This window comes from Tiliqua scincoides, chromosome 3 (assembly GCF_035046505.1).
Source record: "Tiliqua scincoides isolate rTilSci1 chromosome 3, rTilSci1.hap2, whole genome shotgun sequence".
NCBI lineage: Eukaryota > Metazoa > Chordata > Lepidosauria > Squamata > Scincidae > Tiliqua > Tiliqua scincoides.
In genome coordinates, this window is record NC_089823.1 from 209,870,115 (window position 1) to 209,984,683 (window position 114,569).

Below are 114,569 nucleotides of genomic sequence, written 5' to 3' on the forward strand. Positions count from 1 at the left end.
ACTCTGCTTCCCCCCAAAGAGGAAACTATTTTTAATTTCCTCCAACACCAGCCTTGTTTTCTAAGCAACAGCAACTTCAGAGAACCTATAGCAAGAAGGGATGTCCTAAAATATGCCACTAAGTGGAGAGAAATGAGAGCAGAGTGTGAATACAACAGAAGGTGAATATTAAGCCTATTTATAAACCAACAATGAAAGTACAAATAGGTTCTGCAATCAGCCAAGGATGCAAGAGGACCCCCCCCCCCACGGCTGGTGTATATCAGGTTCCCCGTAGTTGTGGACAGGTTTATATTGGTACCACAAAGCGGAGCGTAAACACAAGGATACCTGAGCTTGAGTGAAATTGCTGGTTCCAATATGTTGTAAAGTCCGCAGAACATGTGTTGAAAACTGAGCACAGAATGGAACTTGAGCAAAACACAGCTGTTTCTATCACCAGTCACGATTACACTTGTGTATGTAGAGAAGCTATAAAGATTTATAAACATTGGAACAATATGAATATAAAAGAAGAGACACTGCATATCAACAACACTTGGTTACTGGCCCTTAGGAACGCAGGCATCCGTGACTTTAAGACCAGCAATGAACTTAATGCAGAACAATGGTATGTGAGACTTCAAGAACAGCAGTAACTCCACTAGAGACCTGCAATCAACTAGTGACAGCTGATAATTTCTCTCTGAGGGTATCATTTGAAAATGCTCACCATAGCAGTAGGCCAAACCTTAGGTAAAAGTGGTTTTATTCAATCACGGTCTATAAACCCAAATAATAGAGGACCCATTTTACAGACGGAGTTTGTTTGTCGCATAAGAATAGTTATTTGAGGCTAGGGAGATAGACTAAGTCAAAAGGCAACCTGAAAATATGGCTCAAAATAATTAAGAAGCAAGTTTTTCCTTGTTCAAAATGGGAATTGAAAAAATTCCCATTTTGGACTGTATTTTCTATAACAATAAGAAACACTGTAATATGACTACAGGTTGAGTCTCGTTATTCATGAGGGTTCCATTCCCAGAACTCATGTGTATGGCAAAAATCACATTAAAGCAAATCCATTTTAAAAACTATGACCCTTTGCTAGGCGATTTAAAAACAGCCTTGCTGACCTTTGTGATGTAAGACAGAATCATTAGGCAGACAATCCATCAATCATTCTCCCTCCAGGTGCTTAGAAAGGCTTCACTCTGAGCCAGCAACACCTCTCTTTACTCAGAGCACAGCACTGAGAAAGAAGGTAAAGTGATTATCATTCTTTCATGTGCTCCAGGGGAAGGGAGGGCTCGCTTGCCTTGGAGTGAAGCTGTTCTAAGTGCCTGGAGAGAGAATGATTGATGGTCAGCCAGCTGTGCTCTCTCACATTAATGAGGCTATTGTTAAAAAGATTTTTTCCTCTAATTTAAACTGCCTTTCTCATCGTATTGAGATAAAACTGCAGGTAAAAATCTGTGGATAATTAGGTTGTACCTGTATTTTAAAAAATGAAATATAAATATATAATATTTTAAATTATGTAAGCCATTGCATGAAAAACTAGATTATTTATAGTCTGAAAGAATAAATTTGAGCTTGGAATTTATGTTTACAATTCATCTGGAATATACATTTCTAACAGAGGAGAGACTAGAATGTCAACAGAAACATTGTTATAAATCACTAGGCCTAATTTCAAATTTACAATGCATCCTGAAAAGGCTACCTTATGGTTTTTGGGTAGTTCATAACCTTTGAAAATATTAAGTGGTGCTACAGATGTTTCACAGAGCATAGTGGCTAATAATCACAACCTCCATTAAGAACAGTGCAATAAGATTTATTACTGAATCAGAAATAAGTTTGCAGATATGCAACCTAAAGTTAGTCAGGCTAGGTAACATTCTGCAAGTTGACATTGTCATTGAACTGATTTACAACATGAAAAAATATCATTTAAGCTTTCATAGTCGGTCCACACATGTTTGCATTTTCTCTCTCTCTCTCTCTCTCAAATACATAAACACAAAGTCAAGTCAACCCAGGTACAACAGTCCACAATAAGGAACAAGTATCCATAAATGACCCATTATAAGAATGCCCCAAAGATGTCCTCGCTCTACACACAGAGAAAATAATATAGATTCTGCCATGAAAAATTCCCAGGTGGATTCTTGTCCTATTCAGGCACTTAAAGACCATTGTTATGGTGATGACATGTGGCAAAGTAATCCAGAATTCTACACTAAAAATTCTGATCCGAACTCCAAATTCTGCTATTACATCCACAAAATTTGATTTTTCTGCCTACTTGCTGGTGCACACTAGAACTGTAATCCAGAAGTCTGCATGCACGTACTGGAAGTTTTCTGAGGGCTTGTCTACATGATGCTACAAACTACATTCCAACCACAGGTTGTTTTTTTTTTAATTAATGTGACCTTCATTTAAGTCCCACTGCATTTCTACAACAATGCATCTAGACCCCACACATCTAGATGTGTTATAAATGGCAAGCAATGCCTTACTGCAGAAAAGATGGCTATCCTTTTAAGGCAAGGCTGTATTGCAATATACCACTTTTGCTGCTCTAAAATCAATGTAAGGCAAAAGAGCAGAATGTTGTTATCCCTCCCACAAAAGCAAAAAGAACCATTGAGAGAATGAAAGAATAAGTAAATAAGATGGCACAAACCAACAAATAACCACAACACTTTGATTAGTACTCTCAACTTTGCAAAAGATGCTCTTGCTGGAGAGAAAAATGCATTTTTCCATTGGCAAACCATTGAGGTTTGCCAATGAGTGCTAGAAAAATATCACTTTCTGGCAACAAAAGTACTATGTTGTGTCAAGATGTTTGGATTCCAGGTAACAACTCTACAATTATTGCACTAAAAACATTGCCTGGAAATTGTTTGAGAGTTTCCCTTTGACTAATCCTCTGTATTTTTTTTTTTTAAATCTCCTGAGTGGTTGTGGTATTTTTTTTTAAAACCTTAAAGTTTTGGTAGGCAAGACAAAACTTGTAGTATATCTTTCATATTTTATATGTAAGATTAGAATTGGGCAGGAGGAGGAGAGGGGTAGTGGTTGGGGATATGGTTTGAAACACTAGTAGTAAAAAAAAGGAGTTAATGGATAGAGAAAGATGAACTGGGGGCCAAAGAGGAAAAGTAAGATCTACCTCCTGATGAGCAGAAACTATCCTGAACAGCTCTGGATTTGGAAACAACTACTTAAAAATGTAATAGCGAAACATCTGCTAGATTTCTCTCTTTTTTTAAAAAACAATAAATCTTTCCAGAATCTTGCATTAGTGTCAGCCACACCAATTCCTAGATCTTTCTCCATCTTCTGCTAGGGACGGCTGACTAATTTTTGATAACATCATTCAACAGTCAGTTTTCCAGGACTTAAAACCATTATTCTAAAAAGAGGTAAATCTTGGCTCACTGTTGTCAGTTTTCCTTTAGATGATGCAATGCCCAGTGGACAAGCAACCATGTTTTGTATGATTATGTTTCTGTTTTAGTTCATTACAGTTTATGATGTAGGATAGGACCCATAGTTTCCCTGTTCCAAAGGCTGTTAACCAAAATTATAAGACTGGGTAGAGAACCAAATACTTTTTCCTACTTTCTATCCTACCCAGACAATCTTTTAGGAAGTTACTCCTTGGGATTACTCATGACTCTAGCACTCAGTCCTTTTGTCTATTGTATGATGGCAGTCACTGCAATTGTTGTGGGTAACTGCTGTGTCACGAAGAATCTTAAAAACAGGAACTGTGTAGTATTTTCTACTGTAAACCATAAGGCAGAATTGGTTGTGGGTTATACTGTTCTATAAAACCAATCGCTTGATAGATATCAATCTAAAACTTTACATTAGTCTTGCTATTATGATGTCTGATTATACCAATGGAGAGAACGCTTAACAGCTTTTGTCCAGTTACCCATGGCAAGTTCATAATCCTTTGGCTCCTTCTGTGGCTTAAAAACCACATCAGTTTCCCTTAGTTTCTTTAGTTGTTCTTTGTCATTCCAGAATCCTAAACACAAAAACAAAAAACATTTACTTTCAAATCAACCATAAGTAGTATATCAAGAACAAGCGCAGAAGACCACATAAATCCAGTCTGAAGAATAGTCAAGCTAAAACAAGGAACAGTCACAACATTTATAAATGGGCATGTTTTTATATTCTGAAGCTAAATTACAAAGAATGTACTCTACAAGTAGCTGCCAATGAGGGACAGTTATATCTATTTGACTAGAATTAGTAATCTGATTTATAAGCAAACCACACACACTAGCATTGACTTATCAGTCTTTTTGTGAGGGATAACTAACAAGGCAATCCCCCAAACACTGAAGTCATCAAATGTATACTAGTAACATGATACCCCACTTGGGGCCACACCAGTGTTATTTAGAGTACAGCTATGTGCATCATGAAAACAAACTTTCTTTGAGAGAAATTTTGAGCCCAACAAAACTCCTGTTTACATTGAAGATCTTGGGTCCTTTTGTATCCAATATCTCATAAATGCTTACTTTTCTCTGCTTAGAGGGAAGAAGTATTATCAAGGCTGATTCAAGTCAAAGAATTTACACCTGCTTCAAGCAAAATAAGCCTTTAAAATCCTTCAGAAAGACTCTGGAGTTCAGTCAGTACAGGGAATAGTTCAAATAGTCTACTGGGATCACCAAGGCTTATTTGTGCAATTGGATAGCCCACAAAATGCCAAGATTCTGAGGAAAGAATGGAACATGCAGGTAAAGTGTCTGATCTCATGTCTCCCTTAGGCCATTATATTTATTTTTCACATTTTTATACCACCAAGGAGCTCAGAGTGGTATACGTGATTCTTTCCCTCCTTTTGTCCTCACAATAACCCTGTGAATTAATTAGGCCAAGAGATAGTGACTGGCCCAAGATCACCCAGGAAGCTTTGTGGATGGATCTGAACCTGGATCTTCTAGGTATAACTTCTGAATCACACCACCATCCTGGCTGTCAGGATATCACATTGAAATCAGTGAAACAAATTAGTTGTGATGCCGATTTCAATAGCATTTAGTGTAACTAACCTTTGATGGATCATTACTACATTTGGTAGACTTTTCTTCTCCAAATGTATTTAGAAACTTGGAGCGTCTTGTGTCAGAACAGACTTTTTTCCAGTGTCACTGTTCTGTTGCATTGTCAAAAAAGTAACTGAAATGGAACTGGCTAGGTAGTACCAGGTAGTATTGGTGAAAGATGATAATTCTCTAGATGAGGCCCATAACCTGGCTAAACCCCATCAGAAGAACATAAATACATACTGTATAGCATCTCTTATGAATCATATTACTTTAAGCACTTCATTACACTCAGTGGCATCGCTAGGGGGGTGCGGGCCGCACCGGGTGACACGCATGGGGGAGTGACGTGCTAAAATCGCAGTGGTCAGGAGTAACCCCATTATGTTATATACCATTGGATGCGGAATTACCAGCAGAATGTAATGCAAAAAACCAGAGTGAAATATCTCCTTTTTATCAAAAATTATTGGCAAAAAACCAGAAAACAAAAAGTGCATGGAACCCAATGGAAAGTGAAACTAAGCCGTATTGCACGTTTACTCGCAAGTAGGCGAACGTGCCTTAGTCTGTAAGAAAGGGCAGGCTAAGAGGAATCCAACGACACCAGAGTGGTCCTGATCCAATGAATGCAGTCTCCAAAAAACACCCAAGAAGGAGGTCCCTCCTTCCAAGCTGGTGAATGTATTGAGCCTTATGGAAAGCAAAACTAAGTCACATGGTCGTGTTTACTCGCAAGTAAGCAAATGTGCCTTGGCTCCTGGGCAGGTCAGGCAAAGGGAAATGTTAGGCCACCAGAATGGTCCTGATTTGATGCAACTGGTGCTCAACAAATGCTCCAGAAGGCAGCCCCCCCCCCATAAAAAGAATGAAACAGAGGCTTGACAGGGTAAGGTGAATTTTTTTCTTGTTTTAGGCTGCAATCCTATCCACACTTTCCTCAGAGTAAGCCCCACTGACTATAATGGGACTTACTTCTGAGTAGACAGGTGTAGGATTGGGTTCTCAGACTTGTAAAGCCAGGTGGGTCCTGATAGTGATATGCTTGAAATATAAGAACTTAAATTGAACTGGGTACTGGGTAGGCATGAAATTCTTACTGATCCTTTTTTGGGGGGGGTGTTACTGTAGGCAGGCTACAGAGAAAATTTACTTGGTGGAACAGGACTGGCTTCCCCTTATTTAATTATTTGTTTTATTTTAATTTAATTATTTATAATTATTTATTTTAATTTGCTTTATGATTGGTCCTGTCATTCTAAAAAGATTACCATTCTAAAAAGTGGGTCCCAGTGCTAAAAGTTTGAGAGCTGCTCCAATAAGGTGTTAATAAGTTGACACCCTGGGAGGAGGTGACACCACTAGTGACCAAAATCACTAAAATCACAGTTCGTAAAAATAATACCATCATGTTATATATCAATCAATGTGCAATTTCATGCAGAATGCAATGAAACAAATATCTTTATTCTATCAAAAGGTACAGCCAAAAAACCAGTGGGGGCGGGGAGATGGTAGATCACCAAGCCCACCACCTGGAGTATTGCTCTGCCCACTACATGGGGGTGACGGCTGGTCTCCCGCAACGAGTGACGCAAACCCTAGTGACGCCACTGATTACACTGTATAAAAAATAAAATTCTGAATTTAACAATTACAAAAATTTACAGGTAAAATATTAGACAAAGCATACTATTCAAAATATTAAGAGGCAGAGCTTCCATTAATATTTATGATCTGCAAATATTATAAAAATGTTATAAATATAGAACACACATATTTCCTTTTGTAAGACAGGAAATATATAATTTCCAAATAGTTGTACGTACCTACAGCAAGACCTGCTAGAAAAGATGCTCCAAGACAAGACATATCTGTAACCACAGGCTTGTTTATCATTGTACTTATTAAATCAGAAGTCATCTGCATTACAAATCTGTTCTTACTGACACCTCCGTCAGCTCTGTGAGATGATGAAAAGCAAACAAAAAACAGATTTAAATGGTTACATTTCAGAAAATTCTTTATGCCACACTTTATGCCTAAGAAGAACCTCCCAGAACTGCTGCACAATGCCTCACTTCCTTCAATTTTTTTCTTAAACTCACTGTTTTCCATGAAGACTTTGGTAAAATGCCTTAGTCCCCTTTCCTTACTGTAGGTAAACTTAAGGACATGTAACTGAAATCATATACAGGAGTGCCCCACTTAATGACAGGGATATATTCCCTGATCCCCACTGTTATGCAATTAGGTCATTAAGTGAACATTCAGTCCAATCTATTGCCTTTGCTGTGTAAACAGCCAGTCCCTGCCAGACACTAGCTGGCTGCACAGGCTACTGGAAATAGATTACCTCTTTTTTGCTTTAAGACCCTCTCTATTGTGTAAACAGACACTCTGCTGTGGGCTATGAGAGACGTGGTTGCCTCATTAAGAGCATCTTTATTGTGCTTTGACCACCATCATACATGTGGTCCATCGTTAAAAGAACAGTTAAGCGGTGCACGTCTGCATTCTTCTGTTGCTTATCTCTGTCTCCATTTTCCTTCCCTTCCTCTGTTTCCCCTGTGTCTAATCAGAATGTAAGCCTCATGAGAAAGGTAAACCCTTATGATAATGTACCATGCACAAAAACAATAGCAACAGCTGTGATTAAGTTTCTAATGCAAGAGACAAAGATGTCTCTAGCGATCATTTCTCAAGCTAATTTATACTCAATCATGCTAAATGTTTGATCCAGATCAGAACTTTTCAACCAGAGATACTAGTATGGCAGGTGGTATTTGGCCCCACTGCCATAGTGACCATGCAAGCACTTCCCTGATTGGCATCACCTCTCTGGAAGTATAGATGACTGGAGCATGGTACACCAGTGGGTACGATGTGGCTGTACAGTTGCCTAGTCCTTCAAAAGAGGCAAGGTTTGGGTAAGGAGGGTGCAGAGTGAAATTCCAATTGTGGGGCATACCACCTATTCCTATGTACATCTGCCATCTCTGGTAGTACTTGGAAAATGTGGCACTCAGAAAAGTGGTACTTACAAAGCGTTTGAAAAGCCCTCTTCTAGATAAAGGAACAGTTTAATAATATTCAGAGATTTAAGCTGTTAATGGTTAAATCCTAATTAATGACTGTTAATTCACTGTCTCAGTTCACAAACTGTCCAAGACAAATTATAGATCAAATTATTCCACTTACTAGTAAAGTAAGCCTGAAAAAGGAAGTGCCCCTGCCCTATCTTAAAACTGCAACACAAAGTTTAATATTTAGGAAGCCAACATTACCTCCTGATGATTTAGCAGTCCTCTGCCACTTCCAAGGTCATATTCTTGACAATTTTCATGACAAACCATAGTGGCTTACTCGCATATAACGTGATCATGCATGCAATCTGTTCACAGTTAATGTTCAACGAACATACAGCAATATATGTGATCTCTACACGACATCTGAGGGGTTCAATCCCCATTTTGACATTTAAAATGAACCCCTGTAATAAGAACATAAGAACAGCACCACTGGATCAGGCCATAGGCCCATCTAGTCCAGCTTCCTGTATCTCACAGCGGCACACCAAATGCCCCAGGGAGCACACCAGATAACAAGAGACCTGCATCCTGGTGCCCTCCCTTGCATCTGGCATTCTGACATAGCCCATTTCTAAAATCAGGAGGTTGTGCATGCACATCATGGCTTGTAACCTGTAATGGATTTTTCCTCCAGAAATTTGTCCAGTCCCCTTTTAAAGGCATCTAGGCTAGATGCCATCATCACATTCTGTGGCAAGGGGTTCCACAGACCAACCACACACTGAGTAAAGAAATATTTTCTTTTGTTTGTCCTAACTCTCCCAACACTCAAGTGTGTATCTAGGTTCTGATGCTCTTGTCTACTTGCCATTTCTACTTCACACAAACAAGGCTGTTCAAAGGGAGTACCCATTCACCAAAGGTGTGGGGCAGAGCAGTGACATCACTCTAGGAATGGACTGCACTATGTGACACCCTCTGGGGGGGGAGGTGACACCAACTAGTGGTCAAAATTTTGGAAACCTTTTGGAAAATTTGTATTCCAAATAATGTTATATATAATTGGAAAAGGTGATTTCATGCAGAATGTAATGAAACTGTTGAACTGTTGAACACTCAGTTTTAGTGGATGTCCCCCGGTTCTGGTGTTAAGCATACAGACAATAATGTACAAACAGCCCGTGAGTCACTAAGCTGGGATTCCCAAACTTTGCAGTGCTATGACCCACCTCATTCTCTGGGGTGGGTTGCAACACTCCAGGTGGTGCTGAAGTTCTCTCCTTCTGCCCTGCACTTTACAGGCATCAGAATGGACCTCAGAGCCTCTGCATGCCACTTCCGGTTTTTGGCAGCAATTTCTGAAAACCAGAAGTGGCTTATGGAGGCTTCTAAGGACCATTCTGAGACCTGCAGAGTCCCATAGAGTGGGTTGCAGGGATGGGAAGGGTCTCTGGGGGCTCCAGTAAGTAATGGGGCTTCTGTAATGGCTCCTATTTGGAGCCAAACCAGTGCAAGGGCAGGCGGGAGGGCCCAGGTAACTACCCAATGTGCTTGGGCTTAAGTCCCACACTTTGGGAAACGTTGCACTAAGCCAAAGCAGACAATAGAGAAATGCACAGAAATAGCAAGAGAGACTAGAAAATAACGTGGAACAGCACGTTGGAAGCAACAAACTCATCATTCCATGCATGATGATAAGGAATGGTGTACTGTTAACTTCCGGTGCTACACTATGCCATGCCAGCAATACCAATTTCTTATTTTGTTACATAAAATAAGAACATAAGAACAGCCCCACTGGATCAGGCCCTAGGCCCATCTAGTCCAGCTTCCTGTATCTCACAGCGGCCCACCAAATGCCCCAGGGAGCACACCAGATAACAAGAGACCTGCATCCTGGTGCTCTCCCCTACATCTGGCATTCTGACTTAACCCATTCCTAAAATCAGGAGGTTGCGCATACACATCATGGCTTGTACCCCATAATGGATTTTTCCTCCAGAAACTCGTCCAATCCCCTTTTAAAGGCATCTAGGCTAGACGCCAGCACCACATCCTGTGGCAAGGAGTTCCACAGACTGACCACGCGCTGAGTAAAGAAATATTTTCTTTTGTCTGTCCTAACCCGCCCAACACTCAATTTTAGTGGATGTCCCCTGGTTCTGGTATTATGTGAGAGTGTAAAGAGCATCTCCCTATCCACTCTGTCCATCCCCTGCATAATTTTGTATGTCTCAATCATGTCCCCCCTCAAGCGTCTCTTTTCTAGGCTGAAGAGGCCCAAACGCCGTAGCCTTTCCTCATAAGGAAGGTGCCCCAGCCCCGTAATCATCTTAGTCGCTCTCTTTTGCACCTTTTCCATTTCCACTATGTCTTTTTTGAGATGCGGCGACCAGAACTGGACACAATACTCCAGGTGTGGCCTTACCATAGATTTGTACAATGGCATTATAATACTAACCGTTTTGTTCTCAATACCCTTCCTAATGATCCCAAGCATAGAATTGGCCTTCTTCACTGCCGCCGCACATTGGGTCGACACTTTCATCGACCTGTCCACCACCACCCCAAGATCTCTCTCCTGATCTGTCACAGACAGCTCAGAACCCATCAGCCTATATCTAAAGTTTTGATTTTTTGCCCCAATGTGCATGACTTTACACTTACCGACATTGAAGCGCATCTGCCATTTTGCTGCCCATTCTGCCAGTCTGGAGAGATCCTTCTGGAGCTCCTCACAATCACTTCTGGTCTTTACCACTCGGAAAAGTTTGGTGTCGTCTGCAAACTTAGCCACTTCACTGCTCAACCCTGTCTCCAGGTCATTTATGAAGAGGTTGAAAAGCACCGGTCCCAGGACAGATCCTTGGGGCACACCGCTTTTCACCTCTCTCCATTGTGAAAATTGCCCATTGACACCCACTCTCTGCTTCCTGGCCTCCAACCAGTTCTCAATCCACGAGAGGACCTGTCCTCTAATTCCCTGACTGTGGAGTTTTTTCAGTAGCCTTTGGTGAGGGACCGTGTCAAACGCCTTCTGAAAGTCCAGATATATAATGTCCACGGGTTCTCCCGCATCCACATGCCTGTTGACCTTTTCAAAGAATTCTATAAGGTTTGTGAGGCAAGACTTACCCTTACAGAAGCCATGCTGACTCTCCCTCAGCAAGGCCTGTTCGTCTATGTGTTTTGAGATCCTATCTTTGATGAGGCATTCCACCATCTTACCCGGTATAGATGTTAGGCTGACCGGCCTATAGTTTCCCGGGTCCCCCCTCTTTCCCTTTTTAAAAATAGGCGTGACATTTGCTATCCTCCAATCTTCTGGCACCGTGGCCGTTTTGAGGGACAAGTTGCATACCTTAGTCAAGAGATCTGCAACTTCATTCTTCAATTCCTTAATAACCCTTGGGTGTATGCCATCAGGGCCCGGTGACTTATTGATCTTTAATTTATCAATGAGGTCTGAAACATCTTCTCTTTTAACCTCTATCTGACTTAACTCCTCGGTCAGGAGGGGCCGTTCGGGCAGCGGTATCTGCCCGAGGTCTTCTGCCGTGAAGACAGATGCAAAGAACTCATTTAATTTCTCTGCCATCTCTAAGTCTCCTTTTATCTCCCCTTTCCCTCCCTCACCATCCAGAGGGCCAACTGCTTCTCTGGCGGGTTTCCTGCTTCTAACATATTTGAAGAAGCCTTTATTATTCCCCTTAATGTTGCTGGCCATGCGTTCCTCATAGTCTCGCTTGGCCTCCCCTATCACCTTCTTACATTTCTTTTGCCACAGTTTATGTTCCTTTTTATTCTCTTCATTAGGGCAAGACTTCCATTTACGGAAGGAAGTGCTTCTGCAGTGCTTTATTCTCAACATTTATACCTTTTATTGCTCCAAAGAACATAATGATTTTCAGAAAAGTCAAAGTATAGGGACAAGTTGGAGAAATTTCATATCATCTAGCAAGGTTCTTGCTTGTTTTTTTTAAAGGAGTGGGAGGTTTCTCCTCAGGTGAAAGAAAAAGTGCATTTCATTCTGGCTTCTGATTTTTGCCCTTATACTGTAGTGTGTGAATGGGAAATTGTGTCTTACTATATTTAGCAAGGTACAAAGGTCCCAGATGCACAGACAGCATCCATTATAGGAGATAGGCACAACTTGCCTTTCATGTCTTACAATGGATGCAAGAGTAATTTGTGTTGCAATATGAAGAAGAGTCCAAAATATTCCTTCAGCAGAAACTCAAATATCAACGACTTTAACCAATTTCATCCTAATTCAGCAGATTTGAAACAAGCAAGCATTTAGGTAGACTCGCTATCAATTAAGAGGTGTGAATCAACAGGTGGACTCAAAATCAAGACAAAATTCATTGGTTGGTCCTTTACTAAATGTCGTAAGAATTAGGGCTCACATATTTTATGCAAATTCACAAAAAAGTACAATTATTGACACTCCTGACATAATGTGAACATACCGAATAGATGTAGGTGGAATCCCCACTTCTCTTGTGATGGTATCATAGAGCTGTTTGTTTCTTGCAAAAGGGATTCAAGAGAAATAAAAGCATTTTACACATTTCTAATAAATGTAGGAAAAAAACTATGACGTTACAGTAAACAACAGTCTGGTCAAATCTGGCTAAATTAAAGTTTTCATAATGGCTTAAGTGAGCTACAGAACATCAAATGAAGCTGCCCACTCTTCACAGTACTCCATATTTTTGGGATTTTTTCCCATCACTCACAGTAAAATATTATACTTAACAAAGCTATAGAACTTAAATCATTAAGACACAGTAAAATTCAGTGAGTAAATCATAAAATGAACCAAGAGCAAATTAAGAGTCATTCTTTGTGAAAAATAGAGATGATCATAATCTCAACAGACAAGTCTTTTCAAAGTCTATAAGTTAAAGCAGGAAAGGCTCTTCTCCTTGCTGCTACCATGCAATCTCTGCAGCAATGATACAGAGACCAGGGCCTGATTTACCAACTAATCTGTGCATGGGCTCCATGTACTATAGAAGGAGACAGATCACAATCAAGATCAATATACTTTTCACTATTTAATAAAGTAGGAAAGTCAGTAATTCCTCAGTGTAGGCATACAGAGAACTAATATCCACTTAATATGCAGAGGACAGCACGCCGAAGTATAGCATTCATAAAATCCAATTTCCTTACCCTCCTCCTTATTAAAGACCCTGAGCCTCCCAAAAAGTCACCTGTAGTATTAGCTTAGGATGTGGTGTGGTGGAACTACTCAGAAGCCAGAAGGCAACTGTCAGTGGAAGTATGTAATGTTCCACAAACAATTCTCTTCCAAACTTCTAGTCTCCCAGCCACCTGAACTTTCCCCCATGCCACATTCTATGTTGCTACTGAGGATCTTTTGACCCTTGGCACACTCTTTGGGGGAGGGACTTCAATAAAGAGAAGGGAGTAGAAAAACTCGTTTCAGTGAACACTATGCTCTGGATGCTATCCACAGTAATGAAAATATGGATGTATTTAGCATTGAAGGCTAAGAATGGTAACAATTGTATATTTTGTTATTTGTCAGCCATTATTCAGCCACAGGTTGCTGTCCATGATGAAATTATTCCAGAACTGGAATTCTAGCTGCTCAATTTGAATTTAACACTAGGCAGGAGGGAGCAATGCACCTTGTTTTCAGAAAGGTTGTATTTATTTGATGGGAGCAAAAGAGGAACATGAGGACCCAGAGCCTGTAAGAATATACATGAGGAACATACAATAGTAACTTGAAATATAATGGAATTGTTGGGATGCTAAATATACAGTCACAGTCTTGGAAGTTCTATGAGCAAGTACTTACAAGAGAGACACAAGTGAAAGATATACAATAAAATATCATTCAGGCATGAAGAAAAAGCAGGGAGGAAGAAAGCAGGCAAACCAAGAACAATGACGATAGGCATGGAGATGAGGGATTAGAACATGAACATTTATAATTTCTAATATTCTATGTGACTCCTTGCATTAAGACTGGCTTTCTGTTTTATAGGTGTGACTGCCCTTGACATTAGTGTGCATGTTAGCTTTTTTGTGTGTGGGTTTGTGGGGGAAGGGTTGTTTGTGAAAACTGGAATGTAGCATCTTTTGACTCTGGTGGAGTTTTTCTGCAAATTTGTGAACTCAGCAGTCCACAGGACCTATGTATATTAGAATTTCCAAGAGTGTTAGCATGGCAGCAACATGGTTAGATGGAATGAAGGCAGTACTGTATGTTATATGCAAATAAATATTTATATGTAAATAAGAGCCAGATTGCAAAAGAACAGTTTAAAAGAAGCGTGTGCGCTTACACTCTTGCATGTGCAATGCTGTAGTAGTGGGACTTTACAGCTCCTCCCCTCCCATAGTTACCATCCCAATTATGCGCTCTTCCCCCATTACTTATAGCACACACACTGAGGTTCAGGATGATCCCTTTTTACTGAATAGCTCGTGGGTGGTAAACAAAGGGACAGCAACCATGGCAGAGGGTAAGTGCTCAAGCCCCCATAATTCCCCCTGTTATTTACCCACCAAAAAAGAGATGAGCCAAACTAATGCATTCTCCATAATATGTTGTTAGCTTATAATAGGAATGGATAAACCTAATATAAGCTAAGGCTGTGGTTTTCAAACTCTCCCGGAGTTTGAAACCCACAGTAAGTCCTTGCAGGGGCAGGGGAGAGGCAGCAACACAATCCCCAGGATCGCACTGCTCAGGGGGTTTTGTGGGAATGGAGTGCGATAGCTCCACTTTCACTTCTGCTGACCTGGGGAGCCCTGCAGAGGCTCGTGCAGGGCTCCCCGTACCCCAGGATGGCTGCTGCAGGGACTGGTGAGTGCATCCCAGTCCCTGCAGCCCCATTAGAAGTGAAAGTAGAGTGATCTCGCTCCACTTCTGGTTTAGTGGAGGCTGGGTGCGATTGCTCCACTTTCACTTCTGAAGCATCAGGATCCCTATAGACAGTCATGCAGGGCTCCCCGCAGCCCCGGGAGACTGCAGGAGGCTCTGGTAAGTGCAGCCAAGCCCCTGAAGCCCCGAACAGCACAATCCTGGGGATCAAGCCACTCCCTCCTCCCTGCCTCCTCGCTGCCCCCACCCTTAAGGGGAAAGAGGCCAGGGCCCTCAGGCTGGGGCATTACGACGCCCCAGTCTGAAAACCTCTGAGTTAAGGGGAAAACAGCTCTGGCAGCAGCCAGGTTCAACACCATATTTTAGCTGAACAAACCTAGCTTAGTACCTGAAAGCAATAGATTCCAACATAGCTCGAACAAGATGATTTTTGGTGGTGGAAGGTGTGATCCCCATAAAAGAAGTACATGCATAAGGGTCATTCATTGGAATCTAAAATAAAGATATGAAAATAAGATATGCATGAATGTGCTCTGCCAGTTGGTATTTAAGAATGGACTGAAGTAATAAGAAAAAAATTAACTTACACATGACAATAAGGGGCAGCATAGTAAGAAGAAAATTAAGATGGCAATAAGCAGCATATAGGCATTATCTTCTGTATTTTATTATCCAGAACATACTTTTACAACAATATCTTCGTTGAATATATGCTTCTAATTACATTTCCTTTCCCAACATGATGCATAATAAATATAATCAAGTCAGAAGATTACATTTAGGACCAAGTTTAGGTGCTCTGTGCTTTTAAAAAAGGAAACCCAAATTCTGCAAGCAAACTAAATTGCACTATGCCATATACAGTATTTGCTAATTTGCATGGTTTATTCTGTCACTTATTGGAGGAGTCAAAAAGCAGTTCTCTGTTCTTTAACTTAGATGCTATGTGTCTAACACAACCTTCCCAGTTCTCACATATATTCACACATTTACATCTCACATATATTCACAAATACTCAAGCATTTCTTGCTTATCTTAAACTGGGCATCCCTGCTAACTGCAAAGAGGCACTTTTTCAAGTAGTGCTCCTATTATATTTAGCAGAGGGAGAGTAAGGGCCCAATCTTATTCAGTTTTCCAGCACTGATGCAGCTGCAATGCTGCCCCAAGGTAAGGGAATAAAAAGTCCCTTACCTTGAGGAGGCCTCCATGACTGGCCCACCACCACAGGATACGAGTAACACCTCACTGGCACAGCTGCTTCAGTGTTGGAAAGCTGGATAGGACTGGGCCTAACTGTCCCTTTAGGACTGGCCCTAACTGGGCCCTTTTCACCCCAGTATAGTGTCCTTTCTAGTGGCTGTTTGCTGGTATTTCTTCTGCATCTTTTTAGATTGTGAGCCCTTTTGGGATACGGAGCCATTTAGGGCCCAATCCTATCCAACTTTCCAGCACAGGTGCAACTGCAGTGCAACTGCAGTGCAAACTCGAGGTAAGGGAACAAATGTTCCCATACCCTGAGGAGGCCTCTGTGAGTGCCTCCCCACCACAGGATGCAGTGCATGCCCCATTGACACGGCTGCACCGGCACTGAAAAACTGGATAGGATTGGGCCCTTATTTGATTTTCTCTGGAAACCGCTTTGTGAACTTTTTTTGTTGAAAAGCAGTATATACAGTAAATACTCTTAATAATAATTGTAAAGGTAAGAAGGTAAACTTGCTTTTAAAAAAATACATAAGAAAGTGAAGTCTTAAGAAATTGAACTCTGCACCCAATTCCACAGACAGCAAGCAGTTTCCATGCTATGTGTAATTGTGGTACACATACAGAGCTCTGGTAAATAATTTTTAATTGTATTTTATAAAGAATTAGTTTCCATAAAAATACAGGGGTCCCCTCTGTAAATCAGGAATAGGGATCAGAAAGCTTGGACTTGCTGTGAAGCAACTCATACTCTCTGTAGTGTAACTGCAAATTGTTTGTAGTTATATAACCCAGTGGTTCTCACACAGTTAGCGCCGGGACCCACTTTTTAGAATTGAGAATCTGTCAGGACCCACCGGAATTTATTTCATGACTGGAAGTGACATCATCAAGCAGGAAAAGTTAACAATACTAAGCTGCAATCCTTCCCACACTTACCCAGGAGTAAGTCCCACTATCTTTGTTAAAAGACTATACATAGTAGCCTGTTAGAAGTACAGATCTGTGACATTTCCCCAAATGCAGTCACATACCATGGTAGCATCAAGTCTCATATATTAAAAATAAAATATTGAAATGAATGGGGACCCACCTGAAATTGGCTTGCAACCCACCTAGTGGGTCCCGACCCACAGTTTGAGAACCACTGATTTAACCTATTTAATGTGTTCAAGAATAGCATATTATAAGCATGCTCAGTTGTCTTTTTCGTTTGCTCAACAACTGTCTCAAACATGGCATCCGTATAAAAGGGTATGGATCAGCAGTTTCCAAACTGCAGCCTGAGTTCTGCTACAATAATCATTCCAGGCATGGTCGTGGTGAAGCATTACCATTCTGCCCTGCAGCCACCTTTCTTCTATATCAGGGGTCTCCTGACTTTCGCCAGAGGGCTGCATCAAATATCTGGCATGATGTTGAGGGCCGGAAAAAAAATTTAAACATAAAATTTATTTAAATAAATTAGAGATGGAACTTAGATGAGTGAATAAATGAATGAATGGTTCATTCATTCAACCTCTCTGGCCCTTGAACACCCTCCAGACGCAACCAGAGCATAGTTCCAGTCATGTTTGGCCAAGTGGGCTAGGGGCTTTCAGGGGACAAGGGGCTGGCCATGGGCCGGATAGAGGCTCGCCACGTGCTGCATATGGCCTCCAGGCCAGGGTTTGGAGACCCCTGTTCTAGATGGTTACAGAGCTTCGTGCTGCGGAGCTGTTTCCACTGCATATTGCCCTAGAAAGCTTTGCACCCCAACTTCCTGGGGAAGCTGCTCCCTGGCACGAGGCTCTGCCACAATCTGGCATGAAGAAAGGTGGTTGCAGGGTGGAACAGTAAGGCTGCTGCCACCATGCTTGGAATTATTATTCTAGCACAAGGGATCCAGCCTGTGGGCTGGGGTTCAGAGGCACCTCGTATAGGTGAGCCTGAGAGTGTACAAAAAATGTGTCAAGAGTCCAATTTTGCCAGTAAGCTTCAGTGACAGGCTGATGCTCAGTAAAGGTATAAGAAAATATATGCAGGATTTACACAGGAGTTACATTCTTGGAAAATGGTGCATCGATTGAAAATGCGCAAATTAAAACTGTTTTTCCCATGGAAACAATGGAATTGGCATGGGTTAGGAGAAAAGTCAGTGAGCACCTGCACTGACAAATGGCAATTATGGAAGGAGGCTACTAGGAATGGGACAGTGAAGCTGTGGATGTTGACTGCTCAGTTTGTTAAGGGGGTTCAAACACCCCAGCGATGTCACAGTGATAGATATACAATGCAAAAATAGCCTGGCTAGAATTAGAAGAAGCCTCTTATCAGCAGCAGTATTAGCAGCCGCTAATCAACCTAGCATACAACAGTGGGAAGCTTATCTCATGCAGACTCACAGACTGTTCAAAATACAATTGTGTGCTGTTGTTGGCTACATGTGCTGTACTCTCAGTCATCTTCTCAAGTTGTTAGCTAGTGCCTCCTGTAATCAAGCCCCACTGCCTCAATTTGCACACACAGTCTTCACGTGGGCAGTTACATGTTGGGGTGGGGGGCACTTTCATCAGAAAGGAACTGCTTCTCCACCCATCCAAAAAACCAAAATCGGCTATACCAAAACAAGCCTCCCACACCTGCACCTGCCAGCTGATTCAATACTCAAGGCAAAAGGAGACTACAGTGAGTGCCAACCTGCACTGGAGGGCCTTACTTGACCTCCTGGATGCATCTGGAAGGCACTTCGTTTTTTGCCAAACCAGCAGGCCTTCTGAGACAGAGGAAAGTTGTGTGCCACCTCCCTGCACCTCAGAAGGCCTGCAGAAGCCTTCCGAAAGGCACTTTTGGTTGAGTCTGGGAAGTCATGTGAGGCAGTCCTGCTTCCTGTTAATGGTCCCTGAGTCATCCTAGCTGCAGGCTCCCTGCTTACTAGTCCCTGCTATAAGCTTTCTGCTTATAGTGTCTGGGTAAAGCAACACACACAATCCTTTGCATGATTGTAAACATAAAGGTAATGGGTGAGGGGGCAGTGGTGCAGGGGGACACAGAGATTGCGTTTCCCCATATCTGTGGTTTCCTGTATCCATGGGCAGGTCAGGAACACAACTCCTGAGGATATGGGGGAGACACCTGTATAAATTATAGTGAAGAGCATTTAAAAGTAAGAGATAGTGCAATTTAACAAAAGTAGTTTCGACTGAAATCACTATGCATTCTGGCAAATTAAGTATTTTTACCTGCAAGCCACTAAAGGATGGAACAAAACAAACTCCTCCTGAATTTACCAGACTGCTGGCCATTTCTGATGTCTCTTCAGCATTGACAAAAAGATCTGTGAATGTATACAACATGTGCAGAATGGTTTATAAAAATCTTCCCCAAACTGTTGATACCTGGTACACATTTTCTCCTAAATTAAATTGAAGGCATAAATTCTTACATTCACAGTAGTACAAACATTGACTTGGATCCTAAACATCTCAACAAGGAACAATGGGCGTAATCATAGACCCTCTTCTACCAATCAAAACTTTTTCGGGCTCTTCTCACCTAGTCCATCTCTCATCTTGGGAAAACACCTCTACTACAATTACAGCCAGTAAAAGGAGGGAAAAAGGTAATTCTCAGCTCTTGCAGTTCCCCAAAACAGCAATCCTTTGAGGTTGTCCATTTGACATTGTCCTTAATAAAATCAGACTGCATCAACAATGCATCAACAATGGGGAAAAAGATCCCACCCACCCAGACAAGGACCAGGGTTTTAGATGTCCCTGGGGTATAGTCATGTCCTTGCCTGAATGAAGAAATGCAATTCCTGCTTTGTCCCTCTCTCTCCTCTTCTGCTTATAGCAACATTGGGAGGGCTGGTGCATGTATGAAGTCTCTTCTGGTCCTTCCAGTAACCCAGCCACAGCTTCCTTGTCCATTGCTTCAGGGTCTGCACCAGTAATGTGGAGCAAATATTCAGCCACTCTAGGTGAAAGCTAGTAATACTTATCAGTGGCACTTTGCAACCTATATTACAGTGTTTCTCAGACTGTGGGCTGGGATCAATTAGGTGGGTCTCAAGCCAATTTCAGGTGAGTTGCACCTAGCTCAGCTACCATTGAAAATACAGAACTGAAAATGAAGGGCCCAGAGCTGCTGGGCAGGGCAGGCTACCCCTGGGAGAGAGGCATGGTGCTTTGCCCTGAATAGGTGGAAAGATGGAACACTAGAAAGGGGGGAGGGCTATATGGTTGGAGAAGGATCCAAGCTTGGATCTGAGCTATGCAAAATAACAGCACAAGTGCACTGTGTGCAAACCTTTGGCTGATCACAGCTTAGGTTTGAACCCTAAACTGATGATGTGGCCGTGACATCACTTCCAGGTTAATTATATCACTTCTGGTGGGTCCCGCTAGATTGCCATTCTAAAAAGTGGGTCCCAGTGCTAAAAATTTTGAGAACCATTGCTATATTAAGCAATGCTCCAACATTAATTCAAACTACTTACCTAAGTTTTGAGCCCATTGTATAGTACTCCCAGTGTCGGAAGCATTGCCTTCAGCTAAGTAGACCAGCTCTTTTCCTATCTTCCAACCAACCAATGGATACAAGCCTTATACAAATGGATACAAATGAGAGAGTATCAGTCACTATATTGGCTTTATACAATTATTCCTTGCTGAAATTTCAACAGTTACAAATTTCCAAAAGTCTTGAAATGAGATTTTTGATGAATGAGAAAATGAATGAGAAAATAGTTGCCTATATATTTAAAATAAATGCTGGGAGAGGGAACAATACACTATTAATCAGTAGCTTTTTCTCCCTCTGTTACCAAAAGGGCTGTTTTGTTTAGGGGAATTAGTATATTACCCTTTTTGGAAACTTCAAGATCGCAGGCTAGATAACAAGGCGGTGTAATGCAGAGAAAATTCCTTTTTTGCTTAAAGAGGAGACTGGGAGAAAGATAACTTTCAATAGGATTATATTTTTATTGCAAAATACACAGGTATACATAATGCACCTGGAAAAATGGTAAGTATATGTCTACTTGAATCCTAGTACTTGGATCCAGTGTATCTAACTTTCATGGTGGCTGCATGTGGAGTGTATTTGGTGCATCCGAGGAAATCAGAAAAGGATAGGTTGTAGGGAAGAATTTTAGGGGTCCCTGACCTGCCGACCCAGTTACTCACTAAAGATGGGGAGAGAAGAAGAGAAAAAAAGGGGGGAAGGGAAAAGGTTCCAGGCGCAGGTATAATTTCCTATCCTGAAAAGCAGTTGGATGGAGAGAGGGGAAGAGTCCTATGGAGGAGGACCTCTGCCTTGGAGGGGCAGCCAGAGAGAAAGAGCATGTGGCGAAACTCCCTCTCTTCAAAGGATTTTTGCTGACCTGGATGCTGACCTGAATGACCGGGATGTGGCCTAGAGCTGATCTGGATGCACTTGCTCACTACACACAGTGGGGCACATGGAGCATGCAAAACAGGATGATCAGGAAGTCAGCTATCAGCCATGGCCAGCCTCCTGGGGGAGGGAACTTGACCAACCCCTGAAGGCAGTTTGCATATGGTACTTAAGATTGGTTGAGTTACAACAATGAGACATATAAGCAACGATTTACAGTGATTGAGACAACAATTTACTCTTCCAGACTCCTTGACTGGGGGATGGGGATGTGGTCACCATGAGCTTGACTTGACTTGATTGTCCTGTGTGTTGAGGTTTAATGGGTTTGCATAACAGTGATTGGATCAGGAGACCATTTTGCATATATCTCTTACATTGACCTGCAGGAAAATGGGGGTTGTGTAATCCATGTGCTTGTGGTTTTGACCAGGGTTTTTGGAAAAGTGTGCTGGGGGAAGTGTGTCCTGTGTTTTGAGGTTTGGGCTGCATGAGTTTTAGTCCATAATACATAACCAGATATAAAAATCACAACGTAAAAGGAAAAAGGGGATTTTCACGTAACACCTTGTCACCTAGGCCCAGCCCAGGTGGCCTGGAATTCCTCAGGAGCAGGGATCTCCTCAAGGGTAGGGGCCTCCTCGGGAGCAAGACCTAACCACTGTCAGTACTAGGGTCCCAGGCAAGACACCTCCCTGGGAGGAGGACCTAGTGCCTCCTGGGAGCCGCCAGCAGACACATGGGCAGAAGGGGTGGGGCTGGCCCAGCCCAAGGCTGGCTTCATAAGGAGGCTGGACAGCCTCGAGAGAGGTCACTGCTCTCCAGTTGGGAGCAGGGTTGAGGGGAAGGCCAGAGGGAGTAGCCACCCCGGCCTTATGCAGACAAGCCAGGCCCTGAAGGGAAGGTGGCTTACCTCGGCCCAGGAGAGAGGGGCTGGGAACTCCCCGATCCTAGGCCCGCCAGGGCCCTGGGGGTGACAGCAGGTGAGGCGGGGTTGCAGAACCAGGGACCCGGAACCAACTACCTCCATTGGAGGCCAGCTGATTGAGGGGCAAGCCTGGAGGTGCCAGGGGTCCTCCTGAGGACAGCTAAGCTGACCCCAAACAGCATTGCAGCCCTCGGGAACCCATAGCCCTGGCCGACAGGCACCAGCCAGAAAGCTCTGCCTGAAACCTCATGGGGTCGGGAAGGAGCAGGGAACGAGCCTGTCGTGCGCCGACGACACGAGTCTGTGTAAGGCAACGGGGCCTGTGGCGTAACAGGCCCCATGAATGTCAAGAGTTTGACGTGAGTAAACTGTCTGTGCAAAACAGCTGTGCCTGCCTCCCGTCCTTCTTTCTGCTGACGACCGACTTGCCTCGACAGGGTAAGCTCCCTGCGCTCAGTCGCACACCAAAGGACGGGGTCTCTGCCCGCCATGGACATTACACACCTTTACATAAGATTTATATTCTCCCTTTTGGTGCTGCCACATTTCAGGGGGTTCCATATTTTATTACACATTTCCATTGAAATATTTTTGTGTTCTCAAGCTCTGGGTAGTAGTTAGTATCTAAACTTCCTGAACAAGAAAAAGAAAAATCAGAACTACAAATATCTGGAACCTATTAAGCACATGGACAGTGGCCATCCTAGTGGAACAAACTGCCTACTTCTGCACTGAAGTATATTGTTAGGTTTTTTTTTAAGGTGTGTCAAAAGACATTATCAAACAACAGTATCTAAAATTCTTATGAACCACAGTCAAAAGCCATTAGGTTTTGAAGCTAGAACAGTACGCATATTTTGCCATACAATGAACCCTCAACTTAAATGGACTCAATTTAAAAGAAGGGGTGTACCCCTCCTCTTCTATTAGTTCATTAAATCCCAACTTTAAAAAGTTCAGTCAGTGCTGCTGCTCTACCCTGCTCCCCACCAGAGTACTCTAGAAATACTCTGGTGGAAAAAAGGATAGCAGCACCAATGGAACTTTCTAAAGTAGATGGCGGGGGGGGGGGGGAGGTTGAGGTGACAAAATTACCTACTGTCCAGGGCTGGTGCTGAAGCTGTGCTCTCCATTTTGCCCTAGAGGGCACTCTAATGGGGCACTCTCGGAATTTAGACACTGCCATTCCTGAGGCTTCAGTAGGACAGCCTCAGGAATAGAAACATCTCAGTTCCCAGAGTGCTCTGTTAAAGAGCAAAACGGAGAACAGCAGCTCCAGCAACAATCCTGGGAGGTAAGTAAGCCTGTTCTCCACACGTCTACCCCTTAACTACCTTACAGCGCTGCTTTGGTATTACTGAGGGAACTCTGTAAGGCAGGGTTTGATGGACCTCTGGGTCCTCAAAAGAGGCAGTTATTTCAAAAGTCTGTTGAATCAAGGTTTGTTAAATCAATGTTCATTCTATTATAGGGATTCCCAAAGTGTGGGTCACAACCCACTAGTGCATCATGAGCCCATGTCAGGTGGATCACAATCTGGGCCCTGCCACCTGCCATTGCCTCCAAAAACCACCAGTAGTTTTTAGAGGCTCCTGCAGGCCATTCTGAGGCCTGTAGAGTGGGTCATTAGCCTGGAACGATTCAGAAGGGACCTCTAGGGTCTCCCCTGGCACCACCAGGAGCATTGTGTTGGTCATTGTGGGTTGCAGCACAGTAAAAATTGGGAACTGCTGCTCTATTGTATTTATCAGTCAATATAAAGGTGGGTCCTCTTTATCAGTGGATTCAGAACCTGCAAATTTGACCCACTGTGGGTTCTGAACCTGGGGCTGAGGATGCATTGAGTCTCCTGGGCACAACTGGAACCTTGCTCTGGCTGCATCTGGAAGCATTTCTCAGGCCTCACATGGCATCTACAAGAAAGCCCCCTGGAGGTGTTTAAAGAGCACCTAGTTTTCACCGAAAACCAGAAATGTCCATTAAATACCTCCTGGGCCTTTCTGAGGCCCACAGACGCTGTGCAAGGCCTCCCTGGGCACAACTCATGTTCAGAAGTCTGGGTGTCCTGACCTGCAGGTTTCATTATCTACAGGTTTCATCATCTTCAGGTACAGCACCACCTGTACTTCAGTGCTTGTGTTCATTAAATGAAAGGAATTTCTTAAAATACAGCTATCTTTGGAGATGATTGGAGAAGCTTCTCTTTTCTAAATTAATGCCAGAATACATGCTTCAAGATACCACAACTATCAGTTATACTTATTTATATGTAAATGAATAGGCCACTTTTCTACCATATGTCCTCTAAAGCAACATACATTCACCTAAAATGAGCAAAAAATTGGAAAAAAGGAAAAGCCACTTTTAAAGACCTAATCATGGAAGTTTAGGTAACAGTTCAACAACTACAATTAAGCAGGAGGGTTTTTTTACTAACTGCCTGGATGTACCACTAGAATAACCATGGTAGCAGATCTACTCAAAAGTTATTTGCTCTTTCTAATATCTATTCACCTGATCTCTTTAACTTACTCCTGCTAACAGAGTCAAAAATCACCAATACTCCAGATGTTAGGGGTCTTTTTGATTGATCAAATCTATCTGTGCACGTCTATTCCAAAATCTGAAAAAAATTACTTGTGCTTCTGTTTGTTATGAATGAAGACATAAAAGGATTTTCTGACAAAGGGAAATGTTTTAATGTGCTTCAGATGTTCGCACTAAGGCCCAGAACAAAGGTGTAAAAGCCCACAAGAAAATGAGCATTTCCCAAGGATGCTGTGCACATTTGCACTGCATGTGTGTTTCCTTATCCAAAAGCTATCCCTGAGTTTTTTTTCTTATGGAATAAGCCAAGTACCCCTTTCACCTCTTAATCCTTGAGCTCAGAATTTTCCATGTGAGTTTGGAAAGTATGGTTTGAGTTTTGAAAGTTATGAAAGTGAGTTTTGAAAGTATTGGACATGGCTGTTCAGTATCTGCAAGTTCTGAGTCCTCAGAGGAGATGCGATGGCATCCTAAACTGTCTCCTGGAGAGGCCAGCCTTCTTTGCCAAAGCTCCTCCTCTCTTTCTCAGGAGCACAGGGAAGGTGTGCTTGCTCCCAGCTCAAAGTTCTTAATGGCTGCGCTTAGCCCTCCCCTCCTGGGCAGCATATGGATCCTGAGGTATAGCCAGGCACAGTCCAAGCCCAAAGGTTGTTTGAGGAGCACACAGCTCTCCCCACAGCTGCTCCCCCTTCAAATAAGGAGGGAGCAGAAGAGAGGAATAGGTAGGCCTCCATCCATTCCCTTTGTGACAGTGGCTACCTCCTACAGTGCAGCCCCCTACAGAGAAGGGGGGAACATGCCACAGGTGCTGCAGTCACCTTCTCATCACTGTCTCTGCTCACATACAATTGCAGCCACATAGGCAGAGAGAATGAGATAATGGAGACAGTAACTACTGTGGCACATTCTCCCCTTCCCCTCCAGCACTGCTGCTATCCCAATTTTTTTCTCACTCACTCTTAGGGATACAGACAGGCAAAGGAAGATTGCTGAAGGATTATTAACAGTGCCAGGGCAGCTAGTGCAGCTGGTCTGGAATGATCACATGGTTACAAAGCCCACGTAGGTTGAAAGTCATTGGTGTAATTTCTCATGGAATAACTGCACGTCTCTTATAACATTTTATGCTCTCTTATTCATTTCTGTTTGCCTAAGAACTTCACTGCAAAATAAAAGCAAGATTCCCTGTTTGAATATAACTATGTCTGCAGTGATTCCTTTCAACCATAGGCTGAGTGTACACAAATATACAAGCTTACCTGTTCTAGATGCATGAACTTTGCTCCCAGTGTTAATATTCCAAAATGTCCCAGTGCCCATGGTGACTTTCATATCACCTATATCAAAACAACACTCTCCAAACATTGCTGCCTGCTGGTCTGCCACCTGCAATACAAAATCAGATGAGTTATCTGATAGAAATCACCAGTCTAGACAAGATAATTCTGTCCCTTCTCTCCAGTAGATATTTGTTTTCCTTTAAAAAAAATAAGCATACTAGAAAACAAACAAAAAACTGACACTGCAATTTTGGGGGGCTCATCTGTCAATAATGAAAATAAGCATCATCTTCTCAAGTTTGTGTCTGATGCTGCAGTATCACTATATTGTGGGAGCAAGTATAGAACTCAGTAAGCAAGTGCTGTATATTGCAAGTGCATACTTCAAACAACAATCTTATCATTTTTGTCCAAGTGTGAAGAGTAGAGAACTGAGGGCCCAAGCCTATCCAACTTTCCAGCGCTGATGCCGCAGTGCCAACAAGGCATGTGCTGCATCCTGTGCTGGTGGGGCAGACACAGAGGCCTTCTCAAGGTAAGGGAACATTTGTTCCCTTAACCTTCAGCTGCATTGGTGCTAAAGAGTTGGATAGGATTGTGCCTTAAATGTTTATGCTTGGACAAGGCTTCTATGTACTTGCATACCCATAAGGGTGCAATCCTAACCCCTTAAGTCAGTGCTTTACAGCACTGGCATAGTGGTGCCAATGGGACGTGTGCTGCATCCTGCAGTTGAGTGTGACTCCCAGAGGCCTCCTCAAAGTAAGGGAATGTTTGTTCCCTTACCTCAGAGCTGCATTGCCGTTATGTCAGTGCTGGAAAGCACCGGCATAAGGGGTTAGGATTGTGCCCTAAAAGAATTAGCATAAATTAATGTACTCTTTCACTATGCATTTTTAGTCAACTGACTGTAATTCAATTCATCTCACAACACTGCTATGTCACTTTTGGACTACTAATTTCCCCTTCACTGTACAATCACATACTGGTGTGAAAAAGAAAAAAACTTTCCAACTATGGTACCAATTACCTTTCCAGATTTCAAATTATAGGCCAAGAAAAAAAAAGCAAAACAAAAATAATTAAACATATAGTTTGAGAAACTGCACAATTTCTGTAGACTAAAGATGTCCTGAGCCATTCTCTTTACTTAAGAGCAGGCTACCTATACATTAATTCACAGAGGTTATAAACCAAGTTAGATCTGAAAAGCCAAGATCAAAAATTGATTGAAAAACATATCTTATACAACATCCAAGAAAATGACATCAGTATTAGCGTGATACTATAGAAGTACAGGTTCAAGATACTTGTATATTTTCAGGACTCAGCAAAAGGGACACAGATTGAGACTAACATAATTACTACAAAATACACAGTACACATTGTGATCCTGGGCACAGTCCTATTCAGACAGTATGCAATCTAAGGCCAATCCAAGAAGCCAAGGTTAAAAATCAAAATTTAAAGCTGTAATGATATGCACTTACTGGAAGTTAACCCCTAATGCAGAGGTTACTGAAAGGGAGCATCAACACCCCAGCCAGGGCATCCCCGACTCTGCCCCCTTAAGGGGCAGAGTCATATCACTGCCAGGGCCAAAGTGTGTGTTTTTTGCAACTAACCTAAGTCAGCATTGGCCTCTGGGCAGTGCAGGGAGCCCTACAGATGCCTCTGTAGAGCTCCCCAAGCAATCAAAATGCTAAAAAAAAGTTAATGCAAACCACTTCCGGTTTCAAGATCGTAAACTGGAAGGGGGCTGTGATAGCTTAGCATTTTGGAGGCTTGGGGAGCTCTGCAGAGGCATCTGTGGGGCTTCCCCCACCACCTGGAAGGCAGGACTGGCTTTAGGTCAGTTGCAAACCCCTCTTTTGGCCCTGGCAGCAATGCGATTGTGGCGCTTGCACTGCTGCCTTTGCCCGTCCCCTGCACACACTTACCCTGTTTCCCAAACTCCTGGAGAATCTGGGAGAGTCTCCTGGAGAGTTTGGGAACTGCTGCCCTAATGAATAGTGGGACTTACTTTTGTAAACATGCATAAGATTTTACTATAAAAGAGTTTTACTCAAAGGATAGTCACTTCTGGATTGGACATCTGAATCCAGACCCCTAATACATACTGTAGACAAAAATCCTCAATACATAAGACAACATAGCTGGAACACAATGAAACTTTGTTCTTAGGTTTTGAAAAAAAAATTTTTGCACTAGACTTTTAAAATTTTCCCATTAGGATTTAGTTTAATGCAGCGAACAGGATCGTGGCCTTTTGAAATTCTATTACTGAAAAAGTATATTCTCCAGCTGTGAAAAGGCATGTTCTATAAGAGAAGATGCAAGATTAATTCCACAAAATTGCAATTCACATGGGAGACAGCCCATGCTTTCGAACCACACAGGACAACAAACTCATCTTCATGAAATTGTTTAAAGGAAGCCAAAACTGCATGTAGAACTAAGGTGTGCCTGAGGACCAGTAACATGGCATACATTGATTCAACCTGAATCAGTTTTTAAAAGAAGCTCCAAATAAGAGTCATACACAAAAATAATCACAGGCAAATGCTCATTTTAATACCATTTGTGTGATAGAAAGGTATTGAGATCTAGTTAGCTAAGGGAATGGGAGAAAAAAAGAAACGAAAAACAAGAACACTTTTCACTCACCAAAGCTGCTATTGGAAAAGGCACTCCAAATATTTCAGCATCAACTGATCCAAAGTTGTGACTTAAAATAAATGTAAAGTTTGAAAGTTATTGCTCTCAAGGCAATTAATACAACTAAACTGAATGCTAGTAATTAGCCATTCCTAGGGAAAAATTAATCACATTTACTCTATGGTAATTTTCTCCACTCCTTAGTCTTTTTAGAATATTTGCTTATACAGAGCTGTGAAAAATAAGCCTAGTCTAAATCAAAGTTGGCTATGTTGTCTCTTGATAATAATTTCAATGAACATGCATCAGTATTTGTGTTTATCTATAAATACAAACATACTAACTCATTAAACTTCGGTCAGACTTACCTTGTGTCCTCCACTGGGGGGAAAAGTGATATTGGAATAGAAAGTAACTTCCCAAGAGGCACACTCCATTGAAGCTGAAACCATATGCATAGGAAGAAAAAAGTTTCACAATAATATACTGTATAGTAAATATTACAATATCAGTGCAGAATGAACTAGTCATACCTTAAAAGGATCAAAAAGAGCAGTGGAACTGGCATTTGAATAATCTGTAGCATACACTGCACCTGGGTATTAAGAAGAACAAATAAAGATCCAGTAAAATGTATTGTAGATATAGAATAAACTTTGGAGGTTTGTACATTGTTCTCAACATCAGCCTAATAACACAGGGCGCTGCTTTACACCACTGGTCCATCTAGTTTAGTACTGTTGGCACTAATTTGCATTGGCTTACAAGATTTCAGTCTGGGTTTTTTTCCCCTCTGCCCCGCTTGGAATGAATCTTGGACTTTCTGCATGAAAAGCCCAAATGCTTACAGTCCCTCAAAGCACATCCCCATTCACACATATTAACACTCAGGCTGTCCATTCACAATGATCATATGAACATAAGAAAAGCCCTGCTAGATCAAGCCAAAGACCCATCTGATCCAGAGGTTCCAGGGCTTTCACATCTGGGAAGCCCACAGGCAGAAAAGAAAAGCACGCTTCTTTTCCACCATTGCTCCCCTGCAACTGGTAGTCAGACGCATACTACCACTGTATCCAGATGTAGTGCATTGTCACTATGACTAGTAGCCATTGATAGATCTGTTCTTCATGAGGACAGACCTTTTTCTAAGGGTATATTCTTTTGACTTTCTGTATAATAAAGATCTTGGTGATTTGTTCAAATTAATATTCTTTCAAATAATTTGTTCAAATAATAATACTAACCATTTGTTTACAAACAACAATGTACCAGAAGCTGTACAGAACATAGAGCTAAAAGTCCCTTTTGCCCATCATGCAACATCTTAAGAACAAATTCGATAAGATGCCAACAGTCATGTTATCTGTCCTGCTCATATTTAAAAGAGGAGGGGTTGTATGGGGGTTCCAGTTTTGACATCAAAAGGGAATGTGGGCAAAGGAACCTTCCTGAACTTTCCTTTCCTCCAGCCTGACTAAGCCTCTGGAAGGGGAAAAATGAGGTGAAGCACTGCCAGGAGGTAAGGTGGAGAGAAAAGATCCTTCATCTGTGTACCTCCTTAACATTCAATCACCTACAGCTTGTTTTACCCATGAAATCGTGCATTATATGCAAATGAATATAAAGCATTATGCATGTTTTATAAATTAAAGAGGATTGGACAAATATGGCTCTGCCATCACGTCAAGTTTGGTCTTAATTTAAAGACCACAAATTGGTCTTAATTTAAAGAGCACAATTCTATCCAGCTTTCAAGCACCAATACAGCCATAGTGGAGCCCTGAAGTAAGAGAACAGACATCCCCTTACCTCACTGCAGGATGCAGTGCATACTTCATTGGCATGACTGCATCACTGCTGGAACACTGGATAGGACTGGGCCCATAAACAGGGTCTGGAAGAAGTAGAGAGAATAACTAGGAATTGGCAAAGGCTAGGGATGATGCAGAAAAGAAGAATCAGAGAAAATATAAGTATTTCAAAAAAGGAAAACAGGAAGAAAATTCAGATGGTGTGGTGAGAAAGATAGCTTGAAATAACAAAACTTTCTTCCATGAAGAATGTGTGCTACTTTGGCACAGGCGCGCGATAGGTTTGCACGTAGATTTTGTGCACATGTGTAGATTATTTTGGTTTTCCCACCCTTCTCACCTTTTGTGAGTTTATATAGTAGCCATGTGTCAACTGTCCCAAAACAGCAATTATCATCTTTAATAGCTTGTTCTACCTGAAAACACACACAGGCCACATTTTATTGCAAGATAGCAAATGGTACCCACTCCAACATAAGCTGTATTAACACTACATTATCAAAAGAGAAGCATTATTATAACAAAGACTGAGTTTTCCAAATGTTCCTCTTTCAGGAATCAGAGCTCTGTCTGCTAAGGACCGAATCTTATTCAACTTTCCAACACCAATGCAGCTGCAATGCATTCCCAAAATAAGGGAATGAACATACCTTGAGGAGACCTCCATGACTGCCCTCCCCTATTGCAGAATTCAGCGTAAGCCCTGTTGGCACTGCTGCACCAGCATTGGAAAACTGGATATGATTGGGCCCCAATTAATCTGGCTTATATGCCTTTAAAAGTAGTTCTACTACAGCTACTGATACAGATGATTCCTGGATTCCAATTCCAGATAACAATGAAACTAGAGTAGTTTTTTAAAGAAAGCAGCCAAGGATTCTCGTGTTGAGTCATGTCATCTTGAGTTGGCCAGCTTAAAGATACGACAACTATTTTTGAGGCAATTTTTGCAGTTCATTTTTTAAAACAAACAGAAACCTACAACCAACCTCATATTTTGAGCTTGAGGGGTAAATTCAGCATAATGTATGCTTAAGAACAGATCAGGACATTCATCTGAATAGGCCAGAAATGATAAGTCATATGAGATGGGCATTTAAATATGGGTTTATTCTGTGCAATTGCCAATTATATAACATTTGACACACTATATAATAAAACATATATAACACTTATATTAGTCAAATAATTCAGTAATGTAGTTCATTGAACCAAAATAGCTCAATGGTATTATGCTTATTATCCAGAAAGAGGATCCGCCATCAAGATATCGAATAAGCAAATACAATATACATTATGGAGAATATCAAGACAGGCATTGGACTTACTTCAGATATATGCTGCAAAACCCAGGCCAGTCTTAAAGAGACATGTTGCGTTGAGAAAGTAATACAACTTGAGAGCAAAAACGGATCCATTCGAGTAAAAAAGTGCAGTAGTGAAGAGACACCATGTATTGCCTGTTCCAAAAACAAGATGACTGATAAATATTTGCCCCTTCCTCCTGCAGCTCTTTGAACAAAATGTACATATGGGCAATCTGTTTAAAACATACTGTCTATGTTCATTTCCAGAGGTTAAAAAAAAAGATATTTATGCTTGCAATGTGATGGCAGAAAAGGTGAAGTGACAACTTCCAAAGGAGCTGCTTTGTCAGTATTAGCAAAAGGTTATTGTTCAGACAACAGATTGGATTAGCAACCTCACACCACCCAACTGGAAACAAATTTGACTGACTTCACTTCTCCAACTGAAGGGTAGATTTCCTACCATAGCCATTTTAAGTCTACTTCGATGATTTAACCAATATCACTCAATAATTGCAAGGTATATAAGCACCCTTCTTCTTAAAGTCAAACTGTGTCAAAATTGCTATCACAATCTTCCCCTTGGTATTGAGGCACATTCCTATGCCCTCTCTCACATGCATTCCTTCTCAATTTTAGTCACTGAACAAATACCTCACCTTCAATAGCATAGATCTGTTCCAGGATTTTACTAGTTCAGCAGCTCTCAAGTCTTGCCAGCTTATGAAGTTATGAAACGGTTTCCCTGTCTTTCTGAAAAGTAATGAAGATAGTTGACTTTTAGCACAATAAGTGCTGATTGTGCTATAATCAGCACTACTGATTCTATCAGTATCATTGTACTATAATCAGCACTAACGTAGTGACCTATAAAATGAATGATTATAATTTTCTCCATATTACAAATTCAGGGTTGAATCTATCAAGGCTGAGATACTGAGGGCGCAATCCCGAAGGCACCCTAGGCTGGCACAAGTCCCTTGTGCTGGCTGAAGAGTGTTGCAAATGTGCCATAAGGCACATCTGTGATGACTCAGAGAAGCTGGACAAGGATGTGCGCCAGCCTCTGCAGGCTACTCCATGCCCTGCAGAGCTGGTGGAGGGGTAGATTTGCATCAGCCTCTCCAGGCCGGCACAGAAGTCTGGGGACGGCAGAACTGAGGAGTTCTGGGGTGGAGGGCGGGCAGTGCAAGTGTGCAGTTGAGCAGGGGGTGGGGCCAGGTTCCAGTACTTGTGCCAGATCCTAACCCCTTTCCCAGGCAACCCGGAGCAGATTATGAGGTGGTGCAGATCCAAGTAGCCCAATTGGGACTGCTGCAGCGTTACCTGGGGTAAGGGGAAGGAATTCCCCTTGTCCCGGGATGAGCCGCAATCTGCCCCAACCCCGCGCTTGATACAGGGCAGGCCGTCCCATTCCAGCACGGGTAAGGATTGAGCTGTGAATCATTTAATTTAGTAACCACATATGTTTATGGCACCACAGAAGTGGAATTTCCTTCCCCTTGAATTGTGATTAGCTCTTTCTTTGCAAGTGTTCTGGTGCTGCCTGAAGATGCTCCTGCTCAGCTTTCTCCAATTTCTTCTTCCTTGCTAAATTTGGGGTTGAGGCCGTTTGTTATTTTTTAGTGTAATATTTACTCTTTTTATCCTGTTTTAATTATTGTTAAATTACTCTTTAATTGTTCATTAATTAAAAATTGAGTTAATTGTTGAATTCCTCTATTAGAAGGGAAAGGCAGGATATAAGTATTTAAACAAATAGCCAAATTAAGCATGATGGATAGGTGATGGATATGTCTTTCTTTCCACATGTCCCTTGTTTCACATAAAAAGCAAGGGGAAGAAAAAAGTTCCTTTCAGGAAAAGGGAAAGAGAAAGAGGACTTTCAGTTTGTTGCTCCAGCCATTCTCCTTGTTCCTGTTCACTTCTAATGTAAGAGTTGGGAGCAGTGAAGAATGGGCTGAGACTGAATGGACACAGGAGGAAAGATGGAAGGGTTCAGGACCCTTCCCTTATGCATTCCTTTTAGAGAAAGTATGAAACCCCTCAATCCTTTTTATATGTACAGAGGAGGACTCATGGAAATAAAGACACATCCATAATGACTAATTTGGCCCATTTAATTATAAATATATGGATCCCAGCAGGCAAGGGGGAAAGCGTTTTTGGGCTTTTTGGGTTACACAACTTTCCTCAACCAACTAGCCAACTGTTGTGGGCCCAGGACTAGCACCTGCATGCTGTCTTCTGCTGCCAAGGATATTACCAGGCACATCAGGGAAATGCGAATGTGCAATCATTGTTCAGGGCTCCTTTAGGAGAAGTGGGGGTCATATGGACATCCAAAAACATTTTGGCAAAAGTAGAGGGTTTCTCTCAGCAGAAGAGAGCTTCTCTTGCACTGCCTGACCCTTCAATTTTCCACCTTGTGCGCACTCATTGATGAATGGCAAATAAGGAGATGATGTGACCATGGTCAAAAAAGATTGTTTTGTAAGGCAGTGGCTTAAGCTACATTGTAAAAGTGCATCATCTGATAGTAGATGGAAAACTGCAGGGTCCTTATTTCTGAACTCTACAGAAGTATAACTTATTGTCTCACACATTTCATTTAGGAGAAGTTACCCACTGTCTTGCGTATAAACACAACTGCATTTACAAATCTTTGTCTTTTTGGGTGCAATCCAGCCCTTTTTGGGTGCAATCCAGCCCTTGACTTGGGCCAGCGCAAGTACCTTGTGCCAGTCCAGGAAGCCTCCTCAGGAGGAAGCTGGGCCAGTGCTCAGAGAAGCGCTGGCCTGCGGAGGCCGATTCAAGCCTCCATGCTGGCTTCCTCAGCGTAGATTGTGTCAACCCAGCTAGGCTGACGCAAGGAGCAAAAGTAGGCAAGGGGAGGCATTCCTGGGTGGGGGAGGGCAGGTGGTGGGCAGCCCCAGGGGCGGGTGGGCGGGGAGTGGGAGGCGGGGCTGGAATCCAGCAGTTATGCTTAATTCCAACCCCCACTCCCAGGGAGAACGGAGTGGCTTCAAGAGGTGGCACAAGTCCAAGGAGACCCATAGGGGCCAGCGGCCCTTAGCCAGAGGTAAGGGGAAGCCTTGCCTCTGGCTGAGCCACTTATGGCCCCTATCCTATGCTGGATACAGTGCAAGCCTCTTAGCTTGCCTATTCCAGCACAGAATAGGATTGCGCCCTTTATTACTGCATACTTAACAACATTTGTAACTTTTTGTGTCATCACCAGGGTTTAAAATAAAAGACAAGGAGAGCTCTCCAATCTCTTCATTTCATTGATTTACATATGAATAATTTTCATTACAGTTCTGCTAAATCAGTATGTTAACACTTGACTATTATTCAACTTACTTAGCTGGTCAAATAGATCAAGTACTTTTTTAATCAAATAGTTAACCTTATTTCATTATGTAGTTTTGAAAATAATCTACATTCATAAACAGAAAACAACAGCATCTAGCATCTTTATAAACAGTTTATTTTCTACATACTTGTTCCATGTAATGAAAGTTCCACGCTGTGTCGAGAGTCCAAGAGCAGAAATTTGATTCATTCGAATTCTTGCAGCTTAAAAAAAAAAAAGAATACTGAGCAGTGCCCTTCATGCAAAATTGTAATAATGTAACTAGGAATGTAAGTTATTCATTCCCATTCACACAGTGCAATCCTATACACATTTATTTGGAAATAAATTTCATTGTATTCAGCATGCAGGATTGAAACCACTGAATATTTTATTCAAGTTAATTCAGCAATTACTTTTGTTACTTTTCCAGGAAGTCAAGTTAGGAAAACTTTTTTAAAACTTCATATGCTGTTAAGACTTAAGAGATGAACTGGTAAAACACTGAACTGATAAAATACCAGAGCAGATCTATCTTATTGTAGGTGAGTTTGTGCAATGACTAAAACAGAAGAGGAACATGTGTGAGAAAGTAAATAGGAGCATTCATCAGCACCAAGGGGAAGACTGTGATTCACTGCTTCTTCTTTTTTTGCTACTCACACCAAACACATGACACATCCATAAGTACCAACCCATATGTGATTTGTATCACAAGTTTGCTCCAATCTAGAGTTTATCTGAGGCAGGAGACAGGAGGTCTGGTCTAGAGGGTAGAGCCTCCGTTAGCCTGAAGATAACATCAAAAGGTCACCAGTTCGAGGACATCGGCAGCCCCCTGAACAGCTGAGAATGGCGAGACCTTGAAGCAGCTGACAAGCCCAGCTGAGTGATTCCACCTGCTCTTGTTGTAAGCAAGAAGCGTCTTGGCTGTCCTCCATGTGAGAGATGGAGCTGCTTGTCAGCCTGCGTGGGAGAACTGGAGGTCAGAAGTGAGACCAAATCAGAAAGATCCATTCTGAAATGTTGTTGGTTCTTGAAAGAGAGAACCTCTGATTGTAAAAATCCCCTTGAGGGATTTAGAAACGCCTGCCTATGTAAACTGCCTTGAATAAAGTCAGAGAAGTAATCCGATGACCAGAAAGGAGGTATATAAATACCTAGTTATTATTATTTGTGGAAAAAGTTGTACTTGTCCCTTCTCTAGCACATTTGGCTATCTTCATGTGTCTGCATATATTTTACCAGCACTTCCCAATCAAAAGGGGCAAGACTTTAAAAGTCTAAGAAAACAAGGAGAGAAGACCTCTGGTGAAGAAGATTCCACGCCCCTCCCAAGACTTTGTCCATCTACGATTCTGTCTCATATCCTCTGAGGACTCAAAGCCCAATACTGATTGGACAACAATATGAATTTCCAACCATATGTTCAAAACCCATGTAGTCCCTTCCAAATTCACAGATTAAGAAGCAGAAAAGTTACTCGAATTAGAGCCCAATGCTGTGGTCTGTGCCGACCACAGTTGCAAATGTGTTGTAAAGCACATTAGCAGGGCTTACTGCCAGGCTCCCACCGGAGCTGGCTCAGTTCCGGCCAGTGCTGAGCCAGTGAGCGGTGGGCGCCCACATTCCGCAGCTCAGCGGTCTCTGTGACCACTGGGCTGCGGAATGGGAAATGGGGGCGTGGTCGAGGGTGTGGGGGAGGCGTTCCAGAGAGGGGGGAGGCGTAGTCGAGGGCATGGGGGGCGTTCCTGGAGGCAGGGGAGAGGTGGGTCTGCAGAGCCGAGCTCTGCAGGATCCAGGGCGCTCGGGCAGGGCTGCTCGCCCTACACAAGTGCCTTCACTTTAGCGGCGACCAAACAGTGGAGCCGCCGGGTCCCGCAGCTCTGGGCAGCTCAGGATTGGGCTGCCTGTCCCCAGGAAAAATAGATAAGGAAACTCATGTGGGTTTTGCATCCAAATATGTGCTACATCCATGAGAAATGCCAATCTTCATACAGGGTTTTGCATGTTTGGTCTGGGCCTGAGAACATAGCCTAGTATAATAAAAATTAGAGCTGGCCTGGCTTTAAAATAAGCAGAAACTTTAAGATATTCACCAACCAAATGTCAGATATGGAACAGTGTTGTTTCAGCACCTATAAAAGCCACTGTGTTTTGCTGTACCTTGAGCTGCCTCTGTAACCACATCAACAAACTGTGTCCACAGACATTCAGGGTCAAGTTCAACCCAACCAGGCTGAGGATGAAGGACTTTTACCTATTTACAGAGAACACAAAAGAATTATTAAGCAAGTTGACATAAAACCATGTAAGTTTGAGGTCTTGCTAAACTTATAATAAAAACAACTTCACATGTAGAAAATTTCTACTCTCATAACATTCTGTGTACAGGTGGGGCCTCAATATCCATGGGGAATCATTTTAGCATTGGGACCCACTTTTTAAAACGACAATCTATCACAACCCACATAGATTTATTAGACAAAAAACTAGAAAATTTTTTTTATTAATAATTACTAAATTATTATTAAGAGTTATGTGCTCCCAATGCCAGTAAAGACCTTAGGTATAGTATGTGTATGTAGACACCTGCTACTCTCCCTAGAAATGGAGTTCAAGGACTATTTCCCTTCCCAAACCTTTTTACAGTCATTCCAGGTACCCAGAAGGCTAAACTGGAAAGCAAGATATGCAGTTAGGGACTTCCAGACCAGACAAAAGGTTGAAACCAGGTTCACACAGGATCTATAGCAGGCCAATTACTAGAGAAAATTGGAAAATATGAAATTTTAATTTTTGTATATAAAGATTATCTTACACTATAGGTTAGCATTTTAGCCATGAGAGTGTTCTTTCCATCCTGCAATTTTCTTGCTGCAATTTTCTTCTGCAAACTGGGCAAGGGTCCTTGCAAAGTTTTTTTTTAAAAATATTTCAGAAACTTTTTATGACCCACCAAAAATCGGCTCGTGACTCACAGTTTGGAAAACACTGAAATAGAAGTATTCAGGCAGACCTTGACAGACGAGAATACCGAGTTGAAATTAACAAAATGAGGTTCAACAGTGACAAATGCACAGTTCTGCACTCAGGAGAAACAAAAAACCAAAGTAAACAGGTATAGAATGGGCAATACTTGACTTTGCAGCACAACATGCAAAAGGGATCTTGGTAAGTCAGCAGTGTGATGTAGCCACAAAGAAGGCTAGTGCAATTTTAGGGAGCATTAGCAGAACCATAGCGTCCAAGTTGCAAGAAGTAGTGGTTCCACTTTACTCCATTCCAGTCAAATAGCAGCTAATGTTAAGTACACCACATCTTAAGAAGTAGGATGCAGCCAAACTGAAGCAGGTTCTGAGAATGGCAACTAAGATGATCAGGGATATGGAAAACAACTGTGAGAAAAGGTTGAGGGAACTTCCTAAGTTTAGCGTGGAAAAGAGAAGGGGGGAAATGACAACCTGTTACAGCCCTCTTCAAATTCCTGAAGGACTGTCACATGGAAGAGAGCAATGATTTGTTCTTTGCTGCTCCAGAGAGTAGAACTAGATCTCCTAAGCTGTGTAGGAGGAAATATTTCCAGTGTATATCAGGAAAGATTTCTTAACAGTAGGAGCAGCTGAGCAATGGAACACATTACTGTAGGAAGCAGTGGTTTCGCCCTTACTGGAATCTTCAAGCAAAGATTTGGCAAGCTAGGAGACACACTGGAGACTATTTTCCTGTTTCAAGCAGAGGATTAGACTAGATGGCACTGAAAACCCCTTCCAACTCTACTGCTCTGATTCATTCAAGTCTTTCTACCTAGGCTGCTACCCTGGACTCACTAGCTTCCCTAATTTTCAGAGAGAGAGAGATGGCTGCAACTCATGCCTGCTACAGCCTTATCACTGGCAGCTGCCAGGGTTTTAAAGCTCTGGCTGCAACCTGTGTAAGCTCTCTCAGTTGGTTCCCTCCCCATCACACCTGGCAAGAGAGATTCAACTTAAAGTTGCTCAGGTTGTCCTTTAGTAGCTTTCACTGCTGATACCTCACTGGAGGCATACTAGGCTGAGGACAGAACAAGAAGTGTGAGCAAGGGCAGCTCCTTTGCAAAACTTACATAAAGCTGAAATTATATAAGCTGAGGTAGATCAGGGACCTGCTGCACAAATTAGTCAAGTTGTAGGAATGCCCAGTCAATCTGAATTTTCTGACTTTCTCTCTAATAAGGATTGATTATTTATTGCCCATGTGACATGAGCTTATCAGTTCACTGTCCTCTAAAACTACCTCAGTGCTTTTATGTCTTAATACGTAGTAACTACTCAGTCCCAACATAAAATGAGAAACAGCTGTTTTGTAATCATTTTAAAAACTTATTATTGGTCAGAGTTGCTTCAAATTTAGGATCTTCCTTAATGAAAAACTTAAAAAATGCAGCACTTGAATTTTTTTTAATTCTAGAATAACTGATAGCCAGTCTAATTTTCATAGTTAAAAACAGTAACATATGGAGGAAATATGGTCAAAAAAATCTATTGGCAGTACAATAATTACAACAAAAGCTGTCACACGTATTATCACAATTTGTAACACTGCCATAAATTACATTAAATTAGCTTCAGCTTTTCTTACTCTTGCAAAATTCAGAAAGAAAAGTTAATGACACCACAGTTGCCCAATTACCATGTATAGCATTAATTATGCAAGGCCATGATGTGAAAAAAGTTGATGCTGCAGTATGGCTGCCACAGTTCAGTTAGTTAAAGCAAGAGTTATAAATGGTAGACTATATAGATTTCCAATCTTCTTGGCTATATGAATAGAATTACCAGCTTCATACCATCATTAAGGAAGAATAGGGTGAAGACTGAAGGCTGAATTCAATCTCTCCCATTGTCAACAGATATCATTCAGTCTTTACTGCTGGCAATGCTCTAGCCTAGATTTTTTGATACAGAATTCACACAGAAATTGTGTTCAGCAGTAGACTTGATACCTCCACAAGTTTATTAACACCAATAAAGGCACTACTGTGTTGAGATTTCCCATGGGAGAAAAGCTCCATTCTCTGAACTTCTGATTGCATTTTCAAGTGGCAAACAGCCATGGAACAATTCGCAAGTGAGTCAATTCCCACAGAATAACTGAATGCTTTTTTCTGGCTCTAAGCCAGGGGTGTCAAACATAAGGCCCGGGGGCTGGATGCGGCCCCCCAGAAGCTTTTTATCCGGCCCTCAAGCTCTCAGCTGCTGAGGTGTTACAGCTGAAATAGCAGCCCACATGAAAATTGGGCTTTCCCAAATCTTGAAATATGATCAAGATTTGCGTACTTTCTCTTCTGTCATTTGTAATTAATGAGTTTCTATATGAGAACAGGGTCAGATTTCTGGCCATTAGCTGCTTAATGATGTCACTTTCTGCTTAATTACATCACTTCTGGCCCTCAGCTGGAGCCCCTGAATGCTAACTTCTGCCCTCTGTATGAAATGAGTTTGACACCCCTGCTCTAAGCCTTACTGAAAACAGCGGGCTTTACTTCCGAGTAATGATGCAGAGGACTGAGTCATAAATGTCACTCCTCATTACTGAGCTAGCTACTGCACAGCAGACTTTACTAAACCAGGGAAATTGAGAAAGGGACCTTAATGTTTCCGTGGAGGAGAGAGAAGGCTCTTCCCTAAAGCAGTGCTTTTCATCCAATACAGGTGTGTCCTGTTTAAGGACCTTTCACCTAAGATGGACTAAGATGGACTGCATATAGGATGGTGGTCAAAGCACAACACAAAAGCTCTTAATGAGGTATTCAGGTCTCCCAGACCTGTACATAAAGAAAGCATGAGACTGGGGTCCCACTGTCAATCCCTGGGATCCTATCCATTCACTCCCTGCCTGTTATACCCTCTCAACACTGTTCACTGTAACCAAATACTGTACTGTATTCTTAACAGAGAGAGCAAAAAAGCAGAGGTTCTGAGTGTTTGGGCATATCACACAGCGGTAGCGCTTTTTGAAGGACTCCAGTGGGGAGGCTCTGCCTCACCTATCTCCCCACCCACTGCACGTCCCTGCCATGAAGCCTGCTAATCATGAAAGCTATTCCCGCACAGTTGCTAAGATCATGAGCAGGACTGAGGCTGCAATCTGATCCACGTTTTACCTAGGAGAAAGCCCTATTTACTAGTAAAAATACCTAGGCTTGGGCTCGGAGACACTATCTCCTGGTACCTGAACAGGCACACCAGATGGCTCTCCCTGCAACTGGCAAGGATGCCACAGTAGTGAAGGGGCACAACAGATGGCTCCCCCTGCATCTGGCGAAGATCCCCCGGCACTGAAGAGGCACAACAGGCACCTCCCCCCTCACCTGCCGAGGATGCCCGGCACTGGACGGGCACAGCAGGGGCCTCCCCCTCACCTGCTGGTGCTCCAGCCGAGGGGTCTTCAACCACTTTCCCTGCTGTCAGCCGCAGGGGCCGCGCACTGAGGCTCTGCCCCCCCCCCCCCGTGGAAGAGCAGCGACTGCCCCGGAGCGCCGCCTGAGCCCGGGCCGGCACCGGGAGGGCGGCTGAGGAGGCAGAGCAGCGAGCGCGGAGGGAGAGGAAGGCGGGAGAGGAGCGCCCCGCCACGCGCCTCACCTGCTTGGTGCCGGAGCCCCTGAGCACGGCCGCCCGGTCGTAGACGTGGCAGCGGATGACAGTGCTGCCCACGTCGACCCCCAGCACGTACTTGGCCTGGGCAGGGGCGGCGTCGCCCTCGAGGTCTCCGGGCGCCCTCAGCTTCATCGCTGCCGCCTGCCCGGGCTCGGCGGCGCCCGCGCGACATCAACACGCCCTGAGAGGCGGTCCCTGCACGCCATGAAGGGCGGGCGTGCGAGGGGGAAGAAACGGCGGCCGTTGGGCCTCAGCGCCGGCCGCGCGTCAGGAGGCTGGGGGAGCGAGACCCGAGCGCTGAGCACGCGGCCCTGCCCAGCCCGGCCGAGGGCCTTGCCCGCACCCCAGCTCTTCCTCCGAGCTGATGGGCACCTGGGCTGTCCGGGCTGCAGCCCTATGCACACTTTCCTGGGAGTAAGCCCTATTGAAGTCAGTGGAACTTGCCTCTGAGTAGTCATGCATAGGATGGGCTGTAAGCCTCTTGGGTTTTCTTAAGAGTAAACACGACCAGGGCTGGGCTGGACACGAAGGATGAGGCTAAGAGCCCAACCCTGTGCATGTCTACTCAGGAGTAAGGCCCACTATAGCCAATGGGGCTTACTCCCAGGTAGGTGTGGATGGGACATAAGAACATAAGAGCAGCCCCAATGGATCAGGCCATAGGCCCATCTAGTCCAGCTTCCTGTATCTCACAGCGGCCCACCAAATGCCCCAGGGAGCACACCAGATAACAAGAGACCTGCATCCTGGTGCCCTCCCTTGCATCTGACATAGCCCATTTCTAAAATCAGGAGGTTGCACTTACACATCATGATTTTTCCTCCAGAAACTTGACCAATCCCCTTTTAAAGGCGTCCAGGCCAGATGCTGTCACCACATCCCGTGGCAAGGAGTTCCACAGACCAACCACACACTGATTAAAGAAATATTTTCTCTTGTCTGTTCTAACTCTCCCAACACTCAATTTTAGTGGTCATTTATGAAGAGGTTGAAAAGCACCGGTCCCAGGACAGATCCTTGGGGCACACCACTTTTCACCTCTCCATTGTGAAAATTGCCCATTGACACCCACTCTCTGCTTCCTGGCCTCCAACCAGTTCTCAATCCATGAGAGGACCTGTCCTCTAATTCCCTGACTGTGGAGTTTTTTCAGTAGCCTTTGGTGAGGGACTGTGTCGAACACCTTCTGAAAGTCCAGATATATAATGTCCATGGGTTCTCCCGCATCCACATGCCTGTTGACCTTTAGCCCCCTCTGGACTCAGCAGAGCCAAGCCTCTCACTGCCATACTTTTCCCACAGCCTACTCAAAAGTCCCACTATAGTCAGTGGGCTTACTCTAGACATAGGTATGGATAGGATTGCAGCCTAAATCTCAGCCTCAGAGAAGTTTCTGCTTTTTGCTCCTTTGGTAGACATTGTTTATTAAACTTACTTGCTTAATAAATGGCTTATTTGATCTAACGTTGCATATATGGAACAGGGACCAAATGTGTACACTTACAGACTGGGTTAAGCAGAACAATCAATAAACCAAGTCAGGTATGGTTGTGACTGATAAAAGACTAGACATTATAAAACTAGATAAACATCTTGTCAATTTTTGTCACTGCCGAGTAAAAATATTGAAAAGTATTTTCAGCATTGACAGGTATTTCCTGTCACTTGAGATCCTTTTGTGTTAATAAAGTGAGCGGTGCAAAAAGGTGTTGCTTTTGTTGGCTTGGTTCAAAAATAAAACGAACACCCTTCCTCACAGCAGTTAAAATGTCTATTTCCTTATGCCAGAAGTCCTGAGGCACCAAGCAGGCTCATTCAAACTCTGCCTTGCAGCACAACTGCTGCCATCTTCCACTCCCACTAAGCAGGTAGAGCAAGTTCTACCTCTTCAGTCTCAGGTAGCAGGGCCTTGGCCACAGTCGGGTGACGAGACATCCCCTTTTTGCTCTCTTATTCCAGGACATGTCCCCTTTTTTAGCCTTATGTCCTGGAAAAGAACTTAAATGACCTGCTTTTGCCTGTGAATGGGCCCCTGCAGGCAGCACATAATCGTCTTCTAATTAATACATTATATGCAACAAATGATATGTGATGGTTTTAAATTTAATAAGTAATATAGTGGTTAATAAATTAACCACATGAAATCAGTATATGATTGGTTTTTAGCTTTTATTTTGTCATGCCCTACATTTTTCTTGGATGTCCTACATTTTGGGGTGCCTGGTCTTCTTTTGCTGTTATGACATCTGGTTACGCTAGCCACAGTAGACCGCTCTCCTCACGTCAAGGATCTGGATTCTTCTCAAATACCACCTACCTTGGGCTGCGAAATGCCTAGGAAGGGAACCAGGGCACAACAGCAAAAAAAGAAAAAAAAGCTGCATGACAAAAGTTCAACTTATGAGCCAATACATTTCACTGCAGTTAGCATTTTGTAAGTTTACCTCAGTCTGTATTGTGCAACTGTTAAATACACAAAAGCTCTGTTAACACAGAGGGGCAACCCAAAATTAGCCCTAAGTTATGGGACCTGCCACTGGAAGCCCCTCTCCCCTCCTCTTCTCCAGTCTTTTTTAACTGTGCTGTCATCACTGCAGGACAAGGAAAAGGCTCTTGCTGTCACTTCTCCCCTCCCAGTACAGTGGTGCCTCGCATAACGAAAGCCCCGCGCAGCAAAAAACTCACATAACGAAAGAGTTTTTCGATTGAGTTTGGTAACTCGCATAACGGAAATTTCTGGCCTTGCTTCGCATAACGAAAAATTTTTTAAGTCCGTGCTTCGCATAACGAAAACTTTTTAGGTCCGTGCTTCGCATAACGAATTTTTTAAAAATTAAAAATTTCGTGTATGCTTCAAATTTTAGAAATCCTCTGTGCAGTATGTATGCCTTTAAAGAGCACATAATAAACACTTTGTAAACCAAATTTGACTTCGTTTTGACCTTTTTTGCCCATAGGAACGCATTAATTAGATTTCAATGCATTCCTATGGGAAAACGTGATTCGCGCAACGAAAATTTCGCATAACGACAGGATTCGCGGAACGGATTAATTTCGTTATGCGAGGCACCACTGTACTTAAAACAGTACTTACGGGAGGGGGGGAGGGGGTTAACTGCCCTTTGATCATTAGAGGATACTACCCCATTTGCTTTCTGTTGCCTGTATGCACAGTACTGGTCCAGCTTTGCTTCTTGTTGGTTTTTATTTCTACTCTTTGAATCATAAGGGGGATGTGTGCTTCAAGTAAGGCTGGTGACAGAACCAAGTAACTGCTAAATTTTTATTTTCTAAAAAAGGGTAACTTTCATTACTGCTGATTTGTCACAGAAGGCCAGAATGCATCTTGAAATCAGTGTCTAGCATGCTAAGGTAGATCTGTCTACTCCTAAGCTTCATCTGAAGGCTATTCAACAGTTTTAAGCTCATATAACATGTCTTGTCCTCCCCTCCCCTCCCCTTTTGCTTAATGTCAAACCTGCTGAAAATTCTTGAAAACTCAAAGGTTTATTGCTCAGAACTTTGGGATATGTTATGGCTGGTCTTAAAAAAAATGATATCAGCAGACTGTGGCTTTTGGTTTTGATGACTGCTTTTCTATATGAAATATCAGAAGCTGGAACCTTCCTGTTTAGATCAAAGAATCAAAAGTAGATTAATACCTTTCATTGAGATTGACAAAAATGTCAAACACTAACAAATGAACTTCAAGAGCCCCAAAACTCTTCTTCAAATTAGATATTAAGCAAAACAAAAATGAAGAGAAACAAAAAAGCTGGGTGTGTTGGAAAAGCTTCAACACCTGCAATTCTTTTAACCATCTTAAGATGAAGCAAGAGATGTTAGAAACTTTTCTATTCTAGCTCGTTTACCTTGATGATTGCAGGGCAGTGCTCAGCTTGGCTCTGCTAGAAGCTTGAAGCTTGGCTCTGCTAGAAGCAGAGAAGGCTGGGGTGGTGCTGCACTGGCAGCAAAAGTGGTTACAGCAGCTTGCTGATTCATAAGTTACACAGATTAGGCAACAAGGGCGAAGAGCAAGTGACAACTGGAGAAGCTTCTCCCTCATGGTAGGAACACCTGTGAAGTTAATTTCCCACTCCTGGTGATAGTACCCACAAAGATGTACAGTGCTTTAAAAAAACAAAAGGGGTCAAAAATCCAAGGTATCACAAAGTAAGTTTTTCTAGAACTCTTCCTGGTTGAGAGTTCCTGTTTCTTGTATTATGTTACAGCTAAACTATAGTGTGAAATATTGCTGGATGGATATTCTGAAACATGAGTTGCAATACAGATGCATGCACTACAATCCAGAGTGTTTTTTAGTTTACCTACTAGCTCACAATTCACCCCTGAAATAGAGGTCCCCATGGAATTCTTCAAAGGTAAAAAACAGGATTGCCACATGCACATCAAAGACTATTTCTTAGGGAGCAGTTATCCATCACTAGAGTAAAGACCCAGTTAATCCCCTTTATGACCCAACCGAAACAGCACAGTAGTATTGACATGCAAATCAATCAAAACATTGTCCAAAACATATTAAAGCTGTGGCCATATGCAGAGTTACTTACTCCTTGTGAAATACATTAGACATAAAAAACATGACTAGAACAGGCCTGCCAGCTTAAACTACAATCCACTGAGCTAACAGGGGATGGGGCAATCAGATTGAGATCACAATAAAAAAATTGCAATAAAAATATCAAAACTAGCTGGAATCTTCTACTTATGTACTCTGAGTATCTGGATTTTGAAGAATGCTGATCACGCAGTTTAAACATAACATTTTGAAAATGTTATCTGCTTGCCAAACTTCAAGACAAAGAGACTACGGGCCCAATCCTATCCAACTTTCCAGCACCAGTCCGGTGCAACTGCAATGCAGCCCCAAAGTAAGGGAACAAAATGTTTCCCTTACCTGGAGCAGGACTCTGTGACTGCCTCCCCACTACAGGACGCAGTGTACGCCCCACTGGCACAACTGTTCCGGCACAGGAAAACTGGATAGGATTGGGCCCTATAGATTCAAAAGAAAACAGCTTTGTATTCCATAATACTGAAGGGTATTTGTTAACTTTCAGCTTAGCATCTGTTTTGTATTAACAAGATCACAACAAAACCAGTCAAATGGAAAAGTCTCAGATACTGTGAAACAGGAACTAGTATTCATGTTTCTAATCCGATTTAACTGTGGAACTGCTATCCTATATACTTTTTATTTCAAAAAGCTTTTAATTGTTGACAGGCTGGCTGGCGTTCTTGCTTTTTATATGAAAATCCACGGGGTTTGTTTGTTTTTAGATTTTTTAATTATTGTAAATTGTTTTTTAATGATTGTTTTTAATGTTGTATTTTTAAAGTGTTGTGAGCCGCCTTGTGTGCCCGTTGGGCAAAAAGGCGGGGTATAAATTAATAAAATAATAATAATAATATACACTTCCCTGCGAACAAATTCCATTCAACCCATGCCTACAAAACATTTTCTGTCTTTCCTATCCTCATCAAGGGCAGGTGGATGTGGGTTGGGGGAAGGTTAATATATTGGAATGCAGTTGTGTCATGAATCTGTATACTAAATCCTAACTGATATATCTGAATTTAAGGCAGCTCAGGGTGGAATTTCTATTGGGTCAGGTTTTATAAACGGTGCCTCAGAGCTTGCATTCTTTTAAACCCAGACCAAGCCCATTTCTTTGTCATTGTCTCCTAAGAACACTATCAACATTTTGGATGTTCTTTTAAAAAGGAAAATAGAGTTCTAGTTGCATTATGGTCATCTTATTTATTACCTCTCTTGAAGAGTTTTTCTACATGCAAGTGGGACTGAATGAACTGAATCACATTTTTCCTTCCTCCTTTGGAAAAAAAATTGCTAGCTAATTTTTAACCTGAAATTGGTATTGTATGAAATATCAGATTTTTTTAGCTTCATCTTAATGTTGAAGGAATATATTGCTTTACCAAAAAAAAAATCCTCAAAAAACAACCCACCACTTAAGTGTCCAAACAGAACACGCCAATTAAGCTAGGCTTCTTATTACTCAGACAAGGAAAATTTTCTATTGAAAAGCAAAACATTTTTAATCCAAGAAGACAAGACCAAGACTTTTATAAAATGACCAAGTTATATAGAGTATTTATTCCATATGATTTATTCCTTCAATGTACATTTTACATTCATTTTAAAATACTTTGCACAGTCTTTTGAGCAACTACATGCCTGAATTCAGAAAATGCACAACATTAAACACAAAAATACACTCCATTCATATGCTGATTTTTAACATTTTACTTGGCAGATAAACAGAGTTCTTTTTAAAAAGACATTATAAAAATGTGCACATGAAAGTCTTCCCTTTCAGATTTTAATAAAATACTGCTCTGTACAAGATCTTGATGAAAAATTCCAGCATTTACAAAATACACTTTCAGAGAAGTGAGCCATTTATTTTTTAAAAATCACCAAGGCTGAAATTATTGATAAATGTCATGAGCCAACTGTCTATGTATTAGAGATTACATTTCTAAACCATGGACACCAAGTTTAAGAAAAAATTAATACTGAGCATGGAAATGAGCAAAGAAAATAAAAAGTGGTGAAACAAATAAAGAAAGCAGATGGAGACCAGACTGATAAACAATGGGCAGTTTTACAAGGCCTTAAAACACAGAAGCCCTGCTGTAAAGATGACCCCCCCAAAAAATTTAAGTTTTTGCTGGTTTTGAAATAGTCAGCCTTCATAAATCCAACCTCTTCTAGTACAGATAGCCAAAGCCATAGCAAGCATTATGAAACTTTGAATATAAGAAGATAGTGCACGGTCTGGACTAAGGGAGAGTTGGCTATGTATATCCCTAAGGCACACAAATGAATGAAATTTTTAAGTAGCTTATCAGACACAGTGGTAAAAAAAATCAGTTCTCTCTTCCATGGGAGTTTAACGTATTTTAAATTCTACAGATGCTAAAATAAAAAAATTGCCACATAATCTGGAAATGTAAATGCGAAAAATAATCACAACTACGTTAGAATACACATGTCAGAACTCATGAATGGAAATATAGCTGAATCTTTACTACAGTGCCTCTTCCCTATAACTTATGAGGGATGGTATTACTATCATTTTGTCTTAGATCCATATACTGGGAAGGTTATATTTAAACAGCTCCAGACTCATGGCATTGTATAGACATTTCCTATATGGAGATCAATCTCTGTTTCGGAAAAAAAGCAATGTGATGCTTCAACACACCCACACAGTACAATTACCAAGGCTGTACCTGCTTAAAAAAAAAAAAAAAAAGACTGGTCCTTTTAAAATTAAAGTGATAAAATAAATGGTAGCCATAGAGTCAATATTTTACCTTAGAATATATGACATGATCTTCTTCTGAAGAACACCAGACATAGAAAAAAGCACATTAGGAATAAGTCATATTTTGTGTCTGAATAGGAGCTTCACTAGGTTTTCTGCCATTTTCCAAAGTAAAACTAAAATTTTAAACCGTCTACAGACATGCACTTCAAATAATTTGGAAGCTTGCTCATAGTTTATGAAATGGCTCTAGAAGTCATGGCTTTGATATCACAACAGAAGTACTCAATGTTTTGAAAAATATTTTTAATTGTAAAGAGATATGCTGGATCTGGCATGGAAACTGTGTGTTAATTAACCAGCACACAAAACTACTGCATGCAAAAATTGTGGGGATACCTCTCAACTATGCTGTAGTTCATCCCTGAAGCATTTATTTCTTTGTTTTCTGTCAGTGGCTCATTCATTGTGCCATGTAGTGAAGACAGGTTATTACAAGAATTCTAGACCACATATGAGTTAGAAAGCTGCTTTGGCATAACTCTTTGAAATGAATCTATACACAGCAAAGCAAACCTGGCAGTGTCACAATAGTTAGATTCTATTCATACTGATTCAGATCAAACGGACCTGAAAAAACACAGAAATAAAATATGATCACATATAAATAAATCACTTTTAGAAGTTATACTATTATTTAAAATGAGACAAAATATAAACAATCATGCTTATTATTAGTTGAAGCCTCTTGTCTCTGTTAAAACAAGGCAATGCTGAATTAGGATTGCCATGACAATATTATTGCTCCTGCTCATTTTTTTAGAGACCTAGGCACAATGGATAGATTTAAGTTACCTTTATTCAGTTTCCTAGTTTCTGTTAAGTGGAATGAAGCTCTTTACTGAACATAATTTTTTTTAATGCTGTAACTCACAGAAAATATTAACAATTCAAGCATCTTTCAATTTTTTTATGATTAAATTTTAAAATAGTATTTACTCTTATTACACTGAGGAAAAATAGAATCGCTCATGTGCCATACTTATTCTGAAGATTTTGGTGCACCAAAATTGACAGCCAACTTTCTTGGTTTTCGCTTGGCAGAAACATTTGGTGTTGATTTTTTACGAAGTGCAGTTGAGCTGGGAGAAGCCCTTTTCTCTTGAAGAGCTATTAGAGACTGAGCTGTCTGAGGAGATCTTAAAGGGTTCAAGGAAGCATCCTGTGGATTGGATGTTGTAGTATCAGGAGAAATTAGTTGTTCATTCTTTAATGGTGCATCTTGAAGAGAACCTGGAAATTCAGACTCAAAGTGCATCTTGCTGGCAGCTCTTTTTTTGGTCACCTTTAATAAAAGAATTAAATTTACCCTTCGACACTTTGAAAATCTTATATAATTTTATATATACACACCACTCACGAGGCTGCTATCAAACTGACCTGCAACGGGATAAACTGGTTGTGTGTGCCAACTGGTACAGAGCTTGCAAAAGACATATTCCCAGGATATGAACCAGGAAAATAAGGTTTGCCATGAAGTGGCACTGGTGCTCCCCATGGCACTGGACCAAATGCATGAGATGGTGAAGGAAATATATTAGCTGTGGAAAAAAAATAATCTTAGATTTCATTACTTCCTTAAAAAAGGGATAAACTCTTCAAAGCCTCCAAAATCTCATTTCTGTATCTAATTACCAGACAACAGTCATATGTCTACAAGGAATGTAATAATAGTTTGATCAAGTCTCATGCATCATAGGCCACAGATTTTTCATCCATTTAATCAGAGCAAGTGCTGAAGGTGTACTCTTCAGTACACCCTTATGAGATGTTGGTACACCTAGACCAGAAAAATGCATTTTTCACTACTTTCTGACTCAGTTATTTCTCCTAAGGCAACATTTTTTGTCTTCAAAGAACAATACATTTTCCAGTTAATAAAGAGTGCAAAACAGTTATTCACTGACACTTCCGGTGGTACATATACCACTAGTGGTACCTGAGATGGTGTCTGGTGGCACATGCAGCACCCCCAGACACCCACCAGTGAGACTGCAATGCAACAAACTGTGGTAGGAGGCTTGGCTTGGAGGGCAGAGCTCCAGTGCATCATTATTGTGCTCTTGAAAAATCCCTCTCACCTCTTACCAGTGTTTGCCATGTTGCACTGCATTGCTTCTGGCCTCCCAACTGGAAGTAACTGGTGATGGCACCATCGCTAGCTGCTTCCAGTGATACTTCTGATAGATGGACCATGCAGAGTGGTACATCAGGGGACAAAGGCTGAGAAACTCTACTATAGAGGTTAATATAATAATGCAATGTCATGGGAGAAAAGACAAAGTAGCTTGTCACTGCTTAACATCTATGGAAGATAACTGAATCACTTCTTTGCTATAAAAGATTCACAGCCCAATTCTATGCAATCTCTGTGGTGTTATTATTATTAACAGTATTTATATACCACTTTTCAACAAAACAGGTACTCTGTTGCCTTACGATGTTGCAAAAGTCAGGCTACTACGCACTGCCAAGCCACTCAGGGACTTATGGTCACTCGGAGGCAGGTGAGGCACCTGAACCCAGAGCCTCCCCAGACCTAGGCCGCCAAACTCCAGTTGCATTTGGAGTTGTTCTGAGGGCCAAAGAGGCTGCATGCAGCCTCTCTGGCCCTTACAAGATGCGAGTGGAGTGGTTGTGGCCAAAAGTAACTTGGAAGTGACATCACTTCCTGGTCACAGGGCTTGGTGATGGTTGTGCCTCAATGGCACAACTGTCACCTCACATCCTTGAGACCACTGCCATAAACCGCTAGAGACAGCAGCAAGCAGTTATGAGAGGCTGCGATGGCAAGTTGCCGATGGGGTGGACCATGGGTGGGGAGTAACAGGGCATGTTTGGAGAGAAACTGGGGGCACGTTGGGGGAGTGATAGGTGGATACAGCGCCTTTGTGCTAGGATCCTATCCCCAAAACTACTCCCCCAGAACGTCCCCAGCTCTCCTCTGACTCATGCCAGTAAAGTGACTGGTTTAGATCCAAGAAGACCTATAGGCAATCTGGCAGCCTACTGGGGGGGGGGGGGGAGAAAGTAAAAAAAATTTTTTTTAACTTTCCTCCTGCAGGCTGTCTGATTCCCCCCTCTGTTGGTGCAGCTGCACTCAATAATGAGGCAGGGGATAGGATTGGGTTGTCAGAGTATGATTTCTTTGTACAGAGACTGATTTCACACACACAAACACACCACAATTTGGGGACAGGAAGCAGGTGATCTGCCTGCACCATTGCCTTTGAAGGGAAACTGGAAAGCTGCTGATGGACCTCATGAAGGCAGTGTGAGGAATGCGGAGGAGTCAGCTAGAGACAAGTAACATCTTGAGCAACAGAGGATGAACTGCAGCTGCTATAAAAGCTGGGACAGAGCAGAGCACAGCCAGGACAATAGCTGCGCTGGGGCGGAAACATCTGGCGCAATTGAGGGTTCTATGAGTTCGTTTCACAGAACAGACACTTGTAAAAAAAACCCATTTGAAAAAATCTATGTAAACAGCCTTGAGTTCCTTGCAAAAACAGAGAAAGGCAGTATATAAAGATTGAAATAAATACATTTAAAATTGATCAATTCATAATAGAAAACAAATCACATGTTTACCAGTGGGTTGAGTGAAAATTGGAGGAATGGATCCAGGTGGCACAAGAGCTCCCATGGGTTGGTAGTTTGGAAATACTGGAGGTGGTGGCGGCAGAGGAAAGTTTATGCCCACAGAACTCTATTTAAGAAAGAATACTGAATGTTTGTGGAATAGAAATTAGAGTAAATCACTTAATAAAAGGAAACAGTCTTATAAAATTTTGGTATGGAATTTTGATTATTGATCTCACCAGCTGTTGTAAAGCAAAAAATGCTGCTTTCTCCTTGGCTTCATTTTCAGAATGACACTGTGGCCCATGTACTAATAAACCATTTGACAGCTTTACCTGACAAACTGTCATTGTCTATGGAAGGAAAACAAATGGTGTTAACAAGCAACTTCGTTTTGTGTATAGGAAACTGCAAATAAAAGAGCTAGACCAGTGATTTTCAAACACTGTACTGTGAAAGGCCTGCAGGTGTGACATGGGAGTTTAGGGGCAGGTCATATGTTATTAGGGCCATTGGGAAATGTGAGCCTCCAGCCACCAGTGCAGTGTGCCTTCTCAATTGTCAAAAAAAGATTATGTGCTTTGACTATTCTAGCCACTTCTCAGTGTGCAATAAGTTGAAAAAGGTTGAAAATCACTCAGCTAGACTGACCAATTATACAAACTGTGTAAGAAGGGTTTTTTTGCCTTCTAACCCTTGGGTGATTCATCAGTTTTCCTGCTAAATACTGTCTCAGGAGCAGAGTTAACACTCAAAGCACTAATTATATGAGTGGTCAAAACAAGCCTTCAATTTAAGACACAAAGTTTGGAGTACATACACACTAGACCAGAGGTGTCAAACTATTTCATATAGTGGATGAAAAAGCATTCATTGCACCTGCTGAAGATCAAAAACGTCAATAAGCATTAACTGCTTGTCTAGATCAGGGGTGCCCAAACCCTGGCCCTGGGGCCACTTGTGGCCCTCGAGGACTCCCAATGTGGCCCTCAGGGAGCCCCCAGTCTCCAATGAGCCTCTGGCCCTCCGGAAACTTGCTGGAGCCTGCACTGGCCCCACGCAACTGCTCTCAGCGTGAGGGCAACTGTTTGACCTCTCACGTTAGCTGTGGGATGAGGGCTCCCTCCACTGCTCGTTGTTTCACGTCTGCGATGCAGTAGCGGCAGCAAAGAAAAGACCAGCCTTGCTTTGTGCAAGGCCTTTTATAGGCCTTGAGCTATTGCAAGACCTTCATTCATTCATATAAGTTCCACCTCTAGTATGTTAATTTATGTAAACTTATGTAAATTTATTCAAATTTCAAATGTAAATCCCCCCCCCGACACAGTGTCAGAGAGATGATGTGGCCCTCCTGCTGAAAACTTTGGACACCCCTGGTCTAGATTAACAAAGCAAAAAATGGAAGAAGAAAGTGTTGCCTATGCTGTGATTTTAGTGATTAAATGATTAGGATTCACCATCTTAATTAGATCTACTATTTAAACCTAAGGTTACCTGTGGGGTTCTTAGGAATGAGAAATCTGGCTGCAGCATTCCAACAAGAGAACAAATACGAGAAAGCTCAGATACTGGAGTAGATAATGAACTTGGTGGTCCAAAAAGAGGATGACCCCCAGTTTCCATGGTTTGGGTATTTTGACACCCTGCTGTGCTAGGAGATTTGTTCATGAAAGCAGCTATCCATGAAAAATATAAAGAGAATTTAGTGTAAATTGCAAGAATGTTATGCTCAGAAGTTGTTAGTCGCATAACATAAATATCAAAAAGCTATAAACCCAAGTCCCAATGATGTCTCACAGACAAAAAACTTCTGTACATACCCATCTTTTTAGTATGTTTATGCTGCAAGGCAGGTCCACAAGAATCCTGCCTAAAGGTGGAAGTAGAAACTTCATTAGTTGCCATTTTTGCGTCTGCTGTGTCAGAACCATCTATCTTCAAAATTTCTTTGAGCATCTGTGTTCCTTTCTTAAAGAGATAGAAATTAAATAGTATTTATAAATAATACAAACTGAGATATTTAGTATGCAAATCTGTGTATGTATTATTTTTTAACAAAAGCAGTGGTGTAGCTTGCAAGGGGCAGGGTCCACCACAAGTGACCAAAATCCCTAAAATCGTGGTGGTTAGGAATAATACCATCATGCTACATACTGTTGGATGTGGAATTTACAGCAGAATGCAATGAAAAAAACAGGAGTGAAATATCACCACTCAGTCAAAAGTTATGGCCAAAAAACAAAAAATGCATGGAGCCCTATGGAAAGTGAAACTGAGCCATATTGTGCGTTTACTCGTGAGTAGGTGAACTTGTCTTAGTCCATAGGAAAGGGCAGGCTGAGAGAAATCCAACAACACCAGAATGGTCCCAATCTGATGAACAGCCCCCAAAAAAATCTGAGAAGGAAGTCCCTCCATCTAAGCTAACAAATGGATTGAGCCCTATGGAAAACAAAACTAAGCCACACGGTTGCATTTAAGTAATCATGAGTATTACATTTGCATTCATGAGAATGCATGAGATTGCATTTGCAATCATGAGTAAGCAAACATGCCTTGGCTCACGGTCAGACCAGGCAAAGAGGAATGTAAGGCCACCAGAATGGTCCCAATCAGATGAAAGTGGAGCTTCACAAATACTCCAGAAGGCAGCTCCCTCCCCCATAAAAAGAATAAACAGAGGCTTGAGTGAGTAAGGTGATTTCTTTCTATTTTAGACTTTTAAAGACAGGTGAATCCTGATAGTGATGTGGTTTAAATATAAGAACTTAAAGTGAACTGGGCACTGGGTAGGGCTGAAAATCTCACTGATTTGTGTGTGTGTGTGTGGGGGGGGTGTTATTGCAGGCAGGCTTCAGAGAAAATTCAGTTTGTGGAACAGGGCTGGTTTCCCCTTATTTAATTATTTCTTTTTCTTTAGTTTAATTATTTATTTTAATTTGTTTGATGATGTCACTTCCAGCCATGACATCACTTGAAAATATTGTCATATGGGATGACAAAAACTTATGGGCCCTGGGTGTCAAATGACCTAGCTATGCCACCACTTCAAAGAATGAAGAATACTTAACAATGAAGAATACTTATTCCAACTACATAGCTAAGTACAAAGATGACATACAAACCATAGCAAAAGACTGTGGAGACAAGTGTTCTTCATTTGTTGGCTCCTTGGAATAACATGGTTGCACTTCATTTTCTTTGGATATGTTCAAAGATGCCAAAAGGCTTTCAAGTTCAGATCCACTCTAATGAACACAAAAAGACAGATACTAATGAGAAGGCCACAACCTAGAGAAACTATACACACAAGTTCAAATTCCACTGAAATGAATAGGATTTAAGCATTTAACTATGAGCTAGGCGACATTTCACACGAAATACATTTTAAAGTGACAGACTTAGGACTGGTCAGGCTCTTTTTTTAAACAAAACACAGTCATGGAGGTAGGGGAGGGCTGAACTGAGATAGAAACATGGAGTGGAATCCCAGAGGAAAAGATTAAGAAAAAAAAGCATTCTCCAATTAAAAACCAACATACTATCCACTTTGACAATTTTCTTTTCAGAATAGGTGCATCCCAATATTTAGATTGTTATTTTTCTACCTTTTCAGTTGTATTGGAGCCATCAACTACAGGCTTTTGATCTACTGGCACATTTGGACCTTCATTCCTCTTCAAAAGCTTCACATTTTTATTAGCATCTGCAAAATTCTGAGACAGACAGGAATGCTATTTTATATTCCAATACCTGAGTGTTAGATTAAATATAAATCAGATTTTTGTGTGTTGGCAACCTTCAGTCTCGAAAGACTATGGTATCGCGCTCTGGAACAGCATCTAGTGTGGCTGAAAAGGCCGATTCGGGAGTGACAATCCCTTCCACACCGGGAGCAAGTGCAGTCTGTCCCTGGTCTGTCTCCCTGGCTATGGGCCTTCCTTCTCTGCCTCTTTGCCTCAGACTGTTGGCCAAGTGTCTCTTCAAACTGGGAAAGGCCATGCTGCACAGCCTGCCTCCAAGCAGGCCGCTGAGAGGCCAGGGTTTCCCACTTGTTGAAGTCCATTCCTAAGGCCTTCAGATCCCTCTTGCAGATGTCCTTGTATCGCAGCTGTGGTCTTCCTGTAGGGCGCTTTCCTTGCACGAGTTCTCCATAGAGGAGATCCTTTGGGATCCGGCCATCATCCATTCTCACAACATGACTGAGCCAACGCAGGCGTCTCTGTTTCAGCAGTGAATACATGCTAGGGATTCCAGCACATTCCAGGACTGTGTTGTTTGGAACTTTGTCAGATTAAGTTTAATCTTAATTAAATTAAATCAGATTAAATCAGATTAAGGCAACAAAAAGTAAAAGGAGGACAAGCCTTTTAATGAACTACGGTTCTTGTATGTGAATGGATTGCGACAACTTATTTTATATCACTTATGTGTAAAGACTACTATCAATCTTCTAAAACCAAATACTAGCTACAGAATGTAAATGGCTCCAACTACACTAGCCACACCTAAGCATTCAAACACCAAAAACTGCTTTGTACTTTCCATGCCTGCAAAATCTACAGATTATTAAAAAAAAACTATTTGCAAGGGCTGTCTGCCTCATGCAGTAGCAAACACACACTATGTATTCATTGGCAGAAATTCTGAAAGGCTGCTGCAAATCTGAACCATGGCTAAGAGCCAAGAGCTACTTTAAGCATGTTTATGTGTACCCAGTGGGATCTGAGCCCTTTGTTTTCTTCAAACATATTGCATCACAGATTCACAAAGCAGGGTTTGCTGCTCTTAAATTGCTCTTAAAAGCAAAACGTATTTATTTCAAAAAAAATTATCTCACACTTTTCAAAGAGAGCTCAGAGTGATTTACAATATATTTTATAAAAAATTAAACAAAAAAAATATCCCTACAGCTAAATCAACACAGCTGAGATAGAAAACTGCAATTTTATTTAAGGAAGTAAAATATTTGTGAAGGTCTAACACAAGAGCCAGGTCTTCAAGTGGTTGTGAAACACAAAGACGGTAGCAACTACTATTTTAAGCAGAAGATGGTTCCATAAAGCTTTGGGCCACCACTGAGAAGCCCCTCCCAAAAGCAGGCACTGGTTTAGCTATTTCTTTCCTGCCAAAGTACCAAAAACTTGCTGAGATTTCCCTTCCAATACAGATGTCCCCCTGTATATGCGGTTTCACTTATCTGCGGTTCTCAAATCCCCGTCATGCTCATGACTCAACTCTCTTCTTTATATATGCTTTGCAAAAGGGAGATTTTTTTCCCCTTTCCCTTTGGAATAGGAAGCAATAAGCGAGGACATACTCATAACTGCTAGACTAGGACTTCCTGTTCTTCTATTGCCCTCCTATAGTGTTCCTCTAGCACAGGGGTGTCAAACATAAGGCCCAGGGGCCGCATTATCTGGCCCTCAGGCTCTCAGTTGCTGAGGTGTTACAGCTGAAATGGCAGCCCACATGAAAATTGGGCTTTCCCAAATCTTGAAATATGATCAAGATTTGCATACTTTCTCTTCTGTCATTTGCAGTTAATGAGTTTCTATATGAGAACAGGGTCTGATTTCTGGCAATTAACTGCTTAATTATGTCACTTTCTGCTTAATTACATCACTCCTGGCCCTCAGTTGGAGCCCCTGAATGCTAACTTCCACCCTCTGTATGAAACGAGTTTGACATCCCTGCTCTAGCAACTACAGTCTAGGTTTTCACTGTTTGCTTCCTGTTCCAAAGCAAAATAAAAATCTCCCTTTTGCAAAACATTTGCAAAGAAGAGAAGTGAGTCCTAAGTGCATTGGGGGGGGGGGAGGAATCTGTGTAGGGTTCACTGCTATCTGCATTTTTGGGTATCTGCAGTAGCAGCAGGAATCTTTCCCCATAGATGTTCTATTCCTGGAATCCCCATCGATGCTGAAATCCATGGATAATGGGATCAGCAGGTGGGCCCACAGAGGATCTCCACAAGTGAATGAAGGTGTCCTCCAGTTGTGCCTATATCGCATCACATAGGCACAGGAAGGCTGTGCGCGACCTCTCCACATCTCAGAAGGCTAGCCGGAGGCCTCCAAAACACACTTCCTGTTGAATTCGCTGATAATTAGGGCCAGCTTGTACTTTCTTTCATCCATTCATCATACCAAGAGACTTAGTGATAACGAATATTAGAAACCAGCTCCTTAGGGTTAGAGTTCTGATTGAGACAGGACAGGCGCAGCTGATGCACCAACTAAAGCTGGGTATATGCATTGTGGTCATACCTGAGGTGGCCAGAACTGGCCATGACATAGGCCCTGATGTCATCTTGTTTATATTACTATAATGTGTTCTACATGAGGCTGTCTTTATAGATAATCTCGAAATTGCAATTAGTGCAAAATGCAGAAATTTGTGTGGTCACTGGGAACTGGCGATTTGATTCTATTGAGCTCAATTCAAGGTGCCCTTTAAAGCCCTTTATAGCCTAGGACCAGGGCACTTCAGGGACCATCTTTTTCATATATTCTGACCTGCCCCTTAAGGTCCCTCCCTGCTTTGACAAGTGCCACCACTAACAGAGGCTAGGGTGGTGATGATGAGGAGAGTCTTTTCTGTGGTGGAACTTCTGTGGTTCACCTGTCCTTATGATTTAAGAACTACCCCCTTTTAGAAATATTCCAGTGGGAGGGGGGGGGGTCTTAAAGACTAAAATTTAGACATGTATATTAAGTATGGGAAGGTTTCTTTTTTTATTCTCATTGCTTACTGTTTTGACTGCTGCTGTCTGGCTGCTTGTACTGTTGCTATTTGGTTTAGGGTGCAATCCTAACCAACTTTCCAGCACTGGCATAGCTGCGCCAGTGGGGCATGAGCTACATCCTGCAGTTGGGGGGCAGTCTTGGAGGCCTCCTCAACGTAAGGCAATATTTGTTCTCTTACCTTGGAGTTGCACTGCCCTTACCTCAGTGCTGGAAGTTGGTTAGGACTGCGCCTTTAATGTTTTATACTGTTGTAGGTTCATGATGGTTTATGTAGTTATGACTGTGGATATGATGTTAATTATTTTTATGGATAAACTATTCTGGAATATTACTGATTTTGGATTTTAAATTTTAATGTTTTTATAGTCTGTTACTGATTTTATATTTGGTGTGATAAATCTTTGTGAGCTGCCTGGTGCTATTACTGGAAAGATAGAATATACGTTTCTTAGATAAAAAAATTTAGGGATAAAGCTCCCAAGCTATTTCCTTTGAAATACGAAACTAGGTATTTCAAGGGAAGCACAAGCCTATTCAGAACAAGACAACCCACCATGCCACATGTGGTTTTCTTTTGGTGAAGATGGTAGATGAAAAAGATTTCAGTTCGAAGAGCATGATCAAAGCCTGCTTAGCCACACAGTATCACTCTATGGTAGTTTGGATCCTGCCCATGATTCTGTGAAGATTAGCAGAAGGGCAGTGTGATGTGCCAGGGGTGGCCCTTCCTGGCCCCCCAGGAAACCACATTGGCCAACCGGGTCTCAGTCTTGTCTCCTTGGTCCTGCCTTGCTGGTGATTGTAGGAGGGCAAGTAGCTGCAGTAACAGCACAGCACTGCCCAAGCAGAAACACCTGAGCCCTACTGAGATGAGATGGAGAAGAAAGAAAATAAAAAAGAGAGAAAGTCTTGGAAAGGGAGGAGAAACATGGGCAAAGCCATCCACTGCCAGAGCTCCACAGCCCACTGCATAGGTATCCCCTGCCACTGGAGAGATCTCAGGTTTCCTGAGCCCACTATCAGTGAGATCAGACCCAGCTGTCTTGGGGCATCTTACAACATGGACAGGATGACTAGATCTCACAACCACAAAAGAGGACAAGGCACCCCCAAAGGTAGGACATCTAAGAAAAAAGTAGGACATGACAGAATAAAAGCTAAAAACACTTGTATATTGATTTCATGTGGTTTTATAAAACTCTGTTTGAGGATACCATGGGACACTGCCAAGGAGAATGCTTCAAGAATGTAGTAAGAGAATATCATCTGGGAAGGGGACTAAGAGGAGAAGAACCCAACAAGGTAACTTAAGAAATGTTATTACACTGGATACACTGGACAAGAGTTCTCTTTCTGCACCCCTGGGAGGTAGGGGGACTGGGCCCAAATGAGCACTGCACACCCCTTCAATGCAGTACTACTTCCATGGGGGGGGGGTACAACAGGCTGTGACCCATTTTAAAAATGACTCTATAAATTGCTTTAGGATTGTAAAAAGCTATTGTTGTCCAATATAAAATGTTGCTTCCTTTAACAGATGAACTGACCTGAGAAACAAATGAACAGAGCTACAGTTCTCAAAATCAACTTGCAAGACAATGATTAAAATTATCATAATTACCGGCTTATTTGATACTTTATGTGTTTGACCTTCATTTCTTGAACCTTTAGAATCTTCTTTGGCTACAAATGCAGAAGTTCACACTATTAAAGAAGACAAGACCAATATTTCCAGCACAATTAAAGTGAGAGATGGGGGAAAAAAGAGACACAAATGTTTCTGGTTCAACCCAAAGTATCCTTTCCTCTCTCCATTTTGAAAACATGACAAAAGAGATGGCAAAGTTGTAATAAAGAACTCTCACATTACACTAAAAATCTTCAGTGGGATGAAGGAAGTGTATTCGGGACAGAAAAAGAGCTGTAGAAATTCAAACTCTCAAATGAAAGGATTAAAGAAATCAAGCTAAAATCAACCATATCATTGTCTTCAAAGTCAAAATCCATTTTCACTCTTTTCCTGAAAATTGGCAGGAATCTCCCAGGAGAGATTTATAAAGATTAGAGTGATAATGGAAACATTTCTCTTTCCTGAGCTAAATCCCTATATCTAATAAAGATAAAAATGCAAATAAGATAACTTACATTTCCTAAATGCTTCCTGTTTTCTTTGCTGTCCTTTGAAACTATAGTCATTGAAGCCTGGTTTGGAGAACTGACCACCAGTATTTAGTTTTATATACTGAGGTAAAATTCCATCCTAAAAAAAATTATGATTGTTCAGTAGCAAAATCCTGGCAAGTCTTTTGAGCATCACATTGACTTTGAAATGGGAACTAACCTTCTCATGCTGGGCAGGCTGAGACTTTCCAGAGCTTTGCAATGATTGCCAAATGCTGCAAAATTCATCATCTTGTTTACTGTGAGCCTAACAGGAATGAAAACAAAACAGTCAACTCATTTGCATGTGATTTGCTATGATAAAATGTGTGAAATTTAACAAGACAACTACTAAGGCCATATACAGATAAGGTCTGAAAAGAGCTATGAAAGTCAATTTTCCCATACTAGTGATAACCTAGCTTCAAGTAGCTTGACAAACAAAACAGAGCGAGGGAGAGAACATCACTATGAAGAAAAAAGGTAATTTATTCTCAATTGCAGTCACTTCCCCCAGACCTATAAAAATCAATGAAATATTGAAGCAGTCAAGCTTGGCTTTGCAAGTCAGTTCTGACATTGTGGCACTGCTTTCCTCTACCTCATCTTAAACATATGCATGAGCAGATTATGCAGTGAAGCTGTTATCTTTTTATATCATTCATGTAATTAAATTAAAAAGCAACATTTTAATAGTTCTAACACTAGAAACTTAGATATGGGTGGAGTGGAAGTAGAAAAAAGGAAACAGGTTACTCATCTATACTAGTCACTAAACACTATCATATATGATCAGACCAGATGGTATTTAATTATTCAATAGCATTTACATACCACAGTGGTGCAATGAGGGTGCAGGGCAAGATAGATACAGAGCCTATGGGTTAGTAATGACTCTTTAAAACTTCCTCTTCCATTCCCAGTCCCTCTTACTGGTCAGACTAGAGTTAATGGGGAAATGGTGATATTCCACTGCCACCATTCAAGGCTAGCTAGGACTGTCAGACAGAAAAAAATTCACCTTGAAAAGCCCCTCTTCCTGGATACCCAAGGAGCTTCTGAAATCCAAAGTGGTCATCCCTGAACTCAAGCAGTAGTGAAACTGAGATAGTTGAAGGAAACACAGCAATCAATATCTCCTAAATGAACTGATACTAGGTAGGTAAAACAGACAAAATTGGAATAGAGTTTATTAAAGGACTAAAGCAGTGATTCTCAAACATTTAGGGAGCTTTACTCCCTCAGTAAGTCTTTGCAGGGGAGGGGCAAGGGCAATCATTCGATCCCCAGGATCGCATTGCCAAGGGGGGTACTTGTATTTACAATGTGCCTGGGCAAGCAGCAGGAGGTGTGGGGAGCCCTGCACAGCCTTCTGCAGGGCTACTCAAGGCTTGGAATGTTGAGAAACAGTGCGCACAAAACATCTCCTAGTCGCAACACAAAAGCACAAGTGGTTTATGTGCGCTGTTCTCAACATTCCAAGCCTTGGGGAGCCCTGTGGAGGGCTTCCCACACATGCAGGGATTCCCGCACATCCTGCAGCTTGCCCAGGCACATTGTAAGTACAAGCACTCCCCCATCACCCTCCTTAGCAACACGATCCTGGGGACTGCATTGCTCCCTCTCCCCTTTCTCTGCCCCTTAAAGGAAAGGGGGAAGCTTTACACAAGCTGGTGAGCCACAACCCACCATTTTAGTTCAAACACTGGACTAAACGAATGAAGCAATAAAAGGAGGGCAGACAAGCATCAAAGCACATATCAAAACGAACAGGCAGGGATGGCAAAGGAGGGCTTCTGCACAAAGGGTGTTCAAGGAGATTAAAGTGCAAGCAAGAAATAGAACAGTTCTCTAACAGAGATACCTTTTTCTAGTATCTTACCCGTTTTGTCCAGGGCACTGGTGTAGCTAATGATCGTGTAGCCCAGTGCAAGCTCAAAATGATGCCCCGGACGTTATGTCACAACCAGAAATGATGCCATACCCAGGATTTTTAAAAAGTGAAAATCGGGGAAAAACCTGCCTCCTCCCCACAGAAGCTCGCCACCCAATTGCTCAGCTGCCTCCCTCCAGCCAGTTGCACAGTTAAGGCATTTATCTGCTACCTGGGGTCAAAGAAGATTTTGTAGCCCCACCCCCACAACTAAATCAAATTTAATTAATTAAGGCCCAAATCCTAACCCACTTTCCAGCACTGGCATAGTGGTGCCAATGGGACATATGCTGCATCCTGAGTTGGGTGATACTCACAGAGGTCTCCTCAAAGTAAGGGAATGTTTGTTCTCTTACCTCGGAGGTGCATTGCCCTTATGTTGGTGCTAGAAAGTGGGTTAGGATTGCGCTCTAAGTAAATAAATAAAAAGTGTATCCCTTGTTGGTTAAAAACATTGTGCTGGGGTGAAGAGCGACAGTTATTCACCTCCTGCCTAAATATAAGATGAGTACCACTTGAAAAAGTGTCTCTTTAGCCAGTTAGCAGGGATAACTATATTATGATACATGTAAATGAGAGCGGAGTCATATTAACACCTTACTGGTTCCATGCTGTATCATAATAATATATCATTGGCCATCAGAATGATCAGTCTCATAGGTCGGTTTTCAGTTAAGCAAATCAATTTTTTGTTCCTTAAGGTAGTTGTGTTTTCATTTTCTGGTTAATTGACCATAACATTTGATAGAATTCAGATATTCTCATGTGGTCTGTTTCATTGCATTGTGCATTAAAGTCCCTTTCCAATGATATATAACATGATGGTATTATTTGTACATACCAATTTTTTCAAAATTTTGGCCATTATTGTCAAGCTCAGGTTGTTGCCTTCCTAAAGCTTGTTGCCCAGTGTAACTGCTACCCCCTGCACCTCCTTAGCTACGCCACTGGTCCAGGGTCCAATCACTCACAATGCAGTAAGACAGGTAAGCACACCCCTTTCACTAAGGGCACAATCCTAACCAACTTTCCAGTACTGACCTAGCCACAATATAGCCCCAAGGTAAGGTAACAAACATGTCCTTGCCTCCTCACTGCAGAATGCAGTGTATGCCACATTGGCACAGTGCTGGAAAGTTGGTTAGGATTGCGCCCTAAAGCACCTATTCTTCAGTAATAGACCCAGCAACACAACAAAAGCATACCTGCGTGACCTTATAAAAAACCTAGGTAGGTCCATCTGACTGGATAGCTTATGACCACCATAAGAACATAAGAACATAAGAACAGCCCCACTGGATCAGGCCATAGGCCTATCTAGTCCAGCTTCCTGTATCTCACAGCGGCCCACCAAATGCCCCAGGGAGCACACCAGATAACAAGAGACCTCATCCTGGTGCCCTCCCCTATGAGGATGTGCAGCGTGCACAAAGCAATGGTTAGTAATACTGGATCAAAATAAAAAAGATGCAACCTTCTTCCCAGTCTAGTACCTCAGATGAAGAAAGTTCAAAGGAGGAGGGTGAATTGTTGGGCGATGAAGCTATGGAAGCTGAAGATAGTGTTAACAGGCTGTTTCCAGGCAACTGGTTTACCAGAGTGTTAGCTAAAGTGGTAAAGTCACTGAACCTGAGTGCCACTGAAGAGCAAGATCCTAATGATCAAGCTGCTGCTGCTAAGTTATTGTTTCCGCAGGGGCCAAACAAACCTGCAGAGTTTCCTTTCCCAGAGGACTTATGAAGGTAATGGAAAGGAACAGGCCATGCCTTTGCACGGAAAAAAAGGATACAAGGTTGGTGAATAAACTGCCAGAAAATGTCCTTGACGCTTTCCAGATACCTTGACAAAGTACCAGGTACTTATGTGCCAGTAGCAGCTCTGGTGACTCCCACAATCATTCATATCTAAGGCAACAACACTTGCTTTAGGTGTATCTGCAGCAAATTCTATTTTTGCTCAAGCAACTTGCTTATTAGGCTGAAGAATTTGCTAACATGGACCATTCTTGGTCTAAAACGGGAAAGGACACCCATAAGAAAATAGCTTTGTCAGCTGCTTTTTTCACACATGCCTCATCGGATGCGTTACAGTTCTGGTCCAAAGCAATCGCAAGCGAATGAACATTGAGGGGGGAGTCAAAAAATGGCCGCCTAGCAGGTTATCTTTGCCGGCCGCTCCTAGTTGTTTCTACATTTTTTCTTCCTTAGATAGGACCTCTGGTTTACTTCTTGTCCGGGAGATTGCAGAATCTGTTCCTGAACCAAAAGGCACTGGCAGCTCTTGTTTTGTTTGCAACTACGCGTGGATTACAGTGAATTGTTATTTCAAATCCTGAAATGCGGGGGCCATGGGGAAAAAGAGGAGGCAGAAAACCATTCAGAACATGGTAACTCTCCTGGCAAGTCCTCAAAACAGAGATGCCTGGATGAACTCTCCTGGATGCAACACGTGAGTGAGACTAATTTTATTTCTTCTAATAAGTTTGCTGTCCTTGATGTCCAAGACACTGCTGTGGAGTCAGGGGGGGGACGGACCAGCAGCCCCCCTCCTCCCAGCTGGGAGATATCCATGACTCACAGTCACCACATTTCCGCTCTCTACATGACAAGCTCTTGCTACAGGAAGAGAGTGCTACTAGTAATCAGTTTTTAACTTTTTTAGGAGATTACTCCATAACAATGGGGAATATAACCGCATACATCTGCCGGCAGTTCAACTCTATTTTATCAAAGCTGGACTTGCTTCATAAGGATATCCAAAGCCCTCCTCTCTCACCCTCCCATTTTGCACTGCATTTGACACTCACTTCAGACATCCAAGAAACCCACTCCTGTCTGAAGAGGGGATGAGTTCAGAAGCCCATGCAAATTCGGCCCCTCGCTTGCTGAGAAACCAACTGATGTTAGTGATCTGGCACACGCCCCTTAATTGGGGAAAATGGACAAATAAATGACAAGCACTTGACTCAATATCTAGGCTACTCTCTCTTGATATACATAACATTGATTTAATTGAAATGATCTGGCTCCCTCGGTGGCATCAAATGCCACAATGTTCCCACATTTTGCTGAAATTCAAGACCCACAGGATTCCTTGTTTACTTCATGAAAGGAAGCACGTTCTTGAAAAATTCAATGTTTTCCAAAACCGGGTGTTTGGCAAAATGCATATTAATCCACTATTCCAGAGAAACCATCTGAAGCCTCCATTATCAGCTTCTTCTGCAGTTCCAAGGCCGGCCAATTTTGGCCAGCCGCCCAGCCCTCAGTCAGGTGATAAGTGTAATCAGCTTGCTGAAAACACAGCTGATCCTTAGTCCTCATTACACTTGGATGTTATATCAACAGTCTCTGATCTGAAAGCGGCCACTGACAGCTTTGCTAGTCTACTACTGAAGTTAAAAGCCTCGCTTCCAGTGCAACAAGGCAAAGCACCCAAGGATGCATATAACTTACTTAATGTCTAACGTTCAGAAGCTGGGAAAGGAAAACCTAAAAGGAAGAGCACAGCATCTAGCAGCAGCTCCCAGGCTCAATCACTGGTTCCCAAGCCTCCACCCAAGGTACCAGTAAATTTGCCGCCACAGAAGAAGACCTTCAGTCCCCAAGATGACCTGCGCGAATGATGATGACCCTGAACGAATGGTTTTTAACTGGAGCTGCTGTATCCTTGGAGCCAATTGCATCAGTAGACCAAATTGGCCTTCTTTGCAAAGCATGTGAACCTTTGGACATCAGCAGTGCACACACAGAAATAGATTGCCCAATGGAGATAATGCCTTCCATTCCTAGGTGCCCTGTGAGACAGAGGTACAGGATGAGTTGCCTGCCTTAGACACAGTGTGTGCCAGGAATCATCTACTGAGGAATTCTGTGTTCAGCTCAGAGGAGATCTTAGATACTGGTGATATCACTCAGTGTTTGCATAATGTTTCTTCACAAGCTACAACGCTTCCTCAGAATACTGGCTCTCCCAGTGGTGATACAAGCTCCCAGTCCATTGACCTGCCGCTCCAGCTGGATATCGACAAAGACACGCTTAACAGGGAGGCTCTGGAGGTGTACAGAGTTTTCCCTCAACAAAATAAATTACAGATGGTCAAAAAAATTGAGATGGTCTGCCAGAAATTAACGGATATTATACTGATCCAATGTTCTTCTGCATCTTCGAAGAGTTCATCTCTAGGAGACCCTCAAACATCATCTCTAGAAGCAGACCCCCTTTGGAAGTTTCCCATTCAGGCTGAGATCCACCAGGAGCCTCCAGGTGGAGGAAGCTTGCCTCCCTCCCCTTCTCATGGACGCCTCCTGTCTCCAGGGTTACTCTCTGTAAACGCGGTGCGGATCTCTGACCCTTTGGAATTGTCCTTTAATCCTCTGGTCTCTCCACCTAGAGAGTCCACTCTTAACAGTCCTTACAAACCAAACAGAGAACTTTCACTTCTGAAGAAGTGAATGATCTTATTCTCCACTCAAAGTCCAGAAAGTCACCGGGCCTAGATCTGATACTTCCTGAAGCTCTGACATTTGAACCTGATTGGTGGACCCCCATGCTGGCAACTTTCTTCACAATGATAGATCAAACCAGCATGATGCCAGAAGCTTGGACCAATGTGATGGTGCTCCCCATTTATAAAAGAGGAGATCACCAAGATTCATCCAATTATCGGGCCATCAGTTTGCTCTCAGTCCTGGGGAAGATTTATGCAAGACATCAGCTGGCAAAATTATCAGCTTGGATGTCTGCCCAAGGGTTACCGGGACCTGAACAGGTCAGTTTTCACAAGGAATTCTCGACCCTTGATCACTGTGTAGTTTTAGCCCACCTTATTGAAAAGTATACCAAGAGCAATAAGCAAAAACTGTATATGGCATTTTTAGATCTAAAAAGAGCATTTGACTCTGTAGAACGTGCCCTGCTATGGGAAAAACTAGCTAGTCTTCAGTTAGATCCCAGGCTTCTAGCCCTTATTAAAAAACTCCACATGGGGACGACTTGTCAGGTTAAATGTACATCATCTGGGAAGCTGACACCCAGAGTCTCAGTAGAAAAGGGTGTGAAGCAGGGGTGCATTCTGGCACCTTTCCTCTTTTTTAAAGTGATATGGCCTCCTTCCTTCTTCAAGCTGGCAGGCACTGTCCCAAGCTAGGTTCAACCTATATTCCCATTTTATTATATGCAGACGATACTGTGTTGATTTCTCAAACACTAATTGGCCTCAAAAGACTATTAAAAAGAAGCTCTGCCTACCTTTCCAAAAATAAATTGGAGTTAAATACCCAGAACACTAAATATTACTGTTCTCTAAATTCTGGAACCCGCTTACCTGGAATATAAATGGTGATAAAATCGAACAGGTCAAGAGTTTTAAATTTCTAGGAGTACACTTCCAACATAATTTATCTTGGTGCACTCATCGTAAATTGGCGGTTAACTTAGCCCATGCTACCTCCCAAGCTATCCTTAGGTTTTTCTAGAGAAAGAGTAATTGTTTCATCCCTGCGGCAGTTAAGAACTTTAATGCCAAGTCAGTTGCGCAATTACTATATGGCATTCCAACTTGGATTAGGGCAGCAAACCATGAGCTTGAGCAAGTCCAGGCAAAATTTCTTAGGGCAATCCTGGGGTTACCTAGGTGTGCCCTCTATGCTGCCACATGCTTGCAAACAGGGCAAAAGCTCTTGTTAACCAGAGCCTGGCTTTTGTCCATCCGATATTGGTTGCACATTCATTACAATTTGCCACCAGGCAGTCTACTATATTTGAAGCTCAGCGAGCTTGATCTTTCTTCATGGTCAAACTATATAAGGAAGAAAATTCTTGATGGCGGTGATAAGCCACAACAGCTAAATGATGTGTTCAGTCCTATCACCGAGAGGGTGGCAGTCTATCTGTAGCTGATGGTGGTAAGTAGACCCAAGAAAGGCTATCCAGTATATTTTATATGTTAGGCCACTACGTTTTATATGAGACAAATATACCTGATTTATTCCTTTATGTATCATATATCATATGCTTGTACTCACTACCGTTATTCTCTTTGTTGTGTTTGTTATGTATGCCAATAAAGGTCTTATCTATCTATCACACCCCTGAATGTAGTGGCAAGGAGAAATGTATGGTTATGAAACTGAGAGGTAGATACTGACTCCCAGAGCAGATTGGTTGGCACTCCATTTGTGGGTACAAAATTGTTTGGGCAGGTGCTGGAGACTGTGTTAGTGGAAACAAAAGATCAAAGAAAGGTTTTACCTACATCAAAAAAGCACCTGCTTCTTTCATACCTTCTCTTCCTCTAGCAAAGGGGTGCCCAAACCCTGGCCCAGTGCCAAATCCGGCCCGCAGGAAGATTTTATCCAGCCCCTGAGGTTCTCCAGCCTCTTGGGGATAAAAATAACTCAAAAGATGCACTTTTGAGTATGTACCGCTGTATTCAGCCACTAGAGTGCAGAATGCAATGTAATGGAAAGAAATTATTCTATTGCACTGCATTACGTTCAGTACCTCTAGTGGCTGAATGAGATATATACTGATGCTGGGAGACCTGGAATATAAATACGTTAGCTAAATTTAAAATAGAGTAGGAACTGAGACAAAAGTTTGAGATTTGCATCATAGGTTGCTTGATGCTTTTTCAAAATCCATTCCCCCCTTTTCCTGTGCAAATCAATTTTGCCTTCTGCTCCCCTCCTCCTACCCACAGCCACTTATTTTATTCAATCAAACTCTCAGCAAATCTGTTCTCCATGTATTTATTACATTTATTTTCTGGCCCACGACACAGTGACAGATACATGATACAAGGCTTTTCAGCCTTGTGCTGAAAAGTTTGGACACCCCTGCAGCAGGTACCAGGACAAAACAACAGGAGATATGCCTCCCACAAATCCTACTCACTGGGGATCAAGGAGCATTTTCCTCAGGCAAGTGATGAAGCCTGATGCCAAGGCATTAACTTTTTTGAGATACAATCCAAGCTAAACAGGGGCTGCTGCCACTTTTTAAAAAAAAATCATTATTTGAAAATTCTAGCCCCTTTGCCAAAAAGTTGTATTTCTTCACAGTGGGATTTTTCCCAGAGACTACTGAAACATAATTTTTTGATACACATAATCTAATCTGCCATTTTTCTTTGCTGTTATTTTCTGTTCTCATCTCCTGTTTTATTATTGCCTGTTGTAATTATTTTATGGATGTTTTATTTTGATATTGCTTTTTTACTGCAATGTGTGACTGTTCTGTAAGAAAGCCAACTGAAAGATGAAATAAACCTATTCTAAATAATAAAAATGAACAGACCATTTTCTATTTTAAAACATGCTCCTACTAGAAAGAAAAAAAGACTTAAGCCACCTCTGTCACATACTCAATACTGATTATTAGCATGTAACAAGAACACTGCTTACTTTATATTTCTGATTGCCACTCAAATGTGCTCCTTTCTGAACAGGAATGGAATTTCCTTGGTTTTCAGCCTTGCAAGTGTTATGCTGTCTTCCATTCAGCTGCTAAATAATGGTTTAAGCAGAGAAAACAAAGTAACTTTTCATTTTCCTCCTCTTCAAAACATTCCTTATTCAACTATGGCAGGGGGGGAGGGAGTTGGTTAACAGAAGAACATCCCAGATGGAGAGAGAGATATAGGTGGAGCCCATTTATCTGCAGATTTTTCATCCATAGATCTGGCTCAACAAAGGTCCCCCGGTCCTGCACTGAGCCAGACTCAGCTCCACCTGAACCCTCCAAAGTGGACTGGAGCTGCTCTAGTTTCCTTCTTTGGAAGAAAGGGGAGGAAAATTGCGGATTTGATTATCCACTATTTTAGTATCAGCAAGGGGTCCGAGAACGGATCTCTCATGGATACTGAGGCTCCACCTGAACTTCATTATTGACCAAATTATGTCACGAAGAATATTTTCTACATGTGCAAACATACAATTAAAAATGTTGCCTCCTTTCACTAAAATTAATTGATTTTGCTTCATACTTTACTTCTTTTAATAATGTTAAGGTCATAATTAAGTCCAAATACAAAACATTTTTAATACCAAAGAAGCCAATATATTCCCCTACCCTCAAAGCACATCAAAGTTATGAGAATTCCAGTTGTTTTGCTCAAGTCCAAATGAATCTTAACGAATCACTATTACTGCAATTTCTGTCTATAGTTTATCATCACCATCCATAAACAATTAAGTTAGCATCCAAGAACTATTTAACAGCATCTTCCATTTTCTATGATACAATTTGAAGAACTAAATATGAACTTACTCGCGTTGGAACAAAGAGGGAACGAGGGGAATGGTTGAGACCTCCTAGATGTGCTTTTTGTGAAGATACAGAAAATGATTCAGGTGAATATGTGCTGTAGGAACTCACAGCTGGCTGGGGTTTGACTATGGCTGTTAGCTTCTGATTCCCTGTTTCAGACCGACTACCATGAGAAAAATTAATTAAGGCACTAGCTGGCATGCGGTAACCTCTGGCAAGTGAGCACCTAAAGGAAAAGAGGAAAGCTAATGATAATTATATATCACACAGATTCTTTTAATTAGTTATGCTGATTGTGCACGGCTGACAAGCATTTCAGCAAAAGGATAGAAGCAGAAGCTAGTTTTGGTCTATAATAAAAAAATCAAACTAAGCTGCAAACAGAAGATGACCCTGAAAGAACAGTACATAAAATTCCAAGGTAAGAATTTTATGTTCATATTTCTCTTTAAGGTCACCATGGTCACCTTCATTACCAAAATACTAAAAAGACGCAAAAATTTTCATTCTTTCAAACAAACCTTATTGTTAAACCTCCATGAAATTCTTCATCAAACAGTACTTCGTAGAGCACATCAGATTCTCTGCTGGCTGAAATAAACATGCACAAACAATCACTACTAATCAAATGGAGTGGTAAACGACAGCAAAAAGGCAGATTGTTGGTTTAGTGCTACTACTTCTATACTGAAATACTAATATAAACTAGTAAGGCTTTTCCATACAGTTCTAAATTCAGGACTGGAAGTACTGGTTTAAAACTTAAAATCCCTGGGTTCCAGGCTTCCTTCAGCTGATGGTTCTCCTTATCCACATTTGATTATTTAGGTGAAAAATAATTTCAAATCTCACAAGAGTCCAAAAACATAGGAATAGAAAACTAACCTGAATTAATCACACTCACAACTGAAAACTTTTTTGAAACAAAATTTCATCCAAATACATCAGGCAACTTCTTGTCATGCAGGTTTTTTTTCCTGGCATAGGTTAAAATATTTGCAATAACTATCTTTTTAACTTTAAAAGGTCTCCATTCCTCCCTTCTTAATTACTTGATCTAAATACAGGTCCAGCCTACTTATATATGATTTTTTTATACACAAATTTGACTCAACATGAATGGCCCCTGCAAATCAGAAGGAATGTGCTGATCCCTGGAGAAGGGGGAAAATGCATCCCTTTAAAATCAGTTTAAAAAACTGAACAGTCCTTTAACAATAGCCTCCTTAATGAGAGAGAGAGAGAGGGCAGCTGGCTGACAATCCATCAATCCTTCTCTATCCAGCAGACCCCTCCCTTCCCCCTGAGCACATGAAAGAAAGGTGATCACTTTACACTGGTGAAAGGAGGGGCTAAGTGAAGCTTTCTAAGCTCTTGGAGGAGGTCTGGTTGATGGATTGTCTTCTTAATGACTCTTATCTTAGAGTCAAAAGGTCAGCAAGGCTGTTTTTCAATCACTGGAGAAAAGAAACTTAGTTTTTAAAATTGATTTGCTATAGTGCATTTTTTACCATCCACGTGAGTGCTTGGAACGGAACCCATGCAAATAATTAGTCTCAACCTGTATGGGTGTTTTTGCACCAACAGTGTAATTTTTGTGGCACCTTGAAAACTAAGGCCCAGACGGAACTAGCAGCTGCTTTCACTGCTACCTCCTCCTACTCACCACAAGCGAGGAAAGGAGATGGCTACCATTTCAAACCAAAAACAAGGAATGGTAAAAGAGAGCTCTGTCTAGAGTGTTCACCTCCTCTGAGACCTCAAAACGTATGCATATCGAAAATCATACAAGTTTTATGATCATAGCTTCATAACCCCACGTGGCAAGCTCCAAACACTTGGATCAAGAAGTGAAAAAGTGGGAAATGGGTACTTGGATATTCTGTGGCAAAAACTCACAGATGATGTCTCACAGATAAGGTCTCACAGGTAAGGAACTACAAATATGCAATTATTCTGAGGAAAGCTCATTTCCATGTGTGTTTTTACACATTTAGTTTGAGCCTAACATTCATTGTGCTTATGTTTTCATGGACTAGACACCCTCTACAGCAGATACATTAAAGTGGCCTTCTAAGTGGATTGGATCTGTATACATGAAGCACACAGATAAGAAGAGATACTTGCTTACAAAAGAGTTGGCCCTCAGTATCCTGGGGGATTCATTCCCAGATCTCCACAGATACCGATATCCACAGATAATGGAATTCATGGGGAGATATTCAAGGACCTCCCGGACGCAACCGGAAGTGCCTTCCAGTTGTGTGTGGGAGGTACAGTGAGACCCTCCTGATGTGGGTTGAGACTAGTGTTAAATATACAGATCCTGAACCCGTGGATAAGGAGGGCCCACTGTGAAGCCGAAATTCTAGCAATGTCTGAGGCAGCTGTGGGTGTGTCAGCATAATACAATGTTCAAATGAATACATCTACAGCCACATCTTAACCATTTGTACTTGGTTCATTGAAAAAATGATACATACCCCTGTATGCTTAATGATAGTTTCAAATATCTGACAGATATCACAAAATTATACACCATAATAAATGAGTTGGGCCCAAATCCTAACCAACTTTCCCGCACTGACATAGCTGTGCCAATGGGGCATGTTCAGCATCCTGCAGTTGGGTGGCAGTCTTGGAGGCCTCCTCAAGGTAAGGCAATGTTCCCTTACCTCAGACTTGCATTGCCCTTACTTCAGAGCTATAAAGTGGTTAGGATTGTTGCCCTAATTCAGCTGCCTATCGGCACAGTCCTTTCCAGCACTGGCATAGCTGTGCCAATGTGGCAACTGCTGAATCTTGCAGTTGGGGGACAGTCACACAGACCTCTAATGCTAGAAAGTTGGTTAAGTTTGCGCCCTATGCCAGCCCAAGTCCCTTGGGCCGGTCTCGGAGGGTCGCAAATGTGCCATACAGCATGTTTATGCTTCCTCAGGAGGAAGCCAGGCCGGCGCTCTGAGAAACGCGGGCCTGTGGAGGTTGACAGAAGCCTCCGCGCCAGCTTCCCCCCAGCTCCTTGCGTTTGCTCAGTCGAGCCGACACAAGGATGAAAGGTTGGCGTGGGGGGGAGGGGAGGAGTTATGCCAGATCCCAGCAGTTATGCCAGATCCCAACCCCTGTTCCTGGGGAGAACAGAGCGGCTTTAAACTGTTCCACTCTCCTCGGACTTGTGCCACCTCAGGAGGTGGTGCAAGTCTGAGGAGACCCATATGTTTCCCCTTGCCTCTGGCTAAGCCGCTGCTGGCCACAATCCTGTGCTGGATACAGTGCAAGCCTCCTGGCTTGCCTGTTCCAGCGCAAGTTAGGATTGCGCCCTTAGTCTTTTAAGGTGCAACCAATAGAGATCCAGAAAAAGTAAAAATGTTCTTTAACTCCTAAAGCACTTTGGACTGAAAGTATGTATACTTTTGACAGAAGTATCTTTGTGGCTTACAAAAAAAAATCCTGTGGCAAAGTCAGATCACATGAGTTGTAACTCATGTTTCCCCCTTCCATTTCATACACAGATCGGTCATTTGTGCTTACACTCTTCTGCAAGCACTGCGCAAATTGATGGCAATACTAACAAAATTAGCCACAAACAAAACTTTTATCACAGTTCATTCTCTAATGTAACCTATATTCCATAAATAACCACCAATACATTTCAGGTCCAAGGCGACAGCCCACAAAGCAGGGAATTACCTCCTTTAATTCCTATTATGGTACCACGAAGTCCAAGGGGAACGGAGAAGCTCTCTCTCACATTTACAACACGATCAAACAGTCGATATTCTGCATCTCGATCTGGGACAACTCCATGCTGCTGTTCTAAAGGCTATGAATCCAAGATTATTATACTGTAGCAAACTATCCAGATTTGAATTATTATAACAATACCCCTGACATATACATCAACATTTTAATTACGTTTTATCAGGAAATATGACATGTTTAAATGTTCTATTTAACCATTTCTATTTAACAAAAATGACCAGAAATAGTACCACTCTTCTGAGAAAGTTGACTTACTTATTAAGCTTCTGAGAATAAATTCATACAGTGCTCTTTACACTGGTGGTACTATAACTAGTAAAGGAAAAAAATCATCTGAACAAGACAGGCAATTCACAGTAACTTGCAGTGATAATCTCAATGCATTGTCATTATTGTATTATATTTTATTGCAATTTTTATATTTTTAACCTGTTAGTAGTCTTGGGCTTCTCACCTTTAGGGGAGGAAAGACAGGATATACCTTATATACTCACCTATAGTATGTAACATTTCTACCAAGTAATCAAGCTCTAGTTATCAATTTGCCTTATCTCCAGGTCAATCAGAGGGCAGAGCCTTTCAACTCTGAAAAGTTTCCTTTCTTGCTAAAGCAGGCTCATTAGTTTCTATAGTAACTTTCCTGGGAAATTCTAGCCAAAGTTAACCTTTTATTTTTCTCCTTTACCTTTTGCTTCTACAACCTGTTTCCTTTTTGCAAATGCATGCATTTGGCAGAAGTCTTTTTTTTCAACACCAGGATGGGATCCTCCTTTCCATTAGAAATAAAGTCCCAGGCTACAATTCAGTGCACCATTATTTAAGAATAACTCCCATGGAAAGCGGTGGGTCTACTTCTGAGTAAAAAGGGTTGCAAATATATGCAGCTGCATCTCTCTGCTGTGAATTGAATTGCACACTCCCAGCTATTTGTTATGGGTTCTATGTTATATGTAGAGCTTCTGTCTTAACACACCAGACACCGTAAAGGTGGATTTGATTCATGGATCTGCTGCAGTGGTTCCTAACCTTTTTCACTTGCATATCCCTTGGCAGCCCATTTCCATAAATTGTACCCTTCACATTAGCAAAATGTTTGTAATTAATAATAAAAGCCCTCATCTCTATATGAAAGCCCAGACCATGTATTTATCACAGTGTTTTCTCTTTTTATCTGTTTGAAGAACAGAAGACTCTGCCTTTGCACTGTTTTGCACCAGAAGTGTGTTGAGAAATTCTGGATGATTGATCACTTTCCATATTATGTTTCAGCTTTTTTATTCTGCTGGTTCTCAATCACTGGTTCATAGAAGAATTGATGACCAAAAACTAGCTACTGGTAGGGCTTTCACAGCCAATTAGCTACCTCCCTTCCTGCTCCTTGCAAGGCATTCCTGTCTTGCAAGGCATTCCAGAGCACGACCTGCCTTTTTCTGCCATTATTCCATTCTTTTTCAAGTACCCCTAAAGGTCCTGTTGAGTGTCCCTGGGAGTAGATGAATACCAGGTTGGGAACCACTGTTTTACTGATATGTAGTTTACAGTGCACTTACTCTGATACTGTTTACAAAAAGGTGGTGAAGACCAGAATTTAAAAAGAATAAAAATGTATCTTACGATCTTTTACTATGTTTTTAATAAATTAGAGACTACAGTTCTTAGGTAACAATTAGTGGTAGGTTATTTTTCAGGATCTGGCTTCTGGCAAAATCAGACAAAACTATAGTCAGACACCCCCCCCCCAAGTTATTTCCTCCGACTTATCCAAGGGTTATAGAAAATTCCATGATTGTTGGCTCAAAAACCTGCCCTCAACTTATCTGTGGGGTCGACTTATGGGTGAGTGTCTGCGGTGAATATTTTAGGCGGCTAAATTATATATTGTTGATGGACAGCTATTAATATAATTGCACACTCCCAGCTATTTGTTATGGGTTCTATGTTATATGTAGAGCTTCTGTCTTAACACACCAGACACCGTAAAGGTGGATTTGATTCATGGATCTGCTGCAGTGGTTCCTAACCTATTATTAATATAATAGTGAGCAGTTCAATTAATTATATTTCAATTGAAAGGTAACACATTCCTTTATGAAGGATAAAAATTCAATTTAGACTACATTTCACAAGAATGGTACCATTCATTTAAAAATCATCAGGACTTACTCTGTATAACAAGTGGGGTTTCACTGTCACACGTACTTTCTTATTACTTTTCCGTTGCTGAAGGAAAAGATAAAATTAAAAACATAAAAACTAATGGATAAAGGATAAAAATAACAAAAATAGCCATTATCCTAAAACTAGTAACACAGGCCAACACACATTTTGCTTCCTTAAACGTTACACCAATTCCTGGGAATATTTGGGGTGCTGATTCCAAAAATGGCATCCATTTTGCCCTATCACGTCTAGTTTTGGAGACACGGCATAGCCTCTTTAGTGAATGGTTCAAGCCGCTTCTTCATGAAATGATAGGGCAAAACGGATGCCATTTTTGGAATTGGCACCCCAAATTCATATCAAACCACCATAAATTTTGGGAGAAACTTTTCTGACCCTCAATTTTGTAGACCTGTGTAACCATTTTATAGAATGGTTATTGTCTTACAACCCCAGTAAGTCATACCTTGTAGCCCAAAGCAGCTGCTCTCCTGCTCTTTCCTTATATGTAATACTACTTCTTCCTATTCTAATACAACAGCTTGAAAACTAGTCATGTCCAAGGAATGGTATCATCTTTGCGTGAGGAATCCACTATGCAGATGAGCAATAGTCTTAGAACTATCCGTAATGTCACAAATGACACAGAACCAGGGAAAATCCACTATCTTAAGAACTAATATGACCTTTGAAGTTCTTCAAAACAAATGAAAGCAAGTTGAAGAATTTCAGGTTCTCCCCAGGTTAGAGAAATTTTATCTAGGAGGATAAAATTATAGAAATACTGGGGGTGGGGATAGTTCTACACCACATTGGGCTTTGGAGTCTCTGATGACAATTCAGAGGGCTACTTTATGCACATCCAAGAACTTACGCACACTCGAATCTGAATTTTTTCTTCTAATAGCAGATCTGATGAAGTATCAAACACTGCTAAACAATCTGCCACATAATGCAGGATAGGCTGCTATTCAGTAATACAGATCTTAAAAGTTCCACTAGGGTTGAAATCCTATACATACTTTCATGGGAGTATGTCATACTGCACACAATGGAACTTACTTTTCAGCAGACGTGCACAGGATAGCACTGTAGCACTTTCTAAATCTGGCTCTATACAAAGTTTCTGGCATACAGTTAATCAATTACACTCAAAGAGTTAGCGAGAGTGTGCTGGTATCTCCTTCCAAATTACTGAATTTCTAAAGCCAGCTACTTACTCCAAAAGCAATTTGTCAGTCCACTGACTACAAATTTCTAACGGTGCAGACATGCCCGCATACCTGTAGGGGTTCCATTCTGGAACCCTCCCACGGATACCTGAATCCATGGACATGAGGAAAACTGCCCCCCACCCCACCCTCTGGAAGCAAGGCAAGCTGTGCTCGCAGGCTCAGCCAGGCTCAGAAGACGCTCCAGAGGTGAGGCGAGCTGTGCTCCCCTCACCTCTGGAGGAGTCATGCGGGGGCCCCCGCAGACCCAATCCTCAGATAAATGAAACTGCAAATCTGGGATCCGTGGATACGGAGGCCCCTGTGTTTTAAAGGAAATCTGAATGTAGGATTATTCTTATGCACTATAATTACAAGACCAAATTCACTAATATTGAGTTGTACCTTGCACTTCTCTATTTCTTCTTGAATCTTTTCAACAATGGCTGCATCCAGAATTTGCAAATCACAAGAGGAACGGGAAAGACTGCTAACAGGATGAGTCTTTAGCCATGTGACAATTTCTTGAATTTTCTCAGCACTACATCAGAAAATAATTCCATATTAATAAAGATTACCAAATTACAGTTGACTTAGACTACAGTCACGGGAGCATACATGATCAAAATCTGCATATTGTTTATATGAATTCTGCTAAGCTTTAGATGATGCATTTGATATAAAAAGTGAATCAATGCAGGACGCTTCAAGCCATCTAGGTGTGTACTTCCAGCAGAATCATAAGCAAAAGTAAACAAGGAAATTGTAAATACTTATTTCTAGTACTTTGAAAACTTCTTGCTGTTTAAAAAGCAAAGCTGTGGTATATAAAACATATTTGTTTCAGGATGAGGTTATTCAACTGATATGCATGAGCGATTTAATGGATGGTGTACTGCAGTGATTCTCACACATTTAGCACCGAGACCCACTTTTTAGAATGAGAATCTGTCAGGATCCACCAGTAGTGATGTCATGACCAGGAGTGACATCATCAAGCAGGAACATTTTTAACAATCCTAGGCTGCAATCCTACTCACACTTACCCAGGAGTAAGTCCCATTGACTACCATTGTTAAAAGAATATACGTAGTAGCTTGTTAAAAGTACAGGTCTGTGACATCTCCCCAAATGCAGTCACATACCATGGTAGCATCAAGTCTAATATATTAAAAATAAAATATTGAAATGAATGGGGACCCACTTGAAATTGGCTCACGACCCACCTAGTGGGTCCCAATCCACAGTTTGAGAAACACTGGTGTACTGGGTTAAGTGCTTATCTAAATGGTTCCAGTTCAGTAATGTTCAACTGCATGAGAAGAGGGTCATTGGAATCTATCTTCTGTTTGCCATCTAAAATCAGTGATTGATACTAGAGAAGCTTTTGCTTCCCCAATTATCTGGTGGCAGCTGGACAATTCAAAATCAGCAAGGGGTGCCTAACATACAGACCCGGGGCTGGATGCAGGCTTTCCCCATGCACATGGTACCGTTCAGCCCAATCTGACCTAATAACTGAGTGAAAGACACCAAGCATTTACCCATTCTCTTCTTCTCCAGGCCAAATGTCATCTTCATAGAATATATCTTCTTGACTGTTTTTGGCTATGTAGCCAAAAAGTTCTGGAACCCTAATTAATGCATAAACAAATGAGAGCAGATTTTACATACAGATCTATAGTCATTTCAAAAAACTTACTGAGTGCTCAACTGACATGTTTACATAACAACAGGAGAGAAAAAGGAGAGAGACAAGGTAATGAGGGCACCAGGATGCAGGTCTCTTGTTCTCTTGTGTGGTCCCTGGGGCATTTGGTGGGCCACTGTGAGATTTATGAACTATATGGGCTTATGGCCTGATCCAGTGAGGCCGTTCTTATGGTCTTAACACTCATGATTTGGGATGCAAGGTGCAATGGCTTTTAACAGATTTGGACATATTTACTGTATGACTAAACTGCTTCTTGACAAGAAACCAGAATTTTGTTCCAAAAATGTATCATTTCTACAATCTATAGGGAAAGGGCATGTATAGGGAAAGGGCATGAATCTGCAGGGGTTCCATTCTGGAAGCCCCCACAGTTAAGTGAAACTGCAGATACCAGGGAACGTGCCCCTCCCCCACCCTTCAGAGGCAAGGGGAGCTCTGTTCCCCTTGCCTCTGGGGGGGTCTCCTGAGCACAGAAGAAGCAGTGCGCATCTGCCCACACTATCTGCCAGGTTCAGAATAACTCACACAGAAAAAAAAAAGACTCCTAATATTTTCATAAATCTGGAAGTCGCAGGGCTTTTTGCACTGTCTCTGCTGGGCTCAGGAGACCCTCCAAAAGGTGAGAGATCCCCTCGACTCCAGAGGCCCTGTGAACCTGATCCACAGATAAGTGAAACCTCAGATTCAGGATCTGTGTATACACCCCCACCCTGTATACACTGTACAGTATCTATCACACTGCACGTACTTAATTACTTTTATTTTAACATTAATCATTTACATGGCAGGCTATAACCCCAATAAAAGCTTTGTTTACCAGTATCCATGGGGAAGGCAGATTTCCTGGCAGTTAATCAAGATTTTACTTTAAAAAGCCCCCCATCTGCCTGCCAGTTGTTGTCCCCCACACATTGCTTACTGGACAGGGGTTCCTTTGTGATTCTGCTCCAACCTCCTTCCTTCCTTAGGAGGGCTCACATGGCATGGAGACTCAATACTTCCTAAGCAGGACCCTTGTGAGGAAACAAGTAGAAAGCCCTCAAAAGGAAGGAAGGCAAAGCAGCACTGCAGAAGGAGTCTCAGTAAGTAAGGGAAAGGACTGGAAAGTGGGCAAGCAGCTTTGTTAACCTGCACACTTGATTAACTGGCATCTCCAACCACTGCCTCAAGCATGTGGATATGCCAGTTAATCAGTGTGCTAGTTAAGTGAGTATATACCATGTGAAACCACCTTTTATACTGTATAAATTACTGCCTTCTGTTTGCTTTTCTGCAGTAGAATGACCAGTTAAGTACCCTTTAGTCATATGGTCTGCTTGTCAATGGAAAGCAAGCAAGGATAAGATGTTTCCCTCTTGCATTTCTGCATTCTTCCAAAGTCAGTTGTAATAGCTAGCTGAACTTGAAATACTCTTCCTATATCAAAATTATGGCATAATCCTAACCAGGTCTACTGAGAGGTAAGTACTATTTTGTTCAATGGGGTTAGGATTACAGCCTTAGGGCACAATCCTATCCTGTGCTGGAACAGGCAAGCAAGGAGACTTGCGCTGTATCCAGCGCAGGATAGTGGCCATAAGCAACTCAGCCAGAGGTAAGGGCTGCTGCCCCCTATGGGTCTCCTTGGACTTGCGCCACCTCTTGAGGTGGCACAAGTCCAAGGACAGCAGAGCAGCTTGAAGCCGCTTCGTTCTCCCTGACAGCAGGGGTTGGGATCCGATATAACTGCCGGATCCCAGCTCCACCTCCCACTCTCTGCCCACCAGCCCCCAGGGCCACCCACCCGCCTTCCCCCACCTACATTTTGTCCTTGTGTCAACTCAGCTGGGCCAACGCAAGCGTATAAGACAAAGCCGACGCAGAGGCTTATGTCAGCCTCCACAGGCTGGCGCTTCTTGGAGTGCCACCCTGGCTTCCTCTCGAGGAGGCGCAAACATGCCTTATGGCACATTTGTGACCCTCCTGGACCAGTGCAAGGGACTTGCGCCGGCCCAATCCCGAGTCTGGATTGCACCCTTAGTCACTGACATCAAGATACCAACCATTTAACTCTGTCAGAAGAGAGAGAATTTACAACTAACTCTAAGCAGTGTTTTATAACACTGCTCCGAATTAGAATTAGTTGTAAATCTTCTCAGTTACAGAAGATCCCATCAGTTACATATACTAATGTAAAAATTCAGAGCCACTCAAATACTTTCCCAGTATTTTTGTATATACTGAATCAACGGAACATGGATGTACTGTGAGACTCCACTTAGCTCCTTCTCGGGTTGTAATGTTTATTCCTCTATTTGGAAGATTTAAATGGCAGTTTATAACAATCTTTTTTGCCTAGCCCACAGGCATAAACATTTGGTCCCTGTTGCGTATATGCAACGTTGCGCAGAAATGGCTTAAAGTGATTACAACCAAGAGAGTGGACCATTGTGTTGGTGCCATGCATCAACATCCCCAAGTTGCACAAAAAAGGATTCCCAATCATGGAAAAGCAAGGGAATCAGGAGTGGCATGACACATGCCAAGTCAGACACTTCTGACAGATGCTGGAAGATGAGATCCTCTTATTGAGGTCAGAACGCCTAGTAGTAGGGAGCAAAAAACAATTCCCACTATCTGACTTGCTGCTGCCTATCTACGGTCTAAATAGAACTTAATGCAGTGCAAAATGGATCCCACTGCAGAATCTAGTGGGATTCTGCTTACCTTTCTAAATATTCAGCAAGGAGTTGCTCTACTGCAGATGAATACATCCACTCATTCCCAACTTTCTTAGTGAAGCCAGGGACCTCTTCATTCTTTTTATTGAATTTCAGGTTCAATCCCACATTTGCTTTATGGTCTCCATGAGGACTGCAAAATGCAAGTTAGAAGACTAAATGTATTTTGATGAGAAACACTATGTTGTATATAAACAATTCTTCATACCATTGCTCATCCCTAGCAAACATACTCCAGAAAAGTTGCTTCAAGCATTCAGAGGAGGCTATGAAACCACCTCTTGAGCACTATCTGGTCAGACCTCTCTTGTCATTGGTAAGCAGCTTAATTGACAGGCAGCACTTTGGTTCTGTGGAAGATGCCATGACATTCCTTTCCAATAGTTTAAACAAACTTCAATATTTGAAAGACAAGTACCATGCCATCTATTCACAATCATCACATTGCTTTGGAAAACTGCAGCAGGAAGTTCTTCTAATCCATGAAGCATCTCCTCTCAATTAAAATTATGCATGTTTAAACACCCCTCTTACTTTTCACATCCTCCCCCCACCATAAGATTTATTCTTGAATATACATACAGTTTGAGTATATTATTATTAGGAAGAATAGTAATACAGATAGTTCCCTGAAGTTGGAACTGACATAAGTCAGAATAGTACTACTGAGCCGGCCATAAATACAAAAGTCAACCTGTCTGTTCCTCAATTGCTGTCATTACATTGGTATATCCATAAATCGAACCTCCATAACTCAGGGATAACCTGTATATCACTGTTCAACAAAGATGTTCACAAAGTAGTTTGCATAGCAAAATAAATAAATGGTTCCCTGTTTCTAAAGGTCTCAATAGCTTACAAAAGATGCAAAAGAAACACCAGCAAACAGCCAGTAAAAGATACTGCTGGAATGAAGAGGTCAATTGCTCTCCCCCTGTTGAATAAAAAAAGAGAATCACTTTAAAGATGCCTCTTCGCCCAGTTAGCAGGGAGCTTGTGTTATGTAGATACACACAAAAAATAGTTTGCTTTGCTCCTCACAGTGACCTGCTACCTTTTTCTCTACTTGAATCTCTACCCTTCTCCAAATGCAAGGGAGGGCACTAGGATGTGCTACCTTTTTCTCTACTTGAATCTCTACCCTTCTCCAAATGCAAGGGAGGGAACTAGGATGCAAGTCTGTTGTCTTGTGTACTCCCTGAGGCATCTGGTGGGCCACTGTGAGACACAGGAAGCTGGAGTAGATGGGCCTTTGGTCTGATCCAGCAGGGCTCATCTTATGTTCTTATGTACTGTCAAATGCATAACAAGGAACACTCCACATATGCAAAATGTTTCCTTCTATCCCCATCTCATGTGGAATAAATTTCAAAGGAACCACAGTATTTTTGTAGCGCTGATTTTAGTTCACACATGTTTCATTACAATGATTATACTCAGCAGAGCTTACTTTCTTCTGGAACCTCTTCCAATAAAAATGCTTCCTGTAAATCTGGACACAAGATAGCCACTCACTCCTAGACGACTGGCCAACACATATCCAGGATTGTACTTCACGGAATATTTCTGCAACAATATAAGTTGTATAGTGAAGGAAATGAAGACTTTTATCTGGAATACGTCTAACCACAATAGCCTTTCCTTGTATTTCTTTCACAATTAAGCCTTACTTTTAGGGGAAGAAATAAAATGCAAATTACTATCAGTTTCTCCCACATTGATATGTTGTTCTAACATGGCACAGTAGAGGTGGCATTGAATTCATCTTATTTGAAGGCTCTCACCTGCTCAAGGATTCTCTGAAGTTTTGACTTTTAGAAATTTTGCACTAAATTGGAAGTCCAGGAAAGAGACTTAATTGAATTTGTATTATTCCATCTCTGGAGCATCCTTATAATCTCCCCTTCCCACTCACTTCTCTATTGAGCTACTATTCCCATTCATTAGCATAAGTTTCAAAAGGCTCTAAGGAGAGCAGAAGTCTAGAGTCTATTCCAACAGTACCTAGCAGACTATGACTTTAGCTCTTTTTGCAGCATTGGGATACAGAATTGCCCCAATGCATAATTGTATGCAATAAAAACTGCTGCATATAGTAACACTAAGCAAAATACACTTCACTTGGCTTGGCAGATCAATGGCAGAATGTTGCTAAAGGTAGGATCATATAATTGAATGTGCCCTCTATTGCTAAAGTCTCCATAACATGCTAATAGGATTGCAACCAAGATTGGACCACCCACAAGGATGACAGAGGATTCTGGGGATTTACCAAGGAGTTTGGTAAAGTCCTGCAGAAGTTTAAAGCTTTCCAAAACAAAAATTCAAAGGCAAAATCCACAACATCTTTGCTTCATGAGTAAAAAGGTTTAAAGGGAGATAGTTATGATTCCTTCAAAGCTGTTACACTCTTTCAGATGGGGGGGGAGGAAATGACGAAATGCATTTAAGATTCTGTTTAAGCTGAACCAGCGTAACCATCTGACCAGCATTCTTAGGCAGAATATTTAAAGGAGGGGACATACTGCAAACAGAGTGAGAAAAATTACAGTTGTAAGATCTGAACCACAGAAAAAGGTTGCAAGAAAGGCAAGGCTGCCTTCAGTACTACAGCTTGGACTCTACAGTCTTTGGACTTTACAGGGTCATCTAAAGTAAGCCCTATTGATTCCAGTGAGACTTATTCACAGGAACATCCGCATACAGAACCTTCTATTGCAGGACTTTTATTGCGAGGTGGCCAAGTTTGCAGATGACACCAAACTTTTCTGTGGGGCGAAGACCAGAAGAGACTAAAGAGCTCCAGAAGGATCTCTCCAAACTGGGAGACTGGGAAGCAAAATGGCAAATACGTTTCAATGTAAGTAAATGTAAAGTCATGCACACTGGGGCAAAGAATCGAAACTTTACATATAGGCTAATGGGTTCTGAGCTGTCTGAGACAGATCACGAGAGAGATCTCGAGGTTCTTGTGGACAGCTCGATGAAGTGTCAATCCAATGCGTGATAGCAGTGAAGAGGGCCAATTCCATGCTTGGGATAATTAGGAAAGGCATTGAGAATAAGACAGCTAATATTGTAATACTGTTGTACAAATTAATGGTAAGGCCACACCTGGAGTATTGTGTTCAGTTCTGGTTGCCACACCTCAAAAAGGATATAGTGGAGATAGAAAAGGTGCAAAAGAGAGAAAAGGCTATAGCATTTAGGCCTCTTCAGTCTGGAAAAGAGGCTCCTGAGGGGGAACATGATTGAGACATACAAAATCATGCAGGGGATGGACATAGTGGAGAGAGACACGCTCTTTTCCCTCTCACATAACACCAGAACCAGGGTACATCCACGAAAGTTGAGTGTTGGGAGAGTTAAGACAGACAGAAGAAAATATTTCTTTACTCAGCATGTAATTAGTTTGTGGAACTCTTTGCCACAGGAAGTAGTGATGGCACCTTGCCTGGATGCCTTTAAGAGGGAATGGGACAAATTTCTAGAGGAAAAGTTCATTACAGGCTACAAGTCATAGTAGGTATGTGTAAGCTCTTGGTTTTAGAGGCAGGCTGCCTCTGATTGCCAGATGCAGGGGAGGGCACTGGGACGCAGATTGTGTCTGTTGTCTTTTGTGCTCCCTGGGGCATTTGGTGGGCCACTGTGAGATACAGGAAGCTGGACTAGATAGTCCTTTGGCCTGATCCAGCAGGGCTTTTCTTATGTTCTTAGGACTCCTCTTACATCCATAATTAAGAAGGAGCACTTACATGCTGATTCTGTATTAAGGCATCCAGTTGGGGTTCACAAGGAATGTTGAAAACAACACGAATTCTACCATCTGAGATCACATCACGTGAATCCTGAACCTTAAAACAAATATTTTAAAAGTTATTCCAACTCTCAAATGTAAACATTTCTGTGATATTTTAAAGCAGGGGTCTCCAAACCCCGGCCCGGGGGCCAGATGCGGCCCACAGGCAGCCTCTTTCCGGCCCGCGGCCAACCTCTTTTCTCCTAAAAGCCTCTGCCCCACTCAGCTGAACATGACCTGAACTGTCCTCTGATTGTGTCTGGAAGGTGTTCTGAGGGCCAGAGAGGTTGAATGAATGAGCCCATTCATTCATTTATTCACTTATCTAAGTTTCATCTCTAATTATTTATTTAGCACACCATGCTAGATATGCGATGCGGCCCTCTGGCCAAAAGGTTTGGAGACCCCTGTTCTAAAGTGTGGCTGTGGGAAGGAGCCTGCACCTTCATGAACCCATTAAGATAGCAGCAAGTACAAACAACCAACAAGAAGAAATAAGTTCCTTCACAAAGGGTTGAAGGCAAAATTCACAGAGGCAGAGAAACATCGCTGATATGATAATCACAAAAATATAAAAAATTCCAAACTAGCTCAGTTAGCCTGTTAGTAAACGTAGACTACATTTTTAGAGTGCACATTACATTTTTTTCTACAAAAAGTAGTAAAATCTTGTATGAACAATGAGCCTGATTAGATCTGTAAAGAAATCTTTTGAAGAAAATGTGTTAGGACTAGCACTTATGTAAAACTAACTTCTCCTGTGCAGCCATAGTAAGGTGTTCCCAGCATGAAGACTGTACATCCGAGAGGGAACAGGTCATCCAAAGTCTTGAGTCTGGAGAAGCGGGAATCAAAAGCTTTTATATCCTATATGAAAAAGTAGAATAAATGATCACATTAAAATGAAACACATTTATTAATCAGGTGTGACAATACAAAATAGTGATCCACTACAGAATGTTCTGCTCTACAGCCTGTTCATTCTTCAAGTAAGATACCATGAACCTGGTTGATATTTTGAGCATTTTTATTAATTTAAATTATTGGTTTTTTTTCTAAACTGCATGCTAATTCTACATCATAGCATGGAACTCAAGGTGCAGCTATACACCCTTACCTGGGAGTAAGTTCCACAGAACTCAGTGGGGCTTCTTTCTGAGTAGATATGCATAGCAGTGCACTGTAAGACTCTAAATGTCAATTTTATAGTACCTCATGATATATCAGTAAATTACAAAGGCCACAATGGCAAAACTCAAGGTAGAGATAGTAGCAGAAGGAGGGTGGCAATGAATACAGTACCTCTTCTAGCACTATAACTATAGCAAAAATGAGGTGGCAGTCCTTGGGACCTTAAGCAAGCTTAAACTTCAAAAGGTTACCTTGAATTTTAAAAAGCAACTGATTTTCCACTGTAAACATTAAGGGCTCTATCCTATCCTATCCAGCACCTGTGTAGCTGCAATGCAGCTCTGAGGTAAGGGAACAAATGTTCCCATAGCTTGAAGAGGCCTCTGCGATTGCCTCTCCACCACAGGATGAAGTACATGCCCCACTGGCACAGCTGCACCAGCACTGGAAAATTGGATAGGATTGGGCCATTAGGGCACAATCCTATGTATGTCTACTCAGAAGTAAGTCCCACTGTGTTCAGTATGGATTACTCCCAGGAAAGTGCCGATAGGACTGTGGCTGGGCAGCCCAATCCTGAGCTCCCATGGCACGCAACTTCGGCGGCATCAAAAAAGGCTGCCACCGGAGCCTGTACACCATGGGCTACTGTGGACGGCACCACAGGAGAAGGGGATTTTCATCCTCTTCTCCCGTCCCCTTTTCCTCACCAAAAGGTCGGTGGTAAGGTAAAAGTGTTCGTGTAGGGTACCAAGCCCAACATGAACCAGACCCAGCTCCCTCCCTCCCCACTCCCTCCCCCTGGCATGCCTCCCGCCCGCCACTCCTCCTCCCGTCGCCTGCCTCCCCCCTCCCCGGAATGCCTCCTCCCCGCCCCTGCTTACTATGCCGTGACTCAGCAGTCCATGCGACTGCCGAGTAGCAGAGGCCGGGTTCCCAAATGGCACTAGCCCAGCACCAGCCAGTGCTGGGCTAGCACAGTCACTTGCCCAGCAGTAAGGCTTACAAATGTGCCTTATGGCACATTTACGACAGTGCACGCTGGTGGTAAACCGGAGTGCACTGTTCAGGACTGGGCTCTAAGTCTACTAACTGAAATGATACAGATGGATAGCTCTTAGTAAAATGAGAAAGTGAGAAGCTTACCTTGACAATTGTTTGGTATGCAAAAGGTAGAATTTGCTTAGACCACTGCTTCTCCAAATACACTTCACCACTCTGATTTAACTGGTATCTACGTCCAGTTAGTAACTGAGCATATACAACTACAGAGGTATCATTAATAATTACTCCTTTTCTTCTCTGGTAGCTGATGAAAAGAAAAGGGTATTCGGTTTAAAAAAAATATTGTTACATTCATTTTTACATTCATTACAATTCAAAAAGCCAGTACTTAAAAACTACTGGAGTAACCTGTAGCCTTTATAGGACCATCTGTGTGGAATAAGAGTTTCCTAAGGAACTCTTTATTCTCTAGTTAGACAATATAAGCAGCAAGACTAACTATGGCTGCAATCCTAAACTGAACAGTGTGCTATAAGAAGTGGCAGAACTTATTTCAGTTGGCAAGGTTCAATACTAAAACAAGAGTAGTAGAACACAGCTTCTCTGGCTCTTATGGGACTACAGGGAGAAGACAACATTTAAGTGTCCATGGCTATCTTAATTGTGAAGGTGGTTGTGAAAACAAGGCTGCAAAAGAACTAAGACTGGAAATACTACCCAGGTTCAGAAGATCCCCTTCAAAAAACATAGTTTGTTACTGATAAACTCACACATGCCCATCTCCCCTCCCTGCACATGACAGAAAAAATGCCAAGCTTACTGATTTGTTAAAATTTCTCATGACATTTGAATATTAAGCAAACAACCAGGATCAATTTAAGATCAAACTATAGTCAAGTATCCTGGTTTGTTGGATGACTTTGAACTACAGTTGCAGAAGCTAGAAAGCTTGACATGAGAAGAGCATGGCAAACTTGCCAACTTGTTCACAAACTATGGATAAAGGCATCAAGTGAAAGCAAGACCAAATTAACTAGATATAATTCATAAAGGGCCTCTTCAAGAACTTTTCACCTTTGAGGATAATTGCTAAATAAGCTGATTATGCTCTTTGTTTGCAGTTAAAATCCATCACACCCATAAATTTTCTTTAGAAGCTGAAACATTGTTGCGGCCATCTGAATGATCATGCATTTATAAAGTGGCCCTCAGTAAAAAGCAGAGGGCTGACAATGAAATTAGAGATAAGAGATGCTGCCAAGCTATACAAGAGATACAGCCTTACTGTTCTGAAATTCCCTGGATTTCTTTCATCCACGTATTCTGTTCTTTATCTCCAACGTATGCTACCTTAGTTGGTGGCATATCATTTCCCATGTAGACTTTCTGCACTCCAGGAGGCTCCTCCAAAGTAAATCTTAAATTCAAAACAAAGGAAATATCCATTTTAAATTGATAATTCAGTCCTGAACTCACTTGGAACTATGTCCCTACAGAAACTTACGCTGAGGACAACAGGGGAAATTTGGGAAGAAATGCACATGCTACCATTGAAAAGTTAATACAAAAAAGAAAAGTATGCTTGAGTACTTATCCCTATCTTTTCTCATCCAGATTAGCTATTCTCCCACAAGTAGCAAGAGGAAAGCAAACAATTAATACTTTGCTCTTCTACACAAGTACTCAGATCCCCATAGACATATTAAAACATTAATATTTCAAAAATGATGTCATTTACCACTGCTATTGTACCATCACCATGCCATTTGAGGAGGGAGTTTTAAAAAGTGAATTAACTCTACATACATCACAGGACACCTGCAGAAGCAAGTAAGTGAGCAGCTTTCCAAAACAGTCTCTCTTACTTTGTTTCGCCATCTGATACAGCAACAGCTCGAGCTTCCTCCAGGTGTGGCCAGTTAACAAAGACAGATTTCCCAAGCACCAAGCTGGCTACATTTTCTACACTCTAAATAAGAAAAGTGACCCGTTAGCCTATCAAAACAAATCCAAGCCAAAGATTAAGATATATAGCACAAAAACATATAGGAATCAACAGATGTATAGGAAATAGTATACTGTACTACAACTTTTCAAACTGGATTTTATTTTGCAACAAAAACCCTGAGCTATTTATACAGTTCATTTTTGTCTCATTCAGAAACAAATACCAGCAATTAAATATTATCTCTTTTGTTTAGGTATATGGCAGTAATAGTGTAATCCTTAGCATTCTCAAGCCACATACAGCAAATTCAAAAGATAACCAAGATTAGGAGAGACAAATTTCAGGCACGTTTGAGCTCCAATGTTAGAACTACTCCTTGAAGAGTTAAACATTTGTTCGAATACATGTCCCCACACACTTCATAAAATTCCACCTAGCTTTCAACTCTATTTACATATGGTGAAGGATCAGATTGTACTTCAAAACAAACTATAAATAAGGTTTCGGTAGATAATTAATTTTTAGTTAAAAATACAGCCAAAATATTCTAAGATCCTGTTGACTGCCAGGAATCTGTGCTTAAAATATTTTAGTATTTTCTAACTAGAAAAAAACCAAGCTCAACAGCACTTAAGTAAACTCATCTTAATACATTTAATCAAAGCATTTTACTGCGAACAAAACAAGTGCATTACTGTATTTCAAAGTGATTACTTAAGAGCTGCCTACTGGAAATTCTCCCTCTTTGTATTCTTATTTCCCTTTTCCTATGTGCACATTAACAGACCAATCCTAACCAAGCTGCCTGTCCCATGTACAGTGGTGCAAAAACAGCCACTGCAGTATCCCATGGGACGAGGGAGGCAGCTGGAGGTTTCTTAGAGGTAACAAAAGTTCCCTTACCTCATGTTGATCCCAGCAACCACTATGGATCTAATCAGATCTGTACCAACTCAATTGCTGGCACAGATCAAAGTAAACCTGTGCAGGGCTTTCAAGTGTGGGAGGGGGTAGTATCTGGCACCCTCTTTTGCCGTTGCTGCCCCCACCGCCCTCCAAGGCCTGAACTGCTCTCCTCCCCACCCTTACCCTAGCCAGTTTTGCCTCCCTGTCGCTCAGTAGGATACTTACTACTGATGGCTCCCAGAGCTCCTCTGACTGGCATGAATGCTGAATGCCTGGTCATACTAGCTTCCCCACCAGTATTTGCATCATTCTGGCCCCTGCAAAATACTTTATGGCACTTTTGCAATGGCCATCTCCCAGGTAGCAAGAGATAGACCAGTGCTGGCCTGGGACTGGATCTGGGCCGTGAGTGATCAATATTGCAACTATTTAAACATGCTTGTTGAAAAATCAACACCCTCACCTGTTCCTCTGAATCATCTGGAACCACAATTTCCAACAGCATATTTTCTCCATGGCTGCTCTGCTGAAATACTTGTACTCCGTTTTTTTTAAGATAAAACTATGGTGGGGGGGGAAAAGGCAATATGTACATTAAACATCTTTCAGATAATAAATATGTGATAGAAAACAAAATGTTAAGATGCATTTTACCTTATGCTCAATGTGCTTCAGGGTTGGAAACCCACAAAAATATAACTTCTCCATATCCAATTTAGTTATTTTATTATGGGCAATCTGTACACGCCAGACATCCAAAGACATAGCTTTATGCCTAAAAAACAAGTTCAGTCACAAATTGCTTCAGTATCCACAAATTAGAGCCCAATCCTGAGCTCAACACGCAGGCTCACTGCTGGTGAGCACTGTTGCCAACGTGCCATAAGGCACGTTTGCAGGCCCTACTGCTGGGCAAGCGCCAGTAGTAGCCCAGCGCTGGGCTACCGCCAGGCAGGCACCCGACCTCCGCCACTCGGTGGTCGCATGGACCACTGAGCAGCGGAGAGGTAAGTGGGGGCATGGGGGGAGGTGGGGAGGAGGCATTCCAGGAAAGGGGGAGGCGAGAGGAGGGTGGGAGGAGAGGTGGTATTATGGGGAGGCAGGGATAGGGTGGGGAGCAGGCATACCGGAGAAGGGAGCAGGGAGGGCGGGAGGTGGGACCGGTGGAGCGTCAGGCTCCCCCAGCTTAGGATTGGGCTGCCTGTCATCAAATGCAGAATGTAGACATTCCTTTTAAAAAATACGTTTTGAAACACTGTGCCTTTCACAATGAAAAGAAGCTAAAAACAAACTGCCTATTAGGTTTAAGGCAAAATGCAAGCCAGGATTAAAAGAAAGACTATCAAATATGAGCTTAAGAATTTGTCTTTAATCATTTAATAGCACCATCAATCAATATCTTCTTTCAAAGAACATATTACAGGGCAATGATATGATAGTGTACAGCAATTACTACCCACCCATCTCAATTGTACTGTTTTCTGACTATCATCTGTGATATTATCCCCTTGAGTCAATGGCGTAGCTAGGTCATTTGACACCAGGGCCCATAAATTTTTGTCACCCCATGTGGCATAATTAATCAATTATTTAATTATTAATTAATTATTAATTCATTTACATTTTTATACCACCCTTCCTCTAAGCAGCTCAGGATTTGAAATGAATAATAATAATGGCCAGAAAATAAATGCAGAGAATATTTCCCCACAAGCAATGGATGAAATTCTGCTTCAAATGGTATATAACATGATGGTATTATTCCTAAAAGCAATGATTTCCAGAATTTTGGTCACTAGGGTGTCACCCCCCTCCCAAGAATGTCTAATTGACCTGTTTTGAATTAAGGCAGTGGTTCTCAAACTTTTAACACTGTGACCCACTTTTTAGAATGACAATCTGTCTAGGACCCACTAGAAGTGATGTCATGGCTGGAAGTGACATCATCAAGCACGAGAAAATAAATAATTATAAATAATAAAATTAAAGAAAAACAAATAATTAAATAAGGGGAAGCCAGCCCTGTTCCACCAAGTGAATTTTCTCTGTAGCCTGCCTGCAATAACACCCCACCCCACAAAAAATCTGTGAGATTTTCAGCCCTCCCCAGTGCCCACCTTACCAGCTCAAGCCTCTGTTTTGCTCTGGGGGCGGGGTGCTGCCTTCTGGAGCAGCTGTTGAGTTTCACTTTCATCAGATTGGGACCATGCAGCCAGCCTTGCATTCCTGTTTGCCTGACTTGACCAGGAGCCAAGGCACATTTGCTCACTCGCAAGTAAACGCGACAGTGTGGCTTACTTTCACTTTCCTTAGGGCTCAATACATTCATCTGCTTGGAGGGAGGGACTTCCTTTTTGGGTGTTTTTTGGGGGCTGCTTTCATTGGATAGGAACCATTCTGGTGTCATTGGATTCCTCTCAGGCTGCCCCTTCCGATGAACTATGGCAAGTTCGCCTACTCGCAAGTAAACGCCTGATATGGCTCAGTTTCAATAGGGTTCCATGCATTTTTTGGCCATAACTTTTGATGGAAAGGAGGTATTTCAATCCAGCTTTCTGCATTACATTCCGCTGGAAATTCCTCATCCAACAGTGTATAGCATGATAGAGTTACTCTGAACATCCGCGATGTTAACGATGTTGGGGCATTTATGGTGTCACCTCTCCCCAAGGGTGGTACCCAGGGGAGACCGCCCCCCTGCCCCCTGCTAGCTACACCACTACCTTGAGTCCCCTTACATATGCACAACTGCCTTTGAAATCAATGGAACTATAAGCACCTAATGAAATAAAGGAAGCAGCATATCAGCAGCATTCAACAAAATGCACCATTGCATTAAACTACTACCACTGCCGTCTTACCTGGTATGGCATCTTTCAATTGAAGGGAATTTCTCCAGCCATGGTGATGAGTAAAGGAACTCCACATCTCTGTCATACCAGTACATCAGACATTCACTGTGCCTATTTCTGTGCCTTTCCTCTTCTGTCAAAAATTCACTGCATGATGCCATTGTTTGTAACAATTGTTTCTAAACAAAAGATAACATTTGATAGATTGCACATCAGATATCAATATACCTAGAGTCAAAAGGGAGTCTTGCAAAAAGTACTGCCTTCTTTTACAAACACTCTTTGAATAATCTTCCTGGCTGAAAATTGTATTGGAACTGCGGAAGATATTGCAAGGAGAAAGGATGTGGTGTTTGCAGTGGCCCTTTGCTCTGGTGAATCTGGGAAACATGGGGTTAAAGCCTGGGCTTTCAGCAATGGGTGTGCTGCACAGCTGAAGCCACTAAAGGCAGCCAGGTCATTACAGGGATAAAAGCAGCATCTGAAAAAGTGAGAGTTGGTGGGTTGTAGTTTGAGTGAGAGGAGACTTGCTAGCTTATCAGACTGACTTAGGCTGCAATCCTAACCCAACTTTCCAGCACTGACATAAGGGCAATTCAGCTCCTAGGTAAGGGAACAAACATTGCCTTACCCTTAAGGAGGCCTCTATGACTGCCCCCCAACTGCAGGATTTCCCCACTGCCACAACTATGTCAGTGCTGGAAAGTTGGTTAGGATTGTGCTCTTACTGGATAGCTGACTAATGAACTGACTCATTAACCGGCTAATGGATTAACAAACTGGCACACTACCTGGTGGATGGACAACAAACCAATGCTGACTAACCAAACAGAGATTGGTGGAGAGCTGAGGTGCTGCTGCTATACCTAGAATAACTGCTGTTTGGAGAACTGGGAGGAAGGACCCTACAGGCAAGCCACCTACTAGTCACCTTTCTGCTGGTGCTGGGTTAAGCAGTAGGTTTTTATTCTGCTAGAACTAGCTGTGCTTGGGCCAGGGAGGCCAATTAGCTTCAAGTGGGCATAAGTTAGAGGTCTTCAAACCCTGGCCCAGGGGCCAGATGTGGCCCGCAGCAAGCCTCTATTTGGCCTGCGGCCAACCTCTTGTCCTTTGAAAGCCTCTGGCTCATTCAACCAAACCTCTGGCCTGCTCAAACAGAATGTGACCAGAACTGTGCTCCAATTGAGTCTGGAGGCTATTTGAGGGCCAGGAAGGCCATGCACATCTGCTAAGAATGCCTTCTAAAGGACTAAAAACATCATTTCCTGGTTTTCCTGAAAAACCAGAAGTGATGTTTTTGGGCCATCTGAAGGCCTTAGGCTTTTTGAGGCTCTCTAATGTATTTATTTAAATTTTACATTTAAAACTTATTTATTTTTCCAGCCCTCAACACCATGCCAGATACTTGATGTGTCCCTCTGGCCTAAAAGTTTAGAGACCCATGGTCTAGGAGGAAGCTGGTAAATAAGGTCCAGAGTTACCTTTAAGAACTGACCTATAAAGCACACAAAGTGCTATTATTATTCCTTATCTGATCTCAAATTTTGGAGAAATGAGAAACATGAACCTGGTTTCTTAGTATTAATAGGAGAAAATCCATAGAAAGAAAAAGCATTTCAGTTTCTCTTAGCCTAGATCTAATACGGTTCATGGAAATTGTAAAAAAATCATCGGAGAATGTGGGGAAGAAGAGAGAGCGATCTATCATATGATATTGACTTCTCAATAGATTAAGTTTTTTTTTCAGATGACTACCACTCTTCAGGCAGCAAGATTCTGAAAAGGTATAAAGTTCTAAGAATGCATTAACTCCTACCTGTTTACCACCACACAAAAAGCTACCTGGACAACAAAGAGTCAAATTTCTTACCTCATCAATAAACGGGATTAACACTACAGCTTCCCATTCTTGTTGCTTCCCATTTAGATCGGTTTTAAATTCCGTTGGATAATATTCAATAATAGGAGACTCTTCACTGGTCATCAAATGCTAGGATCAGGAAAAACATGATTCATATTATTCACAAATAATGCACATTTTTGTCTTCTACTACAACAGATCAACATGACATTAACAAAAAATAATTGTTTATACAGCCTTAGTGCCAAACAATTCACAATACTAAACCATGTTCTTATTTTAAGAAGTGAATGAGTAAGATAATCCATAATCAAATAATATCTAATGCTAATAAAATGAAAAATTTTCTTGTACAATAGAAAGCATGGTAGTATTAATGATACATAAGTCCTTAAAAATATTGCAATTTACTTGGTAGCATTTTGGTAGCAGATCTTTGCTTGCTGATGGAAGGACTGCTAGAAGCTGTTCAAATGGCATGAATGGTTTTCCTAAATTAAAATTAATCTTCAGTTCACTGATGTTGTGAATATCTGAGAGGTAAGGTGCATAATGGTAGGGGTAGTACCTACAGGAAGGAAACAGTTATTTTAGTTCTTCAAGATGCATAGTCAGGTATGAATAAATCAGTTTCATTTAACCCAGTGACCTTGGGAAATGGAGGAGACATCTGGAATAATTAGAAGGCAGCGTAATAATAATCATAATCACCCAGGCAGCATTATCCTGAGAGGAGGCTAACATAGTCGGGAGAGAGTAAAAAATTCAACTGGTTTGGTTTCTAATATATATTAAGTAGTTGCAAAAATATGATTAAAATTTATTGATCTCAGAATCTTATTTGTAAGCATCTCACCAGCTCCATGACTGAACTCCATGGTAGTAGTAGTGCAATATCCACTGTATAGCCTGGACGTAACATTCAGCTTGATCAGCCAGAAAATCACTAAAATGAGACAAATACATATTATCATACTACATTCTCCTATAGCACTCCTACAGATATAAGGCTATGTCCTCTAAAATCTAATTCAGGCATTATGCCCTCCAATTAGAGAAAATAATTTTAACACATTTTTAAATTCACCACTAGACGCTATATTAACATAATTACTAAAAAGGTGAATACTAACATAATCAGAGTTTGTTTCCATATAATGAAAAACTTTTTGTGATGGGGTTAATACTTACTCTGAAACTACTTCTACACCCATCTTTGTCATGTAGTACGTTCTTTTGTATTGCCTAAACTCTGTCTCAAACAGATCATCATCTTCAGGCTCATCTTCTAATGTAGCTAGAGTGAAAAAAAATACACCATACACACACTTTTAAAAAGAAAAAGTAAGTATTGCACACCCATTTTGCCCCAAATTAACACTTAGTATGCTCTCTACTGTTAAACACATGTATAATAACAGCAACTGCTGTAGAAGTTTAACAAACTTCTGTAGCTAGTGATCATATTTCAAAGTTGATACAACTTACAATTAGCCTCTACAATAAGGGAGTTGCAGAATAAGGAATTAGATCAGAAGTTCTTCAAGTCCAATATTCTATTTACAAAAGACAGATCTGCCAGGAAGCCCACAAACAGGGTGTGAGCGTGCCAGCCCTTCCCCAGTAACTGGCTTTCAGTGGCATACTGTTTCCAATGACAGATATACCATTTTGTCACCATAGGCTATATCTATTGATCTTCAAGAATCTGTCTAATTTCCTTTTAACTCCACATAAGCTAGTAGCAATTACCACACCTTGTAGCATCTACTATCAATCAATTTCACTGGGTGACTACATTCTAGCAGAGAAGGAAAATAAGTTCTCTCTATCCACTTCTTCCACACAATGCATAGTTCTATAAATCTCTATCACGTCAACCCCTTTTCACTCTCTCTTTAAACTGAAAATCCACAAATACTTAGAATTTCCTCACAAGGAAGGTGCTTTAACCCCTTGATCATTTGTGGATTTTGTTCATGGAAAGGATAGGACAAATCTGCACACATTTTATGCACCGTAGACACTTGTCTATAATTTGATCTCATAGAAAAGCGGAGGGCAGGTTTTGAACCAAAAATCATGGAATTTTATATGACGCTCTGATAAGTCAGGTGTTAAACTTAGGAGGGTGTCTGACTATAGTTTTGTCTGATTTTATCGGAGGCCAGATCCTGAAAAATAATCTACCAGTAGTTGTTACCTAAAAATTGTACAGTCTAGTTTATTAAAAATAAAGTAAAAGATCATAAGATACATTTTTATTCTTTAACTTTTTAAATTCTGGTCCTCATAATCTTTTTGTAAACACAATCAATGTAAGTGTACTGTAAACAACATACCAGTAAAACTGTGGTTCCCAAACTGGGGTACATGTACCCCAGGGGCACTCAACAGGACCTTTAGGGGTACTTGAGAAAAAGAATTTAATAATGGCAGAAAAAAGCAGAATGCCTTGCAGGGCCAGCAAGGCAGAAAGGAAGGTAGCTAGCTGACTGTGAAAGCCCCACCAATAGCTAGTTTTTGGTCATCAATTCATGTATGAATCAGTGACTGAAAACCAACACAGTAAAAAAAGCTGAATCATAATATGGAAAGTGATCAATTATCAAGAATTTCTCAAGACACTTTGGTGAAAAACAGTGAAAAGGCAAAGTCTTCAGTGCTTCAAACAGATGAAAAGAGAAAATACTGTGATGAATACATGAAGTATGGGTTTTCATATGGAAGAGATGAGGGCTTATATTATTTATATTAATTACAGACATTCAGCTAATATGAGGGGTACTTATTTATGGAAATGGGCTGCCAAGGGGTATGCAAGTGAAAAAAGTTTGGGAACCACTGCAGAAGAACCATCAAAGAAGGATTTAATTAAGGTGCCTGGTGTGTTAAGCCAGAGGCTCTACATATAACATACAACTTATAACACATAACTGGGAGTGTACAATTCAATTCACAGCAGAGAGACAAGCAACAAAGAATGGCTGTGAGGAAGTGCAATTGCACATAGTTGCAACCCTATTTACTCAGAAGTAGACCCATTGCTTTCCATGGGTGTTATTCTTAAGTAATGGTACCCTCAATTGTAGCCTGGGACTTTTGTTTCAAATGGAAATGAGGATTACATCCTGGTGTTTTTTAAAAAAAACAGACCTCTGCAAAATATTTGCAAAAAGGAATGAGGCTGTAGTCTTCTAAATAGAGTCTTTAGACTAAAGAGTCTTCTAAAGAGTCTTCTAAAGAGAAGGAGACTTGCTTTATTTCAATGAAGCCTTCAGCTATGGCTTCTTCTCAGGAGAAGAAAAGGTTAACTTTTGCTGCAGCTTTGCCCTGGAGGGGTTGCCTTGGAGATTAACAGCTCTTTATCTCTGCATTGCTTCTCAGGTGCTGCCAGCTGCCTGAAAAGCCCTGACCCCTGAGATAAGGCAAGCTATGATCTAAGCTTGATTTATTGGCAGAAATTTCTTGCCCCATAGGGGAGTATCTACAGATTTCTAAAAACCAAAGGAGTATTGAACAGAGAGGCCAACCAAGAACAGGTATTGAGTCGAAAAGTTTCTTGCACTGTGCTCAACATACACTCTCTTGCAGCCTCAGCTTGCAATAAGCATTCAGATGACAGAGAAAAACTCCAATGCCAATCCATCCTTAGCCTCATTATACTCCTGTGTATTTTTCAAAGGACCCATTCACACAACTCATGTAGAATGCTAAAGCAGTTTGGCAGTTGCAAAGATGCACTCTCAAAGATGTGCAATATTGGAAGCATTTAATAGCAGATTATTTAACAAGATTATAATATAACTATCTTCCCTTAAAAAGGAAGGTGATATGCCAGTCAGCTGCTTATCCCCCCAAATATTTTGTAGGTACAAGTTTACACAGCATAAGAATTGCACAATACTTTTGAACTCACTTTTTGGAGTAGCTACAATTCCATTGTCAGTTTTTTCTAAAGCAGCCAAGCATATGGCATTTTCCTGAGCCTGTTAAAAGTTACAATTTATACTTTTGAAATAACACCAAGAAATATGTATATAGCATAAATATAGTAAGATCAACAGTTCAATCCTGTAAATATTTGCTCAGAAATAAATCCCACTACATTCATTGGGGCTTCCTTTCAGGGAAGGATTGCAGTCCTTTCAGGGAAGGATTGTACAGAGGATTGCAATCCAACAGTAGCATCCCTATGGGCCAAACTCAAAGCTGCAGAGGATATCCTTTCTGCTCATGTAAAGCTTTAGTAAATATTCAGAAAAACTCTAGTACATCCGTTTAAACAAATGCTAGTTGTCTAACATTCTGGACCACTATTCTAAGCATGCTTACTTAGAAAGACATTCCACCAAAACCTAAGGATTAAGACAGAATTTAGGATTTAGGATTCAGAACACCCAAAATGTTGCCAATCTCTGAATTAGTGGGGAAGGTAAGGGATGTTTAACCCATTGCTGCCTAGCCCACAGGTGTACACATCTGATACCTGTTACATATATGCAACATTCAGCAAAAATGGTTTAATGCAGTCCCAAAAGCCCTAGCCAAGACCTGCAGTTTTAGCCAAATAATCGTCTTCTGTAGCCTTCTAAAACCAAAAGTTCAGGGGTTGGATAGAACCCTCCACCTGCCCTATAATTTCATCAATGAATGATGCTGCCCAGAACAAGCTTGCTGCTGCTTATATTATGCTTATAAGATTTATAACAAGAGAAAAACTGAGTGAAGGAATGTTATTCTCTTTCCTTCTACTGTTTCAGTTTACAATTACAAGACCAGCCCACAAATACCTCAATTATCTTTAAAACAAGTCAGATTCAGTATCTTTGAAACTGAGGGTGAGGCAAGGAAAAGGCAACAAAGCCCAGGGAAGTTTTTTAATTACTTAGGCAAGCAACTAACCCTGACCCAGAAGCAATTACAGTAATCAGGAAGCAACTGATTAGAACACCTTGATTTTCTTGGTTAGCAGCTTTGGCCAGGACAGGGTGGCAATTTTAAGGCTAATTGTTGTATTGGCAACCTTCAGTCTCGAAAGACTATGGTATCGCGCTCTGAAATTTAAGGCTAAATTCCCACAAGAATCCCACAGGTCACCATTTCAAGGCCCACACTCTTGTCCTGACATGTTCCTTTCAACTCATTAACATGGAAATACACCTCAGTTATAAGGAGCAAGTGAATATATTAATGCATATTAAATACCATAAAGACCTTTGCACACACTTAAATTTTGGATTTTTAATTTTTTTGTGCACAGTCTTTTCCTCCCTCTATATGCAGAACAAGACATTCAAAATATTAACCTTGCGCTTCTTTTGTTTTTTTGATTCTTCAGCTGCAATACCAGCTGCCTCGTTCAGGTATTTATTGCCTACTTTGCTTTCAAACCACTTTAGATCTACAAAAACTTCACTGAAGTGCTCACGATCAAACTGCAAATATAAGAGGAACAACACAGAACAGTATCATTATTGCGAATATCAAGAATATAACACAGAAAATCTGGGACTTTATGTATTATTGTATTAATAATTATAACTATTATGATAATTATAATAATTATAAGTGTTATGAGAGCACATCTACTGAATGAAATCCTCGCAAGAGTCTGACTGATATTAGCGATGTGCCAGTTTGAGAGTATTCCTGGAAACACTTTTACACCTGGATGCTCAGGTGTCAACCATGGCCTTAGGTGCTCTTGCCCAGCTTAGGCTGGTCTACCAGCTGCAACCTTTCATGGGGGGGGGGGGGGGATCAGACCTAATCATGGTTGCCATGCATTGGTTCCACCTCACTTGATCTACTGTAATATGCTCGACTTAAGGCTGCCCTTGAAGATCAATCAGAAAACTGCTGCTTGAATACCAATTGCCATGAGATGGGTACATCTTGGTTGCTTGTACATTTCAGTGCAATTTAAGGTTCTGGTTTTAAACTTTAAGGTCTTGAACAGCTTGGAGCTCAAGTATCTTAAGGACTGCCTCATCCCCACATGAAACTGTCTCCCAAGATAATCAGTGCTCTTCTAGGTCTTCCACTGCCGACAGAGGTGCATCTGGCAGTGACATGGAAAAGGCCTTCTCTTGAGATGTCTGAATTGAGGAACTCTCTCCCTCAGGGATGAAGGCAGCATCTTCACAGCTTTACTTTTAAAGCTGCCTTCATGGTAATATTATTGCTGTTATCTTATTGTTTTAATTTTTTAAATCTTGTTTTTAATTGTAAGTCACCTTCAGCACCTCCTTGAAGGGGGAAGTGCAAGACAAAAATATTTTAAGAGATCCATTCCAAGATAATATGATTGGAAGGGAGATATTCTGATTCAAAAGCCTATTTTTTTTTATATGTTTAACTACATGAAATGGCTGCAGAGGAAATGTGTTTGCAGAAATTGTCATCTTTCTCAATTAGCAATAAATGTAAGTGAGATATACGTTTTAAGATGTTATAAGAATTGATGAGTTGGGAAATGCTAAATTTTAATCAAAATGTGTACTAAGAATCGCACAGTAAAAAATTATCCAGGAATATTTAATGTTCAGTAATATGTGACAACTATAGAGAACCTTACTTAATCATACATTGCATAAGAGTTACATTTTGTACAGTACAAATATGATGTACTTACATCTGACAATTTTGTAAGATATTTCTCAAAGCGGGGTAAGTTGAGGTGCCCACTTTCATTAATGTAACCTATTGGAGAAGAAAAGGTGCAGTTGATGCTTGTAAACCAGGAATTTTATTTCCTACAGATTATATTCACATATTCGGTTAGTCTGCATGTTCCATTGCTAACAAAAGTGCATCTGGAAGCAACTGGGAGAAGAGCCTTCTCTCTCACAGCATCTTGCTCTAGATTTAGTTACATGACTGAATCCCATTAATTTCAATGAAACAGACATTACTAAGAATATAACCAAAGAAGTCTAGGATATGCAATACAGTGTAGTATTTAAGCTAGATTCTCCAATAGGTATACAAATACAAGAAATGAAGATTACATTCATTACTGTCTTTCCCATTCTTTTTATAAGTTTCTAAAACTTGCTCCTAAATGAGACTTTGAACAACTATATAATAGGAATTATGTGACCAACAACTTACCTCCAAGTTCAGGTAATACAGTCATGTATGTTCTGTAAAGCAGTGGCAGTGCATCATGGTTAATATGCAAATGAGGTAGATGAGGGATAAAATCATTTCCAACAAGAAAGCCCATTAAGATCCAGTCATCTATTATTCTATCAATTTCGTATGTAAATGAGATCCTGTCCTGTTAAAGATTGATACAAATAATTCATGATAATTCTATGCAAATCTTTTCATAATTTTTGTCTTTGGCCCATTTATACTCACTTTAACAGGTGAAAATTCATAGTCAATATATTCTCTCATTAATGACAAGTGCAGTAGATGAAAAGTTGTTTCTTCTGGGGCACAAACTCTGTAAATTATTGAATACCACTCAGTAAGGTAAAATTTTCATCATTCAACATTAAATGCTCAAAGAAAATGTTCTTAGTCATTCAGAAGTTTTGTTTAATTTTCCCCCCATGCAATTAGCAGTTTTTACAGCAAATTACCTTTGTGACTTTTTGCCACCAAATCTGACCTCTTCTCTTAAAAGGGAGAAATGCGGTTCATGACTGGTTAGTCCAAGCATAATCTGTTGAAATATTTATTTTGAGAAAAATTCTAGTCAGCCCTCTGAGCCACCACATTTGGTAAACTTTAAATTATTAGTTCTTTACAATACAGCTAACAAGCCTTGATCTAAAAAGATATCACTGAGATCCATAATCACAGTGGGGTTGCCAAGTCTCCTCCTGTCCGTGGCACCTGTACTGTGAAACAAGCCGATTCCCATAACCAGGCCAGTGTAAAAAGCTACAATCAGGGAGTGAGAAATCTTCAGCGTACACACAAGCATTTGTGCAGCCTGAAGATCACTTCAGATTCTTAGATCACAGCCGTATAAGTACAAATGCTGCATTTATTCCCACATAAACCATGTATATACTTTGAATTGAACATACCAAGTCAGCATCTAAACCATACAGACAGTGCCGTGTGTTTGGGTCATGATCAACCTTTGCTTTCTCTGATCTGATAAATTCCATAATTTTATGTTCCCCTTCTCCTGGTGTCTGAATGAAAAGAAAAATCAAATTAGTAAATACTGTTATGCTAAATATTATTTTAAGAAGTCTTTATTAATGTAAAAATTAACCTCATGGCCTGATAAGTAGACAGTTATGCCTTGCCAGGATTTGTCTGTGGATATCTTCATATTTACAAAATACTTCAGGTGTTCATGCAACCTGGCCATGAATTCAGTCCCTAGTAACAGAAATCTAAAGGTTACACCACGCATTGAAATCTCAAAAGTTAATATGAATATTTGCCATTGAAAAACACCAATAATGCATAGAAGCAACAATCATTTTCACTTTCAAAATGAACAGGACACATTTTTTAAAGATATGACTTCATTCATTGCCATGATATGAGCATGGATCCAAAGAATGACAAGCAGTGCTTCAGCTGTGAACAGCACTTGCCTGCTTCTTCCTCTATCTAGTAAATTATGTTCTTATGTAAGCCAATCACAAGGGACCCTGAGGAAGAGTGTAATACATGTCCAAGGCAGCAACCAATGGAGGTGTCTTATCTAAGCAATAGTTTGTGGAAGACTTAGGGCCCAATCCTATCCAACTTTCCAGAACTGGTGCAGCCACAATGCAGACCAAAGGATAATGTTCCCATACTCTGAGAAGGCCTCTGAGACTGCTTCCTCAACACAGGAAGCAGTGCTACCCCATAGGTACAGCAGCACCGGCACTGGAAAATTGTATAGGATTGAGCCCTTAGACTGCTCTTGCACAAGTGAAGTTCCACTTCCACTTTGTAGGAACCAATCCACTGTGGCTGCCAAAGCAATCTTATGAATGTCTACTCCCACACAGTTGTGGAAAGGACTGCAGCCTCTGATAACTAAAATTGCACGAACAAAGATTTGAACTGTGACAGAATTACAAACAGTCTAGATTTCTAAAGTTTTATTTTGAGATTCAGACAGGGTGCCTTTATTCATGAAACACAAACAAAGGTTTCAGAGAGGCTAAATAACTCTGAGTTTTTAGGGAGATGTGGGAATAACCCCAAAAGGGAACTAATCTGGTTTTGAGGTTTACCTGGTTTCTAGAGTTGCTCATGAAAAATGAGAGGTATCTGCCAATATGAGTAGTACAAAACAAAAGAGTTACTGAGACCAGATTGACCTGCTATTGTAACTAACAAGAGCAATCACATATCATTGACCGAGAAAGATTTACTGCAATTTTCAGGTCATTCCGTTTCAACTCAATCCCACTGCGTTAATGGTTTGAGTACTTCGAAGACTCCATCTTTTAATTTCAAGTAACCCAGAGAGTCTTCTAAGGCAAAGAAAGGAGGATGCAGTTCCAGAGGGCAACATAACATCTGAAGCGGTAACAACAGAGTCGATTTCCCTACCTGGTGTAATACAGTTGGAATCAAACCTGGCCTCTGTGGGAAGAACTTCTCCTTTTTCTAATGCCTTTTTTATTTTGTCCTCTGCCTCCTTTGCTGACCTATAACAAAATTACCCAGCATTTAGTTAGTTCATTCAAATGGCTTCACATAGACTATTTTGGTAATCCTTTTTACAATCCAGAAAAACATGTTAGCATTATCCCCTCACCACAGATGGGGGAATGAGGATGAGAGACAGTGGTTTAAGAACACTACAGGCAGAGGTGAGATCTGATTTCAGGTTTTCCTGTCCAACAGTTCACTGTCACGGACAAATCCCTCACATGTAAGGAGCCTCCAAACCAAATCATATTTCTGAAATTTAACAAAGCAAGCAAGGAAAAATGTACAAGTATTGAGGGAGATAAAATATCAGTTAACAAAAATGAACAGTGCGGTCATGCAAAGTGATGGGAGTAAAGCATCTAAAATTGTGTATGAAGGAAGAACTACAGCTTTTCTGGAACAAAAAGAAGAGTTTCCAATCACTAACAGAAACACTAACTTGCCTTAGCGTTAACTACCACTGACAACAAGCAATGCATCCAGAAAGTATGAAGAAGCTCATTTTCAAAAGGCAAGCACTCACAAACCTAAAACGTCTGCCACGTTGCTGGTTCATTTTTGCTCTTGGAGCCACTCCATCAACTGCCATGAAGAAAACTTTTCTTGGTTTTATAATGCGAAACAATACTTCCAAGTAATGAAATATATCAGCAAAGATCTTGTCTTCTGAGATTCTGAAGTGAACATCGTCATCATTAGGGTGCGAGCACTGATGAATAATGCCATTCATGTCTAGGTACAAATTGTCAAATTCTGGAATCTAGGAAATACATTTAACACCATTAATTACCTAAGACACAGTCAGCAGTTATTAGCTTGTCTCATGAGAAACTATACCCTCCATCATCTTCAATGGTAATAATTCATCATCATTACTACATTGATGCAATACACATAATATTTTAGTGAATCCTGCTGAATTCCACCTTTCTTTAGTGAGAGCATTTTAAAGTGTGAATTCTGGGGTTCATATATTTCATATTCAAAAGAAACCAGATGCAAGTCTTTCTAACAAGTAGACCCAAATACGTCTTGTTTATAAATAGCAGAACAATCATAAACAGTTACTGTGATATAACTACCTTCTTTGTCCTTGAGTTCTCAAAGAACCAAAGAGTAAGATAAGAGAAAAACCCAAACAAATGTCAAGGCAGTCTTCTCAACTATTCTCTGTGGATGAACAACTGTGGTAAAAATTATAGCAGGTGAATGGTTTTGATAAATTATCTGACCAAAAGGGCCAGAGATGCAAAACATTTCTGAAAAACAAAACTGCACTTTCGTCCTTCAGACTTCAGCATCCAATGCTTAAAAAATAAAAAACCAACCTCATTTAACAGAAAGAATCACATTTTTAAAGTTTTCACCAAATACACATACACTCTAACAATTCTTATTCTTGTCCAGAAACCCCTAATTATACTCTGGAAGTGACTTATACCACAATGACAAGAGGTTTCAGGTACCAAATTCCAACAAGATTTATAATAACCCTACAACTATGAGAGAACTAATACATATTGCTCTTATTCCAAGTAAGCAAAGCAGTATCTGGTGTGGAGTCTTAGGGTGCAATCCTAACCCCTTGTCAGTGCTTTCCAGCACTGGCATAGCAGTGCCAATGGGACATGTGCTGCATCCTGCAGTTGAGGCCTCCTCAAAGTAAGGAAATGTTTGTTCCCTTACCTCAGAGCTGCACTGCCCTGATGTCAGTGCTGGAAAGCACTGACATAAGGAGTTAGGATTGTGCCCTTAATCTTACTACATTTGTAGAAATATCTTTACAAATATGAAGTAAAGAGAATCGGTTCAGACCTCCTGCTCCTCCAGTTTCATTGACAGAAATGATATAGGCAACTGCCTCCAGATAGTGCTGAAAGACTTTGGTCATCGTATAGGAGAATATATAACACTTCCTGCAGTTGGACTTCCTGCAATCCTCCTGGAGCATTGTGAAATAGCTATGAAGTTTTTGCACATTTGTGATTCCCAGCAGATGCAGCCACTATATTATTTCTAATTAGAAAAGTGATCTATTATAATTTCTGAAAAGTATCTTAAACACCAAATGTTAACAAAAACAAACACCTCTTATTTACAACCAATAAATAATTACACATTTTATCTTCTTACCAAAATGTGCACTGCTGCAAGTTGCTATGATCATACAGTGCAGTGGTTCTCACACATTTAGCACTGGGACCCACTTTTTAGAATGAGAATCTGTCAGATTCTGGTATGCGGTGTATATATATATATTCTGGTATCTGTCAGAATCTCGTATGTGGTGTGTGTGTGTGTGTGTGTGTAATAGCAGCTTGTGAAACATACAGATCTGGAACATTTCCCCAAATGCAGTCATATATTATAGCAGCTTGTGAAAAGTACAGATCTGGAACATTTCCCCAAATGCAGTCACATACCATGGTAGCATCAAGTCTAATAGATTAAAAATAAAATATTGAAAGGAATGGGGACCCACCTGAAATTGGCCCGCAACCCACCTAGTGTGTCCGGACCCACAGTTTGAGAAACACTGAATCAGTGCAACTGTCAGAGTGATGAATGTTTCAACATCAGAAACAATGTTGCAATCTCTACTTTACTATGAAGCTGACTTTACAAGGTTGGAGGACCAACCCTCAAGCATCTCATTCATAGAATGATGCCATGTTAATGCATCATTCATCTCTTCAGAGAAAGGGCAGAATACCAATGTAAAAAATAGTTTGGTTGAGCTAGAGTTAGGACAGACAATATTTCTTTACATAGCGTATAATTAGTCTGTGGAACTCCTTGCCACAGAAAGTGGTGATGGCATTTCCCCTAGATGCCTTTATAAAGGGATTGGACAAATTTCTGGAGGAAAAGTGTATCAAGGGTTATGATCTGTATGTGTAAGATCCTGATTTTAAAATAGGCTACCTCAGAGTGCCAGATGCATGGGAGGGAAACAGGATGCAGGTTGTGTCTTGTTGTCTTGTGTGCATCCTGAAGCATTTGGTGGGCCACTGTGAGATACAGGAAGCTGGATTAAATGGGCCAATGGCCTGATCCAGTGGGGTGGTTCTTATGTTCTTAGATAACACACAGCATTAATTCAAAAAACTGCATACCAGCTGCCTTAGACACACTTACATTTTGTTTTTTTAACATGACTAATAAGGCACTTCCAAAGAATTCACAGAAAACAGAAAAACAGAAAATGCAAAATTAAATATTTCATTGAAAAAGACTACTAAAAGATCACAAAAGTGAAACATCTGTTTTTCCATACATAACTGCTACAATTTAAAGTACAGTGCTGTGAGTGGATATATTTCTCTCAGTAAGTCCATAAGTGAATGATTTTAATCCTATGTTAATAAAAAGTAACAGGAATAATAAAGAGAATCAGAAACGACACTCTTTATAGGATCACACAGTGAAGACAAATGTATTAATTCAGAAGTAGGTAGCCATCTTGAGCATCATTTGTATGGTGAAAAAATTGAATAAAAATATCCCAGATAAATAAGCATATTTGGGGCTCACTCTCAAGTGTACGATTCCTGACAATGCATTAGAAACTTTATGCCAATATCAGCTGTAGTAGTTATATTTGGAGCTGTAGCATCTATGTTAACGTTCATAGGTTTCTTCTGGTTTAAGCCATTTCTGCCCAATGTTCCATGTACACAACAGGGACCAAATGTGTACACCTGTGGTCCAGCAAAAATGAGTTAAAGCAGAAGTAACTTAATTAAAAAGTTAATTAGCCAATTATCAGGAAAAGGGAAATTCAAAAGTTAAAAAGCAATCAACAGCTTTTGGAATCTCATGCCAGGTCACAGACTGACAGCCCAATCCTATCCACACTTTCCTGGGAATAAGCCCCATTGACCCTAATGGGACATACTTCTGAGTAGACATGCATAGGATTGGGCTATGAGACTGATCTTCATACTAAACTAAATACCACCAATTTCTCCCAGTTCCACCAGCTTGACTACAGATATGAAAAAGCAATCAGGAAGAATAAAAAAGAATAACTTGTAGGCTTGACAAATAATAATTACATTCTCAACAGAAACAACTTGACATGGTTTGAGAGCAGATCAGCTTTCCTACTTGACAGAAATTTTAGGCAAACAGAATAAATGAAAGTTGCAGTCCAGGTTGTGGCTGACAGCAAATTGAAAGTAATTTTAACTGTGTTTGTTACGAGGCATATTCCCAAAGCTTCACTCATGTGGGCTTAATTACACAGTTACACAGAGTTTCATGTGCCTTTTGTGTTTAACAAAAAGCTGGAGGCTGCAATCAGGACAGGTGGCAAGGAGAGAGAGTGCTCACGTGTCTGTTATGTGTCACAATAATCCTTTAGCAACCAAGTGTGTTTCTTCTCAAAAATAAAGTTTCTTTTCCTCAAAAGCACCCACCATTACCCCAAAAAGCAGTACCTGAAGAGCACCCAGTCAGACAGACAGAAAAGGGAGAAATTCCATAGCAAGCATCAGTTCCCCACAAGGTGACCAGATGTTCTCTTTTTCCAGGACATGTCCTCTTTTTTAGCCTCACGTCCTGGAAAAGAACTTAAATGCCCCCCTTTTCCCTGTGAGCGGGCCCCTGCAGGCAGCACCTAGCCTTCTTGTAATTAATAAATTACATGAAATATAATTTTAAATTTAATAAGTAAAACAGTGTTTAAAATAACCACAAGCAATCAATATACAAGTGTTTTAGCTTTTATTTTGTCAGGTCCTGCATTTGTCTTGGATGTCCTACATTTGGGGGTGCCTTCTCCTCTTTTGCAGTTATGACAGCTGGCCAAAGGCCCATCTAGTTCAGCTTTCTGTATCTCACAGTGGCTCACTAGATGCCTCAGGGAGCACACAAGACAACCAGAGACCTGCAGCCTCGTGCCCTCCCTTGCACTTGGCATTCAGAGACAGCCTACTTCTAAAACCAGGCGGTTGTGCATATCCATCATGGCTTGTAACCTGTGAAAGACTTTTCCTTCAGGAATCTGTCCAATCCCTTTTAAAGGCATCCAGGCCAGATGCCATGACCACATCCTGTGGCAAGGAGTTCCACAGCTGATTACAGGCTGGGTAAAGAAATCTTTTCTTCTCTCTGCCCTCCCCAGCAGGCCAGATGCCGTCCCCACATCCTGTGGCAAGGAGTTCCTCAGGCTGATTACAGGCTGGGTAAAGGAATCTTTTCTCCTGCCTGTCCTGCCATGCCATGCCAGATGCCACCCCACACCTTGTGGCAAGGGGTTCCAAAGGCTAATGACACGCTGGGTCCCCCTGGGTGCTGCTGTCCCCACAAAGCAGCCCTGAGGGCCAGACAGAGAGGGAGGGGCTCCCCAGGGAGAGTCGGTCCCCATAAAGAGCTCCAGCCGAGCCTGTTTCTCAGGCCTTCCCATCAGGGGTCCGTGAGGCGTCCCGCGAGGGGCCGGGGCGGTCTCAGCCCTGCCAGGCAGGCACAGGAGCCGCTTCCCGCGGGGGCAGGACGGCCGGCGCGCCACTCACCTGCTGCTCCTTCAGCACCTGGCTGAGGCAGGGGTAGCGCTCAGACACCCAGCGGTAGAACTTCGGCACCCCCATGGCGGCCTCGCTCTGCCTGCGGACTCGCCGCAGCCCCCGCGAGCTTCCTTCCGGCTGCGGCCACAGAGTCTCCGGGGCCAGAGCGTCGGCCCTCCTCGGTCGACAGGCGAGTCCGCCAGCCGCTCGCTCGCGCGCCCCTACCGGCGACCGGAGGCAGGCCAGGAGAACGCGCCGCTGCTGCACCCAGGCGCCTCCCGCCTCGTCGAGCAGCTGCTGCGCAGGCGCAGCAGGGAGCAAATTTGCGCGCCTCGGGCGCGTGCAGAGGGGGCTGGCAGAGCAGCCCCGCCGAAGTCCTTTGAAAAGCACTGCCACCGTGGGAGGCGCCCAAGCAGAGCGCGTGCATTATGGGCGCCTCATATGGCAGTGCCACTTTTCAGACAACGCGGTGGGGAGGCTCTGCCTCACCTGCCTCCCATGTATAGGTTGTGGGTGCTTCATATGGCAGCAGTGGCACTTTTTGAAGAACTCCAGTAGGGACTCTGCCTCACCTGCCTCCCCACACACCACAAGTCCCTGGTATACATGTGGGCTGGGCAGAAATGTGATAAGGATGGACTAAGAGCAAGCATCAGAATACCCGTGACGTTGCAGTTGTTGCTTCTGCCTTTTTTTTGTCATGGTGGTTATAGAAAGCTTCAACCTCACCTTCAAGGTTGAATTTGCCGAACAGCTGTTCAAAGCACAGGAGCTCTGAAACAAACCCCCTCTAGTTATAACATGATGAACCCTTGAGCAGGAGTTCAAATGCACAGAGTGACCAGAAGTCCACTTTTTCCAGGCATGTCCTCTTTTTTAGTCTGCAAAAGTTAAATGAACTCCTTTCCCCCCTGCAGGCAGTGCAGAGCCTTTTCATCATTAATAAATTATATGTAATATAGTTTTAAATTTATTAGTATGGGGTTTAAATTAACCACGAGTGGTTTGAGTTTTTATTTTGTCCTACATTTTCCTTAGATGTCCTACATTTTGGGGTGCCTTGTCCTCTTTTGCAGTTATGACATGTGATCATGCTGGGTGAGATAAACTGCATTGGCTCTTTGGAAGTGACTAAGGGTCCAATCCTATCCAACTTTCCAGCACCAATCCAGCAGCTGGTAGTAGTAGTAGTAGTAGTAGTGTAACTTTATTGTCATTGTGCTACATGTCGAAAACTTAAAGGGGTTTGGGGTGCTCAAGAGTTCTTGGTTTTTGAACCCTAAAACCCTCAAGGGCCCCTGTTCAGTAGTACTGCCACCACCCTGTATGTGCCAGTGCCTCAGTCCAGGGACACTGAGACCCTCTTGGCTTAACTCTATCCCTTGCAGGCAGTCACCTCTTTCTCCAATTAAAGCTTCAGTCCTCAAGTTACTAGACCTCAATGAGCACTTGGTAGCTTGCTGAATGGCTACGTACATACCCCATGTATGTATGAACAGCTACATACATACCCCATGAAGACATACCCCAGGTTGGAAACCACTACTCTAGGGGTCTCCAAACTGAATGGCTACATACATACCCCATGTATGTATGAACAGCTACATACATACCCCATGAAGACATACCCCAGGTTGGAAACCACTACTCTAGGGGTCTCCAAACTTTTTGGCCAGAGGGCCGCATGAAATGTCTGGCACAGTTTTGAGGGCCGGAAAAAAATTTAAATATAAAATTTATATAAATAAATTAGAGATGGAACTTAGATGTGTGAATAAATGAATGAATGGGCTCATTCATTCAACCTCTCTGGCCCTTAGAACACCCTCCAGATGCAACCAGAGCATAGTTCCAGTCGTGTTTGGCAAAGTGGGCCAGGGGCTTTCAGGGGACAAGAGGCTGGCCGCAGGCCGGAGAGAGGCTCACCGTGGGCCGCATCTGGCCCCAGGCCGGGGTTTGGAGACCCCTGCTCTAGGGCATAAAAATGGCAACTTTAACAATGTAAAAAGCTGCTTCTAATTGACCATACCCCCCATCACAATGTTATTATCTGCTCATGCCTACTCTCTGTAAGGTGTACACGCATGAGCAAACATTAACCTTTCCTCAGTGATGATCTTGCTATTTGCAAAGCAAACACTACTGCAAAGGACTTGTCCCTGGAATTAAATTTGTCAGTAATGTCATTTCAACAAAACTGGAGCACTTGT

General features: G+C 41.6%; 2 protein-coding genes across 5 annotated transcripts; both read right to left on the reverse strand.

Annotated features, from left to right (window-relative positions):
- Positions 1–1,798: 1,798 nt before the first annotated feature.
- GK5 (glycerol kinase 5) lies at positions 1,799–42,220 on the reverse strand. Of its 2 annotated transcripts, none has more exons than XM_066620375.1 (16): positions 42,068–42,220; positions 37,611–37,704; positions 35,593–35,668; positions 32,749–32,842; positions 32,111–32,242; positions 31,123–31,198; positions 29,502–29,563; positions 29,337–29,410; positions 28,978–29,038; positions 26,290–26,416; positions 20,657–20,761; positions 19,398–19,492; positions 15,358–15,461; positions 12,574–12,633; positions 6,899–7,032; positions 1,799–4,033 (listed from the first exon to the last, which is right to left on the reverse strand). In XM_066620375.1, exons 1-16 carry the CDS (start codon positions 42,212–42,214, stop codon positions 3,882–3,884), a joined length of 1,593 nt encoding a protein of 530 aa, XP_066476472.1. In that variant the 5' UTR covers positions 42,215–42,220; the 3' UTR covers positions 1,799–3,881. The 2 variants fall into 2 exon arrangements, with proteins under 2 accessions (XP_066476472.1, XP_066476473.1); XM_066620376.1 differs by lacking the exon at positions 42,068–42,220 and adding an exon at positions 36,140–36,410 and having other exon boundaries at positions 37,611–37,698.
- Positions 42,221–48,188: 5,968 nt separating this feature from the next.
- On the reverse strand, positions 48,189–112,477 carry XRN1 (5'-3' exoribonuclease 1). Of its 3 annotated transcripts, XM_066619722.1 has the most exons (44): positions 112,369–112,477; positions 107,380–107,612; positions 106,748–106,845; positions 105,462–105,571; positions 105,268–105,378; positions 104,815–104,897; positions 104,588–104,675; positions 104,336–104,504; positions 103,857–103,924; positions 102,529–102,657; positions 101,139–101,208; positions 98,411–98,516; positions 98,076–98,165; positions 97,631–97,787; positions 97,229–97,348; positions 95,368–95,537; positions 93,161–93,281; positions 92,970–93,068; positions 91,518–91,621; positions 90,938–91,069; positions 89,794–89,956; positions 88,270–88,383; positions 87,473–87,571; positions 85,168–85,283; positions 83,704–83,850; positions 80,828–80,917; positions 79,689–79,824; positions 78,076–78,132; positions 75,841–75,973; positions 72,675–72,744; positions 72,154–72,379; positions 71,289–71,390; positions 62,971–63,051; positions 62,131–62,217; positions 61,935–62,049; positions 61,411–61,472; positions 56,649–56,756; positions 56,166–56,288; positions 54,861–55,008; positions 54,535–54,716; positions 53,280–53,393; positions 53,050–53,167; positions 50,839–50,999; positions 48,189–50,743 (listed from the first exon to the last, which is right to left on the reverse strand). In XM_066619722.1, exons 1-44 carry the CDS (start codon positions 112,441–112,443, stop codon positions 50,441–50,443), a joined length of 5,388 nt encoding a protein of 1,795 aa, XP_066475819.1. In that variant the 5' UTR covers positions 112,444–112,477; the 3' UTR covers positions 48,189–50,440. The 3 variants fall into 3 exon arrangements, with proteins under 3 accessions (XP_066475819.1, XP_066475820.1, XP_066475821.1); XM_066619723.1 differs by lacking the exon at positions 62,971–63,051; XM_066619724.1 differs by lacking the exon at positions 56,649–56,756.
- Positions 112,478–114,569: the final 2,092 nt, after the last annotated feature.

Coding starts and splice junctions, on each gene's coding strand:
- GK5 (XM_066620375.1), bottom strand. CDS start 42,214: ATGAAGCTGAGGGCGCCCGGAGACCTCGAGGGCGACGCCGCCCCTGCC. Junction 32,243..32,748: donor ACAGATCTATGCTATTGAAG/GTGAGGTATTTG, acceptor TTTTTGGAACAG/GCAATACATGGTGTCTCTTC. Junction 31,199..32,110: donor TTTTGCAGCATATATCTGAA/GTAAGTCCAATG, acceptor GTGTGTTTTCAG/GTAGAACAAGCTATTAAAGA.
- XRN1 (XM_066619722.1), bottom strand. CDS start 112,443: ATGGGGGTGCCGAAGTTCTACCGCTGGGTGTCTGAGCGCTACCCCTGC. Junction 106,846..107,379: donor CAACGTGGCAGACGTTTTAG/GTTTGTGAGTGC, acceptor ATTTTGTTATAG/GTCAGCAAAGGAGGCAGAGG. Junction 75,974..78,075: donor AACCCCACTTGTTATACAGA/GTAAGTCCTGAT, acceptor TTGGATTCATAG/CCTTTAGAACAGCAGCATGG.